This window comes from Sphaerodactylus townsendi, linkage group LG01 (genome assembly GCF_021028975.2).
Source record: "Sphaerodactylus townsendi isolate TG3544 linkage group LG01, MPM_Stown_v2.3, whole genome shotgun sequence".
In the NCBI taxonomy this organism is placed as follows: domain Eukaryota; kingdom Metazoa; phylum Chordata; class Lepidosauria; order Squamata; family Sphaerodactylidae; genus Sphaerodactylus; species Sphaerodactylus townsendi.
The window spans coordinates 98,302,485-98,445,488 of NC_059425.1; the positions used below are offsets into that span (position 1 = coordinate 98,302,485).

A 143,004-nucleotide genomic window follows, 5' to 3' on the forward strand; every position below is an offset into this window, starting at 1 on the left:
GGGGGGTGGGGGGGGGGGGGGGTGGGGGGGGGGGGGGGTGGGGGGGGGGGGGGGTGGGGGGGGGGGGGGGTGGGGGGGGGGGGGGGTGGGGGGGGGGGGGGGTGGGGGGGGGGGGGGGTGGGGGGGGGGGGGGGTGGGGGGGGGGGGGGGTGGGGGGGGGGGGGGGTGGGGGGGGGGGGGGGTGGGGGGGGGGGGGGGTGGGGGGGGGGGGGGGTGGGGGGGGGGGGGGGTGGGGGGGGGGGGGGGTGGGGGGGGGGGGGGGTGGGGGGGGGGGGGGGTGGGGGGGGGGGGGGGTGGGGGGGGGGGGGGGTGGGGGGGGGGGGGGGTGGGGGGGGGGGGGGGTGGGGGGGGGGGGGGGTGGGGGGGGGGGGGGGTGGGGGGGGGGGGGGGTGGGGGGGGGGGGGGGTGGGGGGGGGGGGGGGTGGGGGGGGGGGGGGGTGGGGGGGGGGGGGGGTGGGGGGGGGGGGGGGTGGGGGGGGGGGGGGGTGGGGGGGGGGGGGGGTGGGGGGGGGGGGGGGTGGGGGGGGGGGGGGGTGGGGGGGGGGGGGGGTGGGGGGGGGGGGGGGTGGGGGGGGGGGGGGGTGGGGGGGGGGGGGGGTGGGGGGGGGGGGGGGTGGGGGGGGGGGGGGGTGGGGGGGGGGGGGGGTGGGGGGGGGGGGGGGTGGGGGGGGGGGGGGGTGGGGGGGGGGGGGGGTGGGGGGGGGGGGGGGTGGGGGGGGGGGGGGGTGGGGGGGGGGGGGGGTGGGGGGGGGGGGGGGTGGGGGGGGGGGGGGGTGGGGGGGGGGGGGGGTGGGGGGGGGGGGGGGTGGGGGGGGGGGGGGGTGGGGGGGGGGGGGGGTGGGGGGGGGGGGGGGTGGGGGGGGGGGGGGGTGGGGGGGGGGGGGGGTGGGGGGGGGGGGGGGTGGGGGGGGGGGGGGGTGGGGGGGGGGGGGGGTGGGGGGGGGGGGGGGTGGGGGGGGGGGGGGGTGGGGGGGGGGGGGGGTGGGGGGGGGGGGGGGTGGGGGGGGGGGGGGGTGGGGGGGGGGGGGGGTGGGGGGGGGGGGGGGTGGGGGGGGGGGGGGGTGGGGGGGGGGGGGGGTGGGGGGGGGGGGGGGTGGGGGGGGGGGGGGGTGGGGGGGGGGGGGGGTGGGGGGGGGGGGGGGTGGGGGGGGGGGGGGGTGGGGGGGGGGGGGGGTGGGGGGGGGGGGGGGTGGGGGGGGGGGGGGGTGGGGGGGGGGGGGGGTGGGGGGGGGGGGGGGTGGGGGGGGGGGGGGGTGGGGGGGGGGGGGGGTGGGGGGGGGGGGGGGTGGGGGGGGGGGGGGGTGGGGGGGGGGGGGGGTGGGGGGGGGGGGGGGTGGGGGGGGGGGGGGGTGGGGGGGGGGGGGGGTGGGGGGGGGGGGGGGTGGGGGGGGGGGGGGGTGGGGGGGGGGGGGGGTGGGGGGGGGGGGGGGTGGGGGGGGGGGGGGGTGGGGGGGGGGGGGGGTGGGGGGGGGGGGGGGTGGGGGGGGGGGGGGGTGGGGGGGGGGGGGGGTGGGGGGGGGGGGGGGTGGGGGGGGGGGGGGGTGGGGGGGGGGGGGGGTGGGGGGGGGGGGGGGTGGGGGGGGGGGGGGGTGGGGGGGGGGGGGGGTGGGGGGGGGGGGGGGTGGGGGGGGGGGGGGGTGGGGGGGGGGGGGGGTGGGGGGGGGGGGGGGTGGGGGGGGGGGGGGGTGGGGGGGGGGGGGGGTGGGGGGGGGGGGGGGTGGGGGGGGGGGGGGGTGGGGGGGGGGGGGGGTGGGGGGGGGGGGGGGTGGGGGGGGGGGGGGGTGGGGGGGGGGGGGGGTGGGGGGGGGGGGGGGTGGGGGGGGGGGGGGGTGGGGGGGGGGGGGGGTGGGGGGGGGGGGGGGTGGGGGGGGGGGGGGGTGGGGGGGGGGGGGGGTGGGGGGGGGGGGGGGTGGGGGGGGGGGGGGGTGGGGGGGGGGGGGGGTGGGGGGGGGGGGGGGTGGGGGGGGGGGGGGGTGGGGGGGGGGGGGGGTGGGGGGGGGGGGGGGTGGGGGGGGGGGGGGGTGGGGGGGGGGGGGGGTGGGGGGGGGGGGGGGTGGGGGGGGGGGGGGGTGGGGGGGGGGGGGGGTGGGGGGGGGGGGGGGTGGGGGGGGGGGGGGGTGGGGGGGGGGGGGGGTGGGGGGGGGGGGGGGTGGGGGGGGGGGGGGGTGGGGGGGGGGGGGGGTGGGGGGGGGGGGGGGTGGGGGGGGGGGGGGGTGGGGGGGGGGGGGGGTGGGGGGGGGGGGGGGTGGGGGGGGGGGGGGGTGGGGGGGGGGGGGGGTGGGGGGGGGGGGGGGTGGGGGGGGGGGGGGGTGGGGGGGGGGGGGGGTGGGGGGGGGGGGGGGTGGGGGGGGGGGGGGGTGGGGGGGGGGGGGGGTGGGGGGGGGGGGGGGTGGGGGGGGGGGGGGGTGGGGGGGGGGGGGGGTGGGGGGGGGGGGGGGTGGGGGGGGGGGGGGGTGGGGGGGGGGGGGGGTGGGGGGGGGGGGGGGTGGGGGGGGGGGGGGGTGGGGGGGGGGGGGGGTGGGGGGGGGGGGGGGTGGGGGGGGGGGGGGGTGGGGGGGGGGGGGGGTGGGGGGGGGGGGGGGTGGGGGGGGGGGGGGGTGGGGGGGGGGGGGGGTGGGGGGGGGGGGGGGTGGGGGGGGGGGGGGGTGGGGGGGGGGGGGGGTGGGGGGGGGGGGGGGTGGGGGGGGGGGGGGGTGGGGGGGGGGGGGGGTGGGGGGGGGGGGGGGTGGGGGGGGGGGGGGGTGGGGGGGGGGGGGGGTGGGGGGGGGGGGGGGTGGGGGGGGGGGGGGGTGGGGGGGGGGGGGGGTGGGGGGGGGGGGGGGTGGGGGGGGGGGGGGGTGGGGGGGGGGGGGGGTGGGGGGGGGGGGGGGTGGGGGGGGGGGGGGGTGGGGGGGGGGGGGGGTGGGGGGGGGGGGGGGTGGGGGGGGGGGGGGGTGGGGGGGGGGGGGGGTGGGGGGGGGGGGGGGTGGGGGGGGGGGGGGGTGGGGGGGGGGGGGGGTGGGGGGGGGGGGGGGTGGGGGGGGGGGGGGGTGGGGGGGGGGGGGGGTGGGGGGGGGGGGGGGTGGGGGGGGGGGGGGGTGGGGGGGGGGGGGGGTGGGGGGGGGGGGGGGTGGGGGGGGGGGGGGGTGGGGGGGGGGGGGGGTGGGGGGGGGGGGGGGTGGGGGGGGGGGGGGGTGGGGGGGGGGGGGGGTGGGGGGGGGGGGGGGTGGGGGGGGGGGGGGGTGGGGGGGGGGGGGGGTGGGGGGGGGGGGGGGTGGGGGGGGGGGGGGGTGGGGGGGGGGGGGGGTGGGGGGGGGGGGGGGTGGGGGGGGGGGGGGGTGGGGGGGGGGGGGGGTGGGGGGGGGGGGGGGTGGGGGGGGGGGGGGGTGGGGGGGGGGGGGGGTGGGGGGGGGGGGGGGTGGGGGGGGGGGGGGGTGGGGGGGGGGGGGGGTGGGGGGGGGGGGGGGTGGGGGGGGGGGGGGGTGGGGGGGGGGGGGGGTGGGGGGGGGGGGGGGTGGGGGGGGGGGGGGGTGGGGGGGGGGGGGGGTGGGGGGGGGGGGGGGTGGGGGGGGGGGGGGGTGGGGGGGGGGGGGGGTGGGGGGGGGGGGGGGTGGGGGGGGGGGGGGGTGGGGGGGGGGGGGGGTGGGGGGGGGGGGGGGTGGGGGGGGGGGGGGGTGGGGGGGGGGGGGGGTGGGGGGGGGGGGGGGTGGGGGGGGGGGGGGGTGGGGGGGGGGGGGGGTGGGGGGGGGGGGGGGTGGGGGGGGGGGGGGGTGGGGGGGGGGGGGGGTGGGGGGGGGGGGGGGTGGGGGGGGGGGGGGGTGGGGGGGGGGGGGGGTGGGGGGGGGGGGGGGTGGGGGGGGGGGGGGGTGGGGGGGGGGGGGGGTGGGGGGGGGGGGGGGTGGGGGGGGGGGGGGGTGGGGGGGGGGGGGGGTGGGGGGGGGGGGGGGTGGGGGGGGGGGGGGGTGGGGGGGGGGGGGGGTGGGGGGGGGGGGGGGTGGGGGGGGGGGGGGGTGGGGGGGGGGGGGGGTGGGGGGGGGGGGGGGTGGGGGGGGGGGGGGGTGGGGGGGGGGGGGGGTGGGGGGGGGGGGGGGTGGGGGGGGGGGGGGGTGGGGGGGGGGGGGGGTGGGGGGGGGGGGGGGTGGGGGGGGGGGGGGGTGGGGGGGGGGGGGGGTGGGGGGGGGGGGGGGTGGGGGGGGGGGGGGGTGGGGGGGGGGGGGGGTGGGGGGGGGGGGGGGTGGGGGGGGGGGGGGGTGGGGGGGGGGGGGGGTGGGGGGGGGGGGGGGTGGGGGGGGGGGGGGGTGGGGGGGGGGGGGGGTGGGGGGGGGGGGGGGTGGGGGGGGGGGGGGGTGGGGGGGGGGGGGGGTGGGGGGGGGGGGGGGTGGGGGGGGGGGGGGGTGGGGGGGGGGGGGGGTGGGGGGGGGGGGGGGTGGGGGGGGGGGGGGGTGGGGGGGGGGGGGGGTGGGGGGGGGGGGGGGTGGGGGGGGGGGGGGGTGGGGGGGGGGGGGGGTGGGGGGGGGGGGGGGTGGGGGGGGGGGGGGGTGGGGGGGGGGGGGGGTGGGGGGGGGGGGGGGTGGGGGGGGGGGGGGGTGGGGGGGGGGGGGGGTGGGGGGGGGGGGGGGTGGGGGGGGGGGGGGGTGGGGGGGGGGGGGGGTGGGGGGGGGGGGGGGTGGGGGGGGGGGGGGGTGGGGGGGGGGGGGGGTGGGGGGGGGGGGGGGTGGGGGGGGGGGGGGGTGGGGGGGGGGGGGGGTGGGGGGGGGGGGGGGTGGGGGGGGGGGGGGGTGGGGGGGGGGGGGGGTGGGGGGGGGGGGGGGTGGGGGGGGGGGGGGGTGGGGGGGGGGGGGGGTGGGGGGGGGGGGGGGTGGGGGGGGGGGGGGGTGGGGGGGGGGGGGGGTGGGGGGGGGGGGGGGTGGGGGGGGGGGGGGGTGGGGGGGGGGGGGGGTGGGGGGGGGGGGGGGTGGGGGGGGGGGGGGGTGGGGGGGGGGGGGGGTGGGGGGGGGGGGGGGTGGGGGGGGGGGGGGGTGGGGGGGGGGGGGGGTGGGGGGGGGGGGGGGTGGGGGGGGGGGGGGGTGGGGGGGGGGGGGGGTGGGGGGGGGGGGGGGTGGGGGGGGGGGGGGGTGGGGGGGGGGGGGGGTGGGGGGGGGGGGGGGTGGGGGGGGGGGGGGGTGGGGGGGGGGGGGGGTGGGGGGGGGGGGGGGTGGGGGGGGGGGGGGGTGGGGGGGGGGGGGGGTGGGGGGGGGGGGGGGTGGGGGGGGGGGGGGGTGGGGGGGGGGGGGGGTGGGGGGGGGGGGGGGTGGGGGGGGGGGGGGGTGGGGGGGGGGGGGGGTGGGGGGGGGGGGGGGTGGGGGGGGGGGGGGGTGGGGGGGGGGGGGGGTGGGGGGGGGGGGGGGTGGGGGGGGGGGGGGGTGGGGGGGGGGGGGGGTGGGGGGGGGGGGGGGTGGGGGGGGGGGGGGGTGGGGGGGGGGGGGGGTGGGGGGGGGGGGGGGTGGGGGGGGGGGGGGGTGGGGGGGGGGGGGGGTGGGGGGGGGGGGGGGTGGGGGGGGGGGGGGGTGGGGGGGGGGGGGGGTGGGGGGGGGGGGGGGTGGGGGGGGGGGGGGGTGGGGGGGGGGGGGGGTGGGGGGGGGGGGGGGTGGGGGGGGGGGGGGGTGGGGGGGGGGGGGGGTGGGGGGGGGGGGGGGTGGGGGGGGGGGGGGGTGGGGGGGGGGGGGGGTGGGGGGGGGGGGGGGTGGGGGGGGGGGGGGGTGGGGGGGGGGGGGGGTGGGGGGGGGGGGGGGTGGGGGGGGGGGGGGGTGGGGGGGGGGGGGGGTGGGGGGGGGGGGGGGTGGGGGGGGGGGGGGGTGGGGGGGGGGGGGGGTGGGGGGGGGGGGGGGTGGGGGGGGGGGGGGGTGGGGGGGGGGGGGGGTGGGGGGGGGGGGGGGTGGGGGGGGGGGGGGGTGGGGGGGGGGGGGGGTGGGGGGGGGGGGGGGTGGGGGGGGGGGGGGGTGGGGGGGGGGGGGGGTGGGGGGGGGGGGGGGTGGGGGGGGGGGGGGGTGGGGGGGGGGGGGGGTGGGGGGGGGGGGGGGTGGGGGGGGGGGGGGGTGGGGGGGGGGGGGGGTGGGGGGGGGGGGGGGTGGGGGGGGGGGGGGGTGGGGGGGGGGGGGGGTGGGGGGGGGGGGGGGTGGGGGGGGGGGGGGGTGGGGGGGGGGGGGGGTGGGGGGGGGGGGGGGTGGGGGGGGGGGGGGGTGGGGGGGGGGGGGGGTGGGGGGGGGGGGGGGTGGGGGGGGGGGGGGGTGGGGGGGGGGGGGGGTGGGGGGGGGGGGGGGTGGGGGGGGGGGGGGGTGGGGGGGGGGGGGGGTGGGGGGGGGGGGGGGTGGGGGGGGGGGGGGGTGGGGGGGGGGGGGGGTGGGGGGGGGGGGGGGTGGGGGGGGGGGGGGGTGGGGGGGGGGGGGGGTGGGGGGGGGGGGGGGTGGGGGGGGGGGGGGGTGGGGGGGGGGGGGGGTGGGGGGGGGGGGGGGTGGGGGGGGGGGGGGGTGGGGGGGGGGGGGGGTGGGGGGGGGGGGGGGTGGGGGGGGGGGGGGGTGGGGGGGGGGGGGGGTGGGGGGGGGGGGGGGTGGGGGGGGGGGGGGGTGGGGGGGGGGGGGGGTGGGGGGGGGGGGGGGTGGGGGGGGGGGGGGGTGGGGGGGGGGGGGGGTGGGGGGGGGGGGGGGTGGGGGGGGGGGGGGGTGGGGGGGGGGGGGGGTGGGGGGGGGGGGGGGTGGGGGGGGGGGGGGGTGGGGGGGGGGGGGGGTGGGGGGGGGGGGGGGTGGGGGGGGGGGGGGGTGGGGGGGGGGGGGGGTGGGGGGGGGGGGGGGTGGGGGGGGGGGGGGGTGGGGGGGGGGGGGGGTGGGGGGGGGGGGGGGTGGGGGGGGGGGGGGGTGGGGGGGGGGGGGGGTGGGGGGGGGGGGGGGTGGGGGGGGGGGGGGGTGGGGGGGGGGGGGGGTGGGGGGGGGGGGGGGTGGGGGGGGGGGGGGGTGGGGGGGGGGGGGGGTGGGGGGGGGGGGGGGTGGGGGGGGGGGGGGGTGGGGGGGGGGGGGGGTGGGGGGGGGGGGGGGTGGGGGGGGGGGGGGGTGGGGGGGGGGGGGGGTGGGGGGGGGGGGGGGTGGGGGGGGGGGGGGGTGGGGGGGGGGGGGGGTGGGGGGGGGGGGGGGTGGGGGGGGGGGGGGGTGGGGGGGGGGGGGGGTGGGGGGGGGGGGGGGTGGGGGGGGGGGGGGGTGGGGGGGGGGGGGGGTGGGGGGGGGGGGGGGTGGGGGGGGGGGGGGGTGGGGGGGGGGGGGGGTGGGGGGGGGGGGGGGTGGGGGGGGGGGGGGGTGGGGGGGGGGGGGGGTGGGGGGGGGGGGGGGTGGGGGGGGGGGGGGGTGGGGGGGGGGGGGGGTGGGGGGGGGGGGGGGTGGGGGGGGGGGGGGGTGGGGGGGGGGGGGGGTGGGGGGGGGGGGGGGTGGGGGGGGGGGGGGGTGGGGGGGGGGGGGGGTGGGGGGGGGGGGGGGTGGGGGGGGGGGGGGGTGGGGGGGGGGGGGGGTGGGGGGGGGGGGGGGTGGGGGGGGGGGGGGGTGGGGGGGGGGGGGGGTGGGGGGGGGGGGGGGTGGGGGGGGGGGGGGGTGGGGGGGGGGGGGGGTGGGGGGGGGGGGGGGTGGGGGGGGGGGGGGGTGGGGGGGGGGGGGGGTGGGGGGGGGGGGGGGTGGGGGGGGGGGGGGGTGGGGGGGGGGGGGGGTGGGGGGGGGGGGGGGTGGGGGGGGGGGGGGGTGGGGGGGGGGGGGGGTGGGGGGGGGGGGGGGTGGGGGGGGGGGGGGGTGGGGGGGGGGGGGGGTGGGGGGGGGGGGGGGTGGGGGGGGGGGGGGGTGGGGGGGGGGGGGGGTGGGGGGGGGGGGGGGTGGGGGGGGGGGGGGGTGGGGGGGGGGGGGGGTGGGGGGGGGGGGGGGTGGGGGGGGGGGGGGGTGGGGGGGGGGGGGGGTGGGGGGGGGGGGGGGTGGGGGGGGGGGGGGGTGGGGGGGGGGGGGGGTGGGGGGGGGGGGGGGTGGGGGGGGGGGGGGGTGGGGGGGGGGGGGGGTGGGGGGGGGGGGGGGTGGGGGGGGGGGGGGGTGGGGGGGGGGGGGGGTGGGGGGGGGGGGGGGTGGGGGGGGGGGGGGGTGGGGGGGGGGGGGGGTGGGGGGGGGGGGGGGTGGGGGGGGGGGGGGGTGGGGGGGGGGGGGGGTGGGGGGGGGGGGGGGTGGGGGGGGGGGGGGGTGGGGGGGGGGGGGGGTGGGGGGGGGGGGGGGTGGGGGGGGGGGGGGGTGGGGGGGGGGGGGGGTGGGGGGGGGGGGGGGTGGGGGGGGGGGGGGGTGGGGGGGGGGGGGGGTGGGGGGGGGGGGGGGTGGGGGGGGGGGGGGGTGGGGGGGGGGGGGGGTGGGGGGGGGGGGGGGTGGGGGGGGGGGGGGGTGGGGGGGGGGGGGGGTGGGGGGGGGGGGGGGTGGGGGGGGGGGGGGGTGGGGGGGGGGGGGGGTGGGGGGGGGGGGGGGTGGGGGGGGGGGGGGGTGGGGGGGGGGGGGGGTGGGGGGGGGGGGGGGTGGGGGGGGGGGGGGGTGGGGGGGGGGGGGGGTGGGGGGGGGGGGGGGTGGGGGGGGGGGGGGGTGGGGGGGGGGGGGGGTGGGGGGGGGGGGGGGTGGGGGGGGGGGGGGGTGGGGGGGGGGGGGGGTGGGGGGGGGGGGGGGTGGGGGGGGGGGGGGGTGGGGGGGGGGGGGGGTGGGGGGGGGGGGGGGTGGGGGGGGGGGGGGGTGGGGGGGGGGGGGGGTGGGGGGGGGGGGGGGTGGGGGGGGGGGGGGGTGGGGGGGGGGGGGGGTGGGGGGGGGGGGGGGTGGGGGGGGGGGGGGGTGGGGGGGGGGGGGGGTGGGGGGGGGGGGGGGTGGGGGGGGGGGGGGGTGGGGGGGGGGGGGGGTGGGGGGGGGGGGGGGTGGGGGGGGGGGGGGGTGGGGGGGGGGGGGGGTGGGGGGGGGGGGGGGTGGGGGGGGGGGGGGGTGGGGGGGGGGGGGGGTGGGGGGGGGGGGGGGTGGGGGGGGGGGGGGGTGGGGGGGGGGGGGGGTGGGGGGGGGGGGGGGTGGGGGGGGGGGGGGGTGGGGGGGGGGGGGGGTGGGGGGGGGGGGGGGTGGGGGGGGGGGGGGGTGGGGGGGGGGGGGGGTGGGGGGGGGGGGGGGTGGGGGGGGGGGGGGGTGGGGGGGGGGGGGGGTGGGGGGGGGGGGGGGTGGGGGGGGGGGGGGGTGGGGGGGGGGGGGGGTGGGGGGGGGGGGGGGTGGGGGGGGGGGGGGGTGGGGGGGGGGGGGGGTGGGGGGGGGGGGGGGTGGGGGGGGGGGGGGGTGGGGGGGGGGGGGGGTGGGGGGGGGGGGGGGTGGGGGGGGGGGGGGGTGGGGGGGGGGGGGGGTGGGGGGGGGGGGGGGTGGGGGGGGGGGGGGGTGGGGGGGGGGGGGGGTGGGGGGGGGGGGGGGTGGGGGGGGGGGGGGGTGGGGGGGGGGGGGGGTGGGGGGGGGGGGGGGTGGGGGGGGGGGGGGGTGGGGGGGGGGGGGGGTGGGGGGGGGGGGGGGTGGGGGGGGGGGGGGGTGGGGGGGGGGGGGGGTGGGGGGGGGGGGGGGTGGGGGGGGGGGGGGGTGGGGGGGGGGGGGGGTGGGGGGGGGGGGGGGTGGGGGGGGGGGGGGGTGGGGGGGGGGGGGGGTGGGGGGGGGGGGGGGTGGGGGGGGGGGGGGGTGGGGGGGGGGGGGGGTGGGGGGGGGGGGGGGTGGGGGGGGGGGGGGGTGGGGGGGGGGGGGGGTGGGGGGGGGGGGGGGTGGGGGGGGGGGGGGGTGGGGGGGGGGGGGGGTGGGGGGGGGGGGGGGTGGGGGGGGGGGGGGGTGGGGGGGGGGGGGGGTGGGGGGGGGGGGGGGTGGGGGGGGGGGGGGGTGGGGGGGGGGGGGGGTGGGGGGGGGGGGGGGTGGGGGGGGGGGGGGGTGGGGGGGGGGGGGGGTGGGGGGGGGGGGGGGTGGGGGGGGGGGGGGGTGGGGGGGGGGGGGGGTGGGGGGGGGGGGGGGTGGGGGGGGGGGGGGGTGGGGGGGGGGGGGGGTGGGGGGGGGGGGGGGTGGGGGGGGGGGGGGGTGGGGGGGGGGGGGGGTGGGGGGGGGGGGGGGTGGGGGGGGGGGGGGGTGGGGGGGGGGGGGGGTGGGGGGGGGGGGGGGTGGGGGGGGGGGGGGGTGGGGGGGGGGGGGGGTGGGGGGGGGGGGGGGTGGGGGGGGGGGGGGGTGGGGGGGGGGGGGGGTGGGGGGGGGGGGGGGTGGGGGGGGGGGGGGGTGGGGGGGGGGGGGGGTGGGGGGGGGGGGGGGTGGGGGGGGGGGGGGGTGGGGGGGGGGGGGGGTGGGGGGGGGGGGGGGTGGGGGGGGGGGGGGGTGGGGGGGGGGGGGGGTGGGGGGGGGGGGGGGTGGGGGGGGGGGGGGGTGGGGGGGGGGGGGGGTGGGGGGGGGGGGGGGTGGGGGGGGGGGGGGGTGGGGGGGGGGGGGGGTGGGGGGGGGGGGGGGTGGGGGGGGGGGGGGGTGGGGGGGGGGGGGGGTGGGGGGGGGGGGGGGTGGGGGGGGGGGGGGGTGGGGGGGGGGGGGGGTGGGGGGGGGGGGGGGTGGGGGGGGGGGGGGGTGGGGGGGGGGGGGGGTGGGGGGGGGGGGGGGTGGGGGGGGGGGGGGGTGGGGGGGGGGGGGGGTGGGGGGGGGGGGGGGTGGGGGGGGGGGGGGGTGGGGGGGGGGGGGGGTGGGGGGGGGGGGGGGTGGGGGGGGGGGGGGGTGGGGGGGGGGGGGGGTGGGGGGGGGGGGGGGTGGGGGGGGGGGGGGGTGGGGGGGGGGGGGGGTGGGGGGGGGGGGGGGTGGGGGGGGGGGGGGGTGGGGGGGGGGGGGGGTGGGGGGGGGGGGGGGTGGGGGGGGGGGGGGGTGGGGGGGGGGGGGGGTGGGGGGGGGGGGGGGTGGGGGGGGGGGGGGGTGGGGGGGGGGGGGGGTGGGGGGGGGGGGGGGTGGGGGGGGGGGGGGGTGGGGGGGGGGGGGGGTGGGGGGGGGGGGGGGTGGGGGGGGGGGGGGGTGGGGGGGGGGGGGGGTGGGGGGGGGGGGGGGTGGGGGGGGGGGGGGGTGGGGGGGGGGGGGGGTGGGGGGGGGGGGGGGTGGGGGGGGGGGGGGGTGGGGGGGGGGGGGGGTGGGGGGGGGGGGGGGTGGGGGGGGGGGGGGGTGGGGGGGGGGGGGGGTGGGGGGGGGGGGGGGTGGGGGGGGGGGGGGGTGGGGGGGGGGGGGGGTGGGGGGGGGGGGGGGTGGGGGGGGGGGGGGGTGGGGGGGGGGGGGGGTGGGGGGGGGGGGGGGTGGGGGGGGGGGGGGGTGGGGGGGGGGGGGGGTGGGGGGGGGGGGGGGTGGGGGGGGGGGGGGGTGGGGGGGGGGGGGGGTGGGGGGGGGGGGGGGTGGGGGGGGGGGGGGGTGGGGGGGGGGGGGGGTGGGGGGGGGGGGGGGTGGGGGGGGGGGGGGGTGGGGGGGGGGGGGGGTGGGGGGGGGGGGGGGTGGGGGGGGGGGGGGGTGGGGGGGGGGGGGGGTGGGGGGGGGGGGGGGTGGGGGGGGGGGGGGGTGGGGGGGGGGGGGGGTGGGGGGGGGGGGGGGTGGGGGGGGGGGGGGGTGGGGGGGGGGGGGGGTGGGGGGGGGGGGGGGTGGGGGGGGGGGGGGGTGGGGGGGGGGGGGGGTGGGGGGGGGGGGGGGTGGGGGGGGGGGGGGGTGGGGGGGGGGGGGGGTGGGGGGGGGGGGGGGTGGGGGGGGGGGGGGGTGGGGGGGGGGGGGGGTGGGGGGGGGGGGGGGTGGGGGGGGGGGGGGGTGGGGGGGGGGGGGGGTGGGGGGGGGGGGGGGTGGGGGGGGGGGGGGGTGGGGGGGGGGGGGGGTGGGGGGGGGGGGGGGTGGGGGGGGGGGGGGGTGGGGGGGGGGGGGGGTGGGGGGGGGGGGGGGTGGGGGGGGGGGGGGGTGGGGGGGGGGGGGGGTGGGGGGGGGGGGGGGTGGGGGGGGGGGGGGGTGGGGGGGGGGGGGGGTGGGGGGGGGGGGGGGTGGGGGGGGGGGGGGGTGGGGGGGGGGGGGGGTGGGGGGGGGGGGGGGTGGGGGGGGGGGGGGGTGGGGGGGGGGGGGGGTGGGGGGGGGGGGGGGTGGGGGGGGGGGGGGGTGGGGGGGGGGGGGGGTGGGGGGGGGGGGGGGTGGGGGGGGGGGGGGGTGGGGGGGGGGGGGGGTGGGGGGGGGGGGGGGTGGGGGGGGGGGGGGGTGGGGGGGGGGGGGGGTGGGGGGGGGGGGGGGTGGGGGGGGGGGGGGGTGGGGGGGGGGGGGGGTGGGGGGGGGGGGGGGTGGGGGGGGGGGGGGGTGGGGGGGGGGGGGGGTGGGGGGGGGGGGGGGTGGGGGGGGGGGGGGGTGGGGGGGGGGGGGGGTGGGGGGGGGGGGGGGTGGGGGGGGGGGGGGGTGGGGGGGGGGGGGGGTGGGGGGGGGGGGGGGTGGGGGGGGGGGGGGGTGGGGGGGGGGGGGGGTGGGGGGGGGGGGGGGTGGGGGGGGGGGGGGGTGGGGGGGGGGGGGGGTGGGGGGGGGGGGGGGTGGGGGGGGGGGGGGGTGGGGGGGGGGGGGGGTGGGGGGGGGGGGGGGTGGGGGGGGGGGGGGGTGGGGGGGGGGGGGGGTGGGGGGGGGGGGGGGTGGGGGGGGGGGGGGGTGGGGGGGGGGGGGGGTGGGGGGGGGGGGGGGTGGGGGGGGGGGGGGGTGGGGGGGGGGGGGGGTGGGGGGGGGGGGGGGTGGGGGGGGGGGGGGGTGGGGGGGGGGGGGGGTGGGGGGGGGGGGGGGTGGGGGGGGGGGGGGGTGGGGGGGGGGGGGGGTGGGGGGGGGGGGGGGTGGGGGGGGGGGGGGGTGGGGGGGGGGGGGGGTGGGGGGGGGGGGGGGTGGGGGGGGGGGGGGGTGGGGGGGGGGGGGGGTGGGGGGGGGGGGGGGTGGGGGGGGGGGGGGGTGGGGGGGGGGGGGGGTGGGGGGGGGGGGGGGTGGGGGGGGGGGGGGGTGGGGGGGGGGGGGGGTGGGGGGGGGGGGGGGTGGGGGGGGGGGGGGGTGGGGGGGGGGGGGGGTGGGGGGGGGGGGGGGTGGGGGGGGGGGGGGGTGGGGGGGGGGGGGGGTGGGGGGGGGGGGGGGTGGGGGGGGGGGGGGGTGGGGGGGGGGGGGGGTGGGGGGGGGGGGGGGTGGGGGGGGGGGGGGGTGGGGGGGGGGGGGGGTGGGGGGGGGGGGGGGTGGGGGGGGGGGGGGGTGGGGGGGGGGGGGGGTGGGGGGGGGGGGGGGTGGGGGGGGGGGGGGGTGGGGGGGGGGGGGGGTGGGGGGGGGGGGGGGTGGGGGGGGGGGGGGGTGGGGGGGGGGGGGGGTGGGGGGGGGGGGGGGTGGGGGGGGGGGGGGGTGGGGGGGGGGGGGGGTGGGGGGGGGGGGGGGTGGGGGGGGGGGGGGGTGGGGGGGGGGGGGGGTGGGGGGGGGGGGGGGTGGGGGGGGGGGGGGGTGGGGGGGGGGGGGGGTGGGGGGGGGGGGGGGTGGGGGGGGGGGGGGGTGGGGGGGGGGGGGGGTGGGGGGGGGGGGGGGTGGGGGGGGGGGGGGGTGGGGGGGGGGGGGGGTGGGGGGGGGGGGGGGTGGGGGGGGGGGGGGGTGGGGGGGGGGGGGGGTGGGGGGGGGGGGGGGGGGGAAGGGGGGGGGGTGGGGGGGGGGGGGGGTGGGGGGGGGGGGGTGGGGGGGGGGGGGGGTGGGGGGGGTGGTGGGGGTGGGGGGGGGGGGGGGGGGGGGGGGGGGGGGGTGGAGGGGGGGGGGGGGGGGGGGGGGGGGGGCGGGGGGGGCGGGGCTGCGACGCCCAGCAGGCGACGACGAGGACACCGTGAGTGGGGCGGCGAAGGGGGAAGAGGCGGCTCCGTGCGGAGCCGCCTGCCGTCTGCCGGCCTCCGCTTCGCCCGTTCGCATGCTTGCATGCGAACGGGCTTGCGCCCCCACGCCGCCAGAACTCTTGGCGGCGTGGGAGCGCATCCTGGCCGTGCGGAAACGGCCTAAGGCATATACCAAAATAATAAGAGAAATTGCAGCTCAGTGCTTAATAGGGTGCTTATTTAGCTTTATTAAACTCTGCTCTCCACAGAAGCATACCTCAGGCAAACTTAATGTTCTTTCTGTTTTCTCTTGCTAGACTGCAAACAGAGCTATTTCCCTGTTTACTTTCAGTTCCAATGTTTGTGTTCTCTTTATGTTTAACCTCCTTTCTCTAGTTATCTTTCTGGTTCTATGTAGATGAATTGTGTGCTACAACAACCTTGTCAAGAATTCTTTTTCTAAGATGGCATGCACTTACTTTTAATTCTAATTTATAGAAGTTTTTTTTATTAGGAATGCATACACAGTTTGAAAGAAAAGAACATATCAAGTTACATAAATATCTCATAAATAGCATATGAATTATTAGTCACAATTACTTGTCTCCTGTTTTTCAAGGAGCTAAAGGCAATGTACAAGGAAGAATCTTATTTTGTCCTCAAAAAATCCTTCTCAGGTAAGAGAACTACTGTGAGGGGCATGGAAATAGTTTTGCTGCCTTGTAAACAGCGTACTTAAGGTTCAAAGTGAGATTTCTTAAGAGCAGAACCATCTAAAAGTAGATATTCTGTTTTGGAGAATTACAATTTAATCATTGTTCCCTGGGTCATAAACACTTTTCCTTCCTCAGTTCCCAGAGCAGCTTTGCAACTTTTAAAACATTTCTTCTTTTAAATAAATAGAAAAGGGAAAGGAGAAACACATATGAATGAATGAACATACATGTTAAGCCAGCATGGTGTAGTGGTTAAGAGCAGATGGATTCTAATCTGGAGAACCAGGTCTGATTCTCCACTCCACCTGAGTAGCAGAGGCTTATCTGGTGAACCAGATGTGTTTCTGCACTCCTACAGCCTTCCTGGTGACCTTGGGCTAGTCACAGTTCTTCGGAACTCTCTCACCCCCACCTACCTTTCAAGGTGTCTGTTGTTGGAAGAGGAAGGGAAAGGAGCTTGTAAGCCACCTTGAGTCCCCTTGCAGGAGAGAAAGGTGGGATATAAATCCAAACTCTTCTAATTATTATTATTTTGAAGGTAGACAATCCTGCCTGAAGCTGGCGCAGGGGCAAGATACATATGAATTTGTGTTCTATTTGCTAGTTTGTATGTTTGTGAATCGCAAAATAGGGAGGAAAATAAGCTTAAAGAAAAGTACACGAGCCCATTTATTTTTCTATGTTTATTATTACAGATACATTACAGGCTGCAACCTGCTTATATGTGTAAAGTGCCATTAAGTCACGGCCAACATGGTGACAGCACAGGGTTTTCAAGGCAAGAGACAAGCAGAAAAATATTTACTTTCCCAAAATCATTCAATGAGTTTCATGATGAAAAAGCATTTGAAAGTGGTTTCCCACAATATCCAGCCCTCTAGCCAGGCCCCCTCATCATTAAGTGTATTCTAATCTGGAGAACTGGATTTGATTCTCCCACCTCCACCTCAGTAGCCGAGGCTTATCTGGTGAACCAGATGTATTTTGCCCTTCTACATTCCTGTTGGGTCACCTTGGGCTAGTCACAGTTCTTTGGAGCTCACCCAGCCCCACCTACCTCACAAAGTATCTGTTGTGGGAAGAGGAAGGGAAAGGAACTTGTAAGCCACCTTTAGTCTCCTTATAGAGAGAAAGGTGGGATGTGAATTCAAACTTTTCTATTTTTCTTCTTCATTTCACCTATTGCCATTAAAAGGGTAGTCTAGCTTTACCAACAACCATCCGGCTATAAGCTGATCAGAGTTCAAAGAATAAAAACTGCTTTTGGCTCTGTCTAGCTTTCTCCACAAAGTCGCATGCAAAGAATACACACTTTGCTATGAAAGGCTTTAACAAGAAACTGTTCTTTGCAACATAGTAGCTACATCTGATCATTTCTGTTTTTCATTAATGTCCCAATTTCAGACTTAAAGTTAGTTCATTTTCATAATCACCCTTCAGCACTAATTGAAACATTCAATTAATTTAGCTGAAGCATTTACAGGTCTCTCTTCACCTCAGCCAATATGGCCATACTGATAAATGCTTTCTTAACCTCAAAGATGGATTATGGCAATCCGTTCTGTGTGGGGCAACCCTTGAAGACAACAAAGAAATTGCAACAGTTTCAGACTGCAGCAGCCTGGCTATTGTCAGGGGCTCACCGCTGGGGACATATGTTGCCCATTTTGAAACAGGCTGCCAGTCTGTTTCTGAGTTCAATTCCAGGTGCTGCTGTCTTCCAAATGTTTCTGTGCACCAACTTTGGTCATCAGGCAGCGATCTGCCGGCTATTCTACCACTTAGGGTGGCCCATCTGCAGAGGCGTATCGGGGGAACAGCGCCCGGGGACAACACCTGCTCCAGGCATCCCCACCCTGCCCTTTGGGGTGGGGCTTGAGTGCTTGGATGGACACTGCAGCGGCAGGCCCACTCCTAGGCCAGCCTGCTGCCATGGCGCCCATCCGAAACACACATCCCTGTCCTCCCTGCAGGCTGCCTCCTGTCCTCCCCAGGCACACAAGGCCGGGGAATCGCGCCAGCACGATAGGCCTCCCGGCTGCACAACTGAGCTCGGCCTTCAGCGCCAGTGAGCAGCATCATAGGGAGTGCCTTTTTAAGGTAGAGACATCAAACTTGTAGAGTGCCTTTGGGAAATTCTCCTAATGAGAACATCTGATTTTGGTTAAGTTTGGTTCAGGGGCAATGAGGACTATCCCTTTGGGGACCTTTAGCACTAAATCCTCTGACCCAAACTTCTCCAATCATTGGTGCTCTTATTCGGAGGGTCTCCTGCAAGTTTGGTGCCTCCATCTTGAAAAATATGCCCCCTGCATACACACTCATAAATTCCTCAATGTCTACAATGGGAAATTCCTCAATGTCTACAATGGAGCAAGGTCAGTTTATATTAGGAGAATCTGGGGAATTTCTGGGTATTTTTGTAGGGGGCACATTTTTAATGTAGTGGCAACAATCTTGCAGGGTGACTTTGGGACACACTCCTGATGAGACCACCCAGGTTTGGTAAAGTTTGGTTCAGGGGGCAGAATTTTATGGGTCATCAAAGGGGTAGCCCCCATCTCCCATTAGAAACCATTAGAAACAATGGGATATGGGGTACCTTATTTGGGGGCTTATGAAACTGGACCTCCTGAACCAAACTTCATAAAACTTTGGTGGTTTCATCAAGAGAATCTTCCAAAGCCCCACTGCACGTTTGGTACTACCAACTTGAAAAATGTGCACCCTACCAGTGGAAAACCAAAAAAAAGAAAAGAAAAAAATCCCCATAGGATTTAATAAAGTTGATGGAAAAAAGAAATTAAGAGATGTAATGACGGGCCAGTGAAAGGCAAGGGACTGTCACTGAAAACAAATGTCAAATATCAGAAATGTGTCATTCCAATAATTAAGGAAATGAGTCTTAGGGAACACTTCTATTTAGTCATTATTTGTTAGCAATGACCATTTTTTATTTGTCTTATTTAGTATAAGAATGTTGAGGGAATTGTAAAAAGATCACAGCTAGTCAGTTACTAGATCTGGAAGGAAAACAGGATGAGTTCAAGTAGATGATACCAAGTTGCTGAAGCACTAAAATCTCTGTAGCATAGCTGTATGTGACCACCAGTGGGGTTCTGTTGCCCAAATAATATGTATTATTTGATGGAATAGATATTCAAAATCCCAGCTGCACTAAGATGAAAGAGAGTTAAGTGTGATGAATAAACTGGGAAAGCCTAGAGCAGGCAGCGAAGCATCCTCTGCCACATTCCTCTGATCTGGAGTTTGTCTGTAAGGAGCCAGTGAACCAGTTTGTACACACACTTGTCTGAAGACCTAGCCAGCAAGCCTCTGACACATAATTGGGAATAGTAGTGGTGGTAAATTAGTTTGTGGTGCAAATGGGAGAATGACCCCTCAGTTATCCCTGGCCCAAGCAAGGAAGGCAGCACAGTGCCAGAAATAGAGCTGCACAACCATTTGCCACTTTGTCTGGTCTTTGTCCAGTACTGGAAACTCAGGGGGGAAATGAGCCTCAGCAAGTTTATTCAGAGAGCAACAGGGCCTGACATAATCCATTTAAAAAAGGGGGGTGTGTGTGCAAGTACAGCTGGCATCGTGTTGTGTTTGTTTCTCTAACCAACCCTACCCTACTATGTATTTTCCTTCTCTGTAATCTGATTCTTAACTATCATGTTTTCTGCTTCAATTAAACTTGTACTGGAAGAAAGTTCTTTTTAAAAACTAAAGGACTGCATCCTCAGGAGAAAGGGTAAAGGCTCCAACTCATATTAGTCCTTCAATAACTCAGAAATAACACACAAATACTCACAGTATCAGGAGGTGGAAAGGAGCAAACACCAGGAAGGAGGTGAACTCAACATCTCCCCTCACACACATGAATGTGTAGCTGAAGTGAATCTAAGATATATCTTCCAGTTTTATACTGGAAATACTATTGACTAAAACATCTTAGGATGGCATAGTACTGGTTCTGATACAGCTTGGATAGTAGTCCAACTGGTAACATTTTCCTCATTAATCTTGTCCCCTAAGTGGTTAATGAAGGTGCTGAGCCAGTGGAGGACCATGCAAAGGGCTGAATGCCTGAGAGAACGAGATCCATAACAGGCTTCAAGAGAACTTCAAGGGATAGGAAATTCCAAAGTTAGGCACTTAGAAGGTCCTATCCATAGTTACCACCTGCCTCACATCCACAGGGATGGGCATAGACAGTGAATCTTGGAAAGATGATCTTGGCAGGCTGGATGGTAAGAAAGAGACAATCCTTCAGGTAGCCACATCCCAAGCCATTTACATTGCAGCTCTAAGCAGATTCACATCAAACCATTGATTTCATTTTTAAAGTATTAAAGTGACCCAGAAGTGTGTGATTCTGCTTATTATTGCACCGCTAAGGACTTAAAGGTAAGCACCAGTGCTTAGATTTGTGCTGAGAAGAAAAAGGGGGGGGGAGCCATGGCAGATTCCTGTCAATAGCCTGACAGTTTGAATCAATTGAAATTTCTGGCTAGTTTTCAGAGGCAGGGCCATGTAAAACACAGTAGATTAATCAAACCTAGATGGATCAATATAGCCAGATTGCATTTGTCAAAGAATGGCCCTAGCAGGTGTATCAGCTGAAGGTAACAAATGGTGCTATGAGGAATTAGAGATCATGTTGGAAGTTTGCGTTGGTTACTGCCACATACAAGAGCATTTCAGAAGAAAACCAGCTCGTTCCATAGACTACAGCCAAGGTTTTCACTGTGCAGATCATGAAAAGTTATGGTAGGTTTTAAATGAAACAGGTATGCCACAACATCTGGTTGTTTTGATGCATAACTAATGTTCTGGACTTCAGGCTACTATTAGGACAGAATGTGGAAAAACAAAATGGTTTCCAGTTTGCAAAGATGTCAGACAAGGATGCATTTTATCTCTTTATGTCTTTATTCTACAGCAGAACATATCATAAGGAAAGCTGGATTTGATTTACTTAAAGGTGAAAATTGATGGAAGGAACATTAACAATTTGAACAGTTAGATTCAAGTCCAGTAGCATCTTAAAGACCAACAAAACTTTTGAGGTATAAGCTTTCAAGAATCAAAGCTTCATCACATGCTAGTAGGCATGGTGATCCCTGAGTCTTTATATCAGTCAGAAGGTGGGATGAGTATTGTAAAGGATGCTTGTAAAGGATACAAAGGTACAATGTACATGGAAATCACCGTGAAGGGAAATGCTTGCAACAGAAAATTAGCACCTGTAGAATCCTATGTAAGAATTCTATATCCCTACAGAGTCTTGGGGGGTCCAAGAATTTTCTGAATCTACTCAATTTCAGAAACCTCATGTTGCAATTTTCCCTTGAAGTGTCTTTGTGGATTGCCACTCTTGAAGATTAAAATGTTCTCTCACTGGTTTTGAATGTTGTGATTTTTAATGTCAGATTTATGTTCATTTATTCTTTTGCATAGGGACTGACTTGTTTGTCCAGTGTAGAGAGTGGAACAGCATTCCTTACATTTATAACACTGGAAGATGGACAATTTGAGATATGTAGATATGTAGATGACACCTCATTACTTGAAATGACTTGATCTGACTACTGATTAAAGGTAAAGAAAATGAAAAAGCAGAATTATAGCTGAACATCAAAAAGACAAAAGTAACGTCTGCCATGGAATTATGCAACTTAAAGGCTGATAATGAAGAAACTGAAATTGTTCAAGATTTTCTGTTTTGTGGCTCAATCAACCAAAAAGGGAGACTGCAACCAAGAAATCTGAAGGAGATAGAGACTGGGAAGGGCATCCATGCAGGAGTAAGAAAAGATTCTTAAACGTAAGGATGTGTCGCTGGTGACCAAGATTGAGATAATTCATACTATAGTATTCCCCCTTATTATGTATGAGTGTAGAGTCTGTCCTCCACCAGCACAGTCTCAGCAGAGCACAGTCTCAGTTGCCAGGTGCCCTGGGTTCTTCTCCCTCCCCACCTACGCATGCTGCCAGCGCCTTCCTGCTTCTCTAAAATGCACATATTGAGCGATCAAGAGATTGATTTTTTGATGCAAAGTAACAACAAAGAGGACTTTTGCAGGGAACAGTACAAGCAGGCATCTTTTGAGCTGTGCCCCGTCTCCCCCCCACCCTCTGTTTCTGCCCTCCTGGATGGCTGAGAGGCTTGTCAAACTTTATTTCAGGCAAAATTCTGTTTTAAAACAAGTCTCTCTTTTCTCTTATCTTGAGATGGTGGCAGAAAAGTGTGCATGTGTGGAGGGCAAGGGAGTCGGGGAGAGAATATCAGCTCTGTGCTTTTAAGGCTGTTGATGGGCGGAGTTAAGAGAACCAGGAGAAGCAGAGACTCAGCAGAGTTCAGCAGACAAACTCCACTGCGTGCTGTGGGCTGCCTCCTTGCGTGTAAAACAGAGAAATGCGAGGAAAGCCCACTGCAATCCCACTGCACAGAGAACAGGCTCAGCAAACATAATGGGCCAATTTAAAACATTTCTATGCATAGAAATGGATAGGGCCTTTTCAATGGTTACATCCCAGCTATGCAGGGTTTTTTCCAGTGCCAACTAAAACCCCTTTTAATCAACAGAATACTTTCTGCTGGCATTCAAGACATAAAAACACAGGACAAGATGGGGAGCAGGATTAACAAATACAAAATTGTCAATGATTGCCAAAAAGCCCTCTACAAATCAATATATCTTCATACTACTGTACCATGATACCACAATAATTTCCATCCTCGCTAAGTCTGTGCAATACAGCTCTTATGGACTATTCCTCCCCAACCTTGCTAAGTCTGAAAGGGGGGGGGGGGACCTGTTTGATGAAAGATCTTTTCCTAATGAAACTTCTAACAAAATCTAATTTAAATCCCGTCCCTGAATTCTTTTTTTTCAGTGTTGCACTGAGTCAGAATTTTTTTACATTCAGAAAGGTCAGTCAAATGTGGTTTCTGTCTAAGCTACAGAATTTGGACAATTATGGAAACAACTGGCAGGTTCCGGGCATCAAGTGCTCCATTTTCCAAGTTGCATCAGAATCTGAAGCAATCTGTTTAGTACGGTAGCATTATAAGTAGCAATAGCAACTGCATTTAGGGTTCATCACCTCAAAGATGAATAATACAGAATATACAAGGCATGAGTAATTTTTAAAAATGCAATTAACCCCCAGTCTTTTTGGCTTCAAGAAAATTGATACCTGAAGCAATATCTATGAGCCAGATGTCGAATATTTACCTCTGAGCACATTATGTGCAAAGATGCATGTGTTCTTGAGGACAACACAGAAGCAAGGAAGCGACAGAATTGTTCTGCAGGTAAGCACAGATTCCATTAGAGAATAATTATCTGACATCTCTGCTTCAGTTCTCACAGTTGGAAAGTCAATGAAAGACCCTGCCTGAAATTCTGTAGAGCTCCTGCCACTCAGAATATTTAAATTTATGTAGAGATGGTAGTGTAACAGAAATTAGGAGGCACCATAGCACATCTAGTCTTTACCTGTTGTATACATATTTCCTTTGTGGGTGTTACAATGGTCTCCAGTCCACCCTGTTTTGCAAACCTTGGGGAAAATGAGACCTCTCAAGAAAATACCTAACAATAATTTATTTATATCCTGCCTTCTCCCCAATGGGAACCCAAAGCAGTTTACATTGCTCTGTGCTGCTCCACTTTTATTTTCACAACAACCTTGTGATGTAGGTAAGGATGAGAGTGTGCAACTAGCCCAAGATCACCCCCAAGCTTCCATGGCATGGTGGAATTTCAAACTTGGGTTTCCCAGATTCCAGCCTGATACTCTAACTACTATACTACACTGGCTCATAATTGTATGATGGGAGGGGTGGAATGCAACGGGAGGAGTGAGTGAGGGGTGGCATACCCTCCCTTCCCTCCCTCCCCTTCCCTTCCCTTGCATGGCACTCCTCCCCCTGGTGTGGTGACATTTTTTGGCAGCAACAGCAGTTGCACCCCTCTCCTCCCCTCCCTCCTGTAGGGTGGGTGGGCCATGTCCAGATGCTGGGCCCCCTCCCTTTCCCTCCCTTGCATGCCACCCCTCACTCTGACAAGGATAATGCTCTGACAAGGATAATGAATAAGACATGTAGCAAACACACCATAGCCCTGTTCGTGTTACAGCAAACGAACCTATATCCTGAATATGTAACTGTGTTCACATTACAAATTAAACTGGGGGCTGACACCAAGATAAAAGTGGGATTTAAAACCACATTTTCAGATGTACATGTGTTGAATGTAATATGCAACTTACTCAACGTGACACAGAAAAATCAAGTGTACGTGGATGGTATGTGCATCCATTGTAACTTGCAAGCAGGGCTCATGTACAAAGCAGAAGGCAACCTTAAAAAATTGAAAGCTTTTATCACGTGAGTATTTATGCATGTCTTCCTGGAGCCTTTACAGTGTGAGACAGGTGGGGAGAACAGTGCAAGATGACTATCACACCAATGCTGCCCACCTAAGGGAGAGGAATTGATGAGATAACACCCTCCTCCCACCCCCAAGGCTGAGTGGCTGACTGCAAATCTACACTTGATTTAAGGCAGCCTACTGCATACACAAGAGGTGAGAGATCTGAATCAGAAAACTAAGTTCTCAGTCTGCACCCTTGTAGCCTAAGCTGGAAGATGCTGTTGCTCAGGATACTCCTGGGACAGACAAGTTAAACCTAGCCTGAGATACGGCAGCCCTTCATATTTGCAGTGGGAAAGGCATCTCCACGTTTCATTCCTGGGGGAGCCCCCCTCCCATATACAGACAAGTCCTTCATGGCAGGGTAGCAAACTGTGCTGGTACCGTGAGAGGCCAAGTAAAGATTTCTGGGCCAACTTGAAGCCCATCGCTCGCATCTGCTGCTTGGGCACATCAGGTTCCTGAAATAAACGTTGCCACATTGGGATCATTGAGTAGGACAGATTTGGTGGAATAGCCCCCACCCTCCTTTTTAAGGGTACCTAGCTCTCAGACTCTTCCCTCCCACCCCACCCCCTGCCTTCCAGCCACATCCTTCTCCCCAACAAATCCATTTTAATTCGACCTCATCACCCCAATAGATGGGCAGTATCTGCCTGCACACAACTCATCCGGATGCGAGTGCCGACAGCCCACGTAAACACGTGGCCAAGCGCCTGGCCACGCAGCCACACAAGGCTCGCCTTCTCTCCCCCCCCCCCCTCAATTCGCCTGTCGATCTTCTCCCCTTTCCAAAGGAAGCTTAGCATCCTAGGATCAGTGAACCCCCCCCCCCCCGATCATTTCCTCACCTCACACCCCTCTTCCACCCGGCCCTTTTCTTTCCGGCCTCCTCCTCGGAATCTCCCTGGGGAGGAGGGAGCCGATGGGGGTGGGGGGTGGGGGCAACGGAGTGAGTCACGCTTGGGAGAAGCGGGGAAACTCCAGCTGCTCTGCTGGGGCCAAAACAGCTGGCGAGGCGCATGCGCATCCCTAGCCTTGGCTCTCCACCCTCTGTCCCTCCCCTGCCTTCCCCTCTCCACCCCTCCCCTCCTCTCTCCCTGCCGGCTGGGTGCTGAAGTTGAGCGGATGGCAGCCAAGCAGCTCCGTTAGCGACCAGCTGCACCAGCCTTTCCCTGGGACCGTTCAGTGCCAATCACACCCATCCAGCCGGGGGTGGGTAAGGCATTCCGTTTTTCTTTCAACCTCAGCTTGGGACAATCAATGGCACCAAAATGTCGGCTTTATAGACCGATGCATGGCAATATAGAGAGCCATATAGGAAAAGATGGGCGAGGGGAGGGGAGGGGGGCGGCAGCGCCGTTCGGGAGAAGGAAGGGACTGGCTCGCCTGTCTGCGCGTGCGAGCCGGGGAGCGCTGAAGGGGGCAACCGATGGGGCTGGTGGGCGACTGGCTGAGATGCGCGTTTGTGGGTGGGGGTGAGGGGGAGATGTTGTTTCTCTCCAATGATGCAGGAAGCGGGGGGAGAGAGAGGTTCTGAGCGTGTCTTCCCCGCAGGGCCAGATCTATATTTTTTTGTAGGGGGGCAAAAGTACAAAATGACGCCCCCTCTCCCGTGTATCATAAACATATTTTATTTATATGTATGTATACAATCAACCTATATAGTTTACATCTCTTTTAAATGATAGGATAGATTATGTTGACCACTGTGAATTGTAAATGAATAATTATACTTTTACATTGTTTTATTTATTTACAAATGTTTGAATATTCCCTCAGGCTCTCTGCACACTTAAAAACCCAACCTAAAGAGAAAGTTTTTCAGCCTCACCTTTTCTTGAACGTTTTTATAAATACATTACACATAATTTTGACACTGGAAATACCAAACACCCCTCGCTCTTCTTCGCTGCCTGATAAAGAAAAGCTTTATCTGGTAATTATGTTGGTAGAAGCGAAAATGACCAAACTGAAGCTACTGCATTTCTGTCACTGGAAAAGACTCTCTGGAAAGGGCAATAAAGCTAGGGAACATTGAAGACAGTAGGAAAAGAGGAAGACCCACCATGAGATGGATTGCCTCCATGAAGGAAGCCACGACCCTCAGTTTGCATAACCTGAGCAAAGTTGTTTTAGAGTCCGTTCCTTCATCGGTCAGAAGTTACTTGGTAGCAAATAATGCATATTCTATCCTTTTCCCTGCCCCCCTTCCTTTCCCAAGGTGTAAATTCAGGCTCTTTGGGAAAGGCCAACAAGCCTGTCAGATGAGGGTGCAGGTCTACTTGGGACCTTTGGCAAAGCCAAGCATAACACAGTTCCCAGTTTCAAAGTGTGGGGCTGGGGGAGAGAAGAGCCTGTCCTTTCCCCTTCTGACCTATTCAACTCCAGGCTGCTCCAGGGTTTGCAGCTCCTCAGCAGAGCAAAAAGAAGGGGAGAGGGGAAGGTGGTGCATCAGACATGCGGCTAAACCATTAATGGTTACCAGCCCCCCAAACTCTTCTCCCCATGTGAGTATTTAGAATGTGCTCTAACACCCCCCCCCCCCAGAGGTCTTGTGTTCCCAAAGCCTACCACAGCTACTGTCAACCAGAGGTAGAGCGAGGGGAAGCTCTGCCCCAGGGGGCGCGCCCTGTGCCTCTGCCATGGCTGCTCCCACCCCTGCCCCAGAACGCACTCGCCACAGCCTTGCCATGCCTCCACTGCGGCTTCACTCAGGGTGTCGCGCCACACTCTTCTGTCAACACATGGTCCTTAAAAGTAGGGGAGGGCAAGAAGACAGGAACTGGAAAGTTCTGCAGGTGAAAGAGCAGAGGATGTTTCAGCCAGAGGAAGGAGGAATATTAACAAGGCCAAGGAAGGTTACCTGGAGGTCTGTAGCTTCCCCGTGGACCCACCACACATACTGTGTCTGCAAAGTTGTTCCTCCATGGGTTTGGGAGCTGAGAATTTAGAAACAGTTCAAGTCAGGAAAGCAAAGTTTGGTTGGGGAGGGAGAGAAAGGTCTTGTTTAAATTTGGGGGGGAGAACGAGGAGGAAAGAAGCAGGCATAAGATGGAGTGGAGGACAAATGTAAGACAGACCAATGCCACCTTGCAGGTGTGAAAAAAGGCTTTCATTTCCTTAACTTTCTCCACTGGGTTTATTCCCAAAAAGAAGGTCATGGCTGTTATCTCCTCTCATAAAGGTATCTTATAGAATAAATGCCTCCACCCCCCTTCTTTGTCTCCCCTCCAAATCATAGTAGCTGCTTGGTGTGTGTGTGGTGTGTGTGGTGTGTGTGTGTGTGTGTATGGCTTATAGACATTCTTCTCGTCATTCATGGGGATGACCAAGAATGTATTTCCTTTCCATACTGGCCAGATCTTCCCTTGCAGGTACCTGTCCTCTCTGTTCTGCCAGATCAGCAAGATCCTCAGACTTGGTTGGATTCTTTTCCCCATTGCTTTCTTTCTAGGAAAATATCAGAGGGCTTAAGGTTGGAAGTGAGGCAAGCAAAAGTACACATTCACACAAACAATGTGGAGGAGGGGCTGGCTGCTGGAAGGTGGTACCAGAACCCCAATCATCCTGTCTGGGCAAAGGAGAGAGAGAGAGAGCGAGAGAGCACCAGCCCTCTAGGCAGATGTAGTCAAAATCTACTGTTGTCATTCAGTGAGTGAAATGTCAGGCTTTCTCTGAAGTGCCTGCCAGAACTGCTGACTCCACCTCTTGGGCATTGCATGTGTGCAGGGGAGGAGGTACACCTTTCAGAGTCTTTTACCTCCATCTTTCTCTCCAAGAACTGTGAAGACTGATGGATCCTTACTCTTTTCTACTTACATTTGTCTTGTCTACTCCTGTTTCCTTTTTCACTCCTTAGCCCCTGGTCCATAAAGCACTTTGGGCTACAAGGGTGACTCAGTCAAGACTGTTCTTTGATGCCAACAATTTTAAATTGGAATTAAATGATGTGATGAGGTTTGTTTTAGAGTATGAAATGACAGCATAATCTAAAAAACTGGAAAATTACAGTTTTTAAAATTTATTTGGACATTCTTTTAAATTCAAGTACCTAACCCCTCCTGCATTTATTTTAGAGGGTCCCCCCCAAACCATGCATATTACCATGCATCACCAATGTCATGTGCCTTAAAGTGAAATTTATCACATTATTGTCACAGGGTTATCTTATAGCATTAACTGTTGTTTGTGATTTGCATTGCTTCTACTTCCAGCTTAGTTTTCTTATCAATCAGTTATCTGCCAGTGGAGTGGTTTGAATATTCCTTGTCACCTATGGTCACTTTCTGAAAAGAACTACGTTAGAACTGAAGCCTGCCTGGATGTACAATCATAGGGATGGAAGTCCTGACCTTTGGCTCATAGGCATGGACAGGCTGTGATACTTATGGTGATTAAAATGTACTCTCATATATGTTTAGAGGCACTCTTGTCTTACATATTCCATTACACATTTTGGTACTAAAACAGGTTTTTAGGGGGACAGTTTTAAAATGTAGCCCTTCTCTCTCAGAATATTATGTTTTAGGATGAGGTGACAATTCGGATAAAATGGTTTCCCTTTCTTTTGGTAGCCTCAGGATTTTCTTGAGTTCATCCTGTCATCTCAGGTCTGTCACATGTAAATGTGTCAATTGCTTCCCCTGAACTGACTTGGAAACTTTGTTGAAAGGTTGTATATAAGCGATAAGCGATATAAACAATGTTGTTGACTGTAGGATGTTTTGGAGGACGTTGATTCATAGGGTTGCCATGAGTCGAAAGCAATTTGATGGCACTTAACATACACATACAGTAGAGCTGATAGGTGATAAATGGGAGTTCTCACATGCATGTATGAACACCTTTAATTTCTATTGTGAGATTTATCATAATAGACAATGGCAAAGAAATCAAATGAGTTTTCTCACCAGTTTTTCATTTTTGACCAGCTTAATCACCAATCAGTTTATCATATACTGGGACCCATTTCCCTTTAATAGGGATAAGTAACTGTACAGCAATTAATTCTCTGCTTTGCTCTGTAGAGTTCATATGTTTAGGACACAGCTGACTCTACTTTTGCACTAAGGACATTTTGTTTGGCTTCCTGCAGATGGCCCAATTGCATGACTCACAGTGTGGGTTCTCTCATACCACCTCCACCTAATCTTGAAAATGTGAAGTATCTAATTGGTAGAATCTGCATCATGTTCCTGATAAACATAGGCAGTACCACACAGGTGCTGAAGTCACCCATGCCTTGGCCCTAACTGACATAAAGTTATGGCAGATTATAACCCCTAGCCATTCTGTGTCCCGGCTGCGGGCTGGGCATTTGGACTCAGAAGGATAAAAGCTATCTATTGACTCTCACACACCATCCCTGTGTTTCTACTTTACTCTGTGTCTGCCTGACTTCTGGCCATTCTAGACGGCTCCCTCCAGTCATTGCTAGCATTCAGATGAAAAGAGCTAAGGGATATATCAGCGCAAGGGTGAAATAGTTTCCTCAAAAAAGCTTTTTGGACTTTTTGCTCATTGATAAGCGGGCAAGAGGTAGACAGAGGGAAGCAAGCTGTGTATCTGAAGCCACAGGGAAGAGAAATGGAGGGGAAAGTCTCAGCAGTTACAAATGAAATGGGGTTTCCAGGAACAATCTTGCCCTTCCCTATTCTTGCTTCTCCTGACCTAGATGCCTGTCTTCTAGAATCCCCTGACTTTTCAAGGCATTTCAAGATTCTGAGAGGTTTAAACGTAGACTGGGTGTAGAGGTGCCAAATTTCTGGAAAGGCTTCAGCTTTTTTAATGTTTTTTTAAAAAACATAAAAAATTGCAGAAAACTTGAAACATCAGCAATACTTACTATCAAACCTAAACTTATTTTACTCCTAAACAGCACCAGTGTAGCAACAACATCAGTTATAGAATAACATTTATAACTTGGGTGGCATATCTGTCCATGGAACTTCAAAGTTTTGCTACCTTTGTTTTCTACAAGAAAAATTGCAACCATACCCAGTATTTCAGGGAGAGATGCAAATATCTGCTCCATACCACCTTAACATGTGTATATTAAGTTTTGCCATTTGGAAGGTAGGAAAAATTTAAAGTTGAGTTTTGCTATTCAGACGTAGGAAAAAAAACACAAAAGGTGGAGCCATGAGTATATTTGTTTATCATTAAAAATACACATTTCATTACATATTCCTGAAATGACCATTATGAAATGATGTAGATTATCTTATATATATGAACATATACAGACATTTTGAGTAAAATCTTACCTTAAAATAAAACATTCCACTCATTCCAAAAGGAAAAACCATTTCATAAGGTATTTTGTGTGTGTGTATGTACTTCCAAATTTTGCAGTTTTTCCACAGGAAAACTGAACAGGCTTCTCATACTTTTCATACTGTACATTTGGAGTAACATACTCATTCCAAATGAGAAAATACCGGTAGTTCTCATAATTTTTTATGTGTGGGAGGAGGGAGCCCAGGAAGAAAGGGAAAATAGGGTTTTCTGAATTTTCTTCATTTTTTCTTGGCCTTTCACATTAAGTGAGAGTCAACTGAAAAATTTCCTGTTAACACTGATAATATTCAATAGCTGAATGTTCAGCCCCCCTCCCCAAAATATACATTCAAGACCCACTAAATCAGTGATGGCAAACCTATGGCACGGGTGCCAGAGATGGCACTCGGAGCCCTCTCTGTGGGCACGCATGCACAGAGTTCATCATGTGGGGGGGCGGAAAATCCCCCCCACACGCACACACATATCTAGGCTGGCCTGGGCAACTGAGCATGATGTGCATGCACCACGGTGAGCAGGGAGGACTCGGCTGGTGGGCCTGGTGCTTATGCTCCAGGTGACTGCTGCCGGGGGGGGGGGGTGCAGAGGAGGCAGAGATGCTACAGAGGCACAGAGCGGTGCATGTGGAACTTGCTGGAGGCTAGAGCAAGCTGACCCCTACTCAAGCGGGTGGGGTGGAGGAAGAGGGAGCCAACCGCTTTTTTCTAAACTAAAACCTCAGCATTCAGGTTAAATTGCCGGGTTGGCACTTTGTGATAAGTGGGGTTTGTGTTGCAATTTGAGCACTTGGTCTCAAAAAGGTTCGCCATCACTGCACTAAATGTTCACACTACCTTTACAGAGGACAGTATACAAACTTTTACAACAATTTTAAAAAATGAGGATAAGAGGGTAGGATCGGCTGATATGTTGGGATTAATGTACCATGAAGTTTTGTGGAAGGGACACTCTACAGTGGCTTCCACATAGTCTTCTGACTGGTTCTCCATTACACCTTAAATTAAACCTGTACAGGAATTTCTAGGGCCTATGGTTGCCAACTCTGGCTTGGGAAATCCCTGAAAATTTGGGGGCAGTGTCTGGGGAAGCTAGAGTTTGGCCAGGGGAGTGAGCTCAATGGGGATATGATTCCCATCCAGTCTGTTCTTCAAAGGTGCATTTCCTCCAGAGGTACTGATCTTTGTTGCCTGGAGAGCAGTTCTAATTCTGGAAGATTGGCAACCTTACGCAGGGTCAGTCACAAAGGGTCTGGTACATGCCATCCAGGCCACAATTGGCCCTGAAAGCAGATCTGCATACATAGAGAGGATATAAGCCAAAAAATAGCACTGTATAACTGGACCAATTGTGCTGGGTAGGATACTGTCTCATGAGGAGGGAAAGGGTTGTAGTTCAGCAGAAGAGCCTCTGATTTCTGTGCAGAAGGTCCCAGATTCAATCCCCCATATTGCCAGTTTAAAAGGTCCAGACCGTAGGTGATGTGAAATATCTCAGCGGGAGACCTTATAGAGCTGCTTTTGGTCCAAGACAATTCTGACTTTGATGGGCTGATGGTGTAAATCAGTATAAGGCAGTTTCACGTGTCTTCATGTGAGACTGTGCAGAAAGATAGGTTTGGCAATTGGCACAGAATGGGCACAATTCTCAACTCTCAAAAGTCTCAACTTTTATTTTCATGACTTTTCTTCCCTTAAGGTTTTGGAAGATACATTTGTCCTAAGTGTGTCCTCAGATCTCAGAAGATAAGAGGAATAAGGGGTTTTAATGATCTTTGTAGCTCTCAATGATTTGCAGACATAGAATCCGTTACATTACCAGTGTGTCAGAGAGCCAGCGTGGCATAATGGTTAAGACAGGGGTAGGGAACCTGCGGCTCTCCAGATGTTCAGGAACTACAATTCCCATCAGCCTCTGTCAGCATGGCCAATTGAGTTGGGTTTGTGAGAGGCGTGATGACCGCATAGTGACTTGCCTGCCTGGTGCGAAGGTTGCGGATGTCACGCTTCGTCTAGATAGGCTTTTAGACAGTGCTGGGGTGGAGTCAGCAGTTGTGGTCCACATTGGCACCAACGACATTGGGAAATGTAGCCGGGAGGTTCTGGAAGCTAAATTTAGGCTGCTAGGAAACAGGTTGAAGTCCAGGACCTCCAAGGTGGCATTCTCAGAAATGCTACCTCCGCTTCCACGCCAGCAGGGCGAAGCTAGGCAATGAGGAGATACAGGGTACTCAAATGCGTGGATGAGAAGGTGAGGGTGTAAGGACTAGAGGGTTTCAGATTTGTATCAGGAACTGGGGAACCTTTTGGGACAAGGTAGGCCTGTAGCCACAAACGGGACGGGACTTCATCTTAACCAAAGAGGAACCAGGCTGCTGGCATACCAACATTAAAAAGGTGGCAGAAACAGCTTTAGAGAGAAAACTGATCACTGGGGAAAAGCCGACAGGAGCTGAGGTGACTTCGGTTCGGAATACCAGTATCTAAGTGGGGGATGCAGACAGAGAGGGAGAAGTTTTTTCTAAACTCTCAACCACATACAAGCAAGCGAACATATAGCAATGTGCATGTGACAAGGGATAGTGTCTACAAAAGCACTTGAGGGGTAAAGCACATAAACTCCCAGGTTAAGGATACACAGAGACAGGGCGTATACAGGTGTCTCTATGCTAATAGGTAGAAGCATTCGACCTAAAAAATGGGGAGAGCTAGAGTACAGAGTTTTGAAGGAGGGACTTTGATATAGTGGGCATTACAGAGACATGTGGTGGAATGAGGAGAACCAGTGGGATATGCTGTTATACCAGGCTACAGGCCTCTATAGGAAGGATAGGACAGGGGGCGCATTGGGGGTGGAGTTGCCCTTTACATCAAGGAGAGCATAGTATCACATAAAATAGACAATGCAAGTAGAGTTGAGTTCCCCTACAGAATCACTGTGGATATCAATACTCAGGTGTGAAGGACAGTTTAATATTAGGAATATATTATCGTCCCCCCTGACCCAAAGTGCACAAAGAGGATCTCTGAGATGGAAAAAAGAAATTAGAGAGAGCCAACAAAAACAAAAAAATGTAGTGGTAATGGGTGATTTTAACTATCCCCATATAAACTGGAAATGGCCATGTTCAGGTCAAGTAGTAAGGAGAGAACATTCCTGGATATGCCTAAATGACTGTGGCTTAGGAGCAGATGGTTGTAGGAACCAACCAGGGGAGAGGAGTGATCCCAGATCTAATTCCTATGTGGGACCCAGGACCTGGTGCAGGAAGTCAAAGTGTTGTTGAGCCGATAGGGGAACAGCTTAACCACCAATGCTGTCCAGGATTCAAGTATCCTCAGCATTAACAAGTTGGCAACTACTAAAATGTAGTTAAGACATTCGGCTTCTCCTTCAAGGAAAGGGAAATTTCTCAAAGATGAGGGGATGAGTGCGCAGGGGAAGCTGAAAGGGAAAATCAAAGAGAGTCAAAACTGTCCAGGATGTGCTTGGAGGTTATTTAAAAAACACAGTCTTAAAAGCCTTTCAGCTGGAAATGTGTCTCCACAGGTTAGAAAAGGCAGCACCCAGTCCAAAAGAAAGCCACCATGGTTAACAAGAGAGGTTGGAGGAAATTATCAGGAAAAAAAAAGAAAATGTCTTTTTTTTAGAAAAATGTGGAAGTCCAATAGTTTGAAGCTTATGAGAGAATATGAGAGGGACTTACACTAAATGGTGGCAAAAAGAGAAGCAAGTTAGCATGTAAGGGAGGCAAAAGGGATTATGAGGAACGCATTTAAGCCATGCGAACATCAAGACCAGCAACAAACAGTTCTTCAAGTTTACATCAAAAAGCAGGAAGCCAGGCAAGGGAAGCTTGGTAGGCCCGCATTAGATGACAAAGGAACAAAGGGTGTAAGCTAAAAGATGGCAGAGGTGCAGATTGCAGAGAAGCTGAATGAATTCCCTTTGCATCTGTCTTCACCCAAGAGGAGGTGAGGGGAGGAAACATTTCCTGCACCTGGAACCAAGCTTCTTAGGAGGCAAATCCAGGGTAAACTAGCTAAGATAGTGGTAGACAAAGGAAGAAGTTCTTGGCAGCCATTGATAAACTAAATGTTACCAAATCCCCTGGCCCTAGATTGGCATTCACCCAAGAGTTCTTAAAAGAGCTCAAGCATGAAATTGTTGATCTTCTCTCACTTTAATATGCAACTCTATCCCTGAAATCAGGCTCCATCCCTGAGAGACTGGAAGATGGCCAATGTCACACCAATCTTTAAGAAAGGATCTAGGGGGACCCAGGAAATTACAGGCCAGTCAGTTCTGACATCTGTTCCTGGTAAATTAGTAGAATCTATCATTAAAAGATAAAAATTATAAGACATGTAGAAAAGCAAGACCTGCTGAGAAAGAGTCAGCATGGCTTTTTGGTGCAGAGGGAGGCAGATCCTGTCTCTACAAACTTACTAAGAGTTCTTTGAGGGTGTAAACAGGCATGTGGACAGGGGTGAACCGGTGGACATTGTCTACTTGGATTTCCAAAAGTGCTTTTGACAAAGTTCCCTCACCAGAGACTGTTGAGAAAGCTCTAGCAATGAAAGGAATAAGAGGGGAAGTCCACTCCTATGGATTAAAAAACTGGTTGAGAAACAGGAAACAAAGAGTGGGTGTAAATGGGAAGTTCTCACAATGGAGAGATGTCGGGGAGTGGTGTCCCCAAGGATCTGTTTTGCAGGGACTAAGGAGTGCTCTTTAACCTATTCATAAATGACCTGGAAGTAGGGGTGGAGTAGCTGGTGGCCAAGTTTGCAGGATGATACCTTCAAAATTATGTAGGGTGAGTGAGAACCACAAAGGATTGCTGAAAGAGCTCCAAAGCGGACCTTGATAAATTAGGGGTGAGTGGGCTCAGAAATGGCAAATGCAGTTCAATGTAGCAAAATGTAAAAATTGATGCACATAGGGCAAAAAAATCCAAACTTCACATACATACGCTACAGGGGTCAGTGCTATCAGTCCACAGGCACCAGGAAAGGGATTTAGGGTGTCTTGAAGTTGAAGTAGTTCCATGGGAATGTCAACTCAATGCATGGCAGCTGTGAAAAAAAAGCAAACTCTATGCTGGGGATCATTAGAAAAGGAATTGATAATAAAACTGCAAAGATTGTCATGCCCTTATATAAAGCAGTTGGATGCGACTACACTTGGAGGTACCTGTGTCCAGTTCTACAGTCAGCCGCAGATTCTCCAAAAAAAAAAGGATATTGAGGAGATAGAAAAAGTGCAAGCAGAGACAGGGCAACAAGGATGATTGAGGGGACTGGAGCACACCTTCCCTATGAGGAGAGGCTGCAGCGTTTGGGACTCTTTAGTTTGGAGAGGAGGCGGCTGAGGGGGGGATATGGATTGAAGTCCTACAAAATTATGCATGGGGTAGAAAAATGCTTGACAAGAGAGAGACATTTTTCTCTCTTTCTCACAAATACACTAGGAACCAGGGGGCATTCATTTTAGAAAATGCTGGGGAAGAATTAGGACTCAATAAAAGGAAACACTTCTTCAATGCTAACGTGGCATTAGAGTTGGTGTTTGGAATATGCTGCCACAGGGAGTGTGGTGATGGCCACTAACCTGGATAGCTTTAAAAGGGGCTTGGACAGATTTATGGAGGAGAAGTCAATTTATGGCTACCAATCTTGATCCTCTTTGATCTGAGATTGCAAATGCCTTAACAGACCAGGTGATTGGGAGCAACAGCCGCAGAAGGCCATTGCGTTCACATCCTACATGTGAGCTCCCAAAGGCACCTGGTGGGCCACTGCGAGTAGCAGAGAGCTGGACTAGATGGTCTTTGGTCTGATCCAGCTGGCTTGTTCTTATGTTCTTATCATCTGGAGAGCCGCAGGTTCCCTACCCCTGGGTTAAGAGAAGGTGCACTCTAATCTGGAGAATCGGATTTGATTCCGTTTTGCCACTTGAGCTGTGGAGGCTTATCTGGTGAACCAGATTAGCTTGTGCACTCCAACACATGCCAGCTGGGTGACTTGGGCTAGTCACAGTTCTTTGGAGCTCTCTCAGCCCCACCCACCTCACAGGGTGTTTGTTGGGGGGGGGGAAGGGAAAGGAGATTGTAAGCCCCTTTGAGTCTCCTTACAGGACAGAAAGGGGGATATAAATCCAAACTTTTCTTCTTCTAGATTATGCAACTAAGAAAATATGTAACTGTGCATAATTTATACTGATTGCAGAATTCAACTTTGTTGGCTCAAAAATGTGAGCTGGCTGAATACAACATTCTATTTTTCCTCCCTGAAATGCTGCCTTTGTTAAATCTCTTATATTTAATAGTAGGAAACAAGAGTTGCCAGGGCTGGGCAGTTAATGGAGATGTGGAGGTAGAACCTGGGGAAGTGGCATTTACAGAACAGAGGGACCTCAGTTGAGTTTAATGCCATAGAGTCCATCTTCCAAAGCAGCCATTTTTTCCAGGGAACTGATCTCTGTAGTCTTCAGAGCAGTTGTAATTCTGGAAGATCACCAGACCCCACTTGGAGACTGGCCAACCCAGTAGGGAAATGTGCTATTCAGTACTAGTCCTGGACTGTATTGATCTGTCATAGCTGAGCTGTTTGTACCATGAAAGATGCAGCAACATTGCCTCCTTTGCAAGCGAGCCAGAGATTAGGGCAAATGCCTGAAAGTCCCCAAAGAAAAATGGTGCATGATTATGTTGCTCTTAAGCCTGGCCTGGTTGGGGATGTCAGGCCTCTGGCAGGGTCACCAGGTCCCTCTGGCAACCAGCCAGGGGCAGGAGGAGGGACTTAATGCAGCAAGAGCAGGCTTATGAAAACTGCCTGCCAAGACATGAATGGCAACCTTCTAGAGACTTTAAACTCCTCTTTTTGCTGCCAGGGGTTGTCAGGTACTATATGATTAATGATAGAAATACAAACCAATAATATTGTCGAAGGCTTTCACGGCCAGAATCACTAAGGTGCTGTGTGGTTTCTGGGCTGTATGGCCATGTTCTAGCAGCATTCTCTCCTGATGTTTCGCCTGCATCTGTAGCAGCATCTTAAGATCCTCTGAAGATGCCCTATCAGATCCTCTGATGGATCCCCTATTAGATCCTCTGAAGATGCCAGCCACAGATGCAGGCGAAACGTCAGGAGAGAATGCTGCTAGAACACGGCCATACAGCCCGGAAACCACACAGCACCTCAAAACAAATCAAGTTCACAACATTTAAGCACTGGCAAGATTTTCATAGTAGCTAGGAGGAAGAAACCTGTTTTGTTTTTACTTTTTCAGCCACACAAAAAAATTACCATATTTCAGTGGCACCAGTGGGTTGGATTGCACTATGGTTTGATGAATAGTGTTTGATTTGAAGGGTAATAAAAGTTGCACAGCCTCAGTTTGAAGTTGGGAACAAGCAAAACCTTTGGCCCACTGTCAGGAGAGTCTACGTGCAAGTAGAGTTACCCTCTAGTTTGATAAAATCCTGAGATTTGGGAATTGAGTCTGGGGAAGGAAAAATTTGAGGAGGGGAGGGACTCTACCTTCCATAGCTGCCATTTTAAAAAGGGGAATTGATCTCTGTTGCCAGGAGATCAGCTGTAATTCTGGTCGAACTCCAAGCTCCACCTAAGTTTGAGTGGTTAATTCACAAGGCCGTTAAATATGCTCTGCAAAAAGTATTTAATGCAGATCACTGTTTTCAAGCTCAGTTGATACAAGTTATTTAATATTAACAGTGGAAATACGCCATTGAATCTCCTTGTTTGCCCTCCGCTTTCTGTCAGTCTTAGTCCACTGTAAAGACTCTGAACCAGATTCAGAAATAAGAGCTCAAAATAAATATTGAAACCTGTCTTAAAAGGGAAAACTCGTGTTTGAACTTTGATGGAATCTGCTCTGATATTCTGGGTATGCTATTAGATTTTTAGAGATGCACCATATCAGTACCCCACTGCTCTCTTCTTAGTTGGGCAAACCTTATAATTTTTAAAAAGAAATTACATCCAACTACATCCAAGGTGATGTTTTTAAAAATCTGCAAATCTTCAATGGCCAGTTGGAAAACCTGCTGGCTAAAAGCCCCACCTAACCCCACCTACTTTCTAAAAACACTTGAAGGCACGAGAAAAGGTATTGGTGGGCACCAGGGCACCCTCAGGCACCATGTTAGGGACCCATGTCCAACAGGATCACCATAAGTTGGCTGCAGCCACTTTACCTCTGTTTGCCTTGATATAAACTGAAACTTAGCTATTCACCAAAGGTATGCATTATTCCACATTTATAAGCCCTAGCACTGATCAATAAAGATTGTAATGCATATAAAATGTGGAGAAAAAAACCACACTTTGTACCTCAGTAAATTCTTAGGAAACAGGAATACACATTTCTGTTCTACACTTAAGTATATTTTAATTGCACAGCCTGGGTAAGGTTGAGGTAAAAAGAGACTTAAAAATTGGAAGGGGGAACAGAAGAATTAGAAGGCAAGAGAAGCTAAGGCATACCATGTTGATCGATGGACTTAGCAACATGTTATACTATGAAAGTATTTCATCTCAGCATAAAGGTTGCCTGGCCCAGGAGATCCAATTGTTGCCTGCCAGTGCCTGAAATGCCAGCAGGAGAACAGTGGGGAAAATATCAGTGCATGTTGGCATGGTGCCAGTGAGCTGTCATTTCTGGCAAAAAAACAGAAGTGATATGATGACACTGGGGAACTCTAGGATTTGTAAAAAAAAGAAAAAAGAAACAACCCTCTATGGTTTGGACACTGGAAGTGACATCAGCTTGATGTGATTACTGTGTTTCCCCAAAAATAAGACAGTGTCTTATATTAAATTTTGCACCAAAAGATGCATTGGGGCTTATTTTTGGGGTAGAGCTTATTTTAGGGGAAATACGGTACCTTCACAATTCATTAAGGCGGGCTCTCGGCAACCCATTGCTTCCCCTTGCGTATGACCCAAGCAGCAGCCTCAGTGGCAGGGAGCATGGGGCATTGTCCATGATTCGTGATCTGTAACTACCGGTAGGACTTATTTTTGGAGGAGAGCTTATATTTTAAGAATCCTCCAAAAATCCTGAAAAATCATGATAGGGCTTATTTTCAGAGTAGGGTTTATTTTGGGGAAAACATGGTACCAGGGCACCTATCTCCCCCTCTAAATGCTCTCAGGGGTTGCAGGCTGCAGTCTGGCAAATCCTCCTCAGCTTTGTTGTAATATTAATGGTTTAGATCCTTGGAGAGCTTCCCCCCAAAAATCACTGCTGAAAAAAGCCATGGGAAACAGTATCAAGTCAGAGCTTCTGGCTTTTGGCATTGCCTTCCCTGTGCACCTAGTGGCTGCAGGGAGAAATGCACTTAATATAAAGTTAAAATGTTTTCACTGAATTTAGGATTATTCTGACTTCATAGGCTCTCAAGTTGACTTGGTCCTCCTGAACTTGTACTCCTCCCCCCCCCCCTTGGTCCTTCCTCTCAGTGGCCCTGGACAGAGGTCCTGTAACAGTTCCTAACATTTTGTTTGGTTCTTAATCATCCATGAAAAGCTCAGTAATTCTCTTCTGTCACTCCTGTGCATTTCAAGTCATGAAGGAGAGCTTTCTTGTGTATTCTGGTTTTTTTGCCATAGATTATTACAGCCTCTTCTCAGACTCCCATTTTTTTACTTGTGCATTGGGTATGCTTGACCTGTGTGTAGAAATGCTCTTTGATTGCTTTTATTTCTCAGGGACAGTCCTGATGTTCTGGTTTCCATAAACCATTGCCCCTCTGATTCTATGTTTGTTTTGGGGGGATGTCTTATGAAAACATTATTAGTACAAGTTCTTGTAACTGTTTTCAGGTTTCATCCTCTTGTCATGAGTCTCCAAATAGAAGCTAAACCGCTAAGCGGAGGGTGGATGCATTTTGCCTGTAGTGCTGTTCATGCGTATAGATTTGTAAGCCCACAAATACTAAAGGACCTTGCAGTATGCACCCAGGCATTTCACACACTGCAGAAAACTGAGTTATATTTTAAATGGCTAATAGTTTAGGGCAATTATTTTTTCCTAATGAATCATTCCTCTAATTCCATCTATGAAATGTTAGGTGAATGATATATTCCTTTGGTCTTTGCTTAATTTCTTTCTTTTTAATGTTCAGCCCAATTAGCTGGTTTAGCAAGATTGTTGTGAACCTTCCTGCTAACATCAGAAGTATTGTCAGTAGTTTCAATTCTGCATTGTGTGTTAATTTAAAGAGTAAATGCTCTCTGACTCTTCCTGAGTTCAAGGCATTAGTGAAAATGTAAAGCTTACGTCTAATCTCTTTGGGACTGTGCTTGATTCCTCTTAATAACAACTTAATAAATACTCAATAGATAATTGTTCTGGTAGATCTCGTTCCTAATGTTTCACCTGCATCTGTGGCTAGCATCTTCAGAGGTGCATCACAGAGAAAATTCTGTTTCACACTGTGTCTAGTGAAAAGGGAAAGTTTAGTGGGGAACTTGCTATGCAAAGGTGTGGTTCAGTGCATTGTATTGCGGGTGGGGTTATCAGTCCATTTTTAATTCGATTTAGATTGCTACATTAGATTTGTTTGATAAAATTTGATCAAAACAAACTTAAACCAGCAAATGATAAGTAGATGGCTTTATCATTCAGTTCACTAACTTTCCTTGCCTGTCTGAAAAATTTAATTGGTCTTCTGTCCACATCCATAAAATAGCCACTTTTGCATTGAGGGCCAATCCAGACTAGCATTCTCGTCACCTTTAATTTCTAATGTGTTCTTCACACATTTCCTGGGATTCTTTGAGTTGAACATTTTTTCCACAAAAGAGCACTGCGCTGGCACTATTCACCCATAGATACAAATTGCCAAGATATCTGATGTGTGCTGAAAATGGATTAAATTGAGACAGTTATGTTAGTTTATGGAACCAAAATCACATTGATTTAGTTTCTCTGAAATGGATGAGGTGGGGAAAAATTACAAGGGATGCCATGCAGCCCATCCCCTTTCAGAAATAAGTAAGTGCTCAGGAGCACTTCTTGAGGAGCTTCTGGACTGCCATTGTCAGAACAACAACTGAAAAAGGGGTAACAGGAAAAGGAGGATACAAAGAAGAGGAGGAGGAGGAACAAACCTGCAGGCACAACAATGCACCCATAATTTTGGCCAAGCACTTTACTTCTGGCCCCAATAAAAATTCATGTGAGCCTCTCTGATCTCATCCAAGATGTCTGGTATCATAAATAATGAAAAGAAATCTATTTTAGTTCTGAAAGAACACATCATGTGGACCACATCATGGGTATAGCCCTGTGGCCTGGGGGGCTGAGCGCTCACTTCTGGAGCCTTAGGAGCCCTCTCATCAACCCCCTCCCAATCCTTGGGACCTGTTCTCTAGTTTTACATTAAGATGACAAAACAATTACATTTATTGTTATAATATAATGCAATAAAATATATTAATGATGGTACACATTAAGTACAAAAATAGGAAATAAAAGTGAAAGTATATTGTGCAATCCAAAGTGGGGGGTGGGGAGGGCCGAAGATGCTCAGTAAGTGGCAGATGGGTTGCACAGGATTTACTTCAGCAGCCAGCTTTGGCAGCACCCAAACTCAGAAGCTGACTCCTGTGGCAGCTGGCTATCAACGTAAATGCCCACACTGGCATGGAGAAGGGGCTTTCAGGGCATTCCTGGGGCAGAAGGACGTTTGGGAACTTCCCCCTTCTGTGGCGCAGACTTACGCCACCAAAAATGTTGGCCTATGCCATTTTCAACTATGGGTGTTCCGAGGTGAGAATGGAGTTTTTCTTGCCCAGCACCCACACCGCCAATTGCCACTTTGGAGGCAGCACTGGAACGCCGTCCCTGGCCTCTGGTCTCCCCCCCCCCCCCGCCCCGATTGGCTGCCTACCACTTAAATTGGAGGAAGGCTGCTTAGGCTGGAGGAACGCTTCAAACTTTGCTTAATGGAGTGGTCAGATACAGGCTAGCATTCCTTGTTGGGTAAAAACATGTATGCCATATTTAAATGGAAAAGACCAATCTTGTATATTCTGTTCTCCTAATGAATTCCCGTAATTGTGGATGCTGACAATTACATATATTTATATATTCCAGTCTAATGTGTTTCTGCGGTTTAGATTATAAGAAAGTTATTGCTTCATGAGTCTGGGTGAGGCTGCTTTTTATGAGAATTTCATACCTTCTTAGTATCTAAAAGTTAAGGACACCTGGAATAATAGCATTAATTTACGAATGAGGCAAATGGGTGCTGTTCTATTTTGTCAAGTTTTCTGGTAATGCTATTCTGAAAGGAATTAATGGGCTGGAAGTTCTCAGAAGGGATCCATCTGTAAATAGAAATGTTTCTTGTACTATACATGAATTTTTTTTTAACTACCTGGAGTTCTCCTGGAATTGCAACTGAACTCCAGACCTTAGAGATCTATGGTTGCCAAGTTGGAAAATTCATGAAGATTTGGGGGTGGTGCCTAGGGACTGTGATGTCTCCCCTGGAGGAAATGGCAGATTCAGAAGGTGGACTCTACAACATCCCATCCCTGCTGAGATTGTTCCCCTTCACAAACTCCTTCCTCTGCATGCTCCACCAATCTCCAGGTATTTCTCAATCCTGACAGCCCTAGTAGGAGAAAATACCTGAAGTTCAGTCCTGATGAGACTAAGGTACTGTTTGTCAGTGGAGAAGCTGTTCAGGGACTGTGGATTGAACCTCTCCTGGGTGGAAGCAGTTGCACTGAAGAAGCAGGTTCATAGCTTGGGGGTACTACTAAATCCTGGCCTGTGGTTGGAGGCTCAGTTCTCCTCCATGACACAGTACTTTTTGTCACCGATTCAACAGTTACAGCTGCTCCACAAAAAGCTTGATCTGGCAACAGTGATCCATGCTTTTAATCCATCCAAACTGCATTACTGTATTTTAATCTACACGAAGCCACCTTTGAGAATGGTTTGGAAATTCCAGTTAGTCCAAATTGATTGTCAGGGGTTGATTACAGAGGTTGTATCACTCCTGTGCTGAAAGACTGGCACTAATTACTGATCTGTTTCTGGGCACAGTTCAAAAGACTAGTTCTTACCTTGAAGCCCCTAAATGACTTGGGGCCAGCATACCTGAAGGACAGTCTTCTCCCAGCCTGCCAGTTAACATCTTCCTCTCAATCCCTGCTCTGTGTGCCCCTGCCATTCATAGGTGAGGTGGGTAATGACAAGAGACAAGGTATTTTAAGTGGCAGTGCTTTGCGTTTGGAATGCCCCCTCCCTTAAGGCTCCCCTGGAACCTGTTTTACATTCTTTTAGGTGTCAAGCCAAAGCATTTTTTAATTCCAGCTTTTAATTAGGGGATTTTATCGCATCAACTTTTAATAATCTGTCTCAGTTTTATGGATAGTTCTCATGCTGCGTATGCCTAATGGCTTGCTTTTAATAATGTGAGATTTTAACTGTAAGCCGTCTCAAGCAGGATCCTGAAGAAGCAGCACAGACATATCTAAAATAAATAAATATGGTCATCCACTGAGTTCCATGGCAGAGTAGGAATTGAACCTGAATTCTCCCCAGTTCTAATCCAACACTCTAATCACAGTATCACACTGGTACTCATTCTATCTCCCTTAGAGTTGGAAGTGCATATGAGGCTACCATGAGGAGAGTTACAAATTGCTCCACATGTTAGACTACTTCATTTTTGTGTGCAAAGGATCTTTCCATGCATGGGAAGATTTTCCTCATGATATTTCAGACCTTCTGTTAGGATAAGGTTTAGAATGATAGATTTTGTTGGTGTGACTTCAGACATTTTTTGTTGGAAGGTTAGGGTAACATGGAGAAAATCTAGCAATCCACATAGTGAGGTCCTGCAGATAAATGTAGGTTTGCAAATGGGTGATCCCATTCAAAACAGCTTCCTTGTGATGGCCTCATCAACACATACACCAGCACTGAGTTCACTTGCAAAGGTCTGCAGGTCACTCCTGCTGTCTTTGCTCAGAAGTTCACTGTGTTTTAGTTTGCTTGGTTATTTATTTGTCTATTTCATTTATACCCCACCTTTCTCCCCAATGGGCACCCAAAATGGCTTACATAGTACTCTTTGCCACTATCTTAGCCTCGAACAACCCTGTGAGGTAGACTGGACTGAGGAAGTATAACTAGAGATATGCATTTTGATATTTCCACTCAAAATATATATCCAAAGAATACTCTAACAATATTCTGCAGGTATATCTGAGTATTCAGATTGGTCTGTGGAGTTCTCAGAATACAAGTTCATAGATCCCAAATATTTCTTTTATCTTTTATATAACAGGCCACTTAAAGCTCCCAGGCCTGTTTTTCCTCCATTTAATAGGCTTCCTGGGCAACTGGGGAGGGGGGGGGGAGAGTTAGGCAGCATTCCCAGGTAATGAGATCAGATATTGTAATTTTATCACATATATTTTAAGTAGGTAGCCACCTTGCTGGTTCTTGTACAGGCAGAAAGGGAAATATAAAGCTTGTAGATAAATAAATTAGGGGGAGCATTAGATTTGTCCACCCAATCATGATGATTTGATTCTTAATTTTGACATTGGATCTATGGGGCTTGAAATTGTGCCCCTCGCTTAAGTTGGGTTGGACACTTTGGTTGGACATTAGTTCTGTTAGTCTCACAACAGCATGTCCTGGCCTGCCAGGCTCCCAGATTCCCACTAATAGCATACATAGAAGCAAGATGGGAAGAAAGCAATCTTACTCTGAGTCCAGAGAAACAGAGTCCAAGCAGGTCTGGTAAGAGGCAGTCAAGAGTACAAATGACGTCAGGCAAGCCGGTCCAAGGCAGAGTTTCAAGGAATCAGTCTACAAGCAGGTATGGTACAAAGCGGTCAGGCTTTTAACAAGGTTGCTTTTGCAACTTCCACTTCCTGAAGCAATCTCTTATATGTTTGTGCTGTGGCTCAGTCTTGATCCTGAGCTGACTCACAGCATTCTCTACACTGTTGTAGGGCTTCCAAGCGTGCACTGCACCTTTTAGAGTTCAGTTACTGCCAGGTGCAAATCCTCAGCTGCTGTACAGACTCAGGTGAGCTGGGGGGACTGCTAGGCTGGCCCTCAGTAGCTTGTGGTGATTCTGCAAACACTCTGGCTTCCAACTCTTGACTTGGGCCAGCTTTGTCTGCATCCTGTGAGGCTTCTAGCTGTGCTTGAGGATCAGTTGACTGAGGTTCCAGCACAGTGGAATCATCCTGCTAGTTCTCCTTATCAGAGGACTCCTGGCTGGCTGATTCTGAGCCCATGAGACAGTATTGCTTGTTTCAGTTGATTTAACTTAGAGTCTTTGGTTTCACATTGGTCCTTTTGAGCTTGTTGGTTCTGTTTGCATTCATAGACTTTTGCAGGTAGTTGTGTCTGTGTATTTGTCTATTGCAGGGGTAGGGAACCTGCGGCTCTCCAGATGTTCAGGAACTACAATTCCCATCAGCCCCTACCAGCATGGCCAATTGGCCATGCTGACAGAGGCTGATGGGAATTGCAGTTCCTGAACATCTGGGGAGCCGCAGGTTCCCTACCCCTGGTCTATTGGCTTCTTTACCTTGATGAAGTATGGAGACAAGTAGAATGGCTGAAGGTGCTTTGTTTAAGGGCTTGTTGAACTGGACACCTTGACCTGACTCACTTGAAACTTGGGGGGAGTTTTTTGTCGACAGGGCATTACTAGGCAATCTTGGTTACTATTACCAATCTTGGTTTCATTTGCTTGAAAAGCAGCCCCTCCAGCCTCCCAGTTAGAGTCCCCCATTGAAAATAACAGTCCAGAAATTTGGAATTCTGGGGAAAACAACCAAAATGGCATGGAGGGACCAGATACTTGGAAATACTTGCATATACACATCAATGTCCGTATTTGTTTATTAGACTCTATGAATTAAGTGGCTTCTTACAGTTACATTTTTAAGGACATTTTCTAGCTGCTTTTTTCTTGAGCAAGACAGAATATTAGATTCTGTTTTGGAAGGCATGCTAATAGTGCTCTTCAATTACAAAATTAAATTAACAGGATTTGATTTGAACATAGTCCCTGGTTTGCTGTTGCATATAACCTTTTCCCCAGATTATGGCCCATGCAAGCTCACAACCTGGAAAAGAAGTCCTAATGTGACCTCTGGAGCAACCTTTCCTTCTCTTCAGTTTACCACAACACTTCTTCACATAGTCACAGACCTACTTTGTGACACGCCCCCCACCACGAAAAAAAAAACAGCTTTCAAACAGAATTTGCTTTTTAAAAAAATGATTTCAGTGGCACAAACACTTGACAAATTAACTATTTCGTGTTTCTTTCATCTGGGATGTTGTAACCATTGCCCTCTCTAAAATTTGCTAGACTTTCCTACAAGTAATGTCAGATGGGAGCAGCAAAGGATGAAGACCTGGTGATGAGTGCAGGGTCATAGTTTCCATGCCTCCCTTAGGGACTTGCTTGCAATGTGGCTGTAGCCCATCATGAGTATGAGAGGAACAGACAATGGCTGGACCCCATTACTAAGCCTGGAGCTTCCTGCCTAAAAATAATGTCAGGCACTTCAGCCTAGGAGCCTGGGAAGGGATTTAAACTGATTTAGTGACACTGACTTCATGAGGGTAAACTGCACTCATGTACAACCTATTCACATCCATTGTTACTATACCTCCTGTGATGGTTTGTGTGTGTGTGTTTTGTTTTGAAGGCAAATTTAGTACCCAGTGTACTTCATGAAAATACTTCTTTTTTTTAAAAAAAGTGTTTTCTAAGGCAGCAGAGCTGCTACAGCTGGGGAGAAAACCTTCAGGCAGCTAATCCTATCACGGTAGTTGTTTGTACTTTTTTTCCCCAGTGTGCTCCTTTTTGTATGGGATTGTCCCTTTATTTGTTTCTCTTCACGCAAGGTGAAAGCACTACAGACTGCTACTTCCGAATATGCCATAGGAACGAAAGAGCACCATAGGGTCCTTTTGGAGGCAAGATGCCAGATTAGTACACTGAGACTGGAATTACTGAAACAGCTGTATTACAGGAAAAGAGAGTGTTGGACCGGCAATAATCCATCATGATGTCCCAACCAAGGCCAGCATGTAGAGAGAGTGATAAAAAACTAAAAACCATTCTGGAATAATTTTAGATGTTTGCACTTTACACTCTGGCAAAACATGGCATTAAGATTCAAAGGTGCCTGCCAAGGTCTTTAGCAGTATCAGGACTGAGTTGCCAGGTCCATGGCATCTGAAACCATGAGAGTCACAGGGTGGGGCAATGTGTCACATCAAATAGTTGTCACAGGCTCCCCTGGGCCAGGTATGACCCTGGGGGGATTTGATTCCTCATCTGAGGATAACCAAGATGTGCCTGGGACCTTCCGGGGGGATAGGGTTGCCAGCAACCACTGGCAGACTTATCTGAGAAGCGCTTGCCAGTGACACTGTGACATCACCAGTGATGTGTTGACATCAGTTCTGAATTGACTCTGAAGTTAAATCATTTTATAAGGGCAATAACAACAACAACAACAAAGTTATTTATACCATGCCTGCCCCTTATTGTATGTCTGGCTTGGGATGGCTTACCGTAATAAAATACATTTAAATTTAACATTTAAATGTAAAACCACAAATTCCATTAAAATGCCACTAATAATAGAACGTTCCTACATTGGCATTTAATCCTAGAATAGCCTCTTGGGAGAATGGTCCAGTCTGGCAGCCACACAGTAAATAATATGCTGGAGGGATATGCCAGCAGAAATAGAGGAGGTAAGGGGGTGAGGTGAGATCAAGCTTTACTTTCTACTGTCACTGTCTTCAACCACATGCCATGTAGAACATATCTGTCTTAGAGGTCTTGCGGAATTGACAGAGAGTTATACTAGGTTGGAGCCAGAGCTGGAAAGGCCTTGGTACTGGTTGAGGACAGCTGGATAGTTTTAGGGCCAGGAACCACTAAAATGTTGGAGGCAGTTGAGCATAGTGCTCTCTGAGGGCTTTATAGGGAGAGGTGGTCTTGTAGATACAATGCCCCTCCTGGCCATTTTCTAATTGCAGAAGACAGCATGGAACCAGACAATGGACAAAATATAGGATTGCCAGCTCCAGCTTGGGAAGTTTGTGGAGATTTGGGGACAGAGGGAATTTAGCAGGGCATAATGCTATAGGATCCACTCTCCAAAGCAGCCATTTTCTCCAATGAACTGATATCTGGAGATTTCCAGACCCTATGTGCAGGTTGGCAACCCTAACCAAATGTCTATCTCTGTTGGATAGTTTTATTTGTAGCTTTGGTTTCTTCTCCAACTTCTCCTCTTTGACATTTTTATTTTTGCTCTGCACTTCAGACATTATAGCTTCTGACTTGGTTTGTGCTCGTTTTTAAATTTTTATATTGATTTTTAGAATATTTACTTTGTTAGATTTTATATTGCTGGTTGCTGTCCTAGAATACAGATAATTAAAATAACTTATTTCTTATCTCGTTTCTATGACTGGATGGATGTGGTTCTACACTCTTTCAGGGCAATGTCAGCACTTTTGCCCTATTCCATATTGTTCCTCTTTGGGTAAGCTGCCCTTATGTTGTTCTTCCTACAGGGGTTTAGCCTATGAATCCCCTGCAGAGTTGACAATAAATCATTCTGACTTGCAGCTTTCAACGCTTATTTATCCCACAACAACTTTGTATGAGAGACCTTTCAAGGAAGAACATTGACAACTTGATTATAACATCAGAATAATCTGGCATCTTATATGCCATGTCATAAATCAGTTTTCCAGGTGATACCAAATATCACTGAGAACAGCAGGGGCAAAGTGGTTAAGAGCAGGTGCACTCTAATCTGAAGGGACTGGGTTTGATTCCCCGCTCTGCCTCTTGAGCTGTGGAGGCTTATCTGGGGAATTCAGATTAGTCTGTGCACTCCCACACATGCCAGCTGGGTGACCTTGGACTAGTCACAGTTCTTCTGCGCTCTCTCAGCCCCATCTACCTCACAGGGTGTTTGTTGTGGGGGTGGGGAGGCAAATGAGATTGTCAGCCCCTTTGAGTCTCCTTGCAGGAGAGAAAGGGGGGATATAAATCCAACTCTTCCTTTTCTTAAAATATAGTGCTGCTTTATTATCTCAGAAATGAACAAATGCTGTTGATATACGGATATAATCCATGAAGCATCAATATTTTATTTTATTTTTATTCTGATAAATTTCTATACCATCCTCTCCTTTCAGGCTTGGGAAGGATGGTGATGGTTCACAAACATTTATACAAACAACATGTAATACAATAACTATAAAACTATAAAGCAGTAATTCAATTTAAAATAGCAAAAACATCCCATTTCCAATTAACTCAGAACAGAATAGGGCTGGATCCAGCCATCTTTTTTCAGACTCATCCAACTCTTTTCCTTACTACAGCCCCTGTCCAAAATAGCTTTTGTCCATGAAGGTCCCATGATCCTTAGCATATGATTTTGGGGCAGTCATAGGGGACCCTTCCTCCCTTTTCCACCAATAGAAAAGCTGATGGATTCAGCCCATTACACAGCAATGGGATTCAGCCATCTTGGTTAGATTTGAAATAGTGATTGGAAGGAGGAAGAGATGTATATTTGCCTACATACCTCCCCTTTTAAAATCTTGTTTTTCATTCAGACCAATTGTAGCAAGTATTCTGTACAACCCTTTTCACATATCCTAAGCATCTATGAGAATTGTGAGTGAGAAGAGTGAGATCGCGGTGGCAAGCTCTACCTTTAACCATGCATCTTTCATTAGAATATAGTTAGAGGGCCCATGTACCTAGAAGTGTACAATAAAGATCTTTGGTTTTTTAGTCTTCCCAGTTATATGCAGAGAATCCTATGCCTAGAGTCTCTGAATACATTCTAGAGCACATAGGCTGGGGGCAGTACTAAATGTGATTCTACTTTAGCCCCACAAACATGTTCATTGTATGCAATTATGGCCAAACTTATTGTTCATTTTACTAAGTCCTCCCAGGCAGGAGCAATTTCAACTCAGGAAAATAATGCAGGGGGAGACATGAGCCCGTCTCTCCCCCCACCCCCAAATTCTGGGCTATATTTTGTTCCTCCTGATTTTTAAAATGTCATCCTCTGTAGCTGCTGTGTGGCTGCAAGGAAAGTGAATCAGGTTCAACTCTTTAAAACACATAATCTTTAGTGGGAAATATTATAGTGGGGAAACTTGTGTTCAAATTCCAGTCAAACTTGCAAGGTGATCTTGGGCCAATCACTGTCTCAGCTTAATCTGCTCTTTGATGATAAAAATGAAGTCTGCTTGGCGGAAGGGCAGAATACTACGTGGCAAATCATAATGGAAAGATGTCAGAACTCCATCTGCATGTTTGTATCTATGTTTCTCCAAATAAACAAGCAAAAATGTCTTCCCAGTAATGCATTCTTCTTGATGCTTTTAGGAGGACAGTACTTTGTTGTTGCAAAGTTCTAACATCTTTGCAGAATCAAATGAGTAGGTTGGCTTTGAAGCTATGAAGGTGCATTTAAGAAAATAAAACAAGAATTAGAATCGGAATTATAAAAGTATTCCCTCTTGGCAGCGTCTTTGCTGTTTTTCTTTTCTAATTCAATTTCCTGCAATGATTGCCTGAAGTGAAGTGGTGTAAACAAATGCATAGATTTATGTGGCCTGAATGTGTGCATTCCAGAAAATAATTTCACATTTGATAAATAGGTCATACATTAAAGCAGGGTAGAAATCACTTTAGACTCAACCAGTTAGTTCATTTTTAATACGCAGGAAATGTTTGAGGGGTTACTCACAAATGGAAAAAAATACTAATGGATTCCAAGAGAAAATGGGTTCTAAGTGAATAGTGAGCTTAATAGCACCTTTTGGATATAAACAGTCTGTAAGGTTGAAAAAGGTGTTGTATAACTTTTGCACAGTGTTGAGGCAGAATGAAATGTTACATGTAATTGTTATCACATCATTCATGTAATTGTTCATGTAATTATTACATTAAATGTTTTAATCATATGCTTTTTAGAGATTCGGTGGGGAGGGGTTAGCAACCCTAATTATTAACTACAATGTAACTCTGCTTAGGATTGCGCTGCTAAAGACAAGAAGAAATGATTTGCCCAAATCAAAAAACAAGGTATCCTTGGTACCCTGGGACCAATGGAGCAACATATTTATCTCTGTGTACCTGAGGACAATGGGTAACACTTGCCAAAAAAAAGGAGAGCGTAAACAAAGCCCACAGAAAAAGTGTTTAGCATCATTAGGGGTCCTGTGGGGATGAGAGGCACAACACTGAAGCTTTACTACTATTATTATGAGTTCAGCTTTGATATCCTTTCCTTTGATCATATAACAACAGGCATCACTGCTATTTATATGTTAGCAGCCAGCTTGGCTGGGATTCTGCATATACACAGGAAAGATGCAAAGAAAATGAAGTTGGGAACAGAAGCAGCAACAACAAATTTCTTGTTTTATTCATCATTATGGAAGCTAGTCGCCAGGTAAATATTCTCTTCTTTTTCCTAGTGCCCTAGAGTTAGCAAAGCCACTATGTTTCAAGCAACAGTGACTTGCTCATCATCTTGTGTCTTTTTTTCCTCCTTCTGTCCATCTTTCTCAGTGCTTTCAGTTTTGCTGAATTGTACACACGTTGAAATGCCTTCTTGAAATAATTCAAGAATCACTTACTGCAGTTCAGTAATACCAAAAGCATTTTACTGTGCATCGTTGAAGGCTTTCATGGCCAGAACTGTGATGACCCAAATGGTTATGGTTTTCTGAGCTGTGAGTGTGGTCTGGTAGTTTTAGCTCCTACCATTTTGCCCACATCGATGGCTGGTATCTTCAGAAGCATGTGTTTCTGTCTGTGGTGCCACACTATGTTACAGAGAAAAGACATCTTATTGAGACATGCCTCTGAAGATGCCAGCCATAGATATAGGTGAAATGTTAAGAGCTAAAACTATCAGACCATGGTCACAGAGCTAGGAAAATCCACAACAGCCAGTTACTTTACTGTACTTGACAGACAGACTGAAATCCGAATTTTACAGATGACAATACAGATTCTGCACATTGAGTCTCCCAAATAACTCTGGTGGATTTTAATACTCTTAAGGTAACTGGAGGAATACATGGTGTAAGCTGGGTTTTTCAGATACAGTAACTGGTTGGGTCTACACCAATGCAAATGAATTGGTAAAATTGTTTCTGCACTTCAGTCTTCAAGTAAGCATGTACTACCACTAAATGTATGTGCATGCTTGTGCTGTCAAGTTGCAATTGACTTATGGCTTCTCCATGCAAGTGAGATGCAAGATGATTTGCCACTGACTCCTCTGCAGAGTCTTTCTTGTGGATCTCCGATCCAAGTTCTAGCCCTTCTTAGCTTCTGAGATCTGACAAGATCAGGCTATATACCCTGCCACCTCCCCTCCCCCTACCACATGCAACCAAGATAAAATGTATTCTCATTGACTGTAACAAACTAATGGGGCCTGTTTGCTTATTAGAAAAGCTTTACGCATATATTGAATTGGAATTTAGCGAAAGGCCATGGCTCAGTGGGAGAGAAGGTTCAGTCTCCAGCCTCTCCAGTTAAGGTGTCTAGAAGTAGCACTTGGAAGGGAATAATCTAATCACTGAAAATCAACATGGGTTTCTCTAAAATAAGTCGTATCAGACTGATCTTTTCTCTTTTTTTGATAGAATGACAAACTTGGTCGATGAGGGAATTCTGTGGACGTAACATACCTTGATTTTAGTAAGGACTTTGACAAGGTGCCCCATGATATTCTTGCAAGAAAGCTGGAAAGACATGGACTAGACAATGCTAGATGGATTTGTAATTGGTTGGCTGGCCAGACACAAAGAGTGCTCATCAATGGCTCATTTTCATCCTGAAGAAAAGTGAATAGTGGAGTGTCACAGAATTCTGTCCTGGGCTCCGTGCTATTCAATATTTTTATCACATTTGCAGATGATACCAAATTAGGAGGGGTAGCTAATACCCTGGAGGACTGGGGCAGGATTCAAAATGATCTGGGCAGATTAGAGAACTGGGCCAAAACAAACAAAATGAATTTCAACAGAGATAAATGTATGATACTATACTTAGGCAAAAATAATGAAATGCACAGTTATCGAATGGGTGACACCTGGCTTGGCAGCAGTACATGCTGGGGATGTTTAGTCAGGAGAAGCGAAGGTTAAGAAGGACATGATAGCTATGTTTAAATATTTGAAGGGATGTCACATCAAAGAGGGAGCAAGCTTGTTTTCTGCTGCCTCAGATATTAGGACACAGAGTATTAGATTCAAGGCAGAGGCGTACTGGGAGGGAAGAGAAATAGTGCCCTGGGGCAACACCTGCTCTGGGCAACCCCCCTCGCACCCCACTTACCTTTGCAAGCCTGCAGGGAGACTGGGGGGGTGGGAGGCTGGGTGCAGTAGTGGGATTCAGCAGGTTCGCACCACTTCGGCAGAACCGGTTGTTAAAATGGTGCTTGTAAACAATCAGTGGTTAAATTATCTGAATTCCCACCACCAGAACCGGTTGTTCAACTATTTGAATCCCACCGCTGGCTGGGTGTGTGTGCCATGGCAGCAGACCGGCTCCTACCCACTTCTGGATTGGGCTGCCCTACTTCATAAGAAAAATAATGCCCTTATGAAGAATACATAGAGATTTATATCCTCCATTTCAGTGGTTTTCAAATATTGTGCTTTCAGGGAAATTTTCTGAGATTTTCTCCTTTCCCTGCACATAGCAGAAAATTCTGGCACATATTTTAGTGTCATACTTGGCTAGTTCTATTGGACCTAGAGAGAAAAAAATGGCATGCACATAGGACCTTTAAATGCTGTCAAGGGAATGTGTATGTGTATGTTCTGAGAGGCAGACCTTGCTAGCATGATCCTGCTTTCCCTTCTGCTTGTTCACAGTATTCACTTCCCATGAAATAAATCCACTTGTCCTAGATCAATGATGGCGAACCTTTTCGAGACTGAGTGCCCAAACTGCAACCCAAAACACACTTATTTATCGCAAAGTGCCAACACGGCAATTTAACCTGAATACTGAGGTTTTAGTTTAGAAAAAACGGTTGGCTCCAAGGGGTGTGTTACTCGGGAGTAAGCTTGGTGGTAGTCGGTGGCTTTGCTTTGAAGCAACCATGCAACTCTTCCAACGGGTGAATCACAACCCTAGGAGGGTTTACTCAGAAGCAAGCCTCATTGCCAGCAACCGAGCTTACTTCCGAGTAAAGGATTGTGCTTTAGTTCTTAGGCTCCACATCACTCCCAACAGCAGGAAAACAAAACTACATTCAACCCCGGAACTTCCCCACCAAGCCAGCTTCAGCACGTGTTTTTTAGAAAGGTGCACTTCCATGCAGGTTCTTAAAAAATACATGATAACGGGGAGCACCAGAACCAGGATGAATCCATGTTTGGCAGTTAAGCAGGGGAGAGTTCTTGCTGAAACCTTGATTAATTGACTGTGGGGAAGTGACCCAAGACTCATGGTAGTTCATGCTTCTGTAACCTCCTAATTGGATTACTGAAACACAATCTGTATGGGGCTGACCTTGAAGACAACCCAGCAACTGCCACAAGTACAGAATGCAATACTCAATTGTTGTCAGGGGCTAGCCACCAGCATACTTGTTGGCCATTTTGAAACAGCTACATTGGCTGCCAGTCTGTTTCCAGGTTCAATTCAGGGTGTTGGTTTAAAGCCCTTTGTGACCTGGGATACGTATATTTGAAGGACTGTCTCCTTCCATATGTCCTTTTGCACCAGTAGTGGTTTTCAGGCAGTCAGCTGTTGGCCACTTATGGTAGTTATCTGACATCAACCAGAGCCAGGGCTTTTTCCATTTGAAGGTACCCCCCTTCCTGGATATCTTCAGGCTATAGAGAATGATCAGAACATATGCGATGCAGCAGCTCCTCCTGTGTGTACAGCACCCCAGGGACGGTGTTTTTTCCGTCCCTAGGGCGCTGTTATTTGGCCATGCAGAAATGGCCAAAGATTTGAGAGCTCAGGTGACTGTGTTCTCCTTACTTAAATATTCTTGATTAATTACAGTTGCTATTTAATCTGAGAACTACATAAAGGGAATTTGTCTCAGATGGTCATTGTTTCTGCTTAACCCAATGACATAATGTGGAATAATCACCAATGCCACCATTTTTCTTCTAGCTTTTGGCCTTTGTATTGTAGGTGTCCTGAAATTGGTTTGCTGGCCTTCATGTACAGGACAGAGAAGAACTGCTCTTTGTTGTCAAATTGGAGAGGAACAAGACAGGCAAAAAAAAAGGATGCTTAATGGAAAAAATTCAGATGTGCATCCAAACATGAGTCCCCATCCATGGCAGTGCATGGCGATGCTAAATTGAGTTGAAAGGCCTTTGTTTGCCCTGATGTCATCATATATCCAGTTTAGATTGGCCATGATATCATCATGTTTTCAGGGTAATCCTCTTTGGCTTTAATCATACAATGAAGAAAAAGGAAACCCTAAAAGGATTGCAAATAATAATTTATTGGGCCCCTAAAAATACATTTTTAAAGAGTCAAAAGCTGCTAAGGTGAGAAAAATTGAGGACCTTTTCACATTCACTGAAAGCCTACTTTTCACATTAAAAATTCCCGTCGTGAAAATTTGTTGGAACACTTTTAAAACTGTTGAATTATTCAGTAAGATTACAACAGATTTAAAATGTCAGACTCACCTAAACTTGGATGAGGAAATTTTATTTCTGCAATAAAACTACAATTGCTTGATTTATTTTTTTAAAAACCCTACAAATTTAACTAGGTACTGGTAGTGAGAACAAAAGTGTGCAAATAAATGCATAACTTTTAAAAATAAAGGTCACAATAAACCTGCAGCATTTATTCCAATAAGGTTTGGTGTTTCAAAATACAGGACATGCAGTATATTCTATGTAGCTATGATGTGCTCGAACAAAAGAAAATGGGTGCTGTGTGGTTTCCGGGCTGTATGGCCGTGTTCTAGCAGCATTCTCTCCTGACGTTTCGCCTGCATCTGTGGCTGGCATCTTCAGAGGATCAGAGGATGCCAGCCACAGATGCAGGTGAAACGTCAGGAGAGAATGCTGCTAGAACACGGCCATACAGCACGGAATCCACACAGCACCCCAGTGATTCCGGCCGTGAAAGCCTTCGACAATACAAAAGAAAATGCTTCACAATAAAGCAAAATCAATCAGAACAAAGAACAGTTGGCAACCTGAAATCTGCATGTTATCTAACTTTTACTATCAGTCTTCGATGGAACTATCATTCATGCTGCAGCTGGATCTCTTAGAGCTTTTCAAAGTGACTTTGCAAGGTAATTAAAGAAAACATATTTTCCTCAGATATGTTTTAGTCCAGAAGTTCCTGGCCTTTCTAAGCCTGAGGGCACCCTTGCAATTCTGAGATGCACTGGTGAGCATTTAGATGTTGGTTTTATGTGTCTTTTAAAAAGTTTGAATAATAATTAAAAATATTGAAAAAAAGGGAAGTGTTGCTTTTGTAAATTGTCCTTGAAGCTATTAGAAGTTGTAAAGAAAACAGGGCTCTTGTTTTCAGCTATGTCCATATTTGATGTTATATCTTCCTTGTGTGGTAGACAGGCATTCAGGGAACATGCATACAAGTTTTTGTGAAACACAACATCTGATTACCACAAAAACCAATCCATTGACCTGGAACTAAAAATTCTCTATATCATGACACTTCAAGAAGTCTAGAACACAAATCAGACTGGTCAGGGGAAAAATGTCTTGCCCTTTTACTAGAAGCTCAATGAGCAAAAATAGACAGTTGAAGTTTATCACGACTTAAAGTTAAATAGCATCACCTGATCATTACTTCCAGATGAAACTGATATTAAAGAGACAGATCAATGGACATGATTAGAAGAATCTAAAATGCAGAGTACTTTTGATCTTTTTAGTAAGCTATGTTAGCACTCTTGGGTTACTGTCACTAGAATAGTTAATTCTAAGACTCCCCTTTTTTTCTATGTAAATATTACTCATTTATCTGTGACATTTATAACTGATTTTTTCCATTGAGCAGCTCACACTATCTTATAAAGTGATATTTTCTGGATGGGCTCCATCTCTGCATTGATTAGTCTGAGACCCTTCTTAGGGCACATTCGCACATGCAAAATAATGCACCTTCAATCCACTTTCACAATTGTTTGCAAGTGGATTGTGCTATTTCACACAGTAAAACCCAGCTACAAAGTGCATTGAAAGTGCATTATTCTGCATGTGCAAAAGTGCCCCAAGTTTTCAATATAACAGCATTCTTCTCATATACTCAGACCATTCCTGTGACAATATTATGCTTCACAGAAGCATATTTGAACACCAAGCAGGATTTCAACAGTTTTGATATCTTTTTAAAATACAGAAACGTTCAAAGATAAGTATTCGAGCTGTGCTAGAAATTGAGTAGTCAGCAAGACACAGAACTCATCAGAAAACCACTTCTTTTACTGATTTGAGCATTTACTAGTCTGAGCTTCATCTGCTGCTGTACTTTTAGAAATCTTGTTATTGGCTTCAAAGTTGACAGACGTTGCTAAGCCAAAGTCTTAACAGTAATCTATGAGTCAGACACTCATATTATGTGGGAGGGGGAAAATGGTGATGAGATTCAGTGGGCTAAATCCTGCAGTTTTGGTGTACAGGTAGCAGGCTGTGGAGTGGTTACTGAAATGGAGTGGTTGTGTTCCTGCTTTGTTACTGAGTAGACCACTGAATCAAGAATCTCAGCAGGGTGTTGTTGCTGGACATTTCACTGTGAGACATGACAAGTTCTCTACACATAGAGAAAAGTGCAGCTTGGTTCCCAAGATAGCAGGATACTGAAAGAGGAGCAGACTACACTGCTTTTCAGTGGAGCTTCTATGTGCCTTCCCATCCACTTGTGTGGGCTGAGCAGGATTGGTTCATTAACAGAGCCCATTCCAGATGTTCTAAATGCTTCAGCACACTGGTTCAGAAAAGAATAATGTATATGAAATGAATTCAAAATATTCATGCTATGAACATTTCATTCTGAGGCCAGTGTCATTTGGATCAGTATTTTTGAAAAGTGGGGACAGTTCACTCACTCTCTTGATGAACATAGAGAGCTGACCGATCAATAGCCCTCCCATGTACAGATAGCTTTGCTTGTAGTGTGTTGAACATGCCAAATGTTGGGCATAGGGAAGGAGCCCCCCGGGGATGGGGCGGTATAGAAATTGAAAAAATAAATAAATAAATAAATAAATAAGGAAGTAGATGAGATTCTTTGTCCGCCGCCGCCGCCGCCACCACCACCACCTTTCTCCTATCTACATGGAAAGACCAGAAAGCATCTCACAAAACCATATCTAAAATATTTTAAGAAGAGGAATTTAATTGTTACATCAAGGCTTCTCAAGCAAGCTGATTTGTAATAAATGAACTGCTTTACATAAGGGTTAGGTAAGCTTCAGCTTAGAAATATGACACAGTTTTCAACATGCCATATGACTGTAGGGGACTGTCAGTGACTGATGATGCTGAAGCTGGTAAATAAGTATTGCATTTTGTCAGCACTTCAGTCTTATGCCATTTGCAAATCTTTTGCTTTAGCCTGCCTCACAGCCCTTGTATGAAGTCATGAAGTTAATCACAGCAACTTAATATTTAAGATAACTGTCAGAGTCATTGTGCAATGGAATAAGTTTCCATGGGGGCTTCCCATTTGAGGGACCATAACTTTGGTCCCCCTGAACCTAACTTCACCTACCTGGCTGCTGGCAGGAGGAGTTCTTGATGATTTTAGAATTATTGCTGTTAGAAGGAGGTCTGATACACACACCCATTTTCTCACCTTGAAGCCTGGACATTATTGAAAGAGCATTGATGGCTAATGCAAACAAGCAAAGGAAGCAGTTAGAAAATACACTTAATGCTGGGCTTTTTTTAAAATCCAGGTCAAAACATACACATTTTTCATACATCTCGTGTCCTTGCCTACTCAGTACTTTAAAAAAAACATCTGTATGGCAACAGAGAAGGGCAAGATTGAGCTGGTTCAGCTAGTTTAGAGTAGCTGGGATATATTTATACTGCTGAAGCTAAGGACCAAAGTTTAGGGTGGAGAGCTCTGATATTTTTGACCCTAAAAAAACAGCCATGCCCTCCTCCCGCCCCCCCCCCCCGCCCCCATTAAGACAGTTAAGGTAAGAATCATGGACTGGGCAAGATAGGTATTTAACTGCTGTTTAGCCCCTCTCCAAAGGGTACAATTTAACCTAGTAGGGATATAAGATAGGCCATGTTTTCTATAACCAGACTGGGGAGGGAGATTTCAATCAGGGAAGATAGCATGGATGAAGAGTCAAACATCCTTTTGTTTGTAGGAAAGATAGAGTGTATATGTGTGTGTGTGCGCGCATGCGCACGCATGAGTGCGTGTGTGTGTGTGAAAAAATATTCTAGGCCTCAGCCATATGTCTGTCAAAGTTATATCCCAGGGCATTGTTGTGTGGGCCCAGGGAGTTTTTGTGCTAATTATGTCTGTTGGCAAACTGCAGTCTGTGATAATTAATTTCTCCTAAATATTGTATAGGTTTGTATGTGGCATCACAGCTAACCGTGGGACTTTCCTTATTCCTCACGGGATAGCTCGGTGTTTAATTATGAAGAACGATAGCCTCATTTTTCTCCAACTTTTCTTGTTTGTTTGATGCCACTGGTTGGTTCACAAACATTAGGATTCTGACTCAACTGAACAACTGCTTCTCTAAGCAAAAATCAGAACCATTATTTACTAGTAGCTAAATGAAGAGCATTTCAGGGATAAATGATGCCCCTCTATTTTTTAAAAGATGCTCTTAGCTATTTAAATATTTATAGTCACTGAGGGGAAGTTTTAAATTCATCTTAAGCAGTTGATCTGCAGCCTGCATAGAATCATAGAGTTGGAAGAGACCACAAGGGCCATCCAGTCCAACCCCCTGCCACGAGGGAACACACAATCAAAGCATTCCCGACAAATGGCCATCCAGCCTCTGCTTAAAAACCTCCAAAGAAGGATACTCAACCACTCTCCGAGGCAGTGAATTCCACTCTCGAACAGCCCTGAAAGTCAGAAACTTCTTCCTAATGCTTAGATGGAATTTCTTTTCCTGCAACTTAAATCCATTACTCTGTGTCCTAGTCTGTGAGGCAGCCGAAAACAAGCTTGCTCCCTCTTCGACATGACATCCCTTCAAATATTAAACATAGCTATCATGTCCGCCCCCCCCCCCTTAACCTTCGCTTCTCCACACGAAACATCCCCAGTTCCCTCAGTTTCTCTTAGGGCATGGATTCCAGACCTTTTCCCATTTCGGTTGCCCTCCTCTGGACATGTTCCAGCTTGTCAATATCTTTCTTAAATTGTGGCGCCCAGAACTGAACACAGTACTCTAGGTAAGGTCTGACCAGAGTAGAGTGGTACAATTACTTCCCTTGATCTAGACACTATACTCTTATTGATGCATCCCAGAATTGCATTGGCTTTCTTGGCTGCCATTTCACACTGCTGACTCATGATCAGTTTGTGGTCCACTAAGACTCCCAGATCCCTTTCACATGTATTGTTGCCAAGCCAGGTGTCACCGATCCTATATCTGTGCATTTCATTTTTTCTCCCTAAGTGCAGTATTGTACATTTATATCTGCTGAAATTCATTTTGTTAGTTTTGGTCTAGCTCTCTAATGTCCAGATCATTTTGAATCCTGCCCCTATCCTTCAGAGTATTGACTACCCCCCTTAATTTGGTATCTTCTGCAGATTTGATTAGCATGCCCTCTATCCCTTCATCCAAGACATTGATAAATATATTGAATAGTACTGGGCCCAGGACAGAATCCTGTGACACTCCACTATTCACTTCTCTCCAGGATGACAATGAGCTCTTGATGAGCACTCTTTTTGTTCGGCCAGCCAACCCATTACAAATCCATCTAACAGTTGCTTTGCATCTTTCCAGCTTACTTGCAAGAATATCATGGGGCACTTTGTCAAAGACCTTACTATAATCAAGGTATGCTACATCTATAGCATTCCCTTCATCTACCAAGTTTGTCACTCCATAAAAAAAAGATAAGATTAATCTGGCAAGACTTGTTTTTGAGAAACCCATGTTGATTTTCAGTGATCACAAGTGCTTCCAAGTACTTACTGACTGTCTCCTTAATGATCTGCTCTAGAATCTTTCCTGGTATTGATGTCAGGCTGACTGGGCAGTAGTTGTTTGGGTCCTCTTTTTTTTCCTTTTTGGAGTTGGGGACAACATTAGCTCTCTTCCAGTCCACTGGGACTTCTCCTGTTCTCCAGAAGCTCTCAAAGATTATAGCAAGCAGCAGAGGCATACCAAGGGAAAATGGCGCCCGGAGACAAATTGTAAGGGGGGGGGGGAGGGAAAGGTAAGAGAGATTGTAAGCCCCTTTGAGTCTCCTACAGGAAAGAAAGGGGCATATAAATCCAAACTCTTCTTCTTGTTGTTGCCTTGTCCACCTTCTGGACCATGAAATTGTCTGCAAGGCAAGTGAGTAAACTGTTGGACCTGGTAGTCTTGGCAGAGTTTGACTCCCAGCAAATATATGGATAATTGAAGTCTCCCATTTCTACTATTTCTCTTCTTTGTGAAAGTTTGGTCATCTGCTCCAGCAAGGCATCATCCAATTCTTCAGTCTGGCTTCGGGGTCTGTAATAGACCCCCACAATGAAATCACTGTTGTTTTTCTCCCCCTTAATTTTTGCTCAGATGCTCTCAACCTGGTTCCCAGGATTTAAGTCAATGACCTGCTCACAGGTGTAATCATCCCTGACATATAATGCTGTTCTACCGCCTTTCATAGTTGATCTATTTCTCTGGAATAGGTTGTACCCCTCAATTACTACATTCCAGTCATGAGATTCATCCCACCAGGTTTCAGTGATGCCTATTATATCATATTTATTATGCCATGTTAAGAGTTCCAGTTCATCCTGTTTGTGCATTAGTGTAGAGACATCTAAGGTTTTGATTCATGCCCCATCGGTGCTTATTTAAGGTCCCCCCCCCCCGCTGAGCTTTTGAACTATTTGCTCAGTTCTCTCTATAACCTTCAGCCTATTTTCTTTAGTATTAGGTGAACTCCTTCCCACTTGAATATTGTCTCCCTCCCTTACTTCACTCAGTTTAAAGCCCTCCTGATAAGGTTTGTCAATCTCCTGGCAAAAATGCTCTTCTCTACAGCTGTGAGGGATATAGACCTCCCTCCGTTCCCTTGCATGCCACCCCTTCCTCCCCCTCCCCTCCTTCAGCTAGGGTGGGTGGGCCATGTCCATATGCCAGGCCTCCTCCCCTCCCCTCCCTTGCATACCACCCTTCACTCACTCCCCTCCCTTGCATGTAATTCCTCTTCATGAAACTGCAGACCATGGTCCAAGAAGCCAAAACATTCCTGGCTGCACCACCTGCGAAGCCAGTTATTCACCTCCACTAGTCTTCTTTCCCGCCTGGGCCGATGTCCGTCAACTGGAAGTAGAAATGCCAACCTGTGCATCCATTTCCTTCAGCTTCCTTCCGAGAGCCTCAAAATCCTTTCTGATGTCCCAAAAGCTACATCTAGCAGTGTCATTTGTTCCGACATGGATTAAAAGGAGGGAATAACAGTCAGTGGGCTTGACAAGTCTTCTCAGCCTCTCTGTGATATCACGGATTTTTGCCCCAGGGAGACAGCACACCTCTTGATACATCTTGTCAGGCCTGCAAATTGCTACTTCTGTCCCCCTTAGCAGGGAGTCCTCTACTACCACCACACATCTTCTCTGGAGTTTTGCAGGTGACATTTCATGGGTGGAACCTTCTGTCACTTGTGCATTCTCTGAGACCTGAGTCCGTTCCTCCTGTGCCTGTTCCTTATCCTCATCGAGAAGGGAAAGAACCTAAAAACAATTCTGTAGTTTCAAATTTACAGAATGCTCCCTGGTCCTTCTGCTTCTATGGGTTACATTTTTCCAATGGCCCTCCTCCTCTGAATAAGAGCTGTCATTCTCCTCAGAGAAGTCCCCAGTGTGTTCTCCACCCAGTACCATCTGTTCTGTTCTGCCCAGGAAAGTCTCGTTCTTCTTAATGTGCTGAAGTGTAGATACTTGTGTTTTAAGCTGCTGTACCTTCTCTTCTAACAAAGTAACCAACTTGCACTTGCATATCCTCTGGCAGAAAAACAAACATTCCGCAGCTGTTGCAGGTGACAGCAGCAACCCCTTGATGATCCATATTTAGGTGTCTTAAATTCTGCAAAACAGATTCCTGGGCCTCCCTTTCAAAAGTCCATTTCTACACTTGACCACCCAAAATCAAAGTTAACCTTGTTTCTTTACAGCTCAGTCCTGTTCACTGAGCTCCCCACCATGAACTAAGGATTGAAGACTTATGCCTTTAGTCACTTCATTATATTTTGCTATCTCCCCAAAGATGGGTCCTTATTGGTGCACGCTACTGCTTCTGAGCAAGTCAAAGAGCGAGTGACAGAGAGTGGTCATTGATTCAAATTGGTCGGGTGATTAAACAGAATCCTGACCCCTCAACAGCCTGAGGCAAACACAGCCAACAACAAAGGAACCTCCCACACGGGCAAAAGCTTCCCCAAGCCCTCAAAAAACAAACACACAAGCCCTCAAAAAAAACACCACACACACAACAGTGAAGAATTGAGCTTTAAGTATACCTAAGTCTGAAATTCTATGACATTTAGGGGAAAACGCTGTTAAATCCAGGAGGACTTATCACTGTGCATGCAAATGTTTTAGTGGCTTCAGACTGGTTTCTACTCTGCATTAATTTGAATTTTGTGGATTTGATGTATTAAGTTGCATGACCTTCTAAAAACAGAAATAATACATTGCAGGGAGAAAAGTGCAGGGAGGCAACGCCATTGCATAACGGATTTTAAAGAAACATAAAAAATGGTTAGAGGGATGTTCAATCTGACAGGCCATTGTGTAATGACTAGTGTGTATTCAGCTTGATGCATTACAAGTCCTGGGACATGAATAGACTATTACAAGGAGAGAATGGTGGGGGAGTATTGGTGGGAAGTGGGGGTTGGGGGTAAGGTTGCCTGATCTAGGTTGAGAAACTCCTGGTGATTTGGGAATGGAGCCTTGGGAGGGGGAGACTGGGACCTCAGTGAGGTACAATGCCATGGAGCCCACCCTCCAAACCATCCATTTTCTCCAGGAGAACGGATCTCTGGAGTTTGGAGATAAACTGTAATTCCACTGGGGATCCCCTGGTCCCGCCTGGAGACTGGCATCCCTAGAAGTTTGGAATGTCATAAATTTGGAACCACTGTAGGAATAGGGGATTAATTAGGCTGCTGTGCTCCTTCACAGATCAGGATGGATCCCTGAAGGTCCTTGGGGAATTTCCTGCTAATGTGGCACTCCTGTTGAAAACCTGACTGATCTGTGGAATACAAAATGTATGTGAATAGTTGACATGATCAGTCCTCTTCATTCTGTTAATCCATTTAGTTTCTTGATTATGAAGTTAGCATAGCTGGAGGAAATTCAGACTGAATGCCATGAAACAAAGGCCAGAACATGTTTTCTGTACTAGTCATGGGACCTGGACATTCATATTCCTCCTTCTTCTGCCCAAAGCCATCCAAGCAGAGAATTTCTTGTCATTTTCATGATGTGAACATAAGAAATGAAGAATATTATTGAGATTTGTATAATTTTCCATTTATTTCAACTTGCAGTCAGAGACCAGCATATACATATACATGGCACACTGTTTCATGTTAGAATACAAATATTGTTAAAATCAATACAAGAAAAAAATAGTTCCCTATTTACCTAAAATTCTCAAATTTATTGAGATTTGTGGGCCAGGCATTTTGTGGCGCAAATCTCTTGTAACTTCACAGATTTGGACGCTATTATATCTGCAGATCAATCTCATATTTGTTTTTATTGGTGGTCAGTTGGATATTGGATAGTTTTTATTTTTGATGGCCTGAAAATGTTGAGAAATTGCTTGGAGCCCCCCCCCCCCCCCCATGTTTAACTCTTTTCCATCTTGATGTTCTTCATCTGACTGGAAGGAATTGCACAGTTGCATCTCGGAAGTCACTGCAGAAAAAATTATACCCCCCTTCACAGAGACATTTTCCCATCTTGATGGGGTTCATTGGAGCCAGTCTCCTCCATAAAGAGTTTGGGAACAACCCTGGATGCCTGCCTTTCTTTGTAGGCCCAGTTCACACATACTTCCAGGACAGTGTTTTCTCATCTTTGCAAGGCCCTTACCTATCTTGTGTCGATCTAGCTACAGTGATCCATGCAACAGTCACCTCTAGACAGGGCTGCAGTAATTTACTCTACACAGGGCTACCCTTGAAACCACTCTGGATACTGCAACTGGTCCATAATGCAGCAGCGTGAGTCCCGTGGTGAGCCCACATTTAACAGTAAGTGGGGGGGGGCAGAGGTGGGATTCAGGGGGTTCCAAAGGTTCTGTAGAACCTGTTGTTAAAATTTAAAATATCACTTTTTAAATACTTAAAATATTTTAATTAAGATTAATATTTTAATACTTAAAATAAAAAGTGATATTAAAATATTTTAATACTTTTTAACAGTCATTGTTTGAATCCCACCACCATCGGAACCTGTTGTTAAAATGTTTGAATCCCACCACTGGGCGGGGCCCCGGGGGCCCTGTGTGTGGGGGCCCTGTGGGATGCCATTTTGCCCTAGGCACCATTCCCCTCCCCACGCCAGCCACTGGTTTGGATATTAACCTTAAAGCCCTAAACAGTCTGGAACCATTGTATCTTCAAACCTCCTCTCCCTATATACCCCAAATAGAATGTTATGCTCTGCTGGAAACAGCCTTTAGGTGTCTCTGGTCCTAAAATTATCCAACTGTCCTCAACCATATGCAGTGCCTTTTCAGCCCTGGCCCCAGCCTGGTGGAACTCTGTACCCTTTGTTGAACTTGGCCCAGTTATGTGGGATTTGCAAAATGGAGATCTTCTATCAAGCCTATGGTTGATGACAGCAACAGTAGTACATCTTAACCTGGCCTCCCTTCCCTTTCCCTTTCCCTTTCCCTTCCTCCTCTTCCCACATTCCCATTGTGTTTTCTCTTTTTCTGTGTCTTTCTGTCTCCATCCCTATGAAGGAATGAAGTCAGTGCTGGTTGTTGGTCCCTGCATTATCAGGTTTGTTTCATCTGCCTTGTTGGAACATTTTCCTTAGGGGGAAATAGTTTGATTAAGGTGCCATCTGTATATAGTATGTATTAGTTTTGTTTTACGATTTTAATTATATTTTAGAACTTTGTATTTATGAGCCAGACATTTATATATATAAGCTTTCTTTTGCAGAGGCTTTCCATAAACCAGCAGCAAATACCTATTTGGGGGTAAGATTCTTACAGCTGTTGGTATAGTTTGGTGACACTAAGTGTCTCTAGATACCATTTCAATCTGGCTTCTGACTTGGTTTAAAAATTGAACCTGTTCTGGTTACTCAAACAGATAACAGAAGTGTGAACCCATTGATTTTCTTGATCTTCTTCAGCAGTGTGGAATTTTAGTGAGGCTCTGTTGACCTGGTGCCCACATGATTTATGTATTTGACTTAAAACATAGCCCAGAATCATCTGCAGCTGGTCACAGTTCTAACTCCTCAGTCATTGAACACCTGGATAGGTAGAGACATTATGAAACTAGATGAGGGAATCTAATCTAAAGTTCAGCCGAGACCAAGGTACTCTTGATGGATAATATGGCTAATCAAGGACTAAAGAGTATGTTCTACATGCAGCTTGAAAGTACTATGGAATCTGTGCCTGGAGATTGCACAAATATTATCTATGTATTTATGATGTAACACTTTCCATTGATGAACCTACCTGTCCTTGAAAGATGTGCCCACAGTTTTCATCATCATATGGTTCTATGCTGTAGCTTTACCATTAACTTTATGGTGCTGTTTTTTGTTGGTTTTGCATTTTTATTATTATATTTTTAATTAATTGTAAGCAAATTTATAAACTATTAGTAGTGAGTGCAGACTTTAAAATGTTTCAGGTAAATCTATTGTGCAGGCCTCAGAGTTTGTAAATGGTCAAACTAGTAGTCACTAAAGTTTCATAATTACTAGATCTATCTTCATGTAACTGAGAATCCAAGTAATGTGTCATGGGGAGTAATTTTGAATTTGTTCTGTGAAATTCATTTTCCGTATAGAAATGGAAAAGCTGTGATAGTCACATTGTTGTGGACATCTTAAACACTACCAAATGCTAAACCAACTGTGAGATGCATCCCAGTAATCAGTTTCCAAAACTAAAGAAATATGAAATAACAATTGCAGGAGACCTGTAAAAATTTCATGGGTGTCAAGCCTGTGATCCATAATCTTGAAGTCCAGTCCCTGCTGTTTGGGGAACATTTTCTCAGTGAAGGAGTGCTTTGATGCCCCTTGCTGCCAAAAAGAGTTTTGCAAGAGTAAGCAAATGGACTTCAAAGATATATAATAGAGAGCAAGAGTCCTCAAATTTCTTGTCCCCACTGGGATCCTTGCTGCAATGAAAATGAGCTGAGGACATAAAAACATAAGAAAGAGCCTGCTGGATCAGACCAGAGTTCATCTAGTCTAGCACTTTGCTACTCGCAGTGGCCCACCAGATGCCTTTGGGAGCTCACGTGCAGGATGTGAAAGCAATGGCCTTCTGCTACTGCTGCTGCTCCCGAGCACCTGGTCTGCTAAGACATTTGCAATCTCAGATCAAGGAGGATCAAGATGGGTAGCCATAGATCAACTTCTCCTCCATAAATCTGTCCAATCCCCTTTTAAAGCTATCCAGGTTAGTGGCCATCACCACCTCCTGTAGCAGCATATTCCAAACACCAATCACACGTTGCGTGAAAAAATGTTTCCTTTTATTAGTCCTAATTCTTCCCTCCAGCATTTTCAATGTATGCCCCCTGGTTCTAGTATTGCGAGAAAGAGAGAAAAAAATTCTCTCTGTCAACATTTTCTACCCCATGCATAATTTTATAGACTTCAATCATATCCCCCCTCAGACATCTCCTCTCCAAACTAAAGAATCCCAAATGCTGCAGCCTCTCCTCATTGGGAAGATGCTCCAGTCCCTCAATCATCCTTATTGCCCTTCTCTGCACTTTTTCTATCTCTTCGATATCCTTTTTGAGATGTGGTGACCAGAATTGAACACAGTACTCCAAGTGCAGTCGCACCACGGCTTTATATAAGGGCATGACAATCTTTGCAGTTTTATTATCAATTCCTTTCCTAATGATCCCCAGCATAGAGTTTGCCTTTTTCACAGCTGCCATACATTGACATTCCCATGGAACTATCAACTAAGATGGCCAAATCCCTTTCCTGGTCTGTGACTGATAGCACTGACCCTTGTAGTGTGTATGTGAAGTTTGGATTTTTTGCCCCTATGTGCATCACTCTGCATTTTGCTACATTGAACTGCATTTGCCATTTCTTAGCCCACACACCTAATTTATCAAGGTCCGCTTGGAGCTCTTCGCAATCCTTTGTGGTTCTCACCGCCCTACCTAATTTGGTATCATCTGCAAACTTGGCCACCATGCTATCCACCTCTACTTCCAGGTCATTTATGAATAGGTTAAAGAGCACTGGTCCCAAAACGGATCATTGTGGGACACCATTCCCTACATCTCTCCATTGTGAGAACTTCCCATTTACACCCACCCTTTGCTTCCTGTTTCTCAACCAGTTTTTAATCCATAGGACGACTTCCCCTCTTATTCCTATTCCTTGAAGGTCCATTCTTCAAGTTCATTGCAGAAGGAATTAGCAAGTGTGCAGGCCCCAATTCCATCCCACAAGTGCTTATTTTGGCCCACAAATACTCTCTAAGGTTCTTAGCCGGCAAACATGTACTGCCCTCTGCTGCTGGGGAAGTTGTCGTGTAGAATCTGCAGCCACAGCTGCTGCTCTCCCCTTCCCCATTCAGGCTACTTGACATGTCTGCTTTGATAATATAAGAAGGGTGTGGTGCTGCTGGCATATAATGGGGCAGACAGTATGCTACTGCAATGCTTATTAAATCATTTTATTAGTGGTTATCTTTGTATGTTGAGGTTGAAAGGGGGGCAGGGAGCATTAGCCAGTGCAATTCTTATAGAACAAGAATAATTACAGTTGCATTTCCTTTCTGTTCTCTTATGTCTATGTTCTTGTAGCCACTGGGGAACTGAAGTAGCTGACATGAGAAAAAGGCAACAGTCACAAAATGAAGGAACATCTGCTGTTTCTCAAGCACCTGGAAACCAAAGGCCCAACAACACATGTTGCTTCTGCTGGTGTTGTTGTTGCAGCTGCTCATGGTATGTCATGTAGTATATTTGGTACCATATCCAGCACAGCTAAATGATGGCTAAAAACCATCAGTTGCCAGAAATACATGAACCAACTGGGAGGGGAGGGCTTTCCCCCCACCCCCCAATGCAATCAAGTTACTGCACAATAAATGCATGCTAGATTTACATTATTGTGCACAGACCTCACATTTTCCATCAAAGTTATATTTATGTTGCTGGGATATAATTGCACAGACAACACAAGGGTTAAAGGGATGCAAGCCTCCAGGTGGGATCTGGGAGTCCCACTGGAATTATGGTTCATTCCCAAACTCCAGAGATCAGTTTCCCTGGAGAAAATGGATTCTTTGGAGAGTAGACTCTATGTTATTATGCCCCACTGAGATCCCTGTCCATTCCAGGCTCCATTTTCAAACCTCCCAGAATTTCCCATCCTAGATCTGGCAAACCTACCCTTCCATCCCCTGCCAGTAGTCAGGGAGGACCTGGCAACCCTAGCAATATATAAGACAAAATCAGTTCTCTCTAAATAACTGCCATCATAGCACACATGGATTTTCCTTCCATTCCCCTTCCCACAGCAGTTCTTTTTAGGCTCCCAGAAAGACGATGGTTTGAATCACAGGATATGAGAAGATGAAAGGGCTTCTTAGCTAAAGTGGAGGGTTACAATGAAGAGGTTTTTGCTGAAATAATTCGTGGTTCCCTCTTTTGATCATGATGTTCCACTTAAAGAAGGAAAAGGGTAATTTTGCATGATTGATCACTGTAGCCCTCAGACCCTTGAGGCCTCCAGGCATAGGCAGTTGGAATAGGTTCTGTGGAATTCAGCATGACTACTTCTTCATAGACCCGCTTAGGGTTGAATTCCATGGGATTTGTTTTTGAATAGGTATGTTTAGGTTTGTTCCCACCATCTTTCTAGGAGGCATAAAGTAGGAAAGGGAAACACAAAAAATATTTGTGTCTGCTGTTCTCTTTCACTGGCAGTTGGTAGGATTCAGCCCTTTGGATCAATCAGTCAGTCAGTCAACCATTTTTCCAAGTACTTGCAATATTTTTGGAGAGAGACACAATTCTCCCCTTATACCTCTTCTAGTCCCTGGTGATGTACTTATATCAGATTGAGGAATGTGTGTGTGTGTGGCGTAGTGGTTAAGAGCAAGTGCATTCTAATTAGAATTAGAATGAGTCAGAAGTGGCGTAGTGGTTAAGAGCAAGTGCATTCTAATCTAGAGGAACCAGGTTTGATTCCCTGCTCTGCCACTTGAGCTGTGGAGGCTTATCTGGGGAATTCAGATTAGCCTGTGCACTCCCACACATGCCAGCGGGGTGTCCTTGGGCTAGTCACAGCTTTTCGGAGCTCTCTCAGCTCCACCCACCCACCTCACAGGGTGTTTGTTGTGAGGGGGGAAGGGCAAGGAGATTGTAAGTCCCTTTGAGACTCCTACAGGAGAGAAAGCGGGGATATAAATCCAAACTCTTCTTCTACTCTTCTTCTGTGTGTGTGTGTGTGTTAGTATTCTAAAGTTCATATGTCTTTCTCTAAAATTATAAGGAAATTGTAAAAAGAGACAATGTTCAAAGAAAGATGGACATTGGCACAGACTTCACAACCTGTGGCCTTCCTTCATGTTTTCTTTTTTAAAAAGTTCAAAAATTCCAACTGACAAGCCCAGCTTGAATATATGACAAAAATCAGCTTTCTGATATGGAGAGGGAAGTGAAGGACAGGGCATGCTGTATTAACAACACATAGAAATGAAGCCATCTTGTTTATTTCTAGCTGATAATTTGATGGATACCCTACAGAACATATTTAGAGTCAGAACACATTAAAATTCCACTGAGATATTTTAACTGGCAAAGAGCCGTCATCTTAATGGGGATCAGGCTAGGGAATTATTGCTACTCAGCTCTTCCTTAAAAGAATCATCAACTCAGGAAATCTGAGAGTGAAATCAGCATTTATTTTCTGCTTTCAAAATAACTTCAGATAATCATGTGATCTTTCTATCCTGGGCATGTTCAGTGTGCCTGTCACTGAACCACATAAATCCTCAGTATAACAAGATTTATATGCATGTGAACAGTTCAGTGGCATCAAGAGGGCTGTTTACGTTGATACAGTTATTCATCTGCAGATGTGCTTAGAGGATCCTACATATGCTTGTATACACATACAAAGGCCGGTTCCCAGCATTCCATTGCAAACTAGCATGACCGAGACACAGATGGAGTCCAAGGTGGAGATAAGCAGCTGAAGAAGTGGGCCTAGGCTGAAAAGAAAGGCTTCATTCTCAGTAACAGGGATCACGAAGGAAGGAAACAGGTTTAGTACTTACACCAGTGATAAGTGCATTCCTTTGCAACTGGTGTTACTGCTGCAAATGAAGGCAAAACCTGTCATTTCATGATATTTGGTGGTTTGACTCCTATTGTCAGAAACACCACAAGAGCTAATGCTCTTTTCATCCCTATCAACAGGGTCCTGCCATGTTGTATGTCAGGTTGTACAATTTATGTCTTCTGTCTATCATAGCAACAAGGATTTTGCTCATTATACAATAATTTTTATACAACTACTGTGGGTGAGATCTTTGCACTAATTTCTCCACACACTCTCTACCCCTCACAGTTTGCTTCTCCAAGGGAAGAGTCCGCACACAAATGGATTGCCAGTGGAATGTATGGAATACCAATGTGGTTGGTTGGTTGGTTGGTTGGTTGGTTGGTTGGTTGGTTGGTTGGTTGGTTGGTTGGTTATTAACTATGTGTAGGATGCTTTTCCTCCCACCAAAGAGGGCTCCAAGTGGCTTGCACTAACATTTTGCACCAAAACTAGGCACAAGACAAAATCATTAACAGCAGAGCAATACATTCATAACAACCAGAAGTAAGTGAGTTATCAATCCTGTATAATAATAATGAAATAATATTGACCAGCCTCCCTTAAAAGAACATTATTTTGTACTGCTTCCTAAAACCTCCCAAGGTAGGAACCTTTCTAATCTTATCTGAAAGTATCTTTATCAAAATATCCTCGATTGGGCAGGGGCAGCTTTGAAGGACTACCAGGATTTATTTAATTAGCATGCTGAAAACTCAAATAGCCCAAATAGCTCTATTTATAAGTGTGAATCAAGCTTTGGCTGTGTGCTGAAATATGATTATTTAGTTAGTTCATTTTTATTCAGCTGTTCTTCCAAGAAACTCAGAGTGGAGTACTAAATTCTCCTCCTATTCTATCCTCACAAGTTGGTTAAGTTTGGGGGGGGGGGGGTTGGGAGAGAGACAGAGGGAGACTGGCCTAAGGTCACCCAGCAAGATTCATGGTAGAGGATTTTTTTTAAGCTGGGCTTCCCAGACCTTAATCCGACACTCTGACCACTAAACTGTGCTTGCTGTCATGGCTGATTTACGTTATACCCAAACTCAGCCCACACAAAGGCCTCTTCCGCACATGCAGAATAATCCACTTTGAATCCACTTTCACAATTGTTTGCAAGTGGATTTTGCTATTCCACACAGCAAAATCCAGCTGCAAAGTGGATTGAAAGGGCATTATTCTGCATGTGCGTAAGGGGCCTAAGTCAGCTCATTTCAGAGCATTTCCAGGGTCATATGAATTGGCCCTAAGTCCTTCAAGAGCTGAGTGCTTCATGGTAGGGGAAAGAGTGATTATGATTCACTTCTCTAAGCACATTTCTATTAAAAGGTGGAATGTAAAGGAATTAAAAATAGTTGTACAGGTGGGTAAGGAATATACAGTGTCTGCTGAGTTATACAAAAAGAGTCAATGGCTATACATTAACATAACTATATTTCTGCTATTCTTTAAAAACAAACTGAATTTATTTACTTGAATAATGCTTCTCTGGGAAACTTTCAGGCAAAAAGTTGTCCTCAGATGTTCTTTAAAAGCTATGTTTCCCTTGGCAAGCCTCCAAAATAGCACAGTGCCCATATATTAACTTGGGAATATTCAAGGTCCACATATTTGCCTTCCCTGCATTTCAGTTATTTAGTGATTTTATAAATTGTTTATTGTTAGTCAACAATAATTGTATAATGTTAGCTTTAAAAAAATTATGAGAATTGGGGAAAGCTTGTCTAATCAAGTTACAGTTGCCTGCTTTTAAAATAATATTAACAAGTCAGATTCAAGGTTGTGGTGAAATGCCATTGCTGGGGATTCTTAGAATAAGATTGGACCACAGTATGGAAAACAAATGTAAGGAGAAACAGACTGGATGGCCTCATAGCTTTCTCTTCCATCTCTAATGGTTGAAATTGGAGTTTGTTTTTGCTTAGGTTTTTAGTGTTTTTAAGGAGAAACTACACAGGGGATGAAACAGCACAGAACTCTGCAGACTGCATTAGTCAAAATATAGAGATTGATCTTCGGAAAGTTTGGAAGATCAGTGGAAGCAGCTTTGTCACTGTGGGCAAGGTACACTTATTGCCTCCTTCCATGCTGTTGCCAGCTGGGTCCATGAAGCAAGAAACATCACCTCCCTCACTGCTGATGGCTGCCATGAGCCACCTTCTGCATTATCATTGCACTGCAACTATAGCCACCATGACCACTTAGATCCAACCATGCCGTCTCAACTTGAATAAGCTCTCTGCATGGTCTGGGTATCCAGGAACAGCTGAGAGAAAAGCATAGGCACTGCAGCAGTCCTTGTGGAAATAGCTGCTATTCTGACTCTGGGAAAGTATTCTAGCCCAGATGCAAAGGGAAGGGACACCCCCTGAGATCAGAACTGAAGTCATATCGGTTCCATAGGGAACTATCTCAGCATAGCACTTTGTAAGGCTCCACTATTTCCTTTTTTTTTCAATTAAATTAAAACTATTGAATATTTACAGTGATGGTGGTACTTTCATATAGCTCAACATCCAAATTCAGAGTGTAAACATATCACAATCCAGAGGTGTTTACACAGGAGAAATTAATGTCCTGCATTCCAATATGATTTCAGCTCTTCTCATGTGAGAAGTGAGTGCCTTGAGGAAGGGGGAATTAGGACAGTATCAGCTGCCACCACCTACATGTCCTCAATGGAGTCATCTGAAAGTAACATTCCCAATAGCCTGTGGGTGCAAAGTTGCACAAATGGAGGCTCTGACTAATGTGGGCAGCAGTACAATCCCTTGCCACCCATTTAGTGTGCCCATGCACAGTAAATCCATATATACATAATACTTCTATATGTGCAGGAATAGGGCTTACATTATGTGGATTTGACTGTGTGTGCTGGTTTTCTGTGGAAGAGAAGTGATACTCTGGAGGGGGAGCCCAGATTTTAACTTAACCTTTAACTTAAATGGCCATATTTCTAGGGACTAGAGCAGTGGTGGCGAACCTTTGGCACTCCAGATGTTATGGACTACAATTCCCATCAGCCCCTACAATTGGCCATGCTGGCAGGGGCTGATGGGAATTGTAGTCCATAACGTATGGAGTGCCAAAGGTTTGCCACCACGGGACTAGAGTAATATGGAGGGGTCAATTATGTGTTAACACTTAACATGCTTCTACTCATTTGGATTTCCATTTGATAAACAAGGAACAAAAGTTGAGCAATACTGAGATGTCACAATGATGTATGTGAATGAGCAGCAAATGCCAGTGATTTAATGGATGAGACCATCACTCATTCATTGGACTATGTTGTAGCTCCATTATACCAGTGTGGTATAATGGTTAAGAGAAGGTCCCCAGTTTCCCTATAGCAATGGTAGGGGCCACTTCCTGGTTGGGGCCTGTCACAGCCTGCCCTGCCAAGCAGGCCACTGTTCTTGGGTTCCCTGCTGCCTTCCGCTCTGGGAAAGGATCTCTGGGAAAGGGTGCTGCCTTCCCTGCTGCCTTACTCTCTGGGAAAGGGTGCTGGGTTATTTGTGACTTGCCTGGTAGGAAGGGAGTCTGGTCACAGATGGGAGCCAGCCTTGGACAGGTGTGCATGGAGTAGCTGGTTCAAAGGCTGTAAGAGACAGAGCTGGAGACCTGCTTAAAAGGACAGAATGAGGGAGCCTGTGTGAGGAGAGGAGAGAGAATGACAGACAGACAGACAGACAGACAGCAGAGGGAAAGGGTCATTGTATTTATCCTGCACAAATTCTGTACCACAAACCACAACTTCACACTTTACATTAACAGTGTGCCTCATATTACTGAGTAAAATGGTACAAGAATATCACGATATCTGTAGCACTACCAGAACACCTATGTTCAGCACAATTATTTTATTCATACTTTTATTAACAGTTTTTGTAGCTCCATGTGGCTTTTAGATCAAAGTGTTTGGGTGCCTCTAGTTTACAGGACCTTTGAACTATTTATCTTGAATGCTTCTGGTTGCACCCTGAAAGCTGAAACAATTTTATTGGATTCATTCACCATCATGTGATGTTTGGTGTTCCTTTTCACTCCAGATGGCATCTGAATCAGAATGACAATGAAATCTTCTGTTTACACAGGAACTGACAGTTAAATGTCCCCACCTTTATTTAGAGAATAATAATTTCTCTGATACACCTATAGCATTGGAAACCTTAGACATGGCATGAGAAGAGTTAGCTGTTCAATACAATCCATTTCACTTTTGGACTGTTAAAATTTGGCAAAAAATATACCTGTTTGTACTGAAAAACATTTAGAAGAAGAAGAGGAGGAGGAGTTTGGATTTATATCCCCCCTTTCTCTCAAGTAGGAGACTCAAAGGGGCTTACAATCTCCTTGCCCTTCCCCCCTCACAACAAACACCCTGTGAGGTGGGTGGGGCTGAGAGAGCTCCGAGAAGCTGTGACTAGCCCAAGGTCACCCAGCTGGCGTGTGTGGGAGTGCACAGGCTAATCTGAATTCCCCAGATAAGTCTCCATAGCTCAAGCGGCAGAGCAGGGAATCAAACCCGGTTCCTCCAGATTCTAGAATGCACCTGCTCTTACCCACTACGCCATATTGAAAGTGATGCTGTTTCAGGGTGGGGGATAATCCACCCCAGAACAGCATCACTTTCAATGTTGTTTAACTAGGGACCCCAGATTCTCCCTTTAAGGTGGATTTAAAAGGAGAATTTGGGCTCTCTAGTTTAAACACCATTAAAAGTGATGCTGCTTGGGGGTGGATTCCAGCATCACAGCGGCTGCCAGGGGGGGCGGCGCAAAACTCAGATTTTGCACCAGGCTCCATTTTTCCTCTATGTCTCTGCCCAGTGGGGAGGGGCAGGGCAGGGCAGGGCAGGGCAGGGCAGGGGAGTCTGGCATCCCCGACCTCGGAGAGCTGCTTTTATAAGCGCTAGGCCAGGGGCGGGGCTTGGGGAGGCGTGGTCATGCCCTAGGGGCGGGTGGGGGTGTGCCCCCCCCGAACACCCCCCCCTAAAAAATCTATACCTACGTCCCTGGTACAGGCTAATCTGAATTCCCCAGATAAGCCTCCACAACTCAAGTGGCAGAGCTGGGAATCAAACCCGGTTCCTCCAGATCAGAATGCACCTGCTCTTAGCCACTGCTCTGAGTTACTACGCCACTGCTAGAAATGAAAGCCTAGTAACAAAATCAACAGCTTGGAGATCAAAATACCATTTTTCCCCTGCTGAAAAACAGCAAATTGCTGAAAAACAGTAAACTGCTCTCCCAGCTCATGCATCTTAAATGTTATTATACTGATTTGTCTCAAGATAATCTGAACCTTTCTCTAAATGTAGCTAAGATACAGGATGTAGGATATAGTTATGCTGCAAACTGTACCATTTCAGGATACAACTGGGAGAATTACTTGTCTGGATGTTCTCTCCCATGCTGCTGCAAAACTCCTTGCTCATTAAAAAAAATTACCATGTCAAAGAGGACTTTTTTTCCTTGAAGTGTTCATTTTCTAAATGCAGGCAGTTTAACATGGTTGATTATTCAGTCATTCAGATTTCAGTTGACAGGCATGGGAGGGTTGTACTATATGTAGTGGGCACAGGGGGAGGGCACAGCAAGCCCCAGACACTGTTTTGTAATTGTGCACCACTGCCCTGATGTTGCTTCTTAGCATTGATTTACTGCCTGTAATCATGGAAGTTCAATTTAATCACCTTGGCTAGTAGCTACTGATGGATCTATCCTCCATGAATTTATCTAATCCCCTTTTACATATATGCCTGTGGCCAGCACTACATCCTTTGGTAGTGAATTTCAGATTCTCTGTGAATATCTGCCATACATCCTACAGTGCCTTTCCAGGGGATTACAGAAGTTACTCAAGGAAAGTGGGAGTCAGGGAAAATTTTTGTTTCTGCCAGGAGAATGTCTGTAAGACCTAACTCAAAAAGTCATGACTGCTTGGCTCAGTTCTATGACTCATAGAAACATATCCCTACTGTAATATATAGAAAATCAGTCCACAGTATCATAGGTAAATAGGAAAGTACGGTACTCAGTTATCCCGGTTTGGAGTTGGGGAGGATGGGGGTTATACCTCAATGTCAATCAACATTACCAGAACTGAGGGAGTATATGCAAGGAAGGTTGTCTCCTTTTTTAGTTTCTTTTTTTTCACACTGAGATGTGTATCCTTAAGAGGGAAGAAGCATCAACACATCATAAAGTTGTATAGCTTGTAGTACATTAAGAAATAACTGTAAAAAGCTGACTTAATTTTTTTCAAAATATTGTTTTTAGCTTTGTTGTAACTTGTTGATGTGACTATTTACATATCTAACAGAAAAAAAATAAATACAAATTATCTCTTTATAGATATGCCTGCACAGCACTAGGTGTTTTTCGTTCTTGTCTAGGCTTTGGAGGATGGTTGATGCACTATTTTAATTGTTTGGTAATCCACACATTTCAGAATAATGGATGCTCAAATAAAATTATTGTATCCCATGAATAAGTCTATTCCATTCATTCTTTTGGTCCCAGTACTGAGAAGTTCACATACCTTCATATCTCATTAATACACGGTGGTAAAATTAAGGCATGCCTAACCTACTTCCCACCTCTGTCACCACAAAGCATGACTGTAGTAGCAGCTTTTCTGTAATCAAGAGAACACTCATATTCAGTATAGTGATGTTATAACTTAACATTCTCTCTAGTAAGAACTACAAAAGCATTCACTTAGAATAAACCTTCAGAGATGGTCAAAACTATCATTATCTTTTATACATAATACAACATCATTAGTATCTACAGTAGCTGTTAACCTGAGCATTAGACTCTAAAACCACAGCACCTTTACCTTGGGATGGGCTCTGGCTCAGTGGCAAAGTATCTGCTTTGCATGTAGAAGGTCCCAAGTTCTATCCTCAGCATTTCCAGTCAAAAGGATCTGGTATAGTGGTGGGATTCAAATAATTTGACAACCAGTTCTGGTGGTGGGATTCAAATAATTTAACAACTGGTTGTTCGCAAGCACCATTTTAACAACCGGTTCTGCTGAAGTGGTGCGAACCTGCTGAATCCCACCACTGATCCAGTAGTAGATTATGCAAAAGACTTCTGCCTGACAATCTGGAGAGCGAGTCTGAGTAGCCAGTACTGACTTGATGGACCAACAGTCTGATTCAGTATACGGCAGATTCATATGTTCACTCTACTGCAGTTGACCTTCTAATATATAAAGAGGAAGACTCATGTCCCTATACATTAGCTCCTTAAACTGCTTAAGAGTTGACTGATGAGACACTAAAGAAAGCCACTAATTCCAGTGGGTGGAAATAGAACCTATTCCTCACTTCCTGGGGTCAGACTAGGAGATAGGCCGGGTGAGACAGTGAGGGAGTGGGCCAGGTGAGCTGGGGCTGGGCAAGTCCAACAGAGAGTGGAGGTACAATGGAGGGAGCAGGAGTATTTGACCAGGGGCTAGGACAGGGTGGAGTAAGGGGGCAGGTCATGCAAGCTAGGGACCTAGCTTGGTGGCAAAGTGGAGGTTGGTGGGGGAGGTATGGTCAAATGTGCCCGCTATGTGACCAAGGCAAGTGGCACCTGGGTCACAAGACCCCCCCCCCACCGCCCACTGTACTCCGCTATGTGTAGAGTCTTCCTCTGTGACAAAAGAGGCTGTTCTTCCAGTGGAAACCTCTTTATACTGTAGAAAGGTGCCATACTCAGCTGAACAAGAATGGTGGGAACTCACCTAGGAAGCATGGTAGATAGTTGCTCAGAGAAATATATTTATTTTCACTATGTGTTCCCAGGGTAGGGGGGGGAGCAATGTCCCAGACCTATTATAAATTTCCACAAAAAGGACTAAAACAAAATTTCAGGCTACTTTTTATGAAGTGAAGTACTTCATAAGGCTATGCAGAGTTTGTCAAAAGTTCAGTTTTCAAAATTGGCTGTGAACTTCTGGTTTCAAAATGTCTACTGTTGAATTAGACACAGTATCAAGCACAGGCACAAGTATCTTGAGGCCAGAATGGCAACATGCCAGTCTTGGAACCAGGCACTGTGGGCAGCCTCCAGGGTGTCCACTAAGTGCTTGGAATCAGCAAGAGTCACAGTTGGCAAGAAAAGTCTCTTTTCTGTTTTTATAATTTGCCTGGAACTACACTGATAGTCTGAAAACTCTTCTTTCTGACCTTGTTGCACAAATATTTCTTTTATTAAAAGTAATATTTCCCTTGTATGGGTTTAACAGAAAACTTGAAGTTAGAAAAAGGTGCATGATATATGTTTTAATTATTTTTACAGTGACTATACACATATTTTTAAAAAACTTAAATCCATTTATTGCTCCTTAGGAGACAGATATCCCCTGTTATTTTATTTAATGTGTCCATCAATACTTTAATTAGGGTTATTATTTGCAAAGGTAGTGGTTGCATTCTGTATTAATACATCTTGCTGCACAGTGTCTTCAAAATGTTGAAGGCTGTTTGAAAGAGGGATTCAGAATCAATAAAAGGAGCCCTGCTGTATGAAATCAAAGGTTCATCTAGTCCAGTAATTTTCTCCAAAATGGTCAACCAGATGCCCAGCAGGAATTTCACCAGAATGCCCAGAAGGCATTGAGTTTCACATTTTAAAGCAATCTAACCTAGTTTGGTTCTCACCATTGTTTGGATTGTGAACTATTTTTGCCTGGCTTCTTTTCAGAAAAGAAATATGTCGAAGCTGAAATGAAGCATGGTTGGAAGCTTCAGCCCTCCAGGACCCCTTGTTAGTTGACCAATGATGAGATGTTGTAGGTCACTGCCTTCTGAGGCCTGAGACGTGTTGAAAATGCACCCTATGGAGGACAGTTACAGCCCAATCCACAGTTTGGGAGCAGGGTGAAAATTAGCCTATATAACTGGCATGAAGCAGGGCTGGCACATTTGCCCACCCTGCTGGTGTAAGTGGCACTTATGCTGGTGAGGAAGGCAAATGCAGAGGCGGATAGGCACTGTGGAGTTCTGCAGCACCCGACTTGGAAAAACCTGCTGCCTGAAGATCCTGTTGCCTAAAGCTGGATGCCAGCATGGCTGCGGGGGGTGGGGGGGGGCAGGTTAGGGACATTCTTAGGGTAGAGCCAACTTTAATCAGCTTCCATGGGGCTTTCAAGCTGAGAATGCCCCCAGCACAGAAGTTTGTTTTGCTCTATGGAGGGCTTTCAGGTGGCTGGGGATGTTCTGGAGTGTGCTGCCTTCCTGCACTGCCTGGAAGCCCTTTGGAAGTGGAACAGAAGTGCAGCAGCAGTGCCATTCCCAGCTGCCAGAGTCCTCTGGTTTGGGCCGTAGGACTCTTTTTCCTCACATTGTTCTTCTGAACAGGATTCAATATCTTGACTCAAAATATCTCCTAAACATTATACTCCAGACCCAATGCTTCCCCAGAAAATAGTTCAGTATATGGGGAAGGAGTGTGACTTGCTAATGTGAGCACTAGAGACAGAATAACAATTATCTTTCCTTCCTTTGCTACTTAATAAGAAAATAGCCCAGACTGAATTCCCACTGTCTAGTGTTAGGATAAATCCTACTTACAATAGTTTTGGTCCCACTTTCCCCCAAACTCCAGTCATCCAGGAAATGTCTGTAGTGGCAGGACATCTACCTATGGCACACAAAAATACTAATAGTTGTTTATTATCCCATGTACAACCTGCTGTAAATGATATTCTGGAGATATGTGTAATTTCATAGGAGTGCAGTTCTCTGTTACTTAACTGCCTTCAGAATTCTAGTACCCAAGAAAAAACCCTCAACGACAGTGTTTCTGTGTTTGTTTTGGTTTTTTCTCATTCTCATTCTATTCCTAGAAACCATCAACATAATGTGGCCTGTCAGCACAGATGATCACATTATCAGTAATTTCCTATGAGCACTTATAAACTGTCTTCGCCAGACAGAGAAGGGATCACTTTCACATTCTGCCCACTCAGAATTTGTACAAACAACACACATACAAAGACTGGCCTACCTATGGATATGTAATTGGTGTTTTCAAAAGGCCTATTATGAATAAAGTCAACTTAGATCTCTTTTCAGTTCCAGTAGGTTGGGTGTGGTGTGTTTATTGAATGAAAGCGTCATGGGATCCAACTGGCCCCGCCTATCAAATATTTACTCTTCAACTGCACAATGATTGTGGCTGAGAAACTGTTTTCACGGAACTCTTTTGAAATGGGCTGGTCAGGCTAATATTGTACGGAAAATAATTTAAATAACCTGATAGGAAGTGTTGTATTTTTGACCTATTTGTCATCTTAGCCTTTTACCCAAGAAGGACTGTAGGGATTTCGTGTTGTAGTTTTATTTTTATTTTTTGTTAGGTATATATGACTATTGTGTAGACATCAGGAATACTGTTTCTTAAGTCTAGCTGTTAATGAATGCAAAATACTTGATTAAAATTTCCAGATCAGCTACTATGCTTGTGCTTTTTAACACTAGGGCAATTAGAAGCAAAAGCAGGAAATACTATTTAATTGTATACAATGAAAAGTTTCATCTGTTGATTTCTGCACATTATACTTCTTAAAGGTATACAATCAATGATCAGCTGTGTTGAAATATACTATGCTGACTAGCTAGTGATACATGTAGACACGTACATGGATTGGGAGTTTCTGCTTTGTATTTTTCCCAGTGGTGCACACTTGGACTAAAGGACAAAAGATCTATAGTTGTGCATATTTTTTCCTTCATATAAAAAACACCACAGGTGGCCTGATTCATATTTGGACCACAGTTTGAAATTTAACTCTTTTCTCCCGATATAATTTCTTCAGACACTGAATCTGGCCCCATTCCAAGATGATGTTTGTCCTGTATGTTTCTCCCACAGGACAAATGTCAGTTCTGGGGAGAAGAACATGAGTGGGAAAATGAGACTGAGGAAAGGAGTTAAACTCTGCCCCATGTGGCATGGTCCTGATTCAAACTGGGTCCTCTTGCAGCTGCTTTTTATGAAGTGGAAAATCCCTGGAGATCCAGTCTTCTAGTGTCTCATCTAGTTTGACCCTTAAATAAATGTGCACTGATGAAGAAAACATGACGACTGTAAATCTCAAACGTGCAATTAAAAAACTAGAATCTACCAGCATCTTTATACAATCCCTCTGTTCTTTTTTAAAAAATGGTTGAAACTAACAGGACAGCACCACTGGTTCCAAAGGAACATTCAAGGAACAGTTGACATTAAAATCCAGTGTGTGGAATGAGGGTGTGTGTGAAAAGGCCATGGTGACTTTTCTGTTTTGCTTTCCATCAGAATTAGCCAGCATGTTGATTCATGCTTGCTTCAACCTGTTGGAAGACACTCACAGACTTAAATAGATCCAGATTCCTCCTACTCTATAATAAGACCAAAAGCTATGCAGCTGAGCAGGATAAAATCAAAACAAAGTTTACCACTCCTTGTCTAATCTGACAGTATTACAGCATAGATAGGTGCAGTACAAGTCCACACTTTCAATTCTAATAATTTATCTAAGCAACAGTTTCAGAATTTCTTTTAAAATCTATAATGGATATTTTATAGTTCTCCCTCCCTCTTTCAGTCTCTCCATGTGTTAGCTAGTTAGAGAGTATTTGATCTAAATGATACAACATCATAAATATACCTTAACACTTTCAGTACCCAAGGGGCGAATCCCCACTGAAAATTTAATACAGATACAACCAGGTTTCAAAATAAACAGAACCTTTTCATCAAGGTTTCACCCTCCCCACTGCAGCATGTCTCTAGTGAAGACATTGATGCCTATCACAGAATCAAACAATGTTACGCTCCCGAGGAACAAGCGAGCAGCTTGGCGGGTCTATCTGATTGGCTGTTGTGTGGTATTGGGATGGGAACTTTTTAAATTCTTTTTGACTTGAGAATACGTGCTTATGTAAGCACATAGGTGCATCCGCACAATCTCCCTGCCTATGCCACTTTCTTTTGATTTGCTACTTGTGCCCACGTTTCAACCATTTCTGCTCCTAGTGCCCACGTTTAACCAGCTTCTGCTCATCATGCCCACATTTAAACAATGCCATGTTGCTTCCGCCGGCACGAAACAAAAAAAAAAGGGCTGTGCACAAATCACGCACAGCCCACTACGCTCTGATTGGCTTTGAGGCTCTGTGTCACTGCCAATGGCGGGAAATTAAATCTAAACTGAAACACCAATCCTCCCCACTGATCTGGATCCGGCATGTGTTTTTGGAAAAGGTGCACATACATGCAGGTTCTGAAAAAACACGAAATTAGGGGGAGAGGGAGCGCCAGAACAGGGATGAATCCCTGTTCGGCGATCAGGCAGTGGGGAGTTTGTTCTGAAACCTGGATATCTCGCGTATCACGCGATTAATCAGCAGTGAGGATTCCACCAAGGACAAAAAAGCTTAAAACTGTAAACAGGATTTAGTAAAGCCCCTAGTAGACAGTTATTAAATTTGTCTTTTCAATGTCTATCAACAATGCATATTGAAGTGTTTAATTAGCACAATTTGCAGCAGGATTCTTCACACGTTACATATGTCATCTGATGTAATGGGGGACCAGCAGTTTATACAGATCCTCCTGGTACATGTGATTACAATGTTGACTGAAGAGGGAAAAGATTTAAGATGATTGGTTAGTCAGGATCAGGCCACTTGCTCACTTGCCATAATGAAGGAACTGTTCAGTCTGCTTTGTTGGACGAGGTAAACACCTGGTTGGGTGTGTCCTTGCTTATTACTATTGTACCTTATCCTTCTTGCCTTGGACTCCATTGTTTTGGGCCTTGCTGTCAGGGTAAATTTTCTTAAGCCCTGAACCATGTGCTTGGGAAGGTAACATTATGCTAAAGAATCTTGTTATTTAGTTTCAATTAATTAACTTTTATTATTGTTGTCTTGTTTCATCACTCTTAAACTGTATATCTCTGCACATTACTTTACTAACATTCTTAATTATACTTGGTGTGATTCCTTGGGATTTGGGACTTCATCCCTGAATCTAGTACTTGGCCTTTTGGGTACTTGCTACCTGAGTCATTGGCTCTGTGAGTCATCTTGCAAGTGTTCAACCTGCAGGGTTGGCTTTGGTGATAAACCCAGGAGGCTTTGTTCCTTTGCTTTGCATTAACAGGTAAAATAAATGCCTTTCCACAGTCATAGATTCTCATCTCAGTGCCAGAGTGACACAGTGATTAGGAATATTGGACTAGAAGGCTCAAATCCCCAAGCCTGTCATGGAAGTTCCATTGGGTGACCTTAAGCCAGTTACACTCTCTCAGTGTAACCTACCTCACATGTTTTTTTAACAATAAAAATAGAGGAAAGGAGAATGGTGTAAACCACTTTAGGTTTCCATTGAGAAGAAAGGTGGGGTATAAATGGATTCAATAAATACATCCTGTGATGGAATAGGCCACGTTTGACTTGCAGTTTCTATTTCACTCAGTCCTCTAACAGGGCTTCCCAGCTTCTCCTGGAAGGGACTTTCTTTCTCTCTCTCTAGGGGTAACTGCTGACCTTTCCCAATCCCTTCTTTTTTCCTCAAACCAAAACAAGTGGGAATGGGAAGGGTTGAGAATGACTGATGAGGTTTCCCACACAGATGCAAGATGGTGGCTTGGGAGGATTCTATGGCTGTAATCTTTGCCCATCACCACAGCTCTTCCAGAGCTGTTCCACTAATGGCTAGAACTCTGGATGATGAGCTTTGGAGGTACTCTCTGCAACTCCAGAGCTCATCTTGCTCCCAGGGCCATAAGAGAAGGCATCCTTCCCAGACTCCCCCTTCCCAGGCCCAGATTGGACTGCTGACAGCGAGCGCCTGCCAGAATCTCCAAATGGACCTGAAATTTCTTTCAGGGGCAACTCTAAATGAGTTCTCTGCATGCTTGTATCTAATATAAATCTTTAGGGTAGTCATAGGAATCACACATAAGGAAAGGGCAAACAAATGTGACCTCTTTAATAATTGGCTGTTGTGGGTGTTCTGGGCTGTGGAGCTGTGGTCTTCTAGTTTTTGCTCCTAATGTTATGCCTGCATCAATGACTGGCATCTTAGAGGTATGTCACAGCTCTCAAGTCCCTCCTTTGGCTCTCAAATACTAATAAGAACAATGTGTCCTTAAGTGTACAAGTTCACTTGAAACCTCAGCATTGTTTTAAATAATATATATCATTACCTTAAATTAATTTTCTCTAGACAAAATAAAGTGTTGTACTACATTGCAGCCTCACTGTTAGGAATGAAGAAAGAGGGGACAATACAGGAAGGTTGACCCACACTACCAAAATGGAGAGCATTGAGGTCATAGAAGAGTGGTAAGTTTGCCATTCATCTCCTTCAGTGTTTTTATATTTAGTCTGTGTATAATCATTTTAAGCGCATGCATGTGCAAATGCTTGAATTTCCCTGATTTATGAAGAATTACAACCTACTGTTCAGATTTCAGTCCCCTGCTCCCACCTGCTTCACGTTCATATCTGTAAATATGATGGTATATACTTGTAGCCAAAATAAGTCAAATCAAAATAAGTCAAATATACCTTTCTTTCATCCATTTGTCAATATGAATGTTTTCTAGAAGGAAATATGGCTGTATGGACCACAGTGAAATTCAAGGCTCTGTTTGGTCTATACCTATTTGTTCCTTTAAAGTGCTACAATTCCACACACAAGCAACCCAAATCTTGTGCAACCGCCGCTTTTGTTCTGCATTTGTCTTCCTTCATGGGACAACAATTCTACATACATTGTCTGAAGACAGGCACTGGACATTGGAAGGAGGCAGTTAGGTAGTAGAGCTTGGGGAGGATGGGATTTGGAGAGAGGAAGGATCTCATTAGGCTAGGGCAGAGGTGGGATCCAACCAGTTCTCACCACTTCTCTAGAAGTGGTTACTAATTTTTTCTGCGTGCCGAGAAGGAGTTACTAAAGCAACCTCCCTGCCTAATAGGGACTGGAGGTGCGGGTGTGCGGCAGCGCCACTGTTTGAATCCCACCACCATCGGAACCTGTTATTAAAATTTTTGGATCCCACCACTGGGCTAGGGTATAATATCATAGAATCAGTGGCGGGATTCAGCAGGCACGCACCACTTTGGCAGAACCGGTTGTTAAAATGGTGCTTGTAAACAAACAGTTGTCAAATTATTTGAATCCCACCACCAGAAACGGTTGTTAAATTATTTGAATCCTGCCACTGCATTGGATTCAAGCTGCCATTTTCTCCAGGGCAGGGGTCTGCAACCTGCGGCTCTCCAGATGTTCATGGTCTACAATTCCCATCAGCCCCTGCCAGCATGGCCAATTGGCTGATGGGAATTGTAGTCCATGAACATCTGGAGAGCCGCAGGTTCACACCCCTGCTCCAGGGGAATTGATTTCTGTATTATGAAGATTGGTTGTATTCTAGGAGATGTCCAGACCTCACCTGAAGGTTAGGAACACTAGCCAGATGGGAGACAGAATAGATACATGAGATTTGTGAGGAGGAAGGTTCTGAGATATATGTGTGTATACATATGAGTGAGTGAAAGAAAAAGAAATGAGTGAGATTTACATCTCTGAGATCTCCTGACATCTTTAATTGAGTTCAAAAATGCCGCGCAGTTTCCCCACTCAGACATTAGAAGTGAACTGGACAAGAAGAAAATATAAAAATTGGGTGAGCACAGTGTGGTAAAGCAAAGTGGTTGCATGGACAAGTCACATCTCCCCTCACATAAGTCCTTTATTTTCTATTTTCTTTGAAAGATATATACATGCACACATACTCTTGAGGCTCCTTGGAGAAGGAGGGAAAACTCAGTGACACACAAATATTATTACTGTTGGATGTAGCAATGTCTAAAGTGGAAAGGAACTGAGAAGAAGACGCAGCAAGAGGTAGGCAAGTGGTCGGTTAGAGAAGACTGTAAAGTTAGTGACCCTTCCAACCTTTCATGTCGCCTCTTGCCTGTCCTTAGACTTTCAGGTCTAATATCCTGCTTCTTCTCAGACGTTAGAGAAGAGACTCTTCGTAGCTAGCAAGACAACAGAATGCTATCTTTCCCTCTTTCCTATCCTAAATGTAATTTCTAACGAACATTTAGTACCTTTTGCCCTTTTAATCAGTGTGTTAGCCACTTCTCTGTGTGGTAAACCCCAACAGTTACACCTCCCTGTGTCTTCTCTGCAAGTTACAATTGGTTTCCTTTAATATAGGAATTGTTGTCTCTGATCTTCATAAAACTCATCAAAAAGAATCCCTTTAGTAAGGATACCCTCCCCAATAATGTCATCCAATTGAATGGGAAATGAAAACTTAGAGCCAGAAATTGGTTTCTCATTGTGACCAATGGAAACACCAATAAGATTTTTTTTTTTAAAAAAAAAGGATATTAAAAATTAATTTTCTTCCATTCTTTCAAATACTTATAGCTTGATATTCCAACCTGGTGCTTGCACACAGGACTGCCTTTACCTTATTCCATCCAGAAGTACCGTATATATCATATAAGTCAACCTTTTCAGCACATTTTTGTGCTGAAAAAGCCCCCCTCGACTTATACGCAAGTGGGGTGTATTTTAAAAAATATTTCAGGGTTTTTACCTTGTGGGCCACCAGGGGGCGCAGTTTTTAGGCTAGCCGCTAGTGGCACCAAAATTTCAGGGATTTTTTCAAGAGACTCTCCTGATGATACCACCCACGTTTGGTAAAGTTTGGTTTAGGGGATCCAAAGTTATGGATTCCCAAAGGGGGTGCACCCATCCCCCATTGTTTCCAATGGGAGCTAATTGTAGATGGGGCTACATTTTGAGGGCCCATAATTTTGGACCCCTTGAACCAAACTTCACTAAACCTGGGTGGTATCATCAGGAGGGTCTCCTAAAGATACTCTGAAATGTTGGTACTGCTAACATAAACATTCCTTCCCTTACCAAAAATCCCGTTTTGAAGGATTTTAAATCTTGTGTTTTAGTTTGATTTAGTTTAGCTGATTGAGCTAAGATTTTTGTACTTTGAAAGTTATTGTTGAGACCATGTTCTTTTTGCTGACCCTCTTTTCCACTTACAGAGCTAGTTTACTATTTTTCTTTGAAATAAATATTCAAAAACATTTAACCTACTGATGCCTCAATTAATGTAATTTTATTGGTATCTATTTTTATTTTTGAAATTTACCAGGAGCTGCTGCATTTCCCACCCTTGACTTATACGTGAGTCAATAAGTTTTCCCAGTTTTTTGTGGTAAAATTAGGTTCCTCGACTTATATGCGGGTCGACTTATACATGAGTATATACAGTAATCAAAACAGCTCACAGCAAAGATCTAAAATGGCTTGGATCCTAACCTCTTTTCTGTTTGTGCTAGATACTTCTACTTGGAAAAGAAGAGGGTGATTTTAGCAAATTTCCTCTCTCCATGCAGCTTCCCTTTTGACTCCCATAATGTTCTGGATCCTTATGCAGCCACAGAAGTACTATTTGACTGAGGTCCTAGAAGACTGCAGAAGGAGGGGAAGGCAAAAATGTTGCAGTTTATTCAGTTCAGTTATAAAACAATCATTACTCTTAGCAAACAAAGGCCAGAGCAAAAATGGGAACCAGTCATCTTATAAACCACTTTTGAATGACCTCCAAAATAATTCAGTTTTAGAAACCTGTTTGATGGTCAAAGAACATTTTACTTCCAGATATTATTCGGCAAGCCTTTCCATAATGTAGATACCACCACAGTAAAGGCTGAAACAGTGCACTGTCAGTTGTTATGCGTCTGCATGTCAATAGGGAGAGAAGGCATTGTATGACTGGAGTGGTCATACATGTTCAGATAGGAAAGAATCATTCAAGTATGTGGGTCCCAGATCATGAAAGTTTGAAGATAAAAACTAGCACCTCAACACAGAAATAAACAGGAGACCGATGTAATTATTTCAAGACAGGGAAAACATGTGCAAAGCAACTAGCTCAGACAATAATCAAGTTGCTATGTTTTAGACTGACCAAAGTTTCCATTTTCTTCAAGGGCCACTCACAAATATACCACATGGTAATAGTCGAGTCAATGTTACCACAGCATGATTCACAGAAGTTAAATTGGCTGAATACCAAAAGAAAGACTAATCAAAACTTTAAAATTTATTTATTTGTTTGTTTGTTTGTTTGTTAATTAAACTTATAGGCCGCCTCATCCCCGAAGCACTCGAGGCGGCTCACACCATGGCTGTTCCAACAAACAGCAAATCAACAAATCAAATCAACAAATCAACGGATCAGCCTATAAAAACTTAATCCCTTAAACCTATGCAGCAAATAGATTAAATAACTAAGTATTTTAAAACGAAAATTGTTTAAAACAGGCGCCCGAACCAAGGCCAAGGAAGGGAGGAGAAAGGTAGGGCCCGCGATGTTATCAATGGATCAGGCCCAACCAAAGATAAAAAGATGGAGACAGGCAGCCTCAGATACGGTGGGGGGAAGTAGGACCACGGCCGGCCTCTCCAAAAGCCCGGTGGAATAGCTCCGTCTTGCAGGCCCTGCGGAACTCACCAAGGTCCAGCAGGGCCCGGACAGCTGGAGGTAGAGCATTCCACCAGGCAGGGGCCAGAGCCGTAAAGGCTCTGGCCCGGGTCGAGGCCAGCCGTATCATCATGGGGCCAGGGGTCACCAGCAGTTCTGCCGTTGCGGAACACAGCGGCCTCTGTGGGACATAAGGGGTGATGCGGTCCCGTAGGTATGAGGGCCCCATGCCACGTAAGGCCTTAAAGGTCAGTACCAGCACCTTGAAAACAATCCGGAACTCCACTGGGAGACAGTGCAGACGGCATAGCACAGGGGTGATATGATGTGAGTAGTCACTGCCTGTCAAAAGCCAGGCCGCTGCATTCTGGACCAGCTTCAACTTCTGGATTAATCGCAAGGAAAGGCCCGCGTAGAGCGAGTTACAGTAATCCAACCTCGAGGTGACCGTCGCATGGATCACGGTGGCCAGGTCGGACCGGGAGAGATAGGGAGCCAGCCGCCGTGCCTGGCAAAGATGGAAGAACGCAACCCGGGTGACATGGGCCACCTGGCCCTCCATTGATAATGAAGACCCTACATGGGTCAGGGATTCCAGTGATATTGGGGTGAGGGAGGTATGACGGTAGGCCTAGGCCGAATACTAGACGCAGAGTGAGATATGGTGAAGCTCACTCTCTGTCTGACCTACGGCCTATCCCAAAGAATGCAGGTAGTGGGACAGGGATTAATTACTCTGCTCCTAGGCTGCTGTTGATTAACGCGAGGTCGATTAATAACAAATATGCTACTCTCCGAGAACATCTCGGAGATCAAGCTGCTGACCTCGTGTGTGTCACGGAGACCTGGGTGAGAGAGGGCGAAACAGTTGCCCTGAACAATCTCACTCCAGGGGGTACCGTGGCAGTCCAGCAGCCTCGGACACAGGGCCGGGGGGGTGGCGTGGCGATGCTCATCCGAGATACTATCGCCTTCAGGACGTCCCCTGTCCCGGTGATTGATGGCATGGAGTGTCTAGGCCTTCATTGGGACTACCAAGAGAAGCTGGCTATCCTGCTAGTGTACTGGTCACCTTAAGCGCGCGACGGATAGCCTGTCCGGCTTCTGGAGGTGCGATCTCTGAGTGGGCGCTGGATCACCCTCGCTTAATTGTGTTGGGTGACTTCGCGTCCATGTTGATTCGACCTCCTCGTCAGTGGCCGCTGATCTAGTGTCATCCATGGCGGCGCTAGGCCTCTCTCTTATAAATACTGGTGTCCCCTACTCATCAAGGAGGCCACACTCTGGACCCTAGTCTTGGCGTCAGGTGTGCATGTGGTCTTATCCTCTGTAGAAAGAGTGCCGTGGTCTGACCACTATGTCCTGAAGGCCGGATTGATGCTCCTATGCCCCGATCTAGGTGACGGGCATATTTTAACCGCCAGCGGAGACTAATGGAACCAGAACGGTTCCAAAATGCTCTGAACTCCCGCCCACTGGCGCTACTCTAGATGAGCTGGTAGAGAGCTGGGACACCAGGCTCTCTGAAGCCGTCGATGGTATCGCTCCAAAGCGTCCTCTCCGTGCCCGCATCAACCCGGCTCGCTTGGTACACGAGGAGCTGAGGAAGATGAAAGGAACTGAGACGGCTTGGCGAGGGTGGCAGCGAGGTAGCAGGCGAGGGGTCAAGAACACTCATATCGATCGTTTATGAAGTCCCTATGAGAGTGCTGTAGAAGGCGAAGCGGGCATACTTTGCTTCGCTATTGAATCTGCTAGTTCGCGCCCAGCACAGATTGTTTATGAACAATGGTCGGACGTTGGCGAGCCTCGCCGATAGGTCCAAAAGAGACTGATTTGGCGGTATTAGGCTGTAGCCAGGAGCTTTTGCGAACTACGCTTCGCCCCACACACAAAGTCCCTGACCCTCGCCAATCCCTCCCTGCCACTATTGATACGGTATGTGAACTAGAGGCTGGAACTGCGATCTTTGGGTCCTTTCTTGGACCACTTCAGCTTACTTGACCCAACAAATGTTGACAGGATCCCTGGATGCTGTCACGGATCCTACCACTTGTCCTTTTGACCCACGAATTGCCGCTTCCTGGTTGGTGAAAGCCCGGCGGGGAGGAGCTTCGGAGCCACCCTGTTGGATATAGTCAACTGCTCCCTTGAGCAAGGAGTTTTCCCTACAATTGGAAGCTTAAAAGAGGCGAGTGGTCCGCCCGCTCCCTAAAAAAAGACCCGCTTAGATCCCAGAGATCCGACCAATTACCACCCAGTTTCAATCTACCATTCTTGGGCAAGGTGGTGGCGGCGGTGGCGGTTCAGCTCAGCGATTCCTGGATGACACAAGCGTACTGGATCCCTTCCAGTCTGGCTTCAGCGCTGGTCATGGGACCGAGCGGTGCTGGTCACTGTTATGGACGACCTCCGACTACACTTGGACAGAGGCGGTTCGGCGCTGTTGGTGTTGTTAGATCTCACCGCAGCGTTCGATATGGTAGACCACGACCTTTTGGTCCACCGCCTCGCTGGTATCGGGGTTCGAGATTCAGCCTTAAATTGGCTGATCTCGTTCCTCGAGATCCGAGGGGACAGCCAGGTGGCATCGGGGGGTGAGATCTCCAAGTGTAAGCCCCATTATGTGTGAAGTGCCGCAAGGGGCGATACTCCCCCGATGCTTTTAATATCTACATGCACCCCCTGGCGAGTCTAGTTCGAAATTTTGGGCTGCGGTGTCATCAATACGCTGATGACACCCAGCTCTTGTTCACAATGGAGGGCAGCCCGACCTCGGCCCCTAATGCTCTCCAGCATTGTCTTGATGCTGTGGCTGGTTGGTTGAGTGCAAGTCGGCTGAAGTTGAATCCCACTAAGACGGAGGTCCTGTGGCTGGGCCGGGGGGAGTGTCTGGTGGCCTTTGGCCTGCCTACCCTTCTTGGCGAGACGTTAAAATTAACTTTGTCCGCCAAGAGCCTGGAAATTGACTCTGGATCCATCTTTATCATTGGTGGCCCAGGTCACCCAGACAATGAGCAGCTTTTTACCATCTGCGGCAGGCACGTATCTCTCCCGTTCTGATCTGGCCACTGTGATCCATGCCACGGTCACCTCTAGATTAGACTACTGTAACTCGCTCTACACGGGCTTACCTTTGGCCATGATCCGGAAACTGAACCTCGTACAGAATGCGGCAGCCAGACTCCTTTCCGGAGCAACAGTAAGGGACCGGATTACTCCGGTCCTATACCAACTGCACTGGCTGCCGATCGAGTACCGGGTCAAGTTTAAAGTTTTGGTTTTGACCTTTAAAGCCATTCGCGGCCTTGGCCCTGCATATCTAAGGGACCGTCTCTCCCTATATCGCCCTTCTAGGCCCCTCCGTTCATCGGAGGCAGACCTACTGGTGATCCCTGGCCCCAAGGCGATCCGGCTGGCCTCTACAAGGGCCAGGGCTTTTACGGCTCTGGCCCCTACCTGGTGGAACAGGCTTCCAGGTGAGATCAGGGCCCTGCGGGATTTACAAAGTTTCCGCAGGGCCTGTAAAACGGACCTGTTCCGCCAGGCGTTTGGCCAGCCGGGATGATATCAACCGCAATAAAAAAGCAAACATCTGGCCTCCCGTGGGTTCATAAAAGGGGGAATAGAATAGCTGAAGCCATCTCTAATCTAATATTTTATGTATTTTAACTAACTTATATATATGATGTTTTAACTTTTTATTTTGTTGGTAACCGCCCTGAGCCTTCGGGGAGGGCGGTATACAAATACAATAAATAAATAAATAAATAAATAATAAAATAATAAATAAGAGTCCAGGCGGACCCCCAGGCTGCGCACCAGGGATGTCGGGGCCAACGCAACCCCCTCCAAAATAGGCGGCTGAAAATCCCCCGGTCTCTCCCCCCGGCCCAGCCAGAGGACCTCCGTCTTCGTTGGATTAAGTTTTAACCTACTCTGCCTCAACCAACCAGCAACCGACTCCAAACAATGCTGTAGAGCTGCAGGGGCAGAGGGCCCCCCACCTCCATCAACAGAATGAGCTGGGTGTCATCCGCATATTGGTGACAGGCCAGCCCAAAACTCCGCACCAGCTGAGCAAGGGGTCGCATGTAGATGTTAAATAAAAGCGGGGAGAGCAAGACTCCCTGAGGAACCCCACAACTAAGTGGGGCTGTATGGGAAGCCTCATCCCCGCACCATACCTGCTGACCCCGACCCTGGAGAAACGAGGCAATCCATTGAAGGACAGTGCCCCGTATTCCAGAGGCAGCCAGGCGGTGGATCAATACACAAAATACACATTTGGCTACCATAACTCATTTTTTTTAACAATAGAGCTAGATCTAACAAAACTCCTAAACTTAGTCTATCCAAGAAGTACTCGCTTGATCAAGAGCAAGCAGCACAATCATCCAGAAAATCTGCTTTGCCAACTAACAGTGCCTTATCTTAATGCAATAATAACAAACAAAACACATACCAAAATGGAGGGGAAATGCCCTTTTCTGTTCTGCATGGAGAATCACATTCTTAACTTTTTTTCTGACAGAATCACAATCTACAACCATTGCTGTATTTTATTCTCACATTTCTGAATGGTCATTTACATGATTCAGAGAGAGCTTGTACAATTGTGCATGTGTAGACTAGAACTGGCCACTTTCTTAGGCCCTGAGAAGCTAAGAACCACATCTCTTACTCTGTGGTCAGTTCCACATCCATATTTCAAAAAGTTGATTACATGAGTGTGGTTGTCATTTCTTACAGTTCTCATGTTGCAGGCAGAGAATTATTCATCATTTTATTTGGACTCTGTTGTGATAATTTTGGATTTGTTATATTTTCTTTTCACATGAGTTTAACATATTCATATAGTTTCATCTTATTTAGTTGTTATAATTCTCAAGGATCTGGATTTAAGAAAAATAATTACAGCAATGGAATATCCGATACATTTATTGCTACTAGTTCTCTGGACTTTCACTTCAGGACAATGCCACCTTGTGGACACTGATATCGTTGTATAGCACAGCTTCTACTAGTTTTGAAGAATGCTTATTTATTTTATTAACAATAGAGCTAGATCCAACAAAATTCATAAGCTCTTAACTCAGTCTGTCCAAGAAAGACTCGCCTTTCTGTAGTCATATTCAAAGTAGTTTACCAAAAAAAGTAATATAATACAATAATAATAAAATCCAGTAACAATAAATCCCAACATAATACAACTAAATACAATAAAATTACACCATGCAATAAAAAAACAAGCCTACAATAAAATACACCTATAAAACCTAAATCACTGCTTGCTAATATCTAGATGTTAAAAGCTGTTCAGAATAAAAACATCTTCCCTTGATGACGGAAGGAGAGCAAGGAAGGAGCTTACCAGGCTTCTTTAGGAAGAGAGTTCCAAAGTCTGGGTGCCACTACTGCGAAGACGCTCTCCTGGATCCGTACCAGACATATTGATGGGATGGAGAGATTGGCCTCCCTAGATGATCTTAGTAAATAGGCAGGTTTATATGGGAATAGGCAGTCCTTCAGGTAACCTGCCCCAATGCTTATCAATTATGTGTGCCAAAAAGTGTGTATCAGTGGTCTGCATATGTTATGGAAATGTTTAAATAATCTATGTAGCAATCATTTTGTTCATGTAATATTGAGAGTTTGTGTAATCTCTGTCTAACCCCAGTCCCATAACAAAGTTCCTACTGGAGAAGGCTAAGTATAAATGCTAGATCATTTAGCTGCTATCCATAAATCCCATCTAGTCTATCAACTGGAGATAATATTGTGGGCAAAATAGGATTTATGTTCTCACAAGAAGCAGACTATTCTTGGCCAAGTTTAATATCCAAATCTGTCTATATAACCCCAAGCTGCATCTTGAAATTATAGGATTTGGTGCCCTTCTGTGCCCAGTAAACACACCAGGACCTTATGTACACTTCTGAAGGAGGAAGCAGAACATATCTCTTTCATGCTCTTTTTTGACCCACTAAGACTACAAAGGATAAAAGAAATGCTTCAATTTCCGCCAAGCCCATGAGATTGTTCCAGAAAATAAAGAGATTGTCCCAGAGGCCCCTACAACAAGTATCTCTGGTTGATTACTGTTTTCGATGGGCCAAATGCCTCCAGTCAATGGAGATTCCTCAGCCAGTTTTAGACTTCAGCAAATGCCCCACTATAGCAACACTCAAAACCATATTGTGGTTTTGTCTGGAATTTTTGAAATGAGTGACAAGCACATTTTTTTACTAATATAAGATGCACAGAAAGTTTAGAGAATTGTAACACATCTGTAAGATCTATATGAACACTGATGAAATTCTCCTCTCTTCACTGTTGTTTCGAAGAGTTCTGTAATCTCTGTAAATTGCAGTGTTCTTGTATCAGTATAGAGTTAGACCCATTCACTAATGACCATGTATCTGTAGAAAACCTATCTAGAGGCAGATGCTGTCAGCTAATTTATGTGCTGTAGGTTGGTCTCTCAAACATATAAAGAGGATTAACATGCCAGTGTTTACCTTTTTACCTCTTTGCAGTCATGTTGCTATGAAGAGACTTGCAGAGTATGCTTATTAAGGCTGCCAAATTACCACATTTGGAGCAAAATGCAAAAATGTAAAAATCAGAGTTAGTGGTTGAGCTGGTAGCAAAATACGCACGAAATTCGGGTTCCATATTTACAGCTGATAATTCTCCACTAAATGACCACTAGTAGTAATTTCATGTGGGAAGTATGTTTGTACAAATTCTCTTCCAGCATTTAGTTAGTCTTTTACTGAACCCCAAATTGGCTCAGAAATTGTAACATTTGACAGAATGCCTGCTGGCATCTAAAACTTTTGGCAATTTTTGCCATCATTTTTAAAATCTGTTACTTCGTCTGTAAGAGAAACATTTGCAGAAAAGAAAATATGACATTCCCAGGATTACAACAACCTGGAAATTGTACAAAAGGGGTTTATCACCAATGGCCTAACTATACAGGATCTTTTCCTGAGTGTGCCCCTGGACTGCGTCACTGATATGTTCTGGGAGCTCCAGGTTTTCCAGGAACAAGGCACCCAGCTGCATCAAGACTGCAGTTTGTGGGGAGAAAAGGCTTACACTTTCTCCCCATGTTGTTTTCCCAACCTGAAACACTCCATAGAGCCACTGTTTGCTCTACAGAGAAAACTCAGTATATGTGCATCTGAAATGGCACAACCTGAGGCAGGGCAAGAAAACAGCCTGAGCCCTTTCTGATTGAACCCTCACAAGCTTTCCACAGCTGCATCTACATTTTTTGTTGGAGGGGAGCAAAAGTACAAAATGACACCCCCACATATAATATACATTTTTCTTTATATATACACATATATAATCAACAAATATAGCATCCATATATAATCAATAGTATGTCTTCACTATTTTAAACAATATAAAAAGATGTGTTAAATTAATCTCTATGGATTAAGCCCACATGATGCTCTGTCCCCCTCTGACCCCCCCCCCCACCAATTTCCCAAGCTGCTAAGAAATTGGGAAGCGTGGAAGGGGCAATGATCCTTCACGAGGGGCTCAACCAGCTCCTGGGTCTCCAAATACTAGTCCAACATGGAGTTAGCCATCCCAATATGGTTTCAGTGAAACTTAAGAGGTATTATTTGTAGGAAAGCAAAAAGTGAATCCCTATTGCATTTTTCATTCTTTTTTGGGGGTTTTTTTCAGCCAAACCCCTACTGCAGATGAAATTTTGTCTTGGGCTCAAAATTTTGATAAGATGATGAAAACACCTGCTGGTAGGAATATTTTCAGAGAATTTCTTCGAACTGAGTACAGTGAGGAGAATCTGCTGTTCTGGCTTGCATGTGAGGACCTGAAGAAGGAACAGAACAAAGAAGTGGTTGAAGAAAAAGCCAGGATTATATACGAAGACTATATTTCAATACTTTCACCAAAAGAGGTAATACTGCCAGTTTCAGCTAACACTAAAGCCATTGCAACCTGTGGCTGGTATAAATAATTAGATCAGAAATTAAACATGCATTCTTTGGAAATGAAGGGAAGTTCCTTCAGAATTGCTTATCAGGGTGCCATTACCAAGAAAGTGTTTACTGGAATGATCTCAAATCAGTGACGTGTAGGAGCAGATGTGTAGTGAATTGAAAGACCATACTTATGTTATCGTGGGATCAACACAAAAAGACTTGAGGTAGTGCTTAGTTCCCTTTTGTAACTATGGAAGCTTTTTTTTATGAAGCAGAAAAAGAAACAACACTATACAATATTGTATAGGATTTCTTAATGTAATAGTTAACTATACTTTAAATACTGTTGGTAATCTCGATAATGTTTTATTATGGGTGAATACAGATGACCATTTGCCCAGTAATAACTTCCCATATTGAGCATGTAACCATATAAGTTGGTAATCAATATCATCCTACCGTATCAAGCAGATATTTGTCTCTCATCATAAATTGACAGAAAAAATTAGTAAAAATGCTCCTTGTCACTTGACAGGACTACACAGAAATGACCAGCTTACTAAATGGTTATATGGACATTGTGGCAGCTTACTGCTAAACAAGGGGAATTGATTTTCATCTTAATTTTATCCTTATCAGCGAAGACTGGAAGACTGACTTGCTCAAAGCAATCCAATGGGCAAAAGGTAGCATAAGGTACTTGAAGGTACTCAAGAAGAAAATAAAAGATTTTTAGTCATTTTAAAATGTTTATGTCAAGTGGATTACTCCGGTAAGCTACTTTGTGAGCCAGTACTGTATATATGTGACCATATACAGTATTAATGTCCTCTCTATTAGACTACCCTGGGTTTCCTAATTAGTTTACAGATGGGTTAATGTTGAAACTTCAAAATCATTCCTTTCAAGTCAGCACAAGGGATTTATTTCACTGTATGACTACATGAAGTACTTAAAAAATAATATTCTGTATTATGGGAAATGCCATCTTTCCCTATGCTGATCTCACTGCAAATTTGAACTTGGAATTCAGGTTTGTACAGTGGTCACAGGCCTACTGGAACTTGCTATATATGTGATGCAACTCAGTCCCTCCTCCCATGACATCTTTTTATTTTATTTAAAATTCAATAATTTGTGATTTTAAAGATATATATCCTCCCTTTAGAGCCAGTGATCTCCAAGGCAGTTTACAACAGATTAAAATCATAAAAATGTCCTTTCTCTCCAATCTATAGCCCTAGTCACTTACAATGAGAACTGAGGAAGGGGGGGGGGGGGTTCTGGCAAAAAAGTAGAAAATGAGTCCGCAATGGCTGTGAATTCTTTAGCAGATGGTCAAGGCCAGGCCCATCTTCCCTTTTCTATGCTGCTGTTCTTGGAAGGGAAGGGAGTTTTAGTCTAATATTTTTAAGATTTGGCTTGTTGCACGTTTGATTTATAGTTCTTTGGAATCTATTAACTCCCTCCTTGTTACACTACCTGCATTTTTTTTAAAAAAAAATACATTTAAAAGATTTTTTAAATTTTATTTTAAAAAGGGAAAACAGCAATTGTCCCCTCAGCAAAGCTGCCCATCAGCAACAAAGCTATCTTCCTCTTCTTTTAACATGCATCCACAATTGGCGCATTGCAAACTGAAAGTCACCTGTAGAGTATTGCCAAAAATAATACAATTTACTTGATGAACAGTGAAAGGCTTTGAGAGATGGGAATAGTTTGAGGAGTTTAATGCCACTGAGTCCAACCTCCAAAGTAGTCATTTTTTCCAGGGGAACTGGAAGTAATCTACAAATCAACTTTAATTCTAGGAACCCTCCTGGTCTCTGCTGGAGGTTGGCAATGCTAGGAAGAGGTTACAAGCAATATGCAGCATTACAGCTTGGCTGTGGCAAATGTCTGAATATGTTCAGTGAAGAAATGTATCACTAAAGTTCTAGTAAGATTGCAAAAGTATCAGCAAGTTCTTAATGGAATATTCCTGAAATCATTACGTTTGTGCTTCCACACAAGCAAATGCCACAGAATGTTGGGCAAACTGTTTACAGGTTGAAGCGTCTCAATTTTGAGTTGAACCGATCAGAAGAAGCATGGTTGGCTTTCTGTTTGTTATAAAGTTCATACATGACCCAAGGTTCACGGATATCCTTCTTGGAAGACAAGTTACCCAACCCAGTATGTTTGATAGGGCCCACCCACCACCTGTATATTAGGTTCCAAACAGAAAGTAATGTGGTTCATCAGGTAACAGGAATATATTTTTCTGTTCTCTTCAGGTTAGTTTGGACTCACGGGTGCGAGAAGTGATCAACAGAAATCTGTTGGATCCTAATCCTCATATGTATGAAGATGCTCAACTTCAGATCTACACGTTAATGCACAGAGACTCTTTCCCAAGGTTTTTGAACTCGCAGGTTTATAAGTCTCTTGTTGAAAGTACTATGGAATCTACTTCTGAAACTTAGGTCTCATTTTGTGGGGTTGAAACCTTGACTTAGCTTTTCTCGGGAAGGTGGGGAGGACTATTAGGATGAAGACAACATAAACATTTAAGAGCAATGGGGCCACTCTGGAAGTGCGCTCACTGTGTTCTGTCCAAACACACCTTTCCTCTCCAGGGACAAGTGCTTTAAGAATGGTTTCTGCACTTTTGAAGCAGAAAATGGCTGAACATGGTGCTGACTTGCTACACCCTGTGATGTCATTAAGAACATCCCCCCCCCCCCTTACTGGTGTAGTTTTTGCACAAAAAGGGTTTTTTTATTAAGTAGTCAGCAAAGGAACAGATAAAATGCATGAATGTGAATGCCTCATTAAAAATAAATTAAGGTAGTAGACTGCCCACCTGCAGCATTGGGGGAAGGGCAAAACTGACAGCTATGCCAGTGTTTGATTTGCTGGCATATATGACAGTCAGTTCAGCTGCTAGGCCAAGAGGAAGTGAGGCTCACCCCATAGCTGAAAGATGTGCTGTGAGCCCTCTTTTTATATTACATCTGTCTATACCTTAGTAATTTAATAACATCTGGAACTGAGTTCCTGGAGAACTACAGTTTAGCTCTACTCAGGCTACTGTGAAGTAAACAAATAAACACAATGGTCTTTGTCTACGTTTTACCAAGGTCTTTTATGCTGGAGTTTGGAAGGGGGGTGGAGTTGCCAAATCACATTTCTATCCACACCTTTCACAACTGCAGTTAAGATTGCAGTGATGTACTTGTTTAATAAAGACTTTCCTTGTGTATCCTCACACTGCATGTGCAAAGCAAGAACATTTCACTTGCCACTTAGTTGTTGCATTATTTAATCCAACAACATAAATTATATCTATATTTAAAAACATTTTGTGCAATATATACAGGACACAGAAATCATTGGAGAGAGCCAGAAGGTAACGTGCATATTTAAAGATATGCTGACACTGAAGGAAGCCAGTCCTTAGGTGTAGCAATACTATTCCAAGTGCTCGGTAGAGTGAAATTCATTGTTATGTCAAACAGACAAACATTTCTATAGAAGAGAGAAAGGCAGTTATTTATCACCATTTATTTAAAATTCAAAACGGGATTTCTCTGGCTGTTGACTGCCAAAATGATGGCATTTTTGTTATAGAGTTTAAAATGTCAAAAACCCAACAAAAAGCACAAACCATGCAATGGGATTCAGGTTGGGATGACATAATCTATACGCTGACATTGTTTTATTGTTTTCAGAACAGAGAATCAGTGTACATTTTAGATGTCAGATACTGTAACAGATTTATTAAAGACTGGCTATCCAGTTACTTAATACTGTTATGTAATGTTATATAATACAGCAAAAAAAACAACACCCCAAACAAAAATGACCATACATGCACATAACCAAGGTTGATACTTTAATGTTTATTTTTAAAAGTTTAATTTCAAAGGCCTACATGTAGCACTTCAGTCCTTACTGAGGACTAGCATCTATCTATAAGATATTTTTTTCTTAAAAGTGCTATTGTGCGAAAAGAAAGGTTTGTGTTTTTTCAACAAACTAAAACAAACCATTATTTAATGGATGACTGAAGAAGACTAAGTCTTCTGGCTTTCCGCATTTTACAGGATTCCTTGAAGAGTAGAAAAACCCATGGAGTTGTAAAGGTTTAATTAATGTTCACCTCAAACTGTTTTGGCCCTACCGATGAAGAGGTTCCTGGGGGATTATACCCTTTGCTGCTAGTTTAGTTTATAGGCAGTTGCTTAGTGTTCTTTTCAGATTTCCATCTGTGTTTTGTCCTTAAAAAGAAAACACATAATTTACAAAATCTCCTCTCTCACACATACACACACAAAATAATTCTAAGTGATGGTATTCCTTTGGAACTACATTTTATTTTAAAAAATAGGCCACTGAACAAGTTTAAGCCTTTATTATTACTAAGAATGGTTGGCCTTATGTCTAAAAATATTTGATAGGCCCAGTTCTTGTTCCTTACATCAATCTGTTGATGTGAGTGGGCTGAGTTTTTTTAACCTAAAAAATTGCTGTGGTGCTGACCAGAACTGAGTTCTCAGATATTAGCCCCTTGTCTGCAAGGTATTCCTAAGGGCCGATCCCTGAGCTCACTACTGCATGGATGCAATTCACTAAGCATGCTGATGTGGAAGCCCCATACATTTAAGTGGAATTTATATTAAAGAGCACTCAGTGAGTGGCCCTTTAAAACTCTATTGCAGAGGCCAAAGTATGTTAGCATAGCTATTTCTTGGTATAGAATAACTCACAGAACTGGGTCTTCCCTTGTCTGTGACAGTGACTGTCCTTTCAGTGCCCAAATAATAACAAGATATTTAGCGTTACACTGTCCAGAGGTCTGCAGGTCCCATTTTAAGTACTTCTTTTCTGACAAGTCATTTGTTTGTTAGGAGGAGTGCTGTTTCTTTTTTTACTACCTCTTCATATTTAATTTATTAAACAGGTGTCAAAGGGAAGACATGGGGAAATTTTACTTATTATTTTACTTGAACTCTGTATGCTTTTAAAGTGGGAAGGGAGGGAGACATGGACAATTTAGCTAGCAGTTTCTTATGCTCATTTGATTTTGTAATTTATATAGAATTCAGGAGATATGACTTAAAAGGGCTATTCTTTATTCCCTATGCAACTCTTTTCACTGTTGTAGTGTTTGACAAAATGGAGGTTAAAAAAGAGACAATTCTGCAAAGCAGAGGACATAAAAGATCTGTTTACACTGGCATTGCTGACTATCCTACCATACTCAGCACTTTTAAATATTGTTGTTTATGAAATTGTAGTTTAAAATGCAAGACAACTTATTTATAAAAGACATTCTTTTAATAAATACCTGTTTTGTCAAAAAAGTGTTATTGTGTTACGACATACTTTATTCATGCTGGTTAGTTAGTTACCATTATGAATAAATTTTAAAGATATATTGGTATAATAATACCTTTGAAGATGTTTACAAAACAAAAAAATTTCCCCCTGAAGGAGGAGTTGGGGGGAAAATAAGCAAAGAATTGCCTCCTCCTACTGTGAAATTCTCATAACAAAATAAACTGAAGATACCTTTCTTTCCTAAACAAACTGAATTAACTGTGGTATTATGTCTATAGCACCACAGCTGAAGTTGTAACTATGGTACTCTGTATATATAGTTCTCTGTCTGTATATATTTATATGGTGTGAATTTAGGTTTGTTACAGTATTTGAGATACAATTATCTATGGTGCACACAACTAGGTACTATGTAATTAGACAATATCGCATGTATACAATTTTCAATATTTAGACTTCATATTTTTGATGTTACTATTTGATGGTGACCTGTTAAAAGAGAAGCTATCTTTATAAGATACTCTTAATACAGTAGGCAAGTTGTCAGTTTGACAGAATATCTTTTTTTTAAAGAAACTTAGTAAAAGCTAAATTTAAGGGCCTGAAAACACTATCCTGAATTCTAGCATAGGACTTCCTTTTATCTGTATTTGGAAATATATAACATTTAAACCAACATTTCAAAAATTGGGTTGTTGTAATATTGCAATGAGATCATGTTAACATTGTGATCCAAATCCTTATTTTTAAAGGATTTGCAGATTGACCATATGGGGTTCCAGACATTAAATGTTCTTCCTGGGAGTGAATGTATACTTTAAATCAATGGGATACATTCCTTTCACCAATTTTTTACGCAACAAAAGATGTTGATATTAACTTCTATAAGAACAGCAAGATATGTTTCATGCCAGTTTTGGATACTTCAAAATCTCTGTTTTCTGCTAAAAACTGGGAGAGAAGGGGGTTAGAGCACAACATAATCTCATTGCTATGAGTATATCTGCAAAATGTGAGTAGCCAATGACTCTAATAACATGACTGTGCATGTAATATACAATAACCTTTTAAAAAAACAAAAAAAACAGATGCCTAATTATGCTTATTACTTATAGGCACATAGATTTAAAATGTATTTAATTCCATTTTGGATTTTCATGAGACCACATATATACAAAATAGATATAATTCTTTTGATTAAAAATGTGAATAAATTATATATACAATCTAGTTGTGCAAATATCTATATATGTCTCTCATTCATCAGTTTTCTAAACCTGCTCATCTTTTTATTAAATATATTCTAAGATTTCTCAGTTACATAACTTTGTCAATAACTTCACTGCGTTATGTATTTGGGATTATAAATGGCCTCAAATCAACATGAAAAACAAAGAAAACTTCGCTCCCTCGTCCACACATTGTGGCCATTTCAGTGTAAGATAAATTGAAAGGTTATCTATGCCACCTGAGACTACAGTGAGAGCAATAAAAGGACAAATGTGTGAGGTCAAAATATTATTTTTCAGAGTCACAACCCTTTGCCATTATTGGACTCACTCTCCCCCCAAGGCTTTATAATTAGGGTATCAGTACTGGGGAGTCCAAAGAGGGTCCTTTTTCATAAAAGACACATATGGGTCCCAAGGTGTATCATTCATCAGGGGAAGGACGTTTAGTCCATTTCAACTTTAGTCTGTTCAGCTCAGAGACTTCCCAGTTGTCTTCCAATGAGGGAGGGGACTGAAAGAGTTTAACACGTGTGTGGTGGATCCAGCTGTCCTCCTGGGTCGTTACAGCTGTTTCTGCAATCAGGAGGACAAGACGAGGACCCTTCCACCTAGGCTGCAAAGCCTGCTTCTCCCAACACTTTACCAGAACCTGGTCTAAAGGCCAGTAGGGATGCACAGGCAAGTAGCAGGGTAGAACAGCAGAGTCACGGTAAACAACATATCACATGTACCCTGTTTTCCTTGATAGTACACTTGTTCGTTCAAAACATGATCATATCAACAATATGTACATGACAGCTCTTGTTACCGCTGCTGCTCGGGTAACATTAAGCGATTTTAGATCAGGCAACGTAGTGAGGCGCAGGAAGCCGGTGTTCTTCGAAAACAGAATATCTTTATTCAAAAGTGATTGCTACAGCTCAGGCAGGGGATCGCGATCGCCGTAGCCAAGCGCAGGACCTTTTATACACGAAGATCAAAGGAGGGCAAGGGGGCAGGTTACAACTTTGTGAATGGAACCATGTTACAACTTTGTGAATGGAACCATGAGATCTCGCTGTCAAGCATCTTCCCGCGAGACTGTACAAGAGCGCAGGAACAGGGAGCGGAGAATGTCCACTCATAAAACTGGGTGAGGCTGTTAACGCACCCAGGTATCTGGTTGTCAGATGGGCCGCTTCCTTGAGTTATGTCCTGAGGCTCCCACGCCTCAGTCCCGCACAACTGGAAAACCTAGTTAGGATGTATGATTGACATAAGCATAACACTAGGCAAACAATAAATCCAATACTGAGGGGCTTACACTAAGTCTTAAAAGAAATAAAAGCAGGAAGAAAACCATGTAAAACATTGGCACAACCACATATACACATGTTTTATGTGTTGTGGTGTTTTACGTGTTGTGGCAACTTTTGGGTAACACTGGTCTCTTTGCTCTGGGGCTTGTTCAATGCAGTCTGGCGATAGGCTTAGGAAAATATTTTGTATATTTTCCTGGCGGTAACACTCTCACTTCAGATTTGTGCTTGTTCCCACTTCTAGACACTGACATTTAGACCCAGGCCATTTTGTCTTACAATCTAATATTTCCTACACTTCTGCCATCTTAATATAACACTTCATGTATGTGACAAAGGGGTTCTGACTCATAAATCCTCATGCCATGGCAAGTTTACTCGCCTTTAAGGTTCCAGAAAACTTTTTTGTTATTTTGTGTCTCCCTGCACCCCACAGATCCAGAAAACTAAGAGCAGAAATAGCAGTAACGCAATTCGTTCTAAGTCCAACAGCCATAAATGTGGGGGGAGGCTGTCAAGACTACATAGGAGAGAACAGAAACCCCATTTACCTGTTATTTTAGTTATTTATTAAATAGCATTATTTTAAAACTGAATAAAAAGTTTACAATAAGCATAACCTGCCAGGCTATGAGCAGAAATTGCCTGGGAAAGAGTCGAGAAAGACCCCCGAATAGTCTGGGCTATTTCCGGCAAAAATGTGGCGAAATGCCCCACCCGCTGCCTACACATCCGAGCCCCTTCACCCAGCTCCAGTAGAGAATGCTTGTCTCACGATCTGAGGGAAACCCATCTATGGTTGACCGAATCTTGTGCATATATTCTTTTAACAGTGAATCGTAATAGGGAGATGGAGAAGTTTTCAGACGACATGAACACTTGCCGGTCCTTGCGCAACTTGCATAGCGCCGTAGAGAAGTGAGCCGAAGGCGGCGCCCCAGTTTTCTTCTCCCCGCATATGGTGGCGTCTTAAATGAGAACCAGAAGTGCCAGTTGTCTGTTTATTTTCCTTTTCTCTCCAGCCCCACTGGACCAAACTACTCCTGACGTTAGATCAGGAGTGTCAAATTCAATTGCATAGGGAGCCAAAACTCAAAGCACACTTTAGGTTGGGGGCCGAACAGGATAACCATTTATTGCCAGGCAAGCAAACCCCCTCTGCCCATGGAGAAGGCAGCTGCCTGCTCTGTTGGGCAGAGGGGACAGCAACGGTGGCCTACCTGGTGCTGCCGGCAGCACCGGGCATGCAAACCCCTTCTTGCCGCCCCATGGGAGGCAAGGCAGCCACCTGCCTCCATAGTTGGGCTTTAGGAGGGCATGGCGGCAGCGGCCTGCCTGGTGCTGCCGCTCTCACGTCGCACAAGCTGGCGACACCATGCTTGCAAACCCTCTCTGCCCCACGGAAAAGGCCGCTTCCTGCTCCATTGGGCAGAGAGGGGACTTGCCTGCTGCTGCTGCTCTTGTGCGGCGCGAGCCGGGAACACAGGCCATGCAAATCCCCTTTGCCCAACAGAGAAGGCAGCTGCCTGCTCCATTGGGGAGAGGGGGCAGCACCAGGCATGCAAACCCTCTGCCCCACAGAGAAGGCAGCTGTTCTACCTGCTCCATTGGGCAGAGGGGACGGCAGCACCAGGTATGCAAACCCCCTCTGCCACATGGAGAAGGCAGCCGCCTGTTCTGTTGAGCAGAGGGGGCGGCGGCGGCGGCCTGCCTGGTGCTGCCGCTCTCGCGCCGTGCAAGCTGGCGACACCATGCTTGCAAACCCTCTCTGACCCACGGAAAAGGCCGCTTCCTGCTCCATTGGGCAGAGAGGGGACTTGCCTGCCTGCTGCTATTGTGTTTCACGAGCCAGGAACACCGGGCATGCAAACCCTCTCTGCCCCATGGAGAAGGCAGCTGAGCCGCCTGCTCCATGGGGCAGAGAGGGGACAGCAGCAGCAGCGGCATGCCTGCCGCTGCTGCTTTTGTGCTGCATGAACCAGCAATACCAGGCTTGCAAACCCTCTCTTCCCCATGGAGAAGGCAGCTGCTTACTTCATTGGGCAGAGAGGGGGCAGCAGCAGCAGCCTTCAGTGCTGCCGGCTCTTGTGCTGCGTGAGCCAGTTGCATCGGGCATTCAAACCCTCTCTGCCCCACAGAGAAGGCAGCCGCCTGCTCCGTTGGGCAGAGAGGGGACGGCAGCAGCAGCCTGACTGGTGCTGCCAGCAGCACTAGGCATGCAAACCCCCTCTGCCCTACGGAGATCAGCAGCTTCTGTTCATCCCACACGGCAGCCTACCCTGCAGGTATGCATAGAAGTCAGAGCAGGACTCCCCTGGCGCAAAGCTGAATCTGGACCTCCCATCCGCCCCTTTCACTCGGCCGCCTTACCCAAAGCATGACCCAGAGATGGGGCGGCTTTTGCAAAAAACTCATGCAAAGCACCAGGCAAAAAAACACACACCAACTTCTGCCCACAAGGAGATGCCACAGGACTTGAAGGCGGGGAGTTTGCAAGTTTGGGTGGAGTGAAAGAGGAGGGCTTGCCCTTCTTTTGGCTTGGAGTTCTGTAACTCATGGCCCCCTTTTTTGCATGGATTACAGGGCTGGGGGCGTGTGTTTGCAATGGGTCAGCTTTCTTGCAAGGAGAGGAGATTATTTTCCTTCGCCTTTTGGGTCTGCAACTTTGGGGAGGGGCGAGCATTACTTACAAAGGATTGCAAAGTTTGCATGCAAATACGGTTCCCTGGGAGGGAATCTCTCAGCAGGCTGGCCTTTTGCAAATGTGGGGTTAAAAACAAAAAGCTGCAGAACGAAAGGGAAGTGGGTCTGTTTCCGGAAGTGGCCTGCCATGTGACCGGAATCAGCTGTTATCCCGAGAGGGCTGCGATTGTTTTGCCATGTGGCGCTGCCTGGTGTGGAGTCCGTTGTGGCAGCGGCGGCGTCCGGCCAGGGGCCCTGCCTGGCTTTCCATGGTTCTCGCTCGTAGTCTGGGCTGGCCGGAGCCGCGGCGCTCCCTCACTAATCGGCCCAATCTACATGAGCTATTCGCCATGCCGGCTCTTCAGCGCTTCCTGGAACAGCAGATGCAGCAGCAGCAGTCAGAGTATTCGGGAGGCCCCCGGTCGCAGTTGACGGCCTTGATTCGCCTCCTGAGTGCCAAGGAGCAGGATCTGCGCGACACTGAAAACCTGGCACGGGAAGGTGAGCTCTCAACAGTAATTTTTTGCTTCCGGGCCCACTGCTTGGTGCTTGCACATAACACCAGCGTCGTTTTTGTATTCTGCAGTATTCTGCAGCGTATCCTCTGATTGGCAGAAAGACAGCAGATGACTCTTTTAGCTCTATCCTAACCGTAATTCCAACCATAGTGCCTAGATTATTTTTCTTTCCCCCCAATACCACTCCTTTCCTGCTTCCAGCTGCCATTGATGATGTGCCCAGTATTCTAGGTACTCTCCTGCCTGGCCTGGATCTCCCTCAGCTAAGAGCATTTTCCCATGGAACATGATGTTACGTGCATTGGTTTACATGCGTTCCAAAGAAATATTTTTGACTGACTAGATTAAAGTAAAAACCGATCATCATATCGTTAATTCTCAACATGGTCAAATTTGTGGGTATTTGGATCCACGAACAAACAAAACATCTTTCTATAAACCTAGAAAATGCCCCAAGTTTGCAGAAAATTCTGAAATAATAAAAAAAAAAACCAGTGTGTGATTGACCCTTCCAAGTTCCCCACCACCAATGGAGTCTGGCAGCAGCAATTAACCAAATGTAGAGAAGGTAGGGAAAAAGGGAGAACTGGAAAAGGGGCATGTAAAAGTAGGTTGATGGGTGGGAGGGAGGGAGGGAAAAAGGAGAGGCCATGAGTGTTGCCTGGGGAAGGAAAGAGAAAAAATAGGGAGGGGAAAATGAGATGCCCCCCCCACAAGTTCTTGCAGGTCATTCTTTTGACAGACACACAACTATTAAATAGGGCTGTTCTCCAATTCATTATCCCTTTTGATACAGTTGAAATTGGGCCTTTCAGCTGCTTGTAACCTGAATAAATTTGTCTAGAGATCCAGTCATGGATCTGCTACTCCTGTCTATAAATTGCTTGAACTGCCTCTGTCTAGCAAGACCTTAACACTATCTAATTTAACACTGAGCTTATCAATAGGTGTCTGAGGGAGGTTCACAGGCAAGGTTGTGAAGGTGATGGCATCCACAGGTATAGCAACATTACTGGAGAAAGTAGTTGTAAGCCTGCACACCTGTCTTCCCACATCACAATTTAGATATTTATATTTGCCTTTTCTCCCCAGTGAAACCCCAACAGGGTTACATCACCATTCACCTCTCCCAGTGGCGGGATTCAAATAATTTAACAACTGATTCTGGTGGTGGGATTCAAATAATTTAACAACTGGTTGTTTACAAGCATCATTTTAACAACTGGTTCTCCCGAAATGGTGCAAACCTGCTGAATCCCACTACTGACCGCTCCCCCATAGCAGCCCTGTGGAATAGCTTACACTGAGAGTGACTGGCCCAGGGTCACTAGACTTAGGTGAGTTCCAGGCACTGAGAATAAATGCATTGTGGCCAGGTATCTGCCACAGTCACTTCAGATGACTTAGCTAAGTAAAGTAAGCTGAATTATTGAAGGAAAAGATTAGCCATTTATCTTGGGTCAGTCTGGCAGAAATGCCCTCTTGACAATTATTTATAAAAAGGGATTTCAACACATTCTAAAGAATAAAGCTAGCAAAAATATTTTTATTGAAGTGTAAAATTGAAGCTAACCTTTGATTTTCTGTGTCAGGGAGAATCTTACCTTTCATCTAAATATTTATTTATTTCATAAGCATTCATGTTATTGGTTAAAGAACATAATATAGAATTTAAAGGTACAATTCTATGCCTGTTTATTTTGCAGTAAGTCCAGTGGAACTTAATGGGTCTTTGGGTAAATGTGTTTAGGATCTGACTGCTAGTCTAAATAGTGTTCACTTTTTTCCCTGAATGGAACACAATTGCAATGCTCCAAATATAGAAACAACGACCAGAAGAACATTTTCTGTTATGGATGTGACTACAAAGCTTAACAAAATAATTGTAGCAGTGACATTAATGAAATATATAAACATTTGTGGCTATAAGATAGTGTACTGCATTGTTTCAGATAAAAATGAAGATTTGCGGATGCTTGCAGAAGAGGAAGTTGTTTCCTGTCACAAAGAGATAGTAGAACTGAAACGCCAGGTATTTCGTTCTCAACACTATTATTGTTCATTTGTGATTGCAGAAGGGCAAGGATTAAATTGAAACTTAATAGGGTTTAGTCATCGTATGTTCTCGGAAATATGAAAAGCTTTTCTTGCCTGGTCAATGTAGTGTAGTGGCTATAGTTTCAGAGTGGGATCTGAGAGGCCCAGATTCAAATCCCTACTCTTTGGAGTGACTGCTTATCCATCATAGTTAACTTGATAGAGTGCATGTTAACACTGGATACTTGTATAGGTGTTGCTCATTGAGAAGTGTCTCAGGCTAGAACAACACATTTGAAAGCTCATAGAATTGCTGCAGCATCATTTTCTTCACCTTATTTTTTATTTATTTTATCTTCATTTATATCCTGCTTTTTCCCCAGATTGGATCCTGAGGCAGCTTTCATTTTAACCTCACAATATCTGCTTCCTACATTACGTGTGATACTATCTCATTGTGCTTGTCAGGTACTATCCAGCAGATTGGAGGAAAAGATACCTGCCATTCAGTCATTGGCATATATGCTTTTTAATATTAAAGGTCAGGATTCAGGAGTGAAGTAATATAAATGAATGTTTCCAAGAAAGAAAAAAAATAGATCATCTATTGAACCAAGGCATCCTGGAAAGGCACAAAGAGTCTTTTATCAGTACATTTCTTTAGTAACAAATAAATATTCAGCGACCGAGTGTTTTTTCTCGTATTTTCCAAAGGGAGCATGTGTACCTCTTGGGGGCTCACTTTTATATCAACTTTTGAGGTGTGGCTACTGTTGTAACTTTTCCTCTCCCCTTTTCCACTGAGTAATATATGGGTATTTGTGTCACATGGGTAATTAGCAAATTAGCATTAGCTGCTTATGGTGAGGGAAGGAGGAAGTGAGTGTGGTTAATGCCCTTGTGATTAAAACATAAGCCATGGGTTCTGACTGTGTGACGTATTAATTTTTTAGTGACAGCCATGCTGCAAAAGTCACTTTTTGAATGATTTTCAAGCTATAAAGGATGAGTTGGCTGTAGAAAGGACACCAAAAGGCAAGATAAACATAGTATGAGACAGTTATTGTTCCAAGATGAAAAACTACATCCAGTCTCTTCCTGGCCACAGCACTGCTCACCAGGAAGTAAATTAAGCTTGATTTTAAAGCAACCACAGGCTTTTGTGATGGGTGGGGAGTGGTCCTTGTTTCCCCACCGCTGCCAAAAAAACCCCTATGGTTGCTTTAAAATTAAGATTAATTTTATGTTCAAGTGAGCAGCAGCTGGGAAGAGACTGGGGAGGGACAAGACCAGGGGAAGAGTGCCCTCCTTGGCCTGTGCCTGCCCACATTCTCCTCCAGCCCACAGCACCACTCACCTAGAAGTAAATTTAAGCAACAACTGTCTCTCTTTTTTTTTTTTACAATGGGGAATGGGCAGCAACAAGGGTATCTCAGGCAAAAGCCCTTCCTTGCCCCACCTTTGTTACACCACTGCATGAAGCTTTAACTCTTCCGTTTGTAACTAAAGTAGACCATTTGCTTTGGGACTGTGACCTGGTTTCCCTGCTATAAAGTGAGTGGCAGTACTTGATGTAAAATACGTAGCTATGAATACTAGAAGTGGTATGGAATGGAGAGAGTCTTGACTAATGAACTAGAGGGGAGATACGAACTTAAACTACTTTACATATATGTGCTGGTTTTACTTTGTGTCCTTTCAACAGGATATGAACAGTGATTTAAGTCAGGTGAAAGAAATTTTACTGTTAGTAAAAAAAATCAGAAGACCATATACTATTGTGTGTTGCAGATAGTACTGCTTTTGATTCCTTCAGAAAAAACAGATGAAAGTGATCTTATCCTAGAAGCGACTGCCGGAGTTGGGGGGCAGGAAGCAATGCTGTTCACAGCAGAGATGTTTGACATGTATCAACACTATGCTGCATATAAAAATTGGAATTTTGAAATTCTGGAATATATGTCCAGTGATATAGGTAAGTAGCCCAAACTCCTCTTGGCCAGGATACAAAATACTCAAAATTGCTCCACATAAATGTCTTCTATTCTTCTTTTATATCTAGTTGGATGTTTGAATTTGACAGAATCTAGTTTCTTGGTTTAGAAATTTTTCATACCGAATTTTTAATCAGGTGAAAAGAACAGTTAATGTTGGGATTCCCATCAGGCCGATGAATCAGACACTGTCCCTCATGTGCCTTTCTATTGCTAATTATGTCAAAAGATGGAACATAAATGCAGAGAGGGAAAGCATAGATGATAAGCACAAACAGGCAGAAATAGTTGCGGTTGTAAAGAACGGAAGGGAAGGACCATGTATGACACTCTGGACTCCTTGGAAGAGAGCTTGGAAAAAACATAATAAATAGAAGGTCCATATAAGTGGCTCTGACACTCCTCTTCATGAATTGCTTTTCAGTGCCGAGCACTTTCAGCTTTGGGCTGCCTTCCTGTAAGATTTAATTATTGGTTTTTAGATGTTATTTTACTTTCTGATTGGCTCATTGAAAAGGTCTGTTGTAATTCATGTGGAGTCCCAGTGTGAAAAATGGACTACAAATATTTAATTTACTATTGTTTTCTTACACAGTTATACAGATGTAAGTGGGCATTAGTGGGCACAGATGACAATAATATAGTCCTAACTTTTTATGCTGAAGCTAAAGTTAGGATTTATGATCGGTCATCTTTAAAAATGAGTTTGAATGTCTTTAGTGTAGCTAATAGGACAGTGGTGGCGAACCTACGGCACAGGTGCCAGAGGTGGCACTCAGAGCCCTCTCTGTGAGAAATAATGCACAGAGTTCGTCATGTGATAATAGTGTAATTATTTCAGGGAGATTATTAGCATTAAACCTAAAACCCGTTTTGGGGAAGCAGTGTAGGTAACCCTGTTAAGCGCTGTTAAACCCTACTGATTTTCTTCGGAAGAATGAAAGTGCAATCCTTTACCTGGGAGTAAGCTCAGTTGCTGGCAATGGGGCTTGCTTCTGAGTAAACCCTCCTAGGGTCGTGATTCACCCGTTGGAAGAGTTGCACCGTTGCTTCAAAGCAAAGTCACCGACTACCACCAAGCTTACTCCCAAGTAACGTGCACCTTGGAGCCAACCGTCTTTTCTAAACTAAAACCTCAGTATTCAGGTAAAATTGCTGCGTTTTGGGTTGCAGTTTGGGCACTCAGTCTCGAAAAGGTACGCCATCACTGTAATAGCATATGGGGAAAGTAAGATGTTTCAGGCATGTTTACACAAAGTTTGGTATAAACTTTTGTTGTATTGTAGTGAGGATTGTCACATACCTTTGGTATGATAGGAGACATATGAATTACAGGTAACAAATATTAAGTATTTAATACAAATATTAAGTACCTCAAAAGTAGGTTCTGAACAAAAACAAAGGGATGTTTTGCTCCTGGTCTAAAAATCTGTTGCATCTCTATATCAATCTTTTAACAAGCTCTTCCAGTTGCATCACACTGTATGCTAACATTCAGGGTTTTTTAACATTTTAATTCAAGGTGGTTTGAGACATGCTTCTGCCACTATAGGAGGTCTTGAAGCTTACAAGCACATGAAATTTGAAGGAGGAGTACATCGGGTACAACGAGTGCCTAAGACAGAGAAGCAAGGTCGCATTCATACTAGCACAATGACAGTAGCGGTATTACCACAACCCACTGAGGTACAAAGTTTTGCTTCTATTCTCATTCTGCTTTGAGAGAACTCGCCTGAATTCAGTTCTGCCATTTCTCTTGTTGTTTGTTCCAGAAGGGAAGACCAATTGTTGCAGGTGTCAAATATCTTAGAGAAAATAAATTGCTTGTTGGGAAAACGAAATCAATTGTTCATTAATGGTCAGTATCTTTCAAAGGATAAGCAAATGGGATTTTTTTCCTTGCTGCAGATAAATCTGGCAATTAGTCCCAAAGACTTGCTCATTGAAACAAAACGAGCCAGTGGAGCTGGTGGTCAGCATGTGAATACCACAGACAGTGCTGTTCGAATAGTTCACGTTCCCACAGGTGAGTTAAAATAACTTCCGGTGGCAAAATTTGTTCTCGTGCTCAGACACTTACTGATTCCATCTCATGATTTATCCTGAATTCCGAGGTGGTAGTGATAACATTCAGTGGTAGAATACATTTGGCACACAGACAATGCCTGTTTAGTGCCTGGCACTTCAAGTTAAAAAGGATCTCAAGTAGTAGGGCTTGAAAAATTGAAACCAGATACCTTAGCGACCCACTGCTGGGAAGAATAGATGGGGGACTGCTGGTCTGGCTTGATATGTGACCAAGGCTGGGTTTGCCACCAGATGTATAACAAAGAGCTAAGCCAGTTCTAGTGTTGAGACAAACTCACTTGTAAACATGTAGTTTTGTATGTACACTTTAAATATGTGAATGCGTACTTTTAAAAAATAACTTTGGAGATCGCCATGTGAGAATTGTTACAATTTAGGATTGCTGAAAAACATGCATTGCTGATGAGTTTTGACTCCTCAACAGATGTATACATTCTGTAGACTCTATTACGGTCTTGAAAGTATAACTTTACTAACATTGGTGATTATTGTTATGCCAAATAAAGGCTTATTATTATTATTATTATTATAACATTGGGAAAGGACCTTCTGCCCACATATTTGGCTTCTTCAGGTGCTTGTTTTCCTCCCAAATAATCCTGCAGTAGATAACAGCCCAATCTGGGAGACAGGGATGAATTCCTCTCTGAAGGCGGCATGGGCCTATGCTGGTGGATTTGTCTTCCCCGAATTTGTCCTCCCTAGATTTGCCTTCCCCGGTGTAGGGGCAAATCCACCAGCACCCAACTGCTGTGGGGTTCTGGGACGTCCAGTTGCGCCACCCCGCTCTGTGTCAGGGATCCCAATCCATGTCTGTGTGGAGCCCATTCAGCCCCCTTGCACTGGCAGAGTCAGCTTTGGAGATATACCATGAATCCTTTTGGGAGATTCTTGCAGTTTATTTTTTTTTAACTTTTTGTGCCATGGGAAAGCCCTTTGGAGGAGGCAGATCAGTGCCAGAGCGGCACCATCCCTGCTTGCCCAACAACTCTGGATTGGGCTGTAAGTTTAATACCCCATCTAGCATATACAAGAGAACCTGTATAATTCATAACATTCACTCAGTTCTAAAATGCCTACCATATATACTCGTGTATAAGCCGACTCGTGTATAAGCCAAGGCACCTAATTTTACTACCAAAACCTGGGAAAACATATTGACTCACATATAAGCCGAAGGTGGGAAGCCGAGAGGCAGAGGGAGCTCCTTATTTGGGCAGTGACTCCCCCTGATGTCACTGCCCAAATAAGGAGCTCCCCCCACTCCCAGCTGGGTTTGAGGAAGCCCAGGCAACCAGGAGGTAGAGGGAGCTCTTTATTTGGGCAATGAGATCAGGGGGAGTCACTGCCTAAATAAGGAGCTCCCTCCACCTCCCCTTGGGTTTGAGAAAGCCCAGCCAGCAGAGGGAGCTCCTTATGGCTGCCAAAGGCGTGACTCCTCACGATAGTCATTGCCCAAATAAGGAACTCCCTCCACCTCCCGGCTGGGTTTGAGGAAGCCCAGGCGAGCCACAGAAGGTTACACTTCACCCTCCCAGGAGGGTGGGTGCCAACCATGACTTGTGCAGTGTTTGCAGGTGCAGGCTCGCTCCTGGCCATTCCCCCAGCCTTGTGCAGCAGGCCTGAAGAGCCGGCTGGTGAGGCAGTGACTTCAAATGTAGTAAGAGTCGAGGGCCATTTTTCAATAGCCTTAAAACAGGGCTTGAAAAATGAAACCCCTCTGCTGACACTGCGAGTATATACAGTACTTAAAACTAGGATTTAAAATGCTTCAATAGTAAGTAATGGCCAGTTGTATTCTCACTTGGTCATACAAAAGTACATTTGCAGTTTTTGTTTTTTAGTCCCAAGAAAACCTCTTCTTTCCACTGTAATTTTAACAGACCAAAACTATTGTTGCAGTTCTGCCATCAGTATGAAATGTAGATTTTTCAAGCAGTACAGTACAGTAAACCTTTATTAGGCATAAATAATTATGCATACAGTATGTTCGTATCATAAACAACAATACACTAAGTTAGGATAAATTATACACAAACTTTCTGGAGACCTATTGTGATATCCATATGTTAATTAAAACCGATTTGAACGACTTCTCATGTTTATTACAATGGACTTCCTGCAGGCCTCAAACATTGATAAAATCAATGTAGAATTTAGATGAGTTTGATACATACGAGGGACACATTTTAGTAACTGTCTTTTTGAGATATGCTACTTCCACTAAGATATAGTAGCTTGAGCTCTAAAGGTTATCTCAGAAGATGCATCACTAAGTAAATACTTCACTACCATAAGCCGAAGGCAAATTTGTTTTAGCTTTAATAATGCGGGGTTATATAGTGACTCAAAAATGAAATGCAGAGCTTGTGAAAGAGCGACATTCTAGGAGGATATGCTGTATTGTACCCACGGCATTTACAGAGCATGGGCATCGTCTGTCAGCGAATAAAACACCTTGAAATCTCCCGATAGTAACTTTAGAAGGAAAGGCATTTACTCTGGCAAGCATAAATGCTCTGCGACAAGATGGACTGTCGAGACTATAGAAGTATTTTGCTACCTTCCCATGTAGGATGGATAGGTTTAGAAAATCTGGGGAACATACTGCAGGTTGTACTGGGTGAAGGGACTGAAATTCCATATCAATCAGTCTTTGGCTGAGCAATCTAGATATATATTCCTTGTTAAGAGGTTCGGGAAATTCCAGAGAGAATCCTAGAGTTCTTATTTTGGATTCAATATGGAATAACCAGGATATGCTCAGTCGGTCAGATTTAAAATAGGAGAATAACGAATTTTCCTTTACCCTAAAGAATATTTTTAGCCAAAATTTACAAAGTATAATCCAAGCTTTCATTTAAATAGAGTGTATACCCAGTTCTGCATAGATAACCGTATTTGGGACACATTTTGGAACACCCAGGATTTTCCTGTAAAAGGAGGACTGTATTTTCTCAATATTAGAGTCAAACTCCTGTAGCCAAAGTTGCGAACCAAAGTTGTGAAGCCTTGAGGAGGATGTTCAGTGGAACAGAGTTTTGCTTTACTTGCATGACAAATGTACACCAGATTCAACATGACTGCACCTTCAATAACATATACCACCCTATCTCTGATAACATTTTGCCTTTTGGACTTGACAGGTTTTCTTTAATTGTTGAATAATTTTAAATTGAGTTGTGTGGCTTTCTGAATTGAATTTCTACTATATTATCCTTTTCCTTCCCATGTCATTTTTTAAATACAGTTTCAGAGGGCAGCTGTGTTGGTCTGCAGCTAGATTTGAATTCAGCATCACCTTAAAGACCAACAAACTTTTTTAGCCTATTAGTTTTCAAGAATCAGAGTGAATATGTGACAAAGGGAGCACTGACTCTCAGAAGCTCAGAGTCCCAAAAACCTTATTAGTCTCTGAGGTGATACTGGATTCAAATCTAGCGCTTTTTTTCCCCCATGGCATCTGTAAGTAATACTTTATATTGCTTTTCCAGTTCAGTTCAAACATGGCTAACAACAACTTCCCAAGTATCTTGTTTGTATCATTAGGTTGTGACAACTAGAATTTAACCCATACAATTTACATCAGCATTTTATGTCACTGTAGGTGTTGCAGCTGAATGTCAGCAAGAAAGGTCTCAAATCAGGAATAAAGAAAAGGCTATGCAGGTGCTTCGTGCCAGACTATATAACATAAAACTTGAAGAAGAGTCAAGAAAGAGAGAGAGTGCCAGAAAGGTTCAGGTAATTTTCACTTTGACAGGGAGTAATATCTCTGGACCCTGATGTTGAAAGTACAGTCAAGGGACATGATATGATGATATAATTGGGGTGCTGAAGAATGGTTGAGATGCACTGCTGAGGTAAGAGTGAAAACTCAGTATGTGAATAGAGCATAGTGAATGATGTAGAAAAGGATGAAGATTCTTGACAGGACAAGTAATGATGTAAAATTGGTTGGATGCAAGCTAAAATGAATGAACAGAAACCCCACATAATTTGTCTATCACTGAAGTGTTCCATTGCACACTGTCAGAAGAACAGATTTTTTAAATTCCACATAATTAGTTTTATGTGTGTCAGGAGTTGTGTTGGTTAGCACAGTCTGAGTTAATACATGTTAGTGGACAAACTTACGTTTTTCTCAGGCTTTTAAAATTATGTAAGAACTGTTTGCTTTTTGTAACTATTTAACCTTGTATTGTGTTATGCTTCTTCTGTACCAAAGGATAAGATGTTTATTTTACAAGATCCTTTTACCGAAGAACAAAATAAGTATTTCAAGTGTATTGGCATTTTAAATTAAATAGATGAATCTCTCCCCCTCCCCAATAAGCTTCTCAGGGTTTTCTTAGTTGTTACCTGTAATATATATATGTGATGCTACATGGCATTACTTTTTCCTTCCCCAAATAACTACGTACATAAAAATAATATTGCCTGAGTACTCTGCAAACACTATCATGCATAACAGTATGTGATATTTGTTTGTCATCTTCTGAATAGATTGGGACCAGAGGAAGGTCTGAGAAGATCAGAACTTACAACTTTCCACAGGATCGAGTTACTGACCACAGAATAACCAGATCAGTGTATCACATTGAAAAATTCCTGTTGGGAGAAGAACTGCTGGATGAAATGATACAGTCCTTAAGAGAATATGCTGAATATGAGACTCTAATGGAAGTCATTTCAAAAAGTGATCCAACCAGGCTGAGCTGATCTTCATCACGTTCTAGTTCCACAGGTATGGAAAAGCAGCTAAACTGTCTGCACAACAACTTTGTTGGTCCCACCAAAGAGTTGTTCTCTGGCAGAGAAAAGTGCTCAGTTGATGGACCTAGACAGCTTTCTCAGATAAAGCTGTAATGCTTTTCTGTACCAAGCATAACTGCTTCAGGCAGACAATTTTTAGTTTGGATTGGGAATTATTATAGTTTCCCTTCTTGAGTGAGCAGTGCTGTGCTATTCTGCAGATGTCAGCAAAACACTAAGAAAATAATTTCTTTCAAGTTCTTTGTCATTTATTGTATTTAGTACAATAATAATTAACATTGCACTGCCCAACCTTGCAGTATTAATCACTTTGGAATTCAGATAATGCAACCTGTAATTCCACTGATTTGAATGGGATTCCAAAATTAAATGCCCCAGAGTAGTTGCAGCGTTGCTCTGTTGTAGTAAAAGTAACTAGGAATCTATTGGAATCTTAAACAATAAAATAATGTATGATGGTCTTTGAAGTGCTGCAAGACTATTATTCATTTCTGTTTCAAGTGGTGTTTAGTTCTGGATTAGCAAATTGAATTTATAATTCAACGGAATATTGTTATGGTTGTGACCCTACAAACTGTTGTGCTGACACAGTTATTCATGGGGTTGTTTCTTATTCTGTCTCTGTTCTCTTAAACTAACAAACTTGTTTGTTTAAAAAATCTGAGCCTAATGGCATAGCCTAGCTAAGTACTTGCATTCATTTGATTGAATTTGTCTGCGGGTGGAGATTAAGGATGGGCCCGTCATCTTCAGAGCCTACCTCAACCTGTGCCTTGTAGTGCTTCTTCTGGAGACTGAAAACAGGACTCTTGTCATCTTAACAGCTTTAGCATGCATTTTTCAATGTGAAAAAAACCAAACCCAAACCTGTATTAATCTCTCTCCATCTCCTAACTTTAAAGTGAGAAAGAACAGAGAGGGAGAGAGATGGGTGGCGGCCTGAAAGAAATTAAAAACTAGGGCGGGATAAATACAATAAAATAAATAGAATTCACGTTCTGGTCACTGATTATACGCTTATCTATTTGCCAAACCTGAGGATTACTTTAATTTTTTAAATATTTGTAGGTTTACAGCACAAGTCTGAGAATTTAATTTTGCTTCCGAGCGAAACGTTTTGTTAATCCAACTCTATATTAGAAATTAATTTAGCCTGTTTCTGTTTTTGTTTTGATTCTCATTTTTATAAACCACATTAGCATGTTAGTAGTTTTTTCTTCACAGTTGCATCAGATGCTAAAATTATGTTTGCGATATTGATTGTAGTGGTAGCATTTGAGGGCTGGTATCCTCTCTAACTGATCAAGCAGTAGGAATAGTAACTACAGAACTGCTGTGTATACATATCAAATGAGGTTACCATGAGTATGTAATTAAATGCCAGTTTATTCAAATTGGCCTAATTTGTAACACAGCTGCTTGTTTACTTATTTCAGTGCATTGCCCACTTCCTCCCTGCTCAGACTAAAGCAATCTCAGATCAAGTCACTTATCTAGGCAAGAACTTCCCCTTTCATCACAAGCTGTTAATTATTTAGTTAAAAGAAACTTACTAACAGCTGTTTTAATGCACTTTGAAAACTTGATCTAAACTGGGTGGGACGGAGGTTTACTTAAGACAATCAGGACTGTTGCATAAGGCCAGAAAGCCTTCTTTTACTTTCTTATATACAGGGTATGCAATCTTGCAGAAAGCGCAGAACAGTATTCGTTCCTGCTTTGTGTTTGAATTTTTTCAGGGCAGGACAAAATTAGAGATGGAGCTCTTTTGATCACTTTTTAAACAGCAAGCTGATGGTCAGTGCAGCAATATGAAAATTATGCAAAGATATTATAGAGGTTATTTCATAATATTTAGGAATCACAGTTTACAACACAAATACATAATGCTGAAAAGTATCTACTTTTCTTTTCTTTGCCTTCCGTGCAGTACTGCCCTGAGTATTGTTGTAAGAAATCTCATTCAAGGACAGGTATTTACTTTCAAGAGAGCCAGTGTGGTGTAGTGGTTAAAGTATTGGATAGGATCTGGGAAATCCAGGTTTGAATCTCCACTCTGCCACGGAAACTTGCTGGGCAATCTTTGGCCAGTCGCACACTCTCAGCCTCAATCCTGGCAAGTATTTGGATGAGAGACCTCCAAGGAATACCAAAGACATGACAAAGAAGCAGGGAATGGAAAATCACCTCTGAAAGTCTCTTGCCTTGAAAATCCTACAAGGTTGCCGTCAGTCAGCTGTGACTTGATGGCAAAAAAGGCTGCTTTCAGTAGAGATTTCTGTTTTCAGTGTGAAGAACTAAATCTGTAATCTGAGATAAATTATATGAAAGATACAAAGGATATTGTCCAGGTCTCTTCTATTGCACCAGCATGCTTTTTAATTTTAATGTTGGGCTGCTCTGAGTGATAATAGCCTTTATCACCTAAACCAGGGGTCTGCAACCTGCAGCTCTCCAGATGTTCATGGACTACAATTCCCATCAGTCCCTGCCATCATAGGAATTGCCTTGAAAGCAACCCAAGCTTTTTTACATTTGCTTGCACCAGAACCATCTGCATGCACATGGAAGGAAAGACAATAGTTATTTGCCTTACAGTTTTGAGGAAACATCGCTGCAACAGGATTTGTGTCTTTTAGAAAGGCACAAATGTGCAATATCTCCTTAGAATCAGCTGTTGGACTAGGGGGGGAAATCTGTAGCAATTGCTTGTAAAAATGCTAGGGTTGCATAGTGGTTAGAGAATGTTAGACTATGCTTGGAGAGACAGCAAAAAAAGAGATAGAAAAAGTGCAGAGAAGCGCAACGAGGATGATTGAGGGATTGGAGCACTTTCCTTATGAGGAGAGGCTGCAGCATTACACTCTTAAGTTTGGAGAGGAGACATCTGAGGGGGGATATGATTGAAGTCTATAAAATTATGCATGGGGTAGAAAATGTTGACAGAGAGACATTTTTCTCTCTTTCTCACAATACCAGAACCAGGGGGCATACATTGAAAATGCTGGGGGAACAATTAGGACTAATAAAAGGAAACATTTTTTCACGCAACGTGTGATTGGTGTTTTTAATATGCTGCCACAGGAGGTGGTGATGGTCACTAACATTGATAGCTTTAAAAGGAGCTTGGACAGATTTATGGAGGAGAAGTCTATCTATGGCTACCAATCTTGACCCTCCTTGATCTGAGATTGCAAATGCCTTAGCAGACCAGGTGCTCGTGAGCGGGAGCAGCAGAAGGCCATTGCTTTCACCTCCTGCATGTGAGCTCCCAAAGGCACCTGGTGGGCCACCGCGAGTAGCAGAGTGCTGGACTAGATGGACTCTGGTCTGATCCAGCAGGCTTGTTCTTATGTTCCTCTTATGTTCTTAATTCAATTCTGTACCCATTGTGAAATTCACTAGGTGACATTGGGCCAGACAGCATCAGCCTAACCTATTTCACATTGTGGTTGGGGGAATAAAGTAGTTGGGTGAACAATGTATGCTGACTGTGCACTAAATAAATAAATTGATATGATAATGAAATTATGTATGGAACTGTAATTTTAAAACTTGAGAGCACAAGATAGTAAGTATAATATTGACGCCTTTAAAAAGAAAATGGTTGCTATATTTTATGAGAATACTTAAACTTGCTTGAGTTATAGTTTTGGGATATTAAAATAAAGTATCTATAACTTCCAGTGAAGTTGCCTTCCCCCTCCACTGTTGAAAGATATGAATTTTGATTATGTACACTAAAATCTAAATAAACAATTTTTTTAAAAGACAGATGACTATAGTATGCTGATGGCAGCACAAATTTCATATGATTAAATAATGTTTACAGTTTATTGACATCATAATTTTTATGTAATAAGAGCATTTAATATGGTTATATCAATTTTATATTAGTATACATAAATCTCTGAAGAATTAAATAATGTTCATTTCAGTTCTATTCTGGTTAACTGAATATTAGCATATCTATTACTGATTCTATGATATTTATAGTTAAGCATTTAAGCAAGATGTCTGACCTCAGGAAAGATGCTGTCTAAGAATAGCTTGTATATTTAGTGAAATACTTAACCAGTCATGTTAGATATGTTGTCTTATTTTTATGCACAGAAGTAGTGATAAAGAGGAAATGTGTGCATTTGTGCATCTCTAATACCCTAATCCTAAAGACTATGGCAAGATGATTCAGGGCAGATGGATTAATATATTTGAAAATTATCACATTAATAGGGTTGATGTTAAGAGCTGTCTTTCCATATATGAATGGCAACCCAATTAAAATATTAGAATTGCTTATCAGTGATGGATGTTATCCAGTGTTATATCCTAGGCGGAACTGGGCTATACAGCAGATGTATAGGTGAAGTAAGAAAATCATTTGATTGAAAACATTCAGCATAGTCTATTGTGTTCTTTGCAATGAATGAGCAGCTGTCTATTGTAAACCAAAGCTGATGAAAGACCTTGAACAAAAGAGTACAATTTACTTCCAGTAAAGCTAATGGAAGATGGGCCAATGACACCCTAAAAATTAAATTGGATCTACTGGCATCACATATTTGTTTCTAATACAGTGGAACCTCGGTTTTCATTGCCTTCAGTTTTTATTGGTTTCGGTTTTCATCGATTTTTTTCAGTGAAAAATTTGTCTCGGTTTTCATCCATTTGCAGTAAGGTGCAGGGGTTTGTAGAAGAAAATCACCTGGACAAAGCTGTTGCAGGCCATGTCTGCAACTTGTTTAATGACAATGTCTTGCTCCATTTCAGACAAATCTTAAAGAGGCATCAGAAACAGACCTCTTTGGACAGCTTTCTGATGCAACGTTGGTCCACTGGCTCTGAAGCTGATCCTAGTGTTATTGTTTGTTACTGTTTTCAGCATTAAACACTACATTTATTCACCAAAAAATGTGTTTTTGGTATGTTTTTTGGAGTGCCTAAAACTGTTTAATTGGATTTACATTGATACCTGTGGAAAAGTTTGCCTCGGTTTTCATCTGTTTCCGTTTTCATTGATTCTTTTTGGACAGATTACCAACGAAAACCGAGGTTCTACTGTACAGTTCTTTTGATATTTTTAAAAGTAGTCTCCCCTCACCACTAAGAAATTGGAACATGTTTTTTTTAAAAGGGCAGAGTGTGAGTGTAACCCAACTTAGAGTTTAAGAGGGATATTATCATTAATGGAAAAGGAGTTCAAGTCTCTGACAGTGTGATCCCACCTTGTGACCCTTGCCATTCACCAGACTTACAACAAAAGAAACTTTAAATCTGTTCTCTGTTTCATAAACAATAATGTGCAGTACAGCAATGAAATATGGCAAACCAATGCAGAAACAATAATCAACATGTAATAGTTCTGGCCTGTTGTGCAAAACAGACTAGCAGGGTCTCAGTCCTTTGCAATTTTCTCTAGCTGTGTCCTGTGGCACTGTTGATGGACTTGCAGCTTTGCTGTTCTTTGCTGAGCCCCCTCTCCTGGTTGTCAAGCCTTCAAGGGTAGCCCTAAAATGTGCAAATATAGTTCATAACAACAGAACTCTGTGAAGTAGGTTGGCTCCAGTTACAGGCCTCTAACAGGTCTGAGGGAATGGAGCTCTTCCTTCCTTACTGTATATGGAAAATCTGAGCTCTTTAGTCCCCCCTATTGGACCCTGGGTTACATGAGCAGTGATGAGATCTGTACCAAAGGTATTATCTCATTTGCCTGAACCCTCCTTAGCTACAAAAGTTAACAAAACACATTGTCATATTAATAGCTATTGATTTCAGATATGTATGTTCAGAATTGCATCTTAAGATAGATAATCTGGCATTCTGTTATATGGTGTATTTGAGAGAGAGAGAGCTAAGTTAGGGCGGCTGACTGGCCAACTTTCCTTTATGGATCTGAGAGAGTCCCTTCCATTTTATCCTCACCTAATTCTGCTAAGAAGGTTAAGGTGAGATCGAGATGCTCAGGGCTACCTAGTAAGCTTTATGGCAGAGTGGAAATGTGATTATTGGGACCCAAGCTGCTATTTTAACCAATGGACAACTGGCAAGTACTACCGTAGGCTTTAAAACCAGGGCTTAATTTGGGCTTGGGTCATTATCTCTGAGAGTTAAGACGTACGGGGGGGAGAGAGCTGCAAGCACCTGGATATTTGGCAATGGAGACTGAGGAGGACAGGGATCTCGGTGTAATACAATGCATAGAGTCCACCCTCCAAAGCAGATATTTTCTCCAGGGAAACTAATGTGTGTAATCGTGAGATGAACTGTAATTCTGTAGAGTTCCACGGCCCCACCTGGAGGTTGGCATCCCTATATGAAGCTGCTTCCTAGTGGAACAATACATTTTCCTCACTAAGGAAGAACTGCATAAAGCCCCCACAGCATCAGGGATTAGATGGAAGAGACTGACTGATTCATTCTCCCTTATGCATTTGGAAGTATTTCTCCTTAGGAGAAACCTGTGTGCAAGTGCCTCTAAGTAGGGAGCCTGTTCCTTTTAGAAGTCATTAATGAACAACCTATCCCTATGGAATCCATGGCATTTGCTCGAAAAAATCATGATTAAGCTCACACTAAGATTTCTCATCTAAGATTCCATTTAAGACTTGGACTGTATGTAGCAGTCTCTTGGTGTTGTGGCTACATGCTGTAAAAACCGTAGGAAGAGGGGACGTGGCCGAGTGCCCATAGGGCCTTCTTCCTTCCTAAGTAGTTTTGCAATCGACCGTCAGAAAAAGCACCCTCCTCACGGGTCTCTTGCCCCACAGATAGCCTTTGGCGCGTGAGGGGAGAGGCTTTGCCCAATAGAATCTGCTGGCTAAAGTGAGCGGGAGCCTTTGGGCGGGCGCCGCAGCCTCTCCCGCGCTCCGCGCTTTCTCCAACCCGTCCTTCAAAGCGAGCGCGCGCCCCGAACACTGCATCTCCCCACCCACTTTCGTCCTCGCGTTGGTAGCCTTTAAGTCTCTGCTGGCGAAAGTAAGGGAGGGGGAAAAAACCCTCCCAACGGAAACTCCACCCCCTCCGAGCAGGCATTGGTTGCTGCCTTTTCCTTCTCGTTTATTGGCGAATTGGATGCTGCAGCGCTTTTCCCGTTGGCTGCTCTGGTTTTGGATACCAGATTCAAAGTTTTTAAAAGTACCCGGCAAAGAAATTCCGCCAGAGTTCAGACAGAGGCAGGGAAACGGGGTTTGGGGGGGGAAATAAGTGGGCAAGAAGGCCAGCCGCCTCCCACGTCTCCCGAGTCGCTCTTTCCAGGTACCGGTGTTCGGAGGGGAGGGAGAGGGAAGCGCGCTGAGGTTGGAATGTTGCTGCACCTGGAAGAAGGCGGCCTTCGATTCGCTAGGAAGTTAGGGGCGACGGGAGGAGGTGAATGGGAGCGGGAGAGAGCAATCAAGCTCAGGGATGTCTCTGAAAATATCAACTAAGGGCTGGTGCTAGAAGACCGAGTCCCGCCGCCGGGAGAAGGACCCGATTTCTCCGGGTGCTGAGTTTGCTCCTTTTGTCTTTCCCACCCAAAAGAAAGCCACGTAAATTGCTCCCCGGCTTGTCTGTTCCTCTTCTTGCCCCTTCTTCCTCAGTGTCCTTTTGCAGAGCACGTGGGAAAACGGCGACACGCGTGTTGAGCACCCCCCCCCCTTTTCTAGTGTCCCCGTGGCCTCATTCTCCCCTGCGGCGTTGTGGCTTAGGGAGGTTCGCTTGTTCCTCCAGGGCCCAGGCTGTTCTCCGCCACCCCCGGGGCGGCCACTATTTCTGCGGGGCGCAGGTCAGTCCATGCCTTAAGGCTGCAGCGCGCCGTACAGGGCAGGGCTGGGAACCCATCGGGCCCTCTTCCCGCCCCGAATTGCGCGCTGGAAAAACCGATCTCCGGGCTGGGCGGCGGAGTGTCTGTCCAGCTTAATATTATCTAGAGAGGGCAACTAGTCGCCTCACAAGTCTGGGGTGCCCCTTCTTCCGAACCCCAGAATGTCTTTAAGCCATACAAGTCTAATATACGCGGATGAGGTTTGAAGTAGCTCATTGGGGCCGGGCGACGAAATTCTCAATGTTCAAAGTATATAAATGTGTGAAAAGAATCCATTCTTTTGACTAGGATTCTCTGCGTTGAGTGCAGAGGAACCAGTGTTGAGGAAATCTTCAGTAGACGACAGAATGGGCCGGATCTGAGTGTGGGAAAAGCTTTCCAACTCTCAATGTTGTTTTGTGTTCACGAATCCAAATAAATGGAGAAATATTTCTGTTTTGCTGTCTTTTCCATTTGTCAGAAGCTTTTAACATAGGGGAGCATACCAAAATGTTACTACACTCCTGCAGTTTGAAGGGGTGTAGATCATTCTGGGATCTTAGGTCTTCAACCTCACTTCCTGCTTGTGGACATAGAATTCTTACTGTGTTCAGTAAGGGTTTCTCCCTAATAAATGCGTTTAGAAATGCTCTTCAGGACAGGTTTCTACAAATATTCTTGGTTCTAATGTATCACTTCTACCCTTCTGTAATATATCCTTTAACATGTCTACAAGATGATGGCTGTAAGTGCTTTCTGAAATGTAACCAAAATGGCTCTGTGTACCAACTTGAGGTTACAGGCTTGTTGTGATGTTAAGGAAAATGATTAATGTATCTTTATATAATTTAAGGCATGGGATATTCTGCTGGAATTCCTTAGGTGCTTTTCATCTTGGAAAAGGCTGCTTTACTTAATTTTCTCTAGTAGTAGCCTTGGATGAAGGAAAGCCCCCCAATATCAAAGGTTCCAGATGGGAAAGGTAGGAGGGAACTTATTACTTATGGCTTGCTGAGGTGGATGCTGGGTGTTAAAAGCCTTTAGGGGTTTCTAACTTAATAAGTTTTAAAATTAAGCACGAGCTCATTTTTAAAGTTGAATTGTTCTGTCTCTTATCTGGTTTTCTAAAAAAAGAAAAATCAAAGGTGCTTTATGGTCTGGATCTCCCAGAGCATTTCTGCCTTCAGAACATTCCTTTCTCATCTCCCCTTCCCCTTGCAGCTCCAATTGCCTGCTGAAATGGGACAGAAGACCTCTGACCACAAACAATATTTTAGTCTGCAAGTGTGGGGGAGATGAGAAAGTTGCACTCGTTGATAGAAATCCATGTGTCTGTAGAAATGTTTCAGTAAATCCAAGTCTTTGTTTGTGTAGACTTTAAAAAACCCTCTTCAATTTCACAGTTATCTGAAGGCCAGTATCGTGCAACCTGTATTTTGTCAGTTGCTCTAACTATCAATAGACTGAGTGCCAACTGTGATACATTTCTACACTATTCCGCTATTAAGAATGGCTAATGTCTTGTTTTTGTTCTAGGATACAAATTATAAAATAGGGCTTCAGCCACTCTGAAAATGAAGTGTGATTTTAATTGTAACCATCTTCATTGTGGGCTCCCATCGCTAAAACCAAGTGAAACGGATACAAGAACAGAAGAATCTACTGCTTCTGATTACAGTGAAGAGTTTTGCAAAGACTGCGCCAAAGAGTATCAGAAGCTTTTGTACAGTGACCTGCACCATGGGAACATAAGAAATGCCAGCATCAAAAGTGAAGAGAAGTTCATACATAACAAAGAAAATCAACAAATATCGTGGCCTGCTAGGAGAACAAATGCAGTGGAAAGTAGCAAATTCAGTGAGGACAGTGGATATTCCTCTTTGCTAAGTAGTCCGCATGAACCCTTTGAGCATGATGACAGTTTGCCATTGGCAGGAAACCTTGAGACACCTAACTGCCGGTTCATTCAGAATAAAAGTCATCTGCACTGTTCAAAAAGGAATTTGCTTCCAGTGCGCCATTTTGAGGAACTTGTTTGCTCAACTTTAAAAAGAAACAATAAAAGAAATCCAAAGTCATTGGGTATTTTTCTGGACAAAATGGTTTCCAGAGGAAGCCTGGGTTTTAAGAATCTAATTGGCAGAAAAATGGGAGTGGATCGTTTGGACATACTTAGTGAATTATTCAACAGAGAATTCAGACATATATTAACAAACATCCTAAGGCACCTCAGTGACATAGACTTGATAAAGTGAGTTTGTTTATTTGTGTATTTGGTTCTCAGAAATATTGAGTGTAAAAACACAATAACTTTAAGGGCTTGTTCAAAGCTACAGAGATCTTTTTGATGGGAGGAGTTCTAAACAAAGTCAGATGTTAATCAATGACCCATTCATCATGTTCTCTTCTTATACTTTTTATTTAAGCTGAAACCGTTTCAGGGCAGGTTAGGAATGTGTCCAGCTTCTGTGTTGTGCTAAATGTGAAGTGGGCATTTTTGATATAATCTCTTTAAAAAAATAAAAGCATCTTTACTGGTAAAAATCAATCAATCCTAAACTTGAAGTCAAGTCCCAAAATGAGATTAGGGAGGGGAACCTCATACATTCCAACACAGTTATGATCTTTGGTCTATAAACAGTGCCTTTTAAATTTTTAGAGGGTAAAATTGTTAAACTGAAGCGCTTGCTTTTGATATATAACACTCTTCCTCTCGCTGTCCAGGCTGTGCGGGATCTTGGTGAATTTCGCAGGGCCTGCAAGACTGAGTTATTCCACCAGGCCTTTGGAGTGACCAGCTGCTGATTGGAGTGCCCCCTTTCATTCTCCTTACATCTGGGGTCCCTTTGACATCAATGTGCCCCACCGCTCCCCCCCTTGGGAGGTTTTTAATGAGGGTTTTATCGCTGGATACCGCTTTAATGTACTGACCGCTGTATTTTAATGGATTTTCAGTTTCTTATAGTTAATGGAACCTGTGTTATTTATTATAATTTGTAATTGTTGTTTGCTCCATCTGTTTTGCTTGTATTTGTCATGAAGTTATGCTGTGCACTGCCCAGAGCCCTTTGGGGGTAGGGCGGTATATAAAACTCAATAATAATAATAATCAATAATAATAACTAAAACATTTGTTTTCACAACAGCATGGCTAAAGTAAGCACAACGTGGAAGAAAATTTTACAAGATGACAAGCGGGCTTTTCAGACATATAACAAAGCATTAAGATTAATTTGTGTAAGTTTTTGTATTTTCCCCCTTTTTGAGATCATATTGAGCATTCATCTTCAGGACTAAAATCCAATGAGTACTTCTGAACCACCTATAGATGATGACACAGTGCAGGAGGCCATGTAGAGCTGTGATATTTGATCCATTGGTCAGAACCCTCAAATGGGCTGCAAAAAACCCTTTTTCAGAGTCACAACAAATCACATACAGCTGCTCTTTGGAAAAAATCTGCCACTAGTTTGCATATGCCATTTTGCACACACACACAGGAATAGTGATATGAGGTGACTCAGTGATAAAGGGTTTGTTTTAGGGCAGGTTCAGAGACCACCCCCTCCAATGTTCATTTGCATTTTCTTTATGCTGTGCCTGACCCAATCACCTACCAGCCAGACTTTCACTGTGCAGAATTTTATTTTCTGAGGTGGCTGTTTCATGAACGGGAGGGGGAAATCTGTGCTGGAAACATGGAGGGGAATTAAACTGGTAGGACAGGTGCCCTGATTGTGTGGGGGGATGGGGGAGAAGGCTATCTGAATCTCTCTGCACTGGCCTATCCTTTACACTGAAAGCCAGAATGATGTAGAGATTCAGAGTGGTAGACTCTTATCTGGAGAACTGGGTTTGATTCAATAACCCTATACAAGAGCAGAGGACTCTAATGTGGAGAACCAGGTTTATTTCCTCACTCCCCCACATGAAGCCTGTTGGGTGAGTTACAGTTCTCTCAAAACTCAGCCCGACCTATTTCACAAGGTGTCTGTTGTGGAGAGAGGAAGGAAAGGAAGCTGCTTTGAGACTCCTTATGGTTGAGAAAAGCAGGGTGAAAATCCAAACTCCTTCTATTGGTTCTCTGCTTGCATTTTTAATTTGTACCCTGTATCTTTCATTTTGTTTATCACTGGGGATATTTCTTCCTTTTTTCCATCAAAGAACAGAAAAGCTGCCTTTTAATATAGATGCAAATATCTGCGTTTTTTCTAGATACTTAATAAATGGGTTTTCTCTCAACAGCATAACAGTGCAAAATCTTCAAAAACAAGTGACACAAGAGAATACATTCCTCATCGAGAAGTGTTAGCACTTGTTCAAAAAGCATCAATTGTGCAAAACGCAAAAAAATCATCCGGTTTCAAGGTTGACCACAGTAGTCGGAGTTCTTACAGCCGGCACACACAGTTTTCGGAGGTAACATTCATTTAAAAATGTCTGCTGGTGGTGTCCACAAATGGCTCAAATGTTGGTTGTGGGTTTCTGGGCTGTGTAGCTGTGGTCTGGTAGATCTTGTTCCTAACGTTTTGCCTGCATTTGTGGCTGGCATCTTCAGAGGTGTATCACAGAGAAAAATCTGTTTCGCACTGTCTAGTGAGAAGGTAAAGTTTAGTGGGGTATATTGTCCATGTCCCAGGGTGGGGAACCAATCAGTCAGTGTTTGGGTGGAATTTGCTATACAAAGGTGTGGTTGAGTGCATTGTATTGCAGGTGGGGTTATCAGTCCATTTTTAAAGTACTGATAGCCAAAAAAAGTGGACTGATAACCCCACCAGCAATACAATGCACTCAACCAGACCTTTGCATAGCAAGTTCCACCCAAACACTTACTGATTGGTTCCCCACCCTGGGACATGGACAATTTATCCCACTAAACTTTCCCTTCTCATTAGACACAGTGTGAAATAGACTTTTCTCTGTGATACACCTCTGAAGATGCCAGCCACAAATGCAGGCGAAACGTTAGGAACAAGATCTACCAGACCATGGCCACACAGCCTGGAAAACCCACCAAAACCAGTTGAATCCCGCCGTGAAAGCCTTCGACAATACATTGGCTCAAATGTTAGTCATAACTTTATGGGTATTATTGGATCTTTTATTTTTGGAAGACCCCCAAGCCAACAATTTATAGGGCTGCTTATAAATCGAATAAAATAAATGAATAAATCATAATCGTACCATATTACGGCAAATATTTTTTAAAAAATTGCATTTGAAGTATTTACTAGCCTATGCTCTTGCTGTGGTTGCTGGAGCACGAAGTAGAGACAGCCAAGGGCTCTCTATTAGATAAATTTGAAAACATGAATGTGTCTGTGTTCCGTTAGTTTTGCCATTGGTTCAGAGGAGGAGCGAAATCTTTAAACATTGCTTTTTCTCAACAGATTGCCAAGACACTGAAAAATACTGAAAGCCTGAAAATTTGCCACCGTTGTAGCTCTCCTGCAAAATACGATTCTCACCTACAAAGGGCAGTGTGTATTCGTGAAAGCTGTGGTTTTGACTTTTGCACTAAGTGCTTGTGCAGTTACCACAATGCCAAGAATTGCTTAAGTGAAAAGCCTGTGAAACCAGCCTCCATACGAGGACCTCTTCCTGGTACCAAAAAAAGCAAGCAGAATTTGCAAAGATTATGATTTGTGTAGGATGACTTTAGTGCTAGTGCACCCTATAGGTTATCTGGAGATCCTTCAAAAAAGTGAACATGAAAGTACTAGCTCTTTATAAATGTTTTAAAGAAAATATAAATGTTTCTTGCAGTTCTTTCCAATAGTTGCTTAAAAAAAAGCTTGTTTGAAAGGAACTTTGTGTAACTATTGCCCTATGATTCCCTGCTTTTTTAAAAAAGGAAAAGATATTCAGCAAAAATTTTAAACAGTATCCACTGTGTGATTTAAAAATTAGCAGGCTAATAAGCCATTTTGGCAAGTAGTCCTGCAATAGAATTTTATTAGTGCATGAGGAGAGTGAGGGAATAATAAAATTGTTTTTAATAAATGAACTTATTTTTAATTATATATTTTGACTTCATGCCTCCTGGAAAAAAAACTTTTTATATTAGAAGCTACAAGGATAGAGTTATATACTTGATGCCTGAAATTTCTACCAAGTGTGTGATCTGGTCATTTTCCAAATATTTTGCTTTCTCTCATGGCTGCAGGCTTCAGAATCCATGAAATTTAAACTAATGCTAAAGTTATCCCCCACCCCCACTCTTGTGTATGTAGCCTGGATATTTTATCTCCTTTTCTGGACAAATATTCTGGTTACCAGCCTTTCTTTACTCCTTTATTGAAGTTTTTTTCTGTATATATTTGTAAATACGTAAATATTTGTCTGTTTGCTGAAAAATAAACTTAACTTTATAAACTAAAGCCAGTGTTTTGTGTCATAAATGTAAATTCCCTGTGGTAGAACAAGTAAATGTGCATTTGTATCATGTTCAAAAAGATTTGGTACTTGAAAAGTTAACATTTATTAAATCAAGAGCTTTTATAAGCTACAGCTTATATTTTATGGATCTAAAAAAGTTTAGTCCTGTTTTGAAAAGCTTCTGCCAAGTCTGCAACCTTTTATAATTGGAGTCAAACTTTGCTTATGCTTTAGTTTAGTGGTTCTCAACCTTCCTAATACTGCGACCCTTTAATACAGTTCCTCATGTTGTGGTGACCCCCAACCCTAACATTTATCCATTTCACAGATGGAGAACACTGCTGCAGAGAGTCTTAGGCGACCCCTGTGAAAGGGTTGTTTGACCCCAAAGGGGTCGCGACCCCCAGGTTGAGAACCACTGTTTTAGTTACTCTGTCAGTTTTTAATGTGTATCACAATGATCTTAGTACAGTGCTGCCTTCAGGAAGTTACTTATGGTTAGCATAAAGTGTGACTCAGGTGCCTCCTGGCCTTCATGCCAGTGTTTGTAAAAATAGATGATGCCTTATTAGTCTTTAAGCTTGGTAAGATAGTGCTGCGGTACTTTTTTACAAACTCACCAAAACTATTGAACTGGTAGTTGCACTTACACACTTATATAGTTCATTCAGTAAGTATATCCAATATTCATATTTTTTTGGTCTGCTGGTTATCGCAACTGGACCTGCCACTTTCTTACAATGAGCATAGGATTCCTACAGCATGCTTCCCTGGTTAGATGCTAAGCCGCATCTGCCTCATTTGCTGTGTCAATGTAATTTCATGGTACTAGGAAATGCAGCTAAGTCACAGCTGGATTATGGCAACCCTATAGGGTTTTCAAGGCAAGAGATTTGCAGAGTTCGTTTTTCATTGCCTGCTGCTGGTGCTGCACAGCAGTTCTAGACTTTGTGGTCTTTCATCCTAGTCCTGACATATCTTCCGAACTATGTTGAAATCAAGCTATGCTGGGCTATTCAAATACTGTGACAAATTTCTATTCTTCACTTAGGCTTTCAGTATGTCTAACTCCTGAAGACTGATAGAATTAGATCAGATGTCTAGAAAATGTTAAATTATAAATTCATATTAGTACTAAAAGCTTGTTAAAGATTTTGTGCCATTTCTGAAATATGTGGTAGAGTGAAACTTATTTAAAATGTAAATACGGTGATGCTTTGGCAGTCAATAATGATGGCACTCAAATGGTATTACGCTATGGTAGATTGCTATAAAATGGCTGCTTACTTGAGGCCCTTTTGTTGGGTTTTAAACATGATTTTCAGTTTCTCCTGTTTTTTCAATTGACTGCAGAACTGGTTGAAAGTTAGCACGTGTTATGAAGAGAAGAAACCACATGATGGTGCTGTTGAAACATCACAGAAAATGTTCAAGCAAATTAAATGCTCCATTGACGAGAGCAATTAAATATTCCAGTCTTCTGGGGTGACTGATGTAGATAAATTCCTTATTGCTGACTACATAGTCATACCTGCAAAATTCTCAAAACTCAGTTATAATCCTATGCCCCTTTGTGCAATGTTTTTCATTGAAGATTTTTTATCCTCACAGCTTTATAGAAAGCATTAGAGAACCATACCAAGCAGACCAGGGTGGAGGATGGAGGATGGGTGGGAGAGTTGGAGGAACATAAACAGCTTTGGTGTAACTGCTTCCATTGTACTAAATATCCTTATTCAGTATTTCTGTTTATATCTGGATAAGAAGGGTTGTATCTCTTCCAGATGCATAGGTAAGCACAGTATTTCAGTGGTGCTATTCTAATAGCTCCCAGTCAGAAGCCTTGCCTCCTTATTCTCTGGTTGAAAAAGAACAAGGAAGTGCCAGGAAGATGGCAACGCTGGGACCGTCCACATGGACGGTCCTGGAAAGAGCCGGCGCCGCAGAGCGCTGGCGCCCGGCTGACCCGGCGTGTCCCCGGGCCTGTGCGCCTGCTCCAGCGGCGCAGGGCAGGGGGGCGTGTCCCTAGGCCTCGGCGACGCGCTGGAGGCCTGGGGACAAGGTAAGTGCTGGGAGGGAGTGGGGGGGAGGAGTTTGAAACCGCTGCTGTTCGCTCGGCAGCGGCTTCAAGGCGGCGTTTCCCCAACAAGTACGCTTCTAAGCGCACTGGGGAAACGCCGGCTTCGCAGCGGTCGGGCGGCGCGGCTGCGATGCAGCTGCGCCCCCTGTGTGAATGGCAGCCTGGGGACGGCGTTTTTGCCATCCCCAGGCCGCCATATTCCGCCCGTGCAGAAACGGCCTAACTTTGAATTGGAATATCCTAAGTTGTAAATTTATCAACTCTGCCCAAAATTTGATCAGAAATTAAACTCCCCGGCCATGTTTCATTTTCTAGTGTCTAAGAAAAGTGCCTCTCGTAGCATTGCCAAAGGGCTAAAAAAAATTATATTCTTTTTAGCATTGTCCCACTAATGCAGAGTCTACTGCTTGGATTTTTAAATGCCACTTCTCTTGATCGAGCACATTGTCTGGTTGCAGGCATGTAACATTGATGGTATCTTGCCATCGTTGCTTTGGCTGTCCGAGTGGCCGCCGGCCAGTAACCTCGATGTGATAGGCAGTGTCTGGGACTACTCATTGGACCTGGCCAAACCAGCTTAGGCGTCTCTCATTTTTGCCTTGATAGGCAGGATGCCAAATTATCAAACTTCATTTAACTTTTGGTTTCCTGCAGTTTTCTGAAGGAAAAAAAAACCCTGTATAAATTGGTGGTAAAGATCCCAGTCCCACTCCCCGCCTGCCCTCACAGTGCAAGGTCTGTTCTCCACTAATTCCCCAAACTAAAAGAACAGACCAAGCCAATTTGAGTAACAGTGGTTGATCGTTGTGGCCTCTGGGCAGTCCCCCATGAGGACTGCGTTCATGTGAGCCAGATGCAGAGTATTTTAGGTAGCTTTACAAGAACTTTAGCCCTATAGCAAATGCTCCCCTCCCCCAGTTGCACTGCTGGGCTAGCTGCTCTTCACAACCAGGGTGACATGAACAGGGCTAGTTGTCTCTCCAGTTCTCTCTTCACAGCCACATGGAGCAGCCATATGGTTAGCTTAGCTTTTTTTAGTCTCAGACTTTTATTGCCATGTCTTTGCTTATGATTACCCTTTTCAGCACTAGTTCGTGCTATTTCTTTCAAGTTCTACCAGTTTAGGCTTGGTTGTCTCATTTTCTTTTATTTTCGTGTTAGTTCACTACTTGAAAGACTGCTGTACCTTTATAAAATTGCACACTTTAAATCTTGATGCTCTTGTAGTGCAGAAACATTTCATCTGACTGAGCATCTGACTGAGCATTCTCACTGTTTTTCCTTGTTTTCCTTCTGCCAGGCCTATTTCCCTTTTTCACTCAAAGGAAGTATATATGGCCAGTGTTCCTTACCTGTGGGAAACTGCCTGTAGGTCTGTTTGCCTCAGTGACCTCAGTGAGGCATTGCGTCAGGGAAGGGCTGGGTTCATGCTTCCTGGGGGGTGCCTTCCAGATCTGCTGATCCCAACCATTGATGTATGCCTTCCCAACCTTCCCATTATTATTCAAGGTAATTGCCAAGGCCAGGACAAACAAGGTCAGCTTCATCTTGATTGCCCCCTTTTGGTCCAGGAGGCCCAGATTCTGTCTTCAGTGGATCCTTGAGTGGAGAAGAGGAGTGGGCCAGAAAGGGCTGAGTGAGCTCTGGTTTTCTTTTCAGAGGGCTATTCTCAAAGCCACATCTTTTAAACAGTGTATTTTTAACAGGGGTTTTCTCTTTTTTTCTCCTTGTCCTGGGGCTGCTGATTGGTGGGGGCTGCTGAGGCTGCTGATTGGTAGGGCTGCTGAGAGGTGAGGCTTTTCAAATTTTTAAATCTTTTCAGTTAGTCTCTGGAACCAGCAGAGAAGAGTAGCAGTGGAGAAGAGCAGTGGGCCAGAAAGGGCTGAGTGAGCTCTGGTTTTCTTTTCAGAGGGCTTTTCTCAAAAGCCCACATCTTTTAAACAGTGCTAAAATGGTGTTAAAAAAACGGGCATTAATGCGCAGGTGTTAGATACTAAATAAGAGACTTATATTTTATATGGGATAGAAGTTGAAGGTATAGAAACCTTAAGAGGGAGGCACTAATTAAAATCAGTATTTAAATATCTAAACAAAATTAGATATGAAGGCAGGAAGCCAGAAGGGGGTGGGGCTTTCCAGTGTTTTGCACTGAGTGTCACATGTATGACTATCTGCCGCTAGGACAGAAGTCGTGGGTGTGCCCTCGCTGCAATGAGCCCCTGGCACTCAGGAAAAGTGTCTGTTCTCTTGAAGCCATGGTGGCTGTAAGGATCTCAGTCGTTCTTGTTTCCCTTACAGCCAAACCTGGCCTTGACGGAGATTCTTTTGGCCGGGCGTCCAGGTCCGGCCAGGTTCCCTACACCAACCTTTGTGAGAATGCTTTATCTCTGCTTTAGCATAGTAGAATTCTGCCGTTCTCATTGAGAGCGGAGCCGGGGAGGATGGGTTAGTCAGCGATTATAACCTGTTGTTTTGGCCGGGGTTGCTCACATTTCCTGCCATGTCGTGTGTGTGTGCTTTCCAGGATGTCTGAATAAACGGACTTATAATCAAAAAGCCTTTTTATTTCTGCTCTTTGGAATTCCTTACATTATGGCAGGAAACTAACTCATTTTTTCTCTTGAATGTGTTTGGATCTCTGGTGTTCTAACATGCAGAGGGTGAGTACTAACTTGACCATGTGGAAGGCACGGTAAGCCCCATAGAGGGTTTGAGAGCCTTCCCTTCCAGACTCCCGAGGATCCGGGGGGATGATCCCGATTTAAGCTGGTGACTCTCTCGACCTACGGTCCAGTTGAGTCTGCCTCTCTTCCTTGGGGCCGATGGAAGCATGGTTCAGATGCGTTGTGGAGATGCATAAGAGAGTTTTGGGAAGCTATCTATGGATTGACCTGTTGACCCGATTACGTTTCCACTTTCGACAGCGTGTGGATTACAAACCCCAGATGCAGCCAGTCCCTGAGGAGTTAGGATTAACTACCATTCATGCTGACACCCAAGAATCCATTGAAGAGTTCCTGGACAAATACTTGATGGTATTCCCAAAGATCAGCAATGTAGCATAGCACTTTTTTTGAATTTCGTCCCAAAGGATTTTGCAAGCGGAAGCAGGGGCCGATGACAAGGAGTTGAATCGATGATGGGAAGAGGGTTCCCGCACCACCTCGGCAGTTCCAAACCGGGGGGAGCAAAGCAGCCCGAATGGAACGAAATCCGATGGAGCAGTCCCGGAGGCATGGAGGAAAAAACCGGCGGAGGAAAAACTGGATCGATCGAATGCGTTACCTATGCCCTCGAAGAAATTGGAGACGATCACGGTGGCAGCCATGCTATGAGGGCGTAAACTTGCCTAGGGAATGGCCTTGGCGAACTGTAGGAAGAAGAAGGCCTTGAAAGTCTGCAGCAGGACCGTGAAGAGCAACATAAGGAAATCAAATGGAGTTGGACCCGTGAAGAGAAGCGTTAGCGTCAAGCAAGTATCGAGCCAGGATCACAATGGCGTTCATGACGAAAGTACTGGATCGGTCCAAACTGGATTTACAGCCAGCCCTTGTGAAAGCATCAAAACCATCAAACCCAGAATGAACTGGCTTTAGCCACATTCAGCGAGGCCAGGAAACCGAGCCAAATTGGATGGAGAGAGGGGCAGCTTTTACTTGCAGCGCGCAAGATGCCTTAACTGCATGAAGGGAAAGGGTGGCTGAGGCGGGGAGCAAACTCTGGCCCGGCGTGAGGCGTTGGTTAAGAGCCCCAGTTGGTGCCTACACCTTCACCCCGCGCACGGCCCCCCCCTGCAGGAAGCGGCCTGTGACCCGGTTCCAACTCTTCCAACTTAGGGCACCTCCTCAACCCCACCTGCTCCTCCAGCCCTACACTATCCAGTACAACAACCAGGTTTACATGCAGCAGCAACCCCAACCACCTAGGCTGATTGAAGAGGTTCTACAGACCCATGGCTTCAGCTTTGATGGCACCGCATCTAAACTTCCTTACTTCATCCCATACCTTTCGATGCCCGCTATGGCACAAGAGTTTCGCCAGTCTACTCGTTCTGAGCGAAAATGTCAGCGAGACATTGGGTCCAGTGTTGGATGGGGTAGCAGCTGGAGTGGTTTTGTTACTCTTTATGAATTGCAGGGGCCGATACCATACCGGTGGCGGGCTTCGCACTCCAGCGTTGCGCGTGGGTTTCAAGATCCCAATGCTGAAAGCGATGCCATCCGTTTACGAGTAAAACCCATCCAACAGGGCAGCCCGGCTCCTTTGCTGATTTTGCCCGTGAATTCCGGCGCAGCTGACCAATGCGCTTAACCTCCGGACTGGCCTGAAGCGCATGAAATGTCACGAGTATTTCTTGAAGCTATGGATATTAAACTTCGTGAAACAGTGATCCTTATTCCGGATCGCATGGCAGCTTGCCCAGTTAGATAGAACTTCGGGCTCGCAGGTTGCTGCCCGTCTTGCCTATGCCTTACGCTGGAGGCCGCCGCGCCAAGGAAACCAGCCAACCTGCGCCTGCGCCGGCAGCTAGAAATAGCCAAGCTTGACGTGGCGGCCGGGAATACGTCGAACGCCCGTGCGCCCGTTTGGGATTGTGCCTTTACTGCGCAGTTCACAGCCCACCCTGGCTGCCAACTGCCGAAGAAGCAGAAACCTCCCTCCTGGGGCCCGCACTCCCTTCTGCCAAGCCTCCGCCAAATCCAGCCTGCCAACTCAGGGTAGATCCCAAAGCTACATTTGATAGGGATGTGAGAGAGGAAGAAACCGGCTTAGTCTTTCAGCTGACACCCGTGGATGCTTAATCAACTTCCCCTGATGTGGTGAGTGAAGGCAATACCCATTACTATTTTGACTTCCTTAGCCAACCCAAGTAAGCGTGATTACCGCATTATTTTGGCCTCTGCGCTTGTGGACTCAGGTTGCTCCCACTGTCTTATAGAGCCGCCAAGTGGCGAGGGCTTCGGTTAGACCGAGTTCCCTTGGTGGAAACCATTCCTTTCACCCAAATGGATGGTATTGCACTGGGAGGTGAGGGTCCGGCCAGTTCAATAACCTTGGTACTTCTCATCTATCATTGGAAAAGATTAGTTTCATTCTTGCTCCAGTTGCAAAGCACTCCCATTGTATTAGGTATGCCATGGCTGCTTTTACGAACCAACCGTTTGGAAGGTAGCGAATCCTTCAATTCTCAGATCCCCCTGCGGAGATCACATGGATGGGGAAGAGAATCCATGGTGGGGAGGAGGAAGCTTAGCGATCTCTACGGCTTTCAATGCACTGTCGGCTCCCTTTTGCTGCAGAAGATCCCAAAGGCGATATCAAGACCTATCCAGAGTTTTTTTCCAGGAACGGGAGTGCGATCAACTATAGGGATACGATTGCAAGATCCTGCACTACAACCCGGACTCAATTACCTAAGAATTTGGGATCTATGCGTATAAGGTCCCCACCGAGGAAAAGGAGCTCCAGCACCTTCTTAGATAAAGAATTTAGCCGGCAGTTCATCTGACGAGCCACAAAACACACCCATGCAGCCCCTGTTTTATTACGTTAAGAAAAAAAAAGGCGGTTCGTTAAAGACTTTATTGTACTGATTATAAGTGGACTAAATGCTGTTCCATCTCCAACAAATATCCTTTGCCCGTAATAAAAGGACCTCTTGGATGCCCTAGGCAAAGGCGGTTACTACCAAATTGGATTTGCGGGAAGCTTATTATCGATGTCCACATGGCGGAGGGTCACAGACATTTAACAGCATTTAATACCAAATTAGACGCAATATGAGATGTTGGCAATAATGCCCTTCGGTTAGCTGGAGACTGAGGGGCCTTCATGAAAGCCCCTCATAAACTGAGAAATTATTACATGATTTGTTGTGTACAGGGGTGGTCGTATATTTGGATGATGATGTTTTGGTTACTCCTAGACCCTGGAAGAGCATGGGCTTTTAGTCCGGGGTTTACAAGCGGTTGCCAGTAACTCCCTCTTTGCCAAGTTGTCAAAGTTGCTGTTTTCACCAATCCTCCATAGACTACCACGGGCTATCGAGATATCCTCTGGCCGGTCTACAGAAATGGATAGCTAAAATTAGCCGCGAGTGGTTGACTGGCCTGCCCCACCAATAGAGAGGAATTGCAATCTTTCTTAGAAGCACACTTGCTAACTTCTATACATTGACTTCATTCCCCATTTTGCCCAAACTTGCCCGGCTCACTTTGATCTTTTATGCACTAAAGGAAAGGGCGCCCAAAAGCGGCCAAGCCGGAGAACCCCCCTCCTAATTACTTAGAGATACCAATTAAGCGTTCCAGCTTGTCAGCTGAAAACAGCTTTCACAACTGAGCACGAATTCTGACACATCCCGACCCTGAGCTTCTTTCATCGTTCCGTGGATGCTTGGGATGAAGGCTGAAACGCTGCCCTCTTACAGAAAAAGTAAAGGCAATAGAATTGGTACCCGTGTGCTTATTTATCCAAAAATTTTTCTGGTTCGAACTACAAACTGGACTTTAATGGAGATATGGAAAGCGCTGCCATCAAACTTCTGCGTTGAGCACTTGAGAATGGCCATTGGTTTAGAAGAGTCAAAGCACCCTTTCAAGTCTGGTGGGATCTAAAAATTTGCGCTTAAGCACCACACCCCTCAAAGTGTCCACTAAACAATTCACGTTGGGCTGATTTTTTCTCTTTCGCTTTTCCTTTCTGGGTCCATTTTTTTTTCCCTGGTAAAAGCAATAAGCTGGCTGATCACGTTGTCCATACCTCCCGGGGAGGGGCCTTATCCCACGGAATATTCCATGCACCGTTCTCTCTCCCTCCCAGCTAGGATTGGCTGTCCACCCGCTCACAATCCTCTATGTCTCCCCAGCGCCATACATCCCAGCCATGCGTCTCCCCCCTTCCTCCAGAAGTTCCAAGGGCCCGAGGGATTACATGAGCACCAACAGAGGAAAAAAAGATGCACAGCTTCTGCAGCGGAGGGATGATGAATTGTCTGGAAAGGGGGGGGGGGTGTTGAGTGCGTTCCTCCCTCCCCGCCGAAAACAGGTTCTTCAAGCATGCCATGATGCACCGTCAGGCTGGGCACTTGGGTTTGTAGAAAACCCTTCACATCTAACCTACCGCCCAGTTTTG

At 47.6% G+C, this 143,004-nt stretch overlaps 3 protein-coding genes across 8 annotated transcripts; all 3 read left to right on the top strand.

The window, feature by feature from the left end:
* Positions 1-24,102: 24,102 nt before the first annotated feature.
* Positions 24,103-104,074, top strand: RGS17 (regulator of G protein signaling 17). 4 transcript variants are annotated; one of them, XM_048488530.1, is made up of 5 exons: positions 24,110-24,227; positions 68,661-68,804; positions 85,439-85,528; positions 97,423-97,657; positions 99,959-104,074. In XM_048488530.1, the coding sequence occupies exons 2-5, from the start codon at positions 68,686-68,688 to the stop codon at positions 100,145-100,147; spliced, it is 633 nt and encodes a 210-aa protein (XP_048344487.1). In that variant the 5' UTR covers positions 24,110-24,227; positions 68,661-68,685; the 3' UTR covers positions 100,148-104,074. The 4 variants fall into 4 exon arrangements, with proteins under 4 accessions (XP_048344516.1, XP_048344487.1, XP_048344507.1 ...); XM_048488550.1 differs by having other exon boundaries at positions 85,451-85,528; XM_048488539.1 differs by having other exon boundaries at positions 24,119-24,231.
* A 4,242-nt stretch (positions 104,075-108,316) lies between these two features.
* Positions 108,317-120,619, top strand: MTRF1L (mitochondrial translation release factor 1 like). 3 transcript variants are annotated; one of them, XM_048488574.1, is made up of 7 exons: positions 108,317-108,720; positions 110,690-110,769; positions 112,566-112,749; positions 114,291-114,454; positions 114,677-114,794; positions 118,464-118,600; positions 119,363-120,619. In XM_048488574.1, the coding sequence occupies exons 1-7, from the start codon at positions 108,417-108,419 to the stop codon at positions 119,576-119,578; spliced, it is 1,203 nt and encodes a 400-aa protein (XP_048344531.1). In that variant the 5' UTR covers positions 108,317-108,416; the 3' UTR covers positions 119,579-120,619. The 3 variants fall into 3 exon arrangements, with proteins under 3 accessions (XP_048344531.1, XP_048344539.1, XP_048344546.1); XM_048488582.1 differs by having other exon boundaries at positions 108,318-108,720; positions 114,321-114,454; XM_048488589.1 differs by having other exon boundaries at positions 108,702-108,720; positions 112,591-112,749.
* Positions 120,620-128,986: 8,367 nt separating this feature from the next.
* On the top strand, positions 128,987-133,792 carry FBXO5 (F-box protein 5). The gene is made up of 4 exons (XM_048488602.1): positions 128,987-129,663; positions 130,559-130,649; positions 131,658-131,831; positions 132,803-133,792. Exons 1-4 carry the CDS (start codon positions 128,987-128,989, stop codon positions 133,052-133,054), a joined length of 1,194 nt encoding a protein of 397 aa, XP_048344559.1. The 3' UTR covers positions 133,055-133,792.
* Positions 133,793-143,004: the final 9,212 nt, after the last annotated feature.

Bases quoted from the DNA above. Each gene is read 5' to 3' on its own strand.
- RGS17 (XM_048488530.1), top strand. From the start codon at position 68,686: ATGAGAAAAAGGCAACAGTCACAAAATGAAGGAACATCTGCTGTTTCT. The intron at 85,529-97,422 runs GTAAGTTTGCCA...GGTTTTTTTCAG, and splicing joins ATTGAGGTCATAGAAGAGTG to CCAAACCCCTACTGCAGATG. The intron at 97,658-99,958 runs GTAATACTGCCA...TGTTCTCTTCAG, and splicing joins CAATACTTTCACCAAAAGAG to GTTAGTTTGGACTCACGGGT.
- MTRF1L (XM_048488574.1), top strand. From the start codon at position 108,417: ATGTGGCGCTGCCTGGTGTGGAGTCCGTTGTGGCAGCGGCGGCGTCCG. The intron at 112,750-114,290 runs GTAAGTAGCCCA...TTTTAATTCAAG, and splicing joins ATATATGTCCAGTGATATAG to GTGGTTTGAGACATGCTTCT. The intron at 114,795-118,463 runs GTGAGTTAAAAT...ATGTCACTGTAG, and splicing joins AATAGTTCACGTTCCCACAG to GTGTTGCAGCTGAATGTCAG.
- FBXO5 (XM_048488602.1), top strand. From the start codon at position 128,987: ATGAAGTGTGATTTTAATTGTAACCATCTTCATTGTGGGCTCCCATCG. The intron at 130,650-131,657 runs GTAAGTTTTTGT...TTCTCTCAACAG, and splicing joins AAGCATTAAGATTAATTTGT to CATAACAGTGCAAAATCTTC. The intron at 131,832-132,802 runs GTAACATTCATT...TTTTCTCAACAG, and splicing joins GGCACACACAGTTTTCGGAG to ATTGCCAAGACACTGAAAAA.